Source organism: Micromys minutus (genome assembly GCF_963924665.1).
Source record: "Micromys minutus genome assembly, chromosome: 7".
In the NCBI taxonomy this organism is placed as follows: Eukaryota; Metazoa; Chordata; class Mammalia; order Rodentia; family Muridae; genus Micromys; species Micromys minutus.
In genome coordinates this window covers 51418036-51562214 of record NC_137976.1, presented here as the reverse complement: position 1 = coordinate 51562214, position 144179 = coordinate 51418036, and the positions used below count along the sequence as shown (strand labels likewise).

The window sequence follows — 144179 nt, the reverse complement described above, 5'->3', positions numbered from 1 at the left end:
ACATCCAGGCACCCTGCTACTTGGGCCAGCAGATAACCTGGGGCACAGGCCTGAGGAAGCTGCAACTTGAGCACCCAGAACACAGACCGTGCTTGGAGGCTGTGCTTGTGGCAAAAGTTCCTTTCTGGTCCACAGTAAGAGAGTATCCGGATCCTCCCTCCCAGAAAGGCTGTGCTGGCAGACCAGACACCCAGAAGCTCTTACAACTAGACTAGCAGGTAACCTGGGGCACAGACCTAGAGATTGTGCAGTGAGTACCCACAGAACAGAGAGTGCTTGGAGGCAGGGTCCTGGACTATGTCAGAGAGAATCGTGATCTACCTGGGGAAGGCAGTTCTGTAATATCAGCTCCACAGGCACTTTTACACCTGGACCAGAGGTGAACCTGACACAAAGGCCCATGGAGGGCACACTGTGAGTTCTCAGTGAGCAGAGAGTGTTGTACTCATTGGAAAACAGTCCAGTTTGGCCCGGAGATAGAGCCAGATCCCCACCAGTGGTAATCAGGGCCAGTAGGCAAAAGGCCAAGCTCCCAGAGCAGCCTCACAAGAGCTCCCCGAACCGAGCCCACAAAGACAACTGAGTACCTGCCACCAGAACTCACTGCTCACCCACAAAAAACCGAACACCCAGAAGCAATTTTTTTCCTGAGCCCACGGATCTCAGATCCACAGGAGAGACAGGTGCCAGTCACTGACAAGGAGACCATATATAACCACAGATAACAAGATGGTAAGAGGAAAGAAAAAGAACTTAAGCAATGGAAACCATGATAACCCGGGAACATCAGAGCCCAGCACTCCTGCAACAGCAAGTAGTGGATTGCCAAACACTCCAGAAAAACAAGACTCAGACTTGAAATCATACTTCACAATGATGGAAATCTTGGAGAAGAGCATGAATAACTCCCTAAAACAATTACAGGAGAACACACAAAAACAAATAGAAACTTTTAAAGAGAAAACACAAAATACACTCAAAGAACTGCAGGAAAAATAAATCAAAGAGATGAAGGAATTGAAATGGAAATAGAAACAATAAAGAAAACACAAAAAGAGACAATCTTGGAGATGGAAAACCTAAAAAAAAAAAAAAAAAAATCAGGAGTCACAGATGCAAGCATCTCAAACAGACTACAAGAGATGGAAGAGAGAATCTCAGGGGCTGAAGACAACATTGAAAACATAGACAAAACATTCAGAGAAGATGCAGAAACCAAAAAGCTCCTAACGCAAAATGTCCAGGAGATTCACGACAAAATGAGAAGACCAAACCTAAGTATAATAGGAATAGAAGAGGGTGAAGAATATCAACTAAGAGGCACAGTAAATATCTTCAACAAAATTGTACGAGATAACTCCCCTACCCTTAAGAATGAGATGACCATGAACATAAAAGAAGACTAAGAACTCCAAATAGATTGGACCAGAAAAAAATTCTTCCTGACACATATCTTCTGTGGGACTCACCATGCCTGACCCCAAGCTATATTACAAAGCAATTGTGTTAAAAACCGCATGGTACTGGTACAGAGATAGGCAGGTAGATCAATGGAACAGAATAGAAGTTCTAGAAATGAACACAGTGAGGACACATGCACAACAATGTTCATAGCAGCCCTATTTATAATAGCCAGAAGCTGGAAAGAACTCAGATGTCCTTCAGTAGATGAATGGATACAAAAATTGTGGTATATTTACATAATGGAGTACTACTTAGTTATTAGAAACAATGACTTTATGAAATTGCTAGGAAAATGGATTCATCTAGAGAATATCATCCTGAGTGAGGTAACCCAGTCACAAATGAGCAGACATAATATGCAGTTACTAATAATTGGCTACTAGCCCCAGAAAGCTCTGAACACCCCAGAAATAACTCACAGGCCATATAAAGCTCAAGAAAAACAAAGGCCAAATAGTGAAAGCCTCAGTCCTTCTTAGGAAAAAAAATAAGTGTATAGCATCTTCTCAGAGTATGGCACACCTAGACCTTAAATTGTTAATAAATCAAGAGCTAGGAATACAGCCTTGTGAAAATTTTTGGTATTCAAAGATCATTATGTTTAATCTATACACACCAAGAAAACTCTGTATCCATGTTACATTCTGTTCTTCATATACTTTATGCTTATGGGAACTAGTAGGATTTCAGTGCATGCTATCAAACCTCTAAAAGAATTACCAAAATGCTTTTAAAAATCTGCACATGTATCTCTCTTCTTTAAATGAAGTTGCAAAAACAACAAAAAAGAAGAAATATTCTAACAATACTCAAACAACGATAAAGGGAAAAACACACTGAGCCAAGAAGAGCTGAAGCAACTGTTGAAAGTAGGCATACAGGTTTAGTCACATATAACTAAGAAGACAGGCGTTTCTGTGCTTTACTAATAATCTAAGATTGTATATAAACATTTTTAGTACTTCATTTGTAAAAGCAATAACCATAATTAAGATGAGCTAAAGTTTATTTAGCTTTCTTTAAAAAGAAAAGAAAAGAAAAGAAACAAGCTAGAGTAGCCATTCTAATAACGAACAAAATAGACTTAAACTCGAAAGTTATCAAAATATAAGGAAGGACACATTTTACACATTACAGGAAAAATCTATCAGGATAAATTCTCAATCCTAAATATATATGCTCCAATTTCAAGAGCACCCATATTCAAAAAAGAAACCCTACTGAAGCTCAAAACATACATTGCACCAGACACAATAATAGTGGGAGATTTCCACACGCCACTCTCATCAATGGACAGATCATGGAAGCAGAAACTGAGCAGAGACACAGTGAAACTAGCAGAGGGTATGAACAAACTGGAATTAACAGACATCCAAAGAACATTTCACCCTAAGAGAAAAGAATACACCTTCTTCTCAGCACCTGATGGCAACTTTTTCAAAACTGACCATATAGTGGGTCACAAAACAAGCCTCAATAGATATAAGAAGATTGAAATACTCCCATGCATCCTCTCAGATCACCATAGACTAAGACTAGTCTTTAATTACAAAAAAAGACAACGAAAAGGCCACATACACATGCAAACTGAACAATGCTATACTCAATGATAGCATGGTCAAAGAAGAAATAAAGAAAGAAATTAAGGATTTTCTAGAATTTAATGAAAAAGAAAACACACCATACCCAAACCTATGGGATGCAATAAAAGCAGTACTGAGAGGAAAACTCATAGCCCTTTACCACCACCACATCTGACAGAGGCCTAATATCCAATATATACAAAGAACTCAAGAAGTTAGACTCCAGAGAATCAAACAATCCTATTAAAAATGGTGTACAGAGCTGAACAAAGTATTCTCAATTGAGGAATATTGAATGGCTGACAAGCACCTAAGGAAATGCTTGACATCCCTAGTCATCAGGGAAATACAAATCAAAACCTCACACCAGTCAAATGGCTAAGATAAAAAACTCAGTTGACAGTGCATGCTGGTGAGGATGTGAAGAAAGAGGAACACTACTCCACTGCTGATGGCCTTGTAAGTTGTTACAAAAACTCTGGAAATCAGTCTGGCAGATCCTCAGAAAATTGGACATAATCCTACCTGAAGACCCAGTTATTCCATTTCTGGGCATATACCCCAAAAATGCTCTAACATACCATAAGGACACATGCTCCACCATGTTCATAACAGCCTTATTTATAATAGCCAGAAGCTGCAAAGAACCCAGATTCCTTCAGTAGATGAATGGATCAAAAATTGTATATTTACACAATGGAGTACTACTCAGCTATTAGAAACAATGACTTTATGAAATTCTTAAGAAAATTGATGCATCTAGAGACTATCATCTTAAGTGAAGTAACCCAGTCACACACACAAAAAAAAGACATAATATTCAGTCACTGATAATTGGATACTAGCCTCAAAAAGCTCTGAATAGCCAAGAAAACAACTCACAGACTACATGAAACTCAAAAAAAAAAAAAAAAAAAAAAAAAAAAAAAAAAAAAAACCCTTAGGCCAAGAAGTGGAAGCCTCAGTCTTTCTTAGAAAAAAAAATAACTGTACAGCACCCACTTAGAGTGGGGTACACCTAGACCTTAAACCATTAATAATTCGAGAACTAAGAAGTTAGCCTTGTGGCAATTTTTTGGTAGTTAAAAATCATTATGTTTAATCTTTACATACCAAAAACTTTGACTATTTCCATGTTACATTTGTTTTACATGTACTTTATGATCTTTGTAAATAGTAAGGTTTCAATGCATATTATTCATATATATTTATGCTAAAATGCTTTTAATAATCTGTATATGTATCTCTGTTTTTTAAATATAAAATTGTAAAAAAAAAAAAAGAAAAAAAAAAAAACAGGGAACATTGTATCCCCCCTTTGCCTAGGGATATTAGCTCTAGAAAAGTTGCCCCATTCCAGACAGTAGTTGCAGTGGGGGCTTGAAACTGCATTATTAAAATAATTTGAGAGTGAGGTTTAGGTAGAAAGAAGATCCTACTACCAAGCAGGGAGTGGAGGCTGAAGACTTGGTTCCATGCCCCCCCCCCCGACTCCCAGCACCTCTTCCTTTAGTGAACTGGCTTGTCCAAGAGAACAGATGATAGAGGGATGATTTCCCGTTTGTTTTGTTAAATAAAGGTGAAGATTATTTAGCCCTTCCCTTCTGAGCAACTTACACAGAGACACAGTAGAGCAGAGGTTAATTTCTGACGACTCCCTGGCCCGTGCAATGTGCGGAAGACCTGGCAGCTGTTTTTCCCTTGAGAAGAGGGTAAGTGTAGATAAGAAAATGGTAACAGAGCACGTGTTCACTGAAGTGACAAGACAGGAGTTTAAGAACCTTTGACAGATGGTGCGACAAGCAGGAAGATGGCTTTCAGGTCTTGAGAGTGGGCTGCCCTAGCTGTCCCTAGGGGGCAGAGGAGAGGGAGCTGATGACAGGGTTTGGCTGCAAGAGTATCTTAGGAATCAGGACTAAAGAATGGCACAGAAATCTCACTATGTAACAGACCTCAAGGAGGAAGTTTACTGAAGGCGGCGGAAAGGGAGGAAGGACACCAAAGGCTGCCTCTGAGTGGGAATGGAGAATAGAGAGACCATGTCGTGATAGAGGCCTTTATAGGAGGTTCGGAGCGTGTACCCAAGGAACTGAGTCATTGAAGATGATTCTCGGATGTGGGTGGTTCTTAGTTGATTGACAGTTGCCCTGCTAGTCCCTATGGGGCAGAGGAGAGAAGGATGTCATAGCCATCCCCAGGGAGCATGCGTTATCTAGAAACCATGCTGGAGACAAGAAGCGGAAATCCATTCACACCAGCATCTTTTAAGGTGCTAGGGACTAACTGCCTGCACTTCTGCATCACAGAGAGATTTAGGACATAAGGTCCAGCTGGCCTTTTGGCTATGCAGAACTGAAAGCAGGCTACCTTTAGAACCACAACATCCAAACACCTTCTCCCTCTTCCTCTCCCTCTCCCTCTCCCTCTCCCTCTCCCTCTTTTTCTCCCTCTCCCTCTTCCTCTCCCTCTCTTTCTTTCTTTCTCTTGATAACTGACACTCACCTTCACTCACTACCACATGCTGTCTCTGCATATATTTGGGGCTTACACATCAGATTGAAGGGCTTTCGATTGCATCAGGTAAACAATTCCATTCAAAACCAATACTAGAAGCCGCTTAATTGAAGGACAGTTAAGCAAAAGTTAAAAAACAAAAGTACTGTTGTCCTAAGAACACCATAACAACAGGAAGAACTGAAGGAGTGAGCGAGGAAGACACTGAGACCAGCATGGACATTCACAGTAACCTTAGTAACTAGTTCAGAGTGACATGAGGTTTGAAGCTGGGTGTTGGCAGCGAGAAGAGAAACTGAAGGGCTTAAGGGTCATTCCAGCTGTAGAAGCGATTTCATCCTGCTGGTGAGACCCATATGGTATACAAAGGGAGTTAGCCAGAGTGCTAGCTGGCTCAGTAGTTAGAAGCCCTTGTTGCTCTTGAAGAGGACTAGAGTTTGGTTCCTAGAACCCAATTTAATTCATTCACACCACCTGGAATTCCAGCTCCCAGGGTCTGAGGTTCTCCTCTGACCTTTTCTTTGTTGGTACCCACATTCAAGGGGAAAATACATAGATACATATAGATAAGTAAAAAAAAAATGAAGTTCTTTTTAAGTTACACATGTTAACCTTGTTTAAAACCAGAAAGGAGGCACATAGATCCATCCATAGCTGTGGCTGAGAGGGAAAGATTATAATTATAATATTTTGAAACTAGACACAGGCTTGCAGGGAACCTATATGATAAGGTCAGACAAAAATATTGATACAAAAGATTCAGAGCTGAGGACACTGCCAGGCTCCGGTCAAAGCAGGCCTGACTTCCAGGTCCCCCTGGTATCCCCCAGTCTCTAATTGCCTCCAACTCTGAACTTTTTAGCCCTAACTCTTTCCTATTGTAATACAAATCATTCAACCCCCCCCCCTCTCTCTCTTCCCTTATCACCTCATGATGACTCCCCTGGCCTCAATTCTTGGAGCCTAGGAACTCACCCAAGAGCAAGCAGATTCCAATAAACCTGCCTTTAATATAACCTGATCTGGCTTCAACTGGCTCATTTCACTGCCAGAGAAATAACCCACCAGAGACAACATAGGCTGAAAAGTGAGGATTTGGTGCATTCTTCCTGGGCTTGAATCTCCTCCTCAATGATAATAGAAATTGAGGAGTTTCCTTTCGAAAGTCTACTGCAAAGTATGACCGTCTAAAGTGGTTAAGGTTTTCACCAATTCATAAGATACTTTTTTTAACTCAGACTAGTACATATCCTTCCAAAAGAATGCATTAGCATTTCCCTTCCCACCATTGCAAGATTTTTATCTATACGTAAGAAGTAAACCTTGCTGGACTTCCGTGGTCTCCTGCTAGCAAGGGGAGGACAGGGCATGACCACACAGTTGTCTTTCATGCTCCTTTGCTGAAATTCTGATTGTGTGATTTCCTTACTTCGAGATGATAGTGCATGGCAGGCGGTTCAGAAGCCATTGTTTGATTTGTCACGAACCCCCAGAGTGCACTAATGGGATGGATTTCATGGCACTAATGCTGAAGAGAGCAGGGTGAGAAATTGGATTTCTCCTCCATTGGCCTGTTTTAGAGATCAATGAGACTTCCGTGGCTACAAGGAGAGAAAATGGATGACCAGAGGTCTAGGACCCCTCCATCTACCACTGTGTCTTCTCAGGGAGCCAAGAGGATCTTAGTATCTTTTCTGTTTAACTTGAAGCTATTGAACCCTGAGCTTGGACGGAGTGGGTGAGTCGTCCCTCACATTATAACCCACTTCATATGGAATGGCATATGGAATGACAGTCTCTTACACCATGGCTCACCCCCCACTGAGCCAAGATCCTTCAGGAAGACCATTTCTTTATGCATTTCTCTTCTTGGGAGCTTCTAATTAAGAATCTGCCATTGCCTGGGCTGAGCTGTTTAGACTTGCCTTGTTCTGTTCCCATGTAAGCAGCTCTCCAACTCCAATCTCTAAGAACACAGGCTGAGGAAGCTTCAAGTCTGGATACCTCTTTCCAAGCAGGACAGCATCTTAGTCGGCCCTGCACAGGCTGGAGCTGCCTCCGTTGCTCCTCTCTCTACAGGCTGACAGCCAGCTTCTTCTCACTCTGTTCTTTACCTCTCTTGTTACCATCACACAGCCCTGGAAAGTCTCTTACATATTGGTGTTGTCTTTCGTGTCTTTCTTGCTTAGACTGTGGGACAAGGAGGAAGTTCATGTATGTGCACACAGGCATGCACATATAGGTGTGTGCAAGTTTGTGCACTCTCATTTGTGTGAATGTGCATTGATACATATATGTCTTGTGTGTGCATACATAGATGTGTATGTATTGCATGTATGTGTATATTGTGGATATGTGCATATGCATGCATGTATGTGCATGCATGTTTACATGCATGTGTGCATGTATATACGTATATATGTGCATGTGCATTTGTGTGTATGTGAATGTGTGTATGTGTGTATATGTTTGCATGCGTGTGGTCATGTATATGTGTGTACATGTGTATGCATGTATGTATGCATGTACTTGTGTGTCATGTGTATATGTATGTGTATATGTATATGTATATGTGTGTGCATGCATATGTGTATACATGAACACATGCCGAGTTATATACAATCATCCAAAACCATTTGTGAAAATTTCTGTCCCTTTGGGGTCAGAAGAGATGAAGGGCAGTAACAGGAGTTAGCATTCTGAATTCAAGACTCACCTGACTGTATCAGGAGACATTGAAACAAAGTTAGAAGACACTCAGATTTGAGGAGTGGAGGAAGCTACTACCTCAGCTTCAAGAAAACCTTAGCAGACACCCATAGCAGACACCCATAGCATTGACAGGAAAGCCATCTGTTCCTGACCCTAGGTTTTAGTCTTTGCCTTCATACCCTTTTAGCCCTCCTCTGCAGATCTAGTCCCCCCACTCTCGGGTTTCCTGTGCACTGAAGTGGGGCAAGCTCGAAACAAACATTAGGAAGTATTAAAGCTTAATTCTAGAACTAATTCCAAGCAAGGATAGCTGCTACTTACTTAGAGACAAGCCACTATAGCTGAAAGAAAAATAGGAACTTGTCCAAGGCTATTAACTGAGCAAGATTAGAACAAAAGACTGCCTGACTGGAACTCTAATGTCAAGCTTTGAAAATTAATACAAAGTTTAGACACATAATAAATGCTGATTCAGGAAGATATTCAATTATAGAATTACTAATACATTTTTAAGTTTCATAAAAGAATAGTAATAATTAAGCCCTTGGTTGTATAAGGACATAAATGCTAAGGAGGAATTTGAAATAATACAAAGATTGACACTGAATTTTAAGGAAGGAAGTGTTGATCTAAAACACGCTTTTATCTCAAAGAGAGTAAAGGGTACTTATTTCTTAGTCAGTTGTAAGTAAGCACAGGACTAGAGACAGCCCAGTGATTAAGAGCACTGGCTGCTCTTCCAAAAGTCCCAGGTTCAATCCCCAGAACCTACATAGGTGATGTGCTCTTCTGATCTCTGTAATCACCACACACACATGTCATATGCACACATAAGAGCCCAGAGATATGGAATCACATATCCTCAAATACTATGTACCAGTGTGGAAACAGTTTTATGATATTTCTATAGTTGCAGAAAAATAAAAAATTCATAAATCAAGCTGTTTTATAAACTGTGTTGGTAGAACTGCAAAAATGGCTCAATGGTTAAGAGCACTTGCTGACCTGGCAGAAGCCTGATTTAGGTTCCCTCATCCAATCAATATCATCTCATTCCAGGGGACTCAGAACACTTTTCTGACCTCCAATGACACTAGTCATGTGCCTGGTTTACATGCATATATGTGGGCAAATATTCCGACACACAAAAATAAAGAAAATCTTTCTTTAAAAGATGCATCGGTAGAAAAATAAGGTCTGAAGATTATGGTAAAAGAAGAACATATCTGCTGTAGGTTTTATATACATATCTGCTGCAGGTTTTATATACATATCTGCTGCAGGTTTTATATACATATCTGCTGTAGGTTTTATATACATATCTGCTGCAGGTTTTATATACATATCTGCTGCAGGTTTTATATACATATCTGCTGCAGGTTTTATATACATATCTGCTGTAGGTTTTATATACTACCCAATGCCATTCTTAGCTTTTTGTTTGGTGGAGGCTAGAAGTCTGTTAAGTTAATGCACACCAAAAGATTTTAATGTGATATTCACAGGGAGTTCAGCCCAATACAAAAGTGGGCTATTACAAGAACTGAAGGGAGTTGAAGATAATTTATCTCTGGAGCTTCAAAAATTTCAACTTTCCAAAAATCACAAAGCTTGCATCAGGTAAGCAGCTTGGTGGATTCATTAACGGGTATGGGTTCTAAGAACTTCAGTACCTTGAAAGTGATTGATAAATTGAGGTGCCCATTAGAATAAATGGTGTTTCCCTCTTTATAGGTTTTTGTTCATTGTTTGTTTTGATTTGAGAGAGAGAAACACACACACACATACACATGGGGGGGGGGGACAGTTGTAAAAAACAATGGCTTACCACTTGGTGCCTCTCAGAGATTTGGGGAATATGTTCTTCTATATAACAAAAGTGAGTATGTGACTTAGAAAGTATGCTCACCTGATATAAACAGAGAATGTATTTGCCACTCAGGGACATACCCATCCCTGGGTGGTGGCCCTCGGCAGGTCAGGCCACAGAGGTAGCATACCCCACTTGCTATGCACATGCTGTCTGGTGAAACAGTTTAATCATTCACCCTTAGCAATATCAATATCAATATCTGTGGACGGCTGAGAGAAAGAACAATAATCCTCCTGCTTTCGGAGCTCTCCCTCTGTAGAAAGTCTGTGGGAGGCAAATGAGCTCCTAGTGCTGGAGGATATAGGTACATTCTGATGACATGACATTGAGCACAGTTTGGGAAGTCACTGACACATGGCTGATTTTTGCTATGCAAGTGTGTTTATGTAATGAATAAATCTGTGACTGTCTAATGCCTGTCCCACTTCTCTTCACTGCCTCCAAGCCATGCCTCAGAAGACGGTTTATGTGACTAGGGATAAGTGGGTGTAAACAAACACACAGCGTTCAACACAAATGGAACTGCGGAATTGTCCGTAGGACCAAATGAAATAAATAATGTCCTAGAGCACGGGTGTCAAACTTTGAGAGGAGCTCTGGACTCCACCAGCAGACCTCACAGTCTAAGCCACCTACACATCACCCAGACTGAGGTCTTCCATTCTGATATAGATACTGGAAGAGCAAGGGGCTCCCTTCACAACCACACAGAAGATTTCAGTGCGCAAACTGAGTCACCTGACACCTGTACTCCTTCAGTGTCCTGCTTGGAGTCCTGATGTACCCAAACCATAAAAATCACTACCCAAAATCCATCCTCAACAAGAAAACATCTGTGGGAATCACTATCCCTGACCTCAAGCTACATTACAAGGCAATTGTGCTAAAAACTGCATGGTACTGCTACAGAAATAGGCACATGGATCAATGGAATAGAATAGAAGATCCAGAAATGAGCCCTCACATATATGGTCACCAGATTTTTGACAAAGGAGCTGTAAACATTCAATGGAAAAAGGACAGCCTATTCAACAAATGGTGTTGGTCCAACTGGCACTCAGCATGCAGAAGAATGAAAATAGACCCTTTCTTATCTCCTTATACAAAGCTCAAGGGTAAGTGGATCAGAGATGTCCACATTAAACCAGGTACACTGAAACTATTAGATGAGAAAGTAGGAACAACCTTAAAACATATAGGCACAGGAGAAAATTTCCTGAACAGAACACCAATGGCTCGTACTCTAAGATCAAAGATTGACAAATGGGACTTAATGAAATTGCAAAGTTTCTGTAAGGCTAAGGACACTGTCACGAAAACAAAATGGCAGCCAACAGAGTGGGAGAAGATATTTACCAACTCCACATCAGATAGAGGCCTAATATCCAAGGTATACAAAGAACTCAAAAAGCTAGACACACAGAATCAAACAACCCTATTAAAAAATGGGGTACAGAACTAAACAAAACGTTCTCAATTTAGGAATATCGAATGGCTGAGAAACATCTAAGGAAGTGCTCAACATCCTTAGCCATCATGGAAATGCAAATCAAAACAACCCTGAGATTTCACCTCACACCAGTCAGATTGGCCAAGATCCAAAACTCAGATGACAGCAGATGCTGGTGAGGTTGTGGAGAAAGAGGAACGCTTCTCCACTGTTGGTGGGGTTGTAAACTGATACAACCACTCTGGAAATCAGTCTGGCGATTCCTCAGAAAATTGGACATAGTACTACCTGAAGAACCAGCTATTTCACTTCTGGGCATATACCCCAGAGACACTCCAATATACAACAAAGATACATGCACCACAATGTTCATAGCAGCTCTATTCATAATAGCCAGAAGCTGAACGCAGATGTCCTTCAGTAGATGAATGGATATAAAAATTGTGGTACATTTACACAATGGAGTACTACTCAGCTATCAGAAACAATGACTTAATGAAATTCTTAAGAAAAATGGTTGCATCTAGAGAATATCATCCTGAGTGAGATAACCCGGTCACAAAAGAACAGACATAGTATGCAGTCACTGATAATGGGATACTAACCCCAGAAAGCTCTGAACACCCCAGAAACAACTCACAGACTGCGTAAAGTTCAATTAAAAACAAAAACAAAAACAAAAACAAAACAAAAAAACCATTATGCTCAATCCTTACACACCAAGAAAACTTCGTCTAATTCCAGGTTACATCCTGTTTTACATTTATTTTTTGCTCATTGTAACTAGTAAGTCCTTAATGCACACTATCAAACCTTTGAAAAAAAAAAAAGCCAAGCACTGACAAAATATATTCATATACTTTTATGCAAAAATGCTTAAAATTTGTTCATTTATCTTTCTTTTTTAAAATAAAGTTGTTAAAAAAAATGATGCTAAAAAAAAAAAATCACTACCTGGAAACTTGACGGGTAGGTTACATCAGATTCTAACTCAGAGGACACTAACCTCATTTTGAACTCCTTGATCCTGCAGAGGTAGATAAACCATCAAGTGGGAGCACGAGAAAGGCCCAAGATCCAGAAATATTAGCCATAAGGAGCAAGCAAAAGAAAGGTCTAGGGAAAGATTGAAAATGGTCTTGTTAAGGGTGGAAATGAGAGAGGGCGGGGGGGGGGGTTCAAAGGGTTTGGACTGAACAGTCAAGTGTATATTCATTCTTCTGGAAAACTAGGAAAGAAGGTTACTTGCAGACATCAAGGGAGGGAACAGTGCTATGTCAGGAACCACTGGGCACAGAGGAAAGCCTCTCATGTGTGTGCTGAAACATAAGAACATTAACCCCGACCTTGAATTTTTAAAATATGTTTTTACTTTTAAAATGCTTATTGTTCAATTGGGAAAAAAGTTATTCTCACTGCGTGTTACTTAACCTTTCAAGACAAAGCTAAATTGACTTTATTAGCATGCACATTACCTCATATCCTTACTGCTTCTTGCAGTGACCTCAACATCACCCTAATCCACTGTCACGTTTACTGCACAAAATTAACGTAGCCACCCTGCTATATAGGTGATCTCTTGAACTTTTTCACACGTAATTTAATTAGAATGAAGGCCTCATGGGACTGGGGAGATGGCTCAGTGGTTAGAAGCACTGACTGCTCTTCTAGAGATCCTGAGTTCAAATCCCAGCACCCACATAGTGGCTCACAGTCATTTGCAAAAGGATCTGATGCCCTCTTCTGGTGTGAATGAAGACAATGTACTCACATATTCTTTATATATACTCACATACATAAAACAGATAAATAACTGGTTTTTAAGAACTAAGGCATTATACTGAAGTTCTGTACTTGTTAACCAACATTTCCTCAGTCCTTGTTTCTATGAGATTGACTTTTGAAGATGTGACATATTAATGAGATCACACAGTGTTCGAGCTTCTTTGTCTCCAGTTTCCCTCAGAATAAAGTCAGCCACAGCCACATACATCTTCCCAAACAGTGGTTTTCCTTTTGAAGTATGTCACTGTACTATAACCCCTCTTAATGTCAATAACATTTAAACTTGTTGATTATTGTGATTAAGCTAGAGAAACTTGAGAGTGTGTGCCTTCTAGAAGACTCTGAACTGCATTTGTTTTAGACCAGGAAGTTATGAAGTAATATTCTCTCACTGGTTTTGTCCCTTACTGTGTGAAAATCCAAAGCTGAGGTTGAGGCTCAGAACATGAGAAAGCAGTGTAGGGATGTTTTCTGAAGCCTGTTGTCCCACTGATTGCCAGGGGCTCGCTCTTGCATTCTGCACTGAGGAACATGCTTTGTCCAACCTGGCAATTTTAATGCAGCATTACATCATCTTTCAATCCCAATACTTGAGGGATCTCATTAGTTATCGCAAAATGGGGAATGACTCACAGAAGGTTTGGAGAGGAGAAGTCAAAGTAATCCAGTGGGTGGAATCAAAATGCCGTGTGTTTACATTACAGTACATTAGCACACTGTATTGTTTTTTGTATTGGCCTAGTAATGCCACCTCTGTCAAACTGTAGCTAGACATGACACTAAATCTGGGACATCTGAAGGGGATGTTTCCATGGAGAACGGTCAAGGGTGACTATATTCTATGCAGTATGATACAGTCTTTTGATGGATGGGGTCTGCCATGAGAGTATGCTCTAAGGTGGTTGAAGAACCAGAAAATATGTGGCAGTCCATAAGAGTATCAAGTAAGAGATGAAATTGCTGTGTCCCCATCCCTGCAGTCACGGGACTGGTGCTGAGGTAGGAGCATGTTCGCATATGGAAGGTAGTGTCACTGAAGATCAGTGTTCACTTCTGAAAGGGAATAAGTTAGAGCATATTCTGAGCCAAATGTGAGAGAACTTTCCCAAGCAACATGGACTTAGGTTTCTCTAAATAACATGTTCTGACATAGAAGTGGTTACATGAACTTGATGTTAACTCAACACATTTTCTGAATAAATTGATGGGAACTTGAGGTAGATAGGGGAAGCTCCAGCATAGATTTATCTGCTGTCGTAATTAGCTTTGGAATTAGTGAAAACTTGTGGACTGCTAAAACTGAACAAAGACTCTACAGAATGTTAAACCAGGCACAGAGGCAGACAGTGAAATGTTATTAAAGGGACTAAAGATAGATAGCCCAGGGGAATTTTGGCTCTGGGCTTGCAGCAGTGAAAGTCCACAGTCACAGAGTTTGTGTCAGTTAATCACATTGTAGTCTTTAAAGAAGCATCTTGTTATGTTCTGTTTGTTTTCTGGAAATGTCAGTTTACAGTGACCTATCGGGGTGAATACATGGTGTTGGTATTCAGAAAGCTAAGGTGCATAATTAACATACCACAGTGGATGTGGCCTCCAGGTTCTCCCAGAATCCCTCAGTCCCTACCTGGCACACCCTGCCCTCTACCCTGAACTATCCGGCCTAGGGGCTGGGCTTCACCTCCCTCCAGAGGCTCTTCCCTTTAAAATTAAGACATTTTGGTCTCTTTCTTTTTCTTTTCTTTTCTTTTTTTTTTTTTCTATCCACATCTCTTATTCTTTCACTGTGAGCTTACAGCTTGTGGGTTTTTTTTTTTTTTTTCTCTCTTCTCTCTCCCTTCTGTCTCCCTCCCCACATCAACTTTACTGGCCTGTTCTTTGGGGCCAGTGAACCCACATGAGAGCAGCTTCCAAATAAACTAACCTTTATATATTTTAATCTGGCTTGAATTGCTCATTTCAATGGCAATGAAACAACTTAACCACATGTTTGTTCAAGATTACCCAGGTAATGTAACAACCAGATTCCATGGTCCCAACTAGACAGAGTTGAATTCACCCACTGCGGTATGCGTTTTAAATTTTAAGGTAGGCTACCTCAGAGCATTGGTTTTCATTCGTAGTTAAGATTTCCTTGAGACAATCATTAACCATGCAAATTCTAAATACAGATTAAGCATTTATGTCTGAGACAGATTCAAGAAGCAGGCATTTGTAAAGAATCCGAATTGATAATATGATTCTAATCCTGCAATTCATGTAAGAAAAACAAATTCTATAGTTTTGAGCCAGATTTGAGGCAAACTTTAGTTAAATTCTGGCCAGAAGGATGGACTCTTCCCAGACCTATTTTAGGGGTCACAGGACGTGGATATGAGCCACATTTTTCAAGGTTTTAAAAAACCAAAACTACAAGGCCACCATATTTCCACTTAGTCCCAATCAGGGGCAAGCATACATTCTGATGTATCTCCTGCTCTTGTACCTCCAGCCCACATCTGATCCAGCACATCTGGTGCAGATGTGTGAAACAGATATAAAACAGAAAGGAGTGTATGCTTAACTATCTTAACTGCAAACCGAGCCCTTAGCCTGCAAGGTATATTTTTCCTATTCAAGGCATATTGTTTTTGGGCCTGTTGGTCTCACAATGGCTCAACAGGTAACAGCCCTTGCCTCCAAACCTGACCATCTGAGTTTGGTCCCTAGAACCTCCATGGTGGAAGGAGAAAGTTATCTCCCAGAAATGTTCATTTCTCTGGCCTCTACATATTCATCACAGTAACTTACCCTCAAACATGAATGCATATGTGCATATACAGAGCAAATAAATAAGGGTAATAGTTTAAAAGAAACTCAGGTTACAGGCTGGGGTATTTTGGCATGGCAGAACTTGCAGCTCCACCCATAAGATCCTCTGTTCACAATGAACCACCCATCTTTAATACTTTCAAACAAAGGCCATTTGTCATTGCTCAGGATTGTGTGCAAAGTCCTTCTGCTCTCGGTGGGTTTTACTCATGCGGGTGTAACCACACAGGTGCTGTCTGTGTGCAAGCTTGTGCTATCCTCTCACAAACCAAAGGTTGACAGGCAGTTGACAAACAAGTCTGTGGTTTCTTTCAACCTTGATTTTTATTTTATTTATTTTTTTTTTTGCCATGTTTCTCCTGCATCCCTTTAACCAACAGGTGCAGAAGACTCATGGGGGAAGGCAAACAAACACTAGAGAAAGCAAATCCCTGTACGATATGCCATCTCTCCTGCCACATCTGGTTGGACAAAGAAAACACGAAGCCAGTCCAGATTCTCAGATTGAGAAAGAGACTGAATCTGTTAATGGGGGCTTGGGTGGTGTGAGGAGCAGTCACAAACTATAGCCATTTATTTTTATTTATTTATTTATTTATTTATTTATTTATTTATTTATTTATTTATTTGCAATAAGCTCGCTGCCACATTGAGACACACATTAAAGAAGAAGAAACATTTGAACGTGAATTACCTCATGTCATCTTCACAATAGTGTAATGTAGCATTATCTACATATTCCTGGAAGCAAAAGGCTGGAGGGGGCCTAGAGGATGACAAAGCAGTCGCTAAGGGTGTACACAGACAGGACTCAGGTACTCTTTGCTGACAAACGCTTTCACCTAAATGAGCAGCAGACAGTGAGGCCATTACAGTTTGGCAGTGAGCATATATTAGCAGTGCAAATGTGCTGATGATGTGAGATGAAACTGCTTTATGAAAGAGGATAGCATTCAAGAAATTGTTTCATTTAGATCTCACAGCTGTCTTTAGACGCTAATCCTGATTTATTTTATCAGATTCTAACACAGCAGGGTATATACACAGTTGATGCTCCAGGCTTCCTGTCAGCCCCATCCAGGCTTCACACAGAAAACTGGAGATTATTTCCGTCTAACCTTTGGGAAGAAATTGCCTGGTGGTCTAGTTAATTGTAGTTGAAAGGTAGATTACCAAACCTTTACTCGAGGGAAAGATAATTTTGTGAAGCTGTGTTTTGTTAAAAAAAAAAAAAAGTCTTTGCAAGAAAAGTTAACTTAAATGAAATGGGCAAAGGGGTGGAAGTTATGATTTTGATCCTGCCCCAACTTATTTAATTTGGTGAGCCATTTCTCAACTTGCTCCGAAGGTCTCAGCAGTTGAAACAGGAGCCTGGCACATGAGAGAGAAAAGGTCTGTTTTCACTTGGCCAGACAGAACTGTCCCTTCAGTATAGCAGGGCAACTGAACCAAATGGTTTTTCAGGTCAAACCAGCACTCGTTTTGAAGCATAATGTCAATTTTCATTTCTCTATCTTAGAAGCTGTGCTGCAGAAAATGGTGAAAAACACTTTAATTACCTTTTGTGTTGATCTGGCGTCTTTCTGTCCAGTAATTTGATAGTAATTTGACGTCAGTCCCTTACAGGGAGTGAGTTTCTTTTTCTGGGTTCCTACTTGTCTTCAGTGAGTTGCTGACATATTCCTGGGTGTTTGGGGGCTTGAATCATAGATAAGAGGTCCAGCATGAGGCTTTATTTTCTCCAGAGACTAGATGATCATTAGGAGAATGTGCCATGATTAACGGCCAAATATGTCTAAAAACATAGTGTGAGGAGCTACACGCGGTGATAAAGGAAAGGCAGCTTTGCTGAGTCTGATTTCTGCTTCTGCCATTAGCTAAGTAACCTTGGACATGGGATAATCTCCCCCATGCCTCTGTGTGCTGCTGAACTTCATATTGCTCAGGATTAAATGAATAAATGAGGTAAGGGCCCAGATGCATGGGTCTCACACTGGTGAGTTCAAATGACCTCAGAGTAAAATATTTAGAAAAGAAAACTATGGGGCTCAGTGGGTAAGAGCACTGGCAGTTCTTTCAGAGCTCCTGAGTTCAAGTCCCAGCACACACATGGCAGCTCACTACTTAACTGTCTGTAACTCCAGCTCCAGGGGATCTGACACCTTCAAATAAACATACATGAAGGTAAAACACCAATGCAAAAAGTGAAAATAAATCATAAATAAAAAAGAAATTCTGGTCTTTATGTATGTTCATTTAATTCTTGTAATTATTTCCTAAGCTGCAAGGTATATAATAAATATTTGCATAGAATTACCATTGTATCTAACTTTGTAAGTAACAGATGTATGCATAGGTAATATGCAGATACTATACCATTTATGTGAGGTTTCTTACTGTGCATTTATATATGCATACACACAGTTTTCATTTTAGTGAGCCAGAACCCAAATTACCCACAAGCTTATTTTTAGATGTGTTCAGGATCTGGTATGTTACTATGAGATTGTTGCTACTACATGGTTGAGAAGAGACAGCTGGTCACACAGAGCTCGGAGCTATGGGAGCACGGAGCTATGAGAGCATGGAGCTATGGGAGCTATAGGTGCACGGAGCTATGAGAGCACAGAGCTATGGGAGCACGGAGCTATGAGAGCACGGAGCTATGAGAGCACAGAGCTATGAGAGCACGGAGCTATGGGAGCACGGAGCTATGGGAGCACGGAGCTATGAGACCACAGAGCTCTGAGAGCATGGAGCTATGAGAGCACAGAGCTCTGAGAGCACGGAGCAATGGGAGCTATGGGAGCACGGAGCTATGGGAGCACGGAGCTATGAGAGCACAGAGCTATAGAAGCACGGAGCTACAGAGCACAGAGCTCTGAGAGCACGGAGCTATGGGAGCACAGAGCTATGAGAGCACGGAGCTCTGAGAGCACGGAGCTATGGGAGCACGGAGCTATGAGAGCACGGAGCTATGGGAGCACGGAGCTATGGGAGCACGAAGCTATGGGAGCACGGAGCTATGGGAGCACAAAGCTATGGGAGCACGGAGCTATGAGAGCACGGAGCTATGGGAGCACGGAGTTATGGGAGAACGGAGCTATGGGAGCACAGAGCTATGAGAGCTATGGGAGCACGGAGCTATGAGAGCACAGAGCTATGGGAGCACGGAGCTATGGGAGCCGGGGCTATGGGAGCACGGAGCTATGAGAGCTCGGAGCTATGAGAGCACAGAGCTATGGAAGCACGGAGCTACAGAGCACAGAGCTTTGAGAGCACGGAGCTATGGGAGCACGGAGCTATGAGAGCACGGAGCTCTGAAAGCACGGAGCTATGGGAGCAGGTGGAATTGGGCCTCAAAGGCAACAATAAGAAGGTGCTGTTTTGAAAAATGTGAAGATAGTTACCACTACAAACTCGTTAACTGCCCATCCCCAAGTCCTTCCATTGGGGCAATTTCTTATTGTCCTTTTGATCTCTTATCGAAGGGGGCAGGAAAATAGAAACTGAGGGGGAAAAATGGTGAGTTCCCTTTTCTCCAGACCTCTCTCTTTGTACATTTCCTTTGTTCAGGTCAAGAGAAAGTAGACATGCTCCAAGGGAGACAAGCATGCCGCCAGCTATGTATAAACACCCTGCAGGACGGCTCCATTGGCTTCTCCATTCCCTTTCCTCCTCGGTTTCCTCCCTAATGGGAGAGAGGGAGAGCATGAAAGAAACAGCTAAAGGCCCATGAATATTTCAAAGCCAAAAGCCAAGGGACTGCATTAGACCTCAAAAACGCTTCAGTACGTGGAGAGAGAGGCTGAATAATGAAATGCTCAGAGGTACTGGGGTGATTTCAGCACAAAGCACACACACACACAAAATAAAATGCTCTTCACGAGAAGAAATCTCAAACTTCTTCCGCAGCCATCTCTGTTAGCCAGTTCTTTACGGGCCCCCAACCTCCTAGCACCATGGAAGGAGAAGGTGCCTGTCTGTACAGTGGTTAATCTGTCTAGACAAGCATCCTGGGCGGAGTCTACTTCTGTGGGCTGTCGGAATCTGAAGCTCTCAGAGCACAAATCAGTCACTCATTAAATACGTTGTAGTATCAGCTCATCTTTCCCATGTTGAAACCCTCTTCTCATATTTTTTTCCCCAAACTACAGCTATGGGAAGTTCCTGTCCATCAGTGAGGTCAGCGACCAGTCTTGTCATGGTCAGCACTAGACAGCCAATAGATCTACCTAACAAATAGATCCACAGATCATGCAGTGGATCGAAATTTTCTCCTAATGGCCCTTGGGGGCATGGGGCTTTTAAAACCGCACATGCATCAGGCAGAGGAGAAACCTTTATAGAGGTCTTGTGCACTGTCAGGCCCGGTTAAGACGGTTACTGGGTAACAACGGTGCCTTCTCTTCTCTAGCCACAAATGAACCTCTGTGCTCTATCTTTGTTAATACATCTTCAGAGAATATTTTCAAAAGGCACTTTTAAGTTCCAGATCTTCTAATTTTTTTTTTCCAATTCAGTTGGGTATCTCTTTGTGATTGTGCTTGTGGCGGAGTAGATAATTTGAGAACTTTCTTGTATAGTCTCTCTGAGGGCAGAGACAGCACTTAGAGTAACCAGTGTGTTTTCGAATCAGTTACTCTGCATTCTCTGGTATTCCCAGTAGAGTTTTAAGTTGCAGAAATATTCCATTTTGCATGCCTACGTAATTCTCAGCCATTGTCCTGGATGCTGCTTGTATAAAAACAGATTCTTTATGGTCTTGATGTTTTGGGTCATAGTTGGAGAGGCAGAAAATAAAGTAAGTGATTATTATACCCTGGTGTGCTAATTCAAAAGTGAGATGCCAGGGTGATGCACATATAGGAGCAGTGAGCAAAGAGATGGAGGAGCAGCGAGATTTCCCTCAGAAACTGAGCTCTTAGGACTGAGGCCTAGGTAAGCATTGGGGGACTGGCATGCATAACCCACCATTTCTAGTTCAGTGGAAAAAAATTCAAATGTGAGGTTCAATGCTTTGGGCCTCATATGCTAAGAGAGCTTTTTACCAGTTAGTCTACTAGAGTTAGCTCTATCCATACATGATCCCCTACAGTTCCTTAACTTATTATGTCTATAAATTATAACCTGAACAACCCTCTCATACTTCTCCTTTATTACCATATCAATTTTACCTTCAAATAATTCATAACCTTCCTAAGAGTTAAGGTCATATTAGTATGCTCTTAATAGTTTAGTGTCCTGAGGCTTTGTGGACTCCCTTAAGCAAACCCTGCCCTCTGCCTCCCTGCTTCCTTCCTTCCTTCTTTCCTTTCTTCCTTCCTTTCTCCCTCCCTTCCTTCCTTCCTCCCTCCTAACCTCCCTCCCTCCTTTCCTTCCTTTCATTTTTGAATATGGTCACATGGTAGACCCCCAATAAAGAACACAGAAGAGTTCATCAGAATTTGGTGATAGACTGGCAGGGGTGTGGTGAGAGAGAAAGGAATAGCTGCCGAGTTAAGTCTGAGACATCCAGGATGCCAGCTGCAAGGAAGATGGATGGGGCATGTGATTTCAGGGATACATGACATAGATAAACAGCTTGCCTGTTTGCCTCTTTAAGCTCCATTTATTACTACTTAGACTGAATTGATTTCTGCATGGCAAATATTGGCTCATCTTTCAAAGGCTCCCACTGAAATGTCACCTCCATGGAGAAGCCTCTCTCTCTCTCTCTCTCTCTCTCTCTCTCCTCTCTCTCTCTCTCTCTCTCTCTCTCTCTCTCTCTCTCTCTCTCTCTCTCTCTCTCTCTTGCTCCCTCCCTTCCTTTTTCCCTCTCCCCACCACACACACTGACATTAACTTGCCTTTCCTGGACCTGACGCTTCCGTGGTGTATGCTCTCTTCCTGTTACTAGGATATCTTCATGCTACAACTTTCCTCTGACCGGTGCATCAGGCAGTAGCCTGACCTAGCCTGAAGTAGCCGGATTTCTTCCACCTGGTACCCTGCCTCTGATATTTCTTCTGGGGCCTCAGAGCTGATGTCAGTCTGGAGAAATGAGGCAATGCATTTTCTCAATCCACATTCACAACTAGAAGCTTTCTACTTTGCATGGTGCTGGCAAGCAAGAAATAAGGGACAGCATGCTTATTTCTGAAGCTAAGGCTAAACATGGAAAACCAGGAGAAGGAATTCAACTTCTGACCATGATACCTGGGATGTTCCCCTCTTTCTGCTCCTTACAGAAATGCAAGAAGAGATTGGGTGGGTTTGTTTTGTTTTTCCAGTTGATTTTCATTTTCTTTTTTTTAAGCTTTATTTTAAAAAACAAAGATAAAAGAAAAAATTTTTAAACATTTTTGCATAAATGTATACAAATACATTTTTGTCAGTGCTTGGCTTTTTTTTTTTTTCTTTTTTTTTTTTTTTAAGGTTTGATACTCTGCATTAAGGTCTTACTAGTTAACAATGAGCAAAAAGTACATGTAAAACAGAATGTAACCCGGAATTAGTCAACATTTTCTTGGTGTGTAAGGATTGAGCATAATGGGTTTTTTTTTTTTTTTTGTTTCTTTTCTTTTCTTTTCTTTTTTTCTTGAGCTTCACACAGTCTGTGAGTTGTTCCTGGAAGAGTCCGAGCCTCTGGGGTTAGCATCCCACTATCAGTGACTACATATTATGTCTGTTCCTTTGTGACTGGGTTATCTCACTCAGGATGATATTCCCTAGATGCAACCATTTTCTTAAGAATTGGTTAAGTCATTGTTTCTGATAGCTGAGTAGTACTCCATTGTGTAAATGTACCACAATTTTTGTATCCATTAATCTACTGAAGGACATCTGGGTTCTTTCCAGCTTCTGGCTATTATAAATAGAGCTGCTATGAACATTGTGGTGCATGTATCTTTGTTGTATATTGGAGTGTCTCTGGGGTATATGCCCAGAAGTGGAATAGCTGGATCTTCAGGTAGTACTATGTCCAATTTTCTGAGGAATCGCCAGACTGATTTCCAGAGTGGTTGTATCAGTTTACAACCCCACCAACAGTGGAGAAGTGTTCCTCTTTCTCAATAACCTAGCCAGCATCTGCTGTCATCTGAGTTTTGGATCTTGGCCAATCTGACTGGTGTGAGGTGGAATCTCAGGGTTTTTTTGATTTCCATTTCCCTGATGGCTAAAAATGTCGAGCACTTCCTTAGATATTTCTCAGCCATTCGATATTCCTCAATTGAGAACGTTTTGTTTAGTTCTGTACCCCATTTTTTAATAGGGTTGTTTGATTCTCTAGTGTCTAGCTTTTTGAGTTCTTTGTATACCTTGGATATTAGGCCTCTATCTGATGTGGAGTTGGTAAACATCTTCTCCCACTCTGTTGGCTGCCATTTTGTTTTCGTGACAGTGTCCTTAGCCTTACAGAAACTTTGCAATCTCATTAAGTCTTATTTGTTAATCTTTGACCTTAGAGCTTGAGCCATTGGTGTTTTGTTCAGAAAATTTTGTCCTGTGCCTATGTGTTCTAAGGTTTTCCCTACTTTCTCTTCTAATAGTTTCAGAGTATCTGGTTTAATGTGGAGATCTTTGAACCACTGACACTTGAGCTTTGTACAAGGAGATAAGAAAGGGTCTATTTTCATTCTTCTGCATGCTGAGTACCAGTTGGACCAACACCATTTGTTGAATAGGCTGTCCTTTTTCCATTGAATGTTTACAGCTCCTTTGTCAAAAATCAGAAGACCATATATGTGAGGGCTCATTTCTGAATCTTCTATTCTATTCCATTGATCCACGTGCCTATTTCTGTACCAGTAACCATGCAGTTTTCAGCACAATTGCCTTGTAATATAGCTTGAGGTCAGGGATAGTGATTCCCACAGATGTTATCTTGTTGTTGAGAATGGATTTCAATATTCTAGGTCTTTTGTTATTCCAGATTAAATTGCACATTGATCTTTCCAACTCAATGAATAACTGGGTTGGAATTTTGGTGGGGATTGCATTGAATATGTAGATTGCTTTTGGTAGGATGGCCATTTTTAAAATGTTGATCCTTCCAATCCATGAGCATGGGAGATCTTTCCATTTTCTCAGATCTTCCTGGATTTCCTTCTTTAGAGGTTTGAAGTTCTTGTAATACAGGTACTTCACTTGCTTAATTAGAGTCACACCAAAGTATTACATAGTTTTTGTGACTATTGTGATGGGTATCTTTTCCCTAATTTCTTTCCCAGGGATGAAGCCTACTTGGTCATGGTGAATGATCCTTTTGATGTGTTCTTGGATTCGGTTTGCAAGGATTTTGTTGAGTATTTTTACATCAATGTTCATAAGTAAGATTTGTCTGAAGTTCTCTTTCCTTGTAGGGTCTTTGTGTGGTTTAGGAACAAGGGTTATTATAGCCTCAAAAAATGAGTTAGGTAGTATTCCATGTGATTCTATCTTGTGGAATAGTTTGGAGAGTATTGGTGTTATGTCCGCAATATATGTCTGATAAAATTCTGCACTGAACCCATCTGGACTTTGGCTTTTTTTGGTTGGGTGGCTTTTGATGACTTCTTCTATTTCTTTAAGTGTTATGGGATTATTTAGATGGTTTGCCTGGTCCCGGTTTAACTTTAGAATCTTGTATCTGTCTAGGAATTCATCCATTTCCTCCAGATTTTCCAACTTTGGGAAGTATAAACATTTGTATTAGGATCTGATGATTTCTTGAACTTCCTCAGTTTCAGTTGTTATGTGTCCACTTTCCTTTCTGATTTTGTTAATTTGTATACTCTTTCTTTGCCTTCTAGTTAGTCTGGCTAAGGGTTCATAAATCTTATCGATTTTCTCAAAGAACCAGCTCTTGGTTTTGTTGATTCTTTCGATGTTTCTTTTTGTTTCTATTTGGTCTATTTCTGCCCCAAGTTTGATTATTTTTTGCTGTCTACTCCTCTTGGGTGTATCTGCTTCCTTTTGTTCTAGAGCTTTTAGCTGTGCTGTCAAGTTGCTGATGTGTGCTCTCTCCAGTTTCTTTTTGGAAGTGCTTAGGGCTATGATTTTTCCTCTCAGTACTGCTTTCATTGCATCTCATAGGTTTGGGTATGTTGTGTTTTCGTTTTCATTGAATTCTAGAAAATCCTTAATTTCTTTCTTTATTTCTTCTTTGACCCTGCTATCGTTTAACAGAGCGTTGTTTAGTTTCCATGTGTATGTGGGCTTTTTGTTGTCTTTGTTGTTGTTAAAGACCAGCCTTAGACCATGGTGATCTGAGAGGATGCATGGGAGTATTTCAATCTTCTTATATCGATGGAGGCTCGTTCTGTGTCCAATTATGTGGTCAATTTTCGAGAAGGTACCATGAGGTGCTGAGAAGAAAGTGTATTCTTTTACTTTAGAATGATATGTTCTGTAGATATCTATTAATTCCAGTTGGTTCATATTCTCTGCTAGTTTTACAGTGTCCTTGTTCAGTTTCTGTTTCCGTGATATGTCCATTGGTGAGAGTCGGGTATTAAAGTCTCCCACTATTATTGTGTGTGGTGAAATGTATTTTTGTGAGCTTTAGTAGGGATTCTTTTATGAATGTGGGTGCTTTTTTATTTGGAGCATATATGTTAAGGATTGAGAGTTCCTCCTGACAGATTTCCCCTGTAATGAGTAAAAAGTGTCCTTCCTTATCTTTTTGATAACTTTTGGTTGGAAATTTACTTTATTTGATATTAGAATAGCCGCTCCAGCTTGCTTCTTGGAGGCTGTTTGCTTGGAAGTTTTTTCCCCAACCTTTTACTCTGAGATAGTGTCTGTCTTTGTCTCTGAGATGAGTTTCCTGTATGCAGCAAATTTCTGGATTTTGTTTATGTATCCAGTCTGATAGCCTATGTCTCTTTATTGGGGAGTTGAGTCCATTTATGTTAATAGATATCAAGGAATAGTGGTTGCTGTTTCCTGCTATTATTGCTTTTGTAGGTTGAGTTGTGGCTGTGTCTCTTTCTTCTTTTGGCTTTCTTGCTTAGGAGTTTTCTCGTTTTTACTAGGATGTAGTTCCCCTCATTGTATTTGGTTTTCCACCTATAATTTGTTGTAGTGCATGGTTTGTGGTCAGATATTGTGTAAATTTAGATATGTCTTGAAATATATTTATCTCTCCATCTATGGTGATTGATAGTTTTGCTGGGTATAGCAGCTTGTGCTCTCTTAGGGTGTGCATGATGTCTGTCCAGGCTCTTCTAGCTTTCATAGTCTCTGTTGAGAAATCAGGTCTGATTTTGATTGATCTGCCTTTATATGGTGCATGACCTTTTTCCCTTACTGCTTTTAGTATTCATTCTTTGCTTTGGGCACTTGGTGTTTTGTCTATTATGTGTCGGGAGAAATTTCTTTTCTGGTCCAACCTATTTGGAGTTCTGAAGGCTTCTTTTATGCTCGTGGTCATCTCATTCTTAAGGGTTTACTGTGCCTCTTAGTTGATATTCTTCTCCCTCTTCTATTCCTATTATCTTTAGGTTTGGTCTTCTCATTGTGTCCTGGATCTTATGGACATTTTGGGTTATGAGCTTTTTGGTTTTTGCATCTTCTTTGACTGTTTTTCTATGTTTTTAATGTTGTATTCGGCCCCCGAGATTCTCTCTTCCTTCTCTTGTAATCTATTGGAAATGCTTGCTTCTGTGACTCCTGATTTCTTTTTTAGGTGTTCTATCTCTAGGTTATCTCTTTTAGTGTTTTCTTTATTGTGTCAATTTCCATTTTAAATTCCTTCTTCCATTTCTTCATCTCTTTGGTTCTGTTTTCCTCTAGTTCTTTGAGTTTTTTGAGTGTTTTTCTTGTTTCTTCTTTAAAAGCTTCTAATTCTTTTTGCTTTTCCTCCTGTTCTTGTTTTAGGATCTTTATCACCGTCTTGAGGTATGATTTTAGGTGTGTGTCTTCTTTCTGTAGTGTTTGGCATTCCGATGTTTGCTGTTATGGGAGAGCTGGGTACTGGTGTTGCCAGGTTGTCTTGGTTTCCTTGGGATATGCTCTTTTGCTTTCCTCTTGCCATCTTGTTGTCAGTGATATGTTCTTGCCTTTCCCTTGTACCTGCTCTGTGTCCCTGGATCTCCACTGGTTCAGGTGGCAGATGGTCCGAGCCCTGTTCTGTACCCCATAGCCACCAGTTGGGAGCAGAGGTCCCAATGTTGGGTTCCTGGTCCCTGGATCAGGCAGGGCAGGGGCACGTTTTCCATCTGCACTCAGCAGAGATCTCTCTGCCCCCTGGCTACTCCAATCAACTTCTTACCAGGCCTGTACCTTTGGGAACTGCTGGTCCAGGTGGCAGATGGGCCAACAATTTTCATTTTCTAAATAAACAAATTAGATTTCTAAAAATAGCTTTCTACAAAAGAGGCAAAACTGAAAACCTAATCTGTCTATGGGAAACCAATCAATTTTTAAAATTATGATAGTGTGAACTAATGATACAACTAGAAATTATCTGGAGCTATTAGTTTTTTTACAACTTGAGAGTGTTCTGAGTTCAGGTTTAAGGTGATATTAAGGAAAACTTATCAAGAGATCAAAGACATGGTGGCCAACAATATAATTTGACAAGTGGGTTTGTATTTATTTTGATTTCTACCAATTGCATTTATACCATTGAGTGGTTACAATAAACTGCACACTAGACTGAGGTTATTTGAAACTTTGTTCATCAGAAGATGGCCTTGAGCTCAGATCTGCCATATTCCCCCCAAGGGTTGATATGTTAAAGGCTTGATTTCCAGCTTGGGATGCTTTTGGGATAACTTGGACCCATTAAGAAGTGGGATAGATATAAAAAATGTGGTACATTTACACAATGGAGTACTGTTCAGCTATTACAAACAATGACTTCATGAAATTCTTAGGCAAAGTTCTATCTATAAAATATCCTGAGTGAGGCAACCCAATCACAAAGGAACACACATGGTATGCACTCATGGATGAGTGGATATTAACCCCAAAGCTCAGAATACCCAAGATACAATAAACAGACCACATGAAGATCAAGAAGAAGGAAAACTAAAGTGCAGATGCTTCAGTCCTTCTTAAAAGGTGGAACAAAATATTCACAGAAAGAAATAGGGAGCCAAAGTGTAGAGTGGAGACTGAAGGACAAGCTATCCAGAGACTGCTCCACCCAGGGATCAATTCCACATAGAGTCCGAAAATTCAGACAATATTGTGGATGCCAAAAAGTGCATGCTGATAGGTGTTTAATATAGCTGTCCCCTGAGAGGCTCTGCATGATCCTGAGAAATACAGAGTCAGATGCTCTCAACCAACCATTGAATTGAGAACAGGGTCCCTAATGGAGGAGTTAGAAAAAGGACTGTTCTGTGTAAGAAACCTTTATATCTTCCAAGTGTTCAAAAGTTTTCCCCTAATGTTTAGAGGTATTATAGTTTTGTTGTTTACATTTAGTGCACCATGATTCAATTGGAATTACATTTTGTATATAGTGTGATGCAAGTGTTAAAGTTTTTCCCTATGGACATCCAATTACTTTAGCAACATTTATTGAAACAATTATGCTTTTCCCATTGTCTTAACTTAGCCCTTTAGCAAAAATCAATTGAGCATATAACTAGGAGGCTGCTTCTAAATACACTGTTTCGGCTCATTGATAGACCACAATATCACTCCATCTAAATTACTCTAGTCTTGGAATAAATTCTAAAATGAGATAGCAAAACTCAACATTTCCCTAAAACATTCTGCATGTTTTAGGTCCCTTGTATTCCCATAGCTTTAAAATTAGCTGGTCTATTTTTCTGAAGATATATTCCTGGAATTTTTGTAATTAATCACTAATGACAAGAAATTTAGAATAAAATAAACAACTGCCTTGCATCTAAAATATCTAAAGTTATTAAGATATAATTAGGGGCTAATAAGGAAAGTCTGGGTCAAGTAAAATTCTCTTCTATTGTTGACATGAAAGCAAAAGAATATATTCTCTTTAGAAAGTATACTATACTATACTATACTATATTATATATATATACATATATATATACAGTTTGACACTACTTTTAATATTAAACATCTACTCAATTCTATAATAAAGGAACTTCATATTTACTCACAGGAAACACAAACACAACCACAGGCCAACATGAAGATTTGTACATAAGCACTGGTAGGAATCTAATTCAGAATTATCTCAACCTGGAAGTAGCCCCCAATGCAATGCCAGAGAAGTAGATAAACAAATATTGTTAAATCCCCATATGATAAAATACTAGAATGCCATCACTAACAGAAAAAAAATTAGAATAGCTAGCATATTAAACAACATGAATCACAAAAAGTGTTTTAAAAAAGCCAAATGCAAAACAAAACATATTATACTTTTCCATTCATGAAAAGTAAAATCTAAAAAAGACTATTCAAATTTAGAGATAGAAAAAGTCTTCCTAGCCGCCTGGGAATAGTATAGGAATAGGTTGGGTAGGAACCAAAACCTAAATGAACCTGTTGAGGGTAAAAGAAATGCCCTATCAGAATCATCATAATGGCTGAGCAGGTATATCTATTTGGCAGAGTTTATTGAACCGTTCAGTCTGTTAATTTTATGTAGATTATATCCCAAGAAAGTAGATTATAGCTCTTGTGAAATGATCATTATTTCCCCATTGAATATTCTTCTTTCAAAATAAAAAATAAAAACACATTTTCTTTTCTTCTAACTAGTACTTCCGAATTTTCCTGCTCTCTGAACTATAACAATTTTATGCTGATTACAAATTATCCAGTCTAAAGTATTTTGCTACAGTGATCCAAATGAACAAAACAGAAGTTGGCACCAGAAATCGGGTGTTCTTATAAAAGAACACCTGAAGTAGATATGGGGTTCCAGAGTGGATCAACTCAGGAAGAACTTCAAGTTACATGAAAATAAATGCATGGGTGGCAGGTGGCAGCTCTGGTAAGAAAGAAAGGAAAAGCTGGAAAAGCCCCGGTCTTCTTAGCTGTTACCTCAGTAGTCAGAATCAGAATATTGGTAGAAGTGTGAGCACTATATGGCTGAGCAGTTCAGAGCACGCATTGCTCTTACAGACATCCCAAGGTTGATTCGCAGCACTCAGGAGTCTCACAGTCACCTCTTAAGTCCAGCTCTGTAGGTCCACTTGTGCACACATCCCAAACACAGATGCATAGGCATACGCATAGATAAAAATAAATTTTTAAAATCCAGTCTGATGAACTCTCAGGTAGAAATAGAAATGCTTTGAGTCTAGCTTGATGTCTATCTGTCTGTTCCTATGGCAACAGGCTGCTGCCTCGTGTTTCCATCACCAGAACCATCATGGAATTCTATGCCTTCTTCACTGCTGTGGATAGAGTCCTCAGAAATCCTGAGCCTAAGTTTCTATAGGCTGGTTCCTCCAAGTCATTTAAAAAGGAGCAAAGAGTCAGAGCAATTCCAAAGGAGTAAATGATGCCCTTGGTGTCTATTACCTGCTTAGAAAATGCAAGAAGACAGAGAGTTTAAACACAGCATTAATAATTAAAAGAGAAACACTGCCTAAAGAATAATACTTAGTCTCTCTAACTCTCTGTGTGTGTGTGTGTGTACTTGCATGTGTGTAAGTCAGAAGTACATATTGAGTGTTTCCTTCAATTGCTTTCCCTCTTAGTATTTTGAGAATAACCTGAGTATCAGTTTGCACTGAATGTCACTGAATATTATATCTAAACCTAGATTAATTCAACGAGACTGGCTATCTAAGAAGCCTTAGGCAGCTGTTTTTTCCATTTTCCACAGTTCTAGGTTATAGGTTTACACTGAAGGACTTGGCCTTTTTCTGAACTTATGTCCTCACGATCCTATGGTGAGCACTTAACCTATGAAGCGACCTCCCCACACCTGGACCCATTTCTAAAGGCCTCAGCAATCTGAATTTGCTACACTGAAGACTAACCTCTCAACACACTGAGCGACAAAACCCACCCAAAGGTCACATCAGAGAGCACTCTGCTTCACTAAAGGTCTGCTGATTTCAATGCTAATCTCATCTAAAGCACTCTCACAGAAACACCCACAAAAATAATGAGCAATTACTATGTGCTGCATCTGAGCCAGACTGATACGGAATGCCAGCCATTACATCATATCTCAGTCCTTCTTTCCCTCTCCACCACCATCTCCTCTGAGAGCCTCCAGTACCTTCACATAGATGGCTTCAGACTTCTGTTCTATTTCTTCTTCAGTTGTCTCTTTATGCAATGAGCTCCTTTATACAAGATGCATAAAGCCACGCTACCTCCCTTCACAGAGTTCTGAAATTGATTCCTCTTTGACCAGGGGACTTGGTCCTTTCTTTGCTTTAATTGCACACTGCCCCACTCCACCCCATACTCAACTAGATCCCAGTTCCAGTACCATTGCCCAGGGTGTTATTGTGTGGTTGGTTCGTTGGTTGGTTGGTTTTTTTGAATCACATCTATCCCCTTTAAGACTTGGAGGCTCCTGGTTCCACACTCTTTCCCCTTCTACCCGACTCTTCTGCACAGCTTTTAGCTCAGTGCATCTGTTATTCCACAATACCTCTCTTAAATGCACCTCCCAATGCAAGTGTCCATCCTCAGATTCTTTTTACTCACTAAGCCAGTGTTCTTCAAAATCCACAAACACAGCCTCTGAGCTATTTCTAACACCAGTCCCTCAAGCTTTTAAGGTATAGATTCTTTTATAGTTAAGAGAGCATCTGCACCATTCTCAGAACATTTTTTAAAAATAGATATTCACATGGATACAACACAAAAACATTTCGTGTGTGTGTGAGCGCATGTGTGTGCATGTATGCATGTGTGTGTGTGTGTGTGAAATAGTTACCAAGATATAATACTTACAATGTACTTCTATGTTAACCCATAAAAAGACGAGATATGACAGTAGATCTTGTAACTATTGTAATTTTAAACAGCATACATATCATGTTGTTCTATCTGCAACTGTAATATAAAATGACAATGCATGATTACTTTTGAGGACAGTCACCAAGATTGCTAGCAGTACCAATTTCTTAGTTATACCTGGAAAGGAAATGACAAATTTCACATAAAAGTCCAAGTTTATGAGACCTTTGAAATATTTTCTAGATAAATCTTTGTAATATAGTATTTTATTAATTCACTGAGAATTTCATACAGTGTATTTTGGTCATATTCTTCCCCTATCTTTCCTCTAACTCCTCCTAAATTCCTCCCCCTCCCAGTTCCCCATGTGCCCCCAACTCCTTGTCTTTTTATAACATTTTAAATTAAATTAAAATATGATTACATCATTTCCCTCCTCCCTTACCTCTCTCCTACCCTTGACATGAGCACCCCATTAGCACTTCTTTCTCAATTCATGACCTCCTTTTCTTTACCATGGTTGATCATTTATATTTATGTACACATACAAATAATATAATATGTATACAATATTATGTATTTCTGTATATAGCTATACAATATATGTAATTATTTATGTTTATATGTAATTATATATTGAAGTATACACACATGCACACAAATAAACATATAAACACAATCTCTTGAAGTCTTTCAGTGGCATATATAATATATACATACACACACACACACACACACACACAAATATATATATATATATATTTCTATGTCTTACCACCAGTATAGAGTAACCAACTAGAGTCTCATTCTTGGGAAGTTTGTCCTCTTTCAGTAGTTGTTCATTGCTTATTGATCTTCATCTAGGAGTAGGGCTCCCTGATATTTCACCCATCTATGTTGGGATGTCAACTTGGCTTGAAATTATTCAGGAGGTCCTTCCTTTTTATTCAGCATGATTTTGAGGTTTCATGTATGTTACTTCTCTATCATAACTAGAAGGCACAACCCCTCAGCAGACTTCCTGATCTTCTGGCTCTTACCATCTTTCTAATTCTCTCTTCTACGAGTTTTGTGGCAGATGTACCACTTGAGGTGGGCAGCCTATGGTTAAAATGGTTAACTGAATTTTAACAAGTTGTGGTTTTCTGCAATGGTCTCCTGCTGGGGAAAAAAAAAAAGCTTCTTTGGTAAGATGTGAGAGCTACACTTATCTGTAGGTGGAAGTACTTGCAAGTAGCTAGAAATGATGTTGACCTAGAAAAGGCATGGTAATTGGTTCTCTGCTAAGTTCTCTCTAGCCCAGTGTGGTTGGCTACATGTATAGTACCAAACATTATTTTCTCTTGTTAAACCAACTGTGGGTCCAATTAGTTAGCTGCAGGTTACTGCCAAGACACAAGTAACACTATTGCACTTTTAGTGATATCTTGTCATATTGAGCATTATTGTGGTTGATAGGTATCTGTGGTGGTTTGAATAAGAATGACCCCCATAGGCACACACATTTTAATTCTTAGTAACCAGGAAATAGAAATTTTTGAAAAAATTAAAAGGATCAGGAGGTGTGCCCTTGTTGGAGGAGGTGTGGCCAAGGACGAAGTGTTCACATAAAGTTTGAAAAACTCTTGTCAGGTCTCCTCCTCCACTCTGCCTACGATCAGGATCAGGATATCAAACTTTCAGCTACTTCTCCAGCTACCATGCTTCTTGCCTTGATAATGGACTAAGCTTCTGGAACTATAAGTCAGCCCTCAAATAAATGTTTTCTACTGCAAGAGTTGCTTTAGTCATGATGTCTCTTAACAGTAAAAGACGAGTGACCAAGTCAGCATCACAAATAGGTAGGACTGTTGATTGCTTTCCACCTTAGAAGCTTGCATCTCACCTATGGTACTGTGAAAAGCTACTTCTCAGTGAGGATGCTACCAAGTCAGTGCTAGCTCAAACTCTTCACATTTTATTTCTAGGTATGTGATGTCTTCAGCAGTAAGGACTTGACTTCTGTCCCTGGAAGTCAACCAAAGGGCAACAGTAATAACCTATATTACTTCAGAAGTCTCTTTACTTGCTACATTATCAACTTGAAAGGCAGTTTCTCATGCATGATACAGGATTTTCGTCCCAACACAGCAATAATTGAGTCCCTCATACCAACATCTGTCTTACTTAGGGTTTTATTGCTGTGATGTAACACCATGACCACAGCAACTCTTTTAAAAGAAAGCATTTAATTGGGGCTGGAACACAGTTCAGAGGTTCAGTTTTCGGGCACACAGCATGACATTCCAACCGAGAGCTTCCTAAGACTACTGGGTAAAATGCAAGTAAAGCAGAGAAACAGCAATGTGCCTTTTTCCTATTTAGGAATCTGATGAAGAAATTGACCCCCATTTTAAGAGTATCCTGGTATAATTAAGGATTTTGGCTCCCTTTGATCCAAGGGGGGTATGAGTGACTATTGACTCTGTGTTACAGATATTAGTGTAAAACACCAATTTTATCTTTTAATTTTATTTGGCTTATTTTTATTTTGTATTTTTCATCATATGAAATTCCTACATACATATATAAACATGCATTTATGCAAATCTATACATGTGCTGCTATGTATATGAGCAACATATTATGTGTATGTATGTAGTGTAAGTCTTTTGTAGGCAATACAACTATCCTAATTTTAATTTGCTAAACACCCACTCTGTTGTATCACAACAGTGCATAGCCACAGCAAATATTTAAAAATATTTGCTCAACATAAGTTTGCTAATAGGGATGGATTCGTGTTCGTTACGATGTATAATTACTTTCAAACCATATGCTCTTCTGATGAAAATTTATGTTGGGCTTTTGAGGAGACACCTATGATTTCGAAAATAGATTGCATTCAATATCCTATTTATCAAAGCATAATATGTATGCTGTGATTTGCACTGTAAGTCTGAGGATAGAAAACAGGTTACTGGTAATTATTCACTTACAACCTTAGCTGTTATTCAAGGATTCCTTCCTGGTCAATCTGATATCAGTCAGCATACTAAATCTTTAAAATAATATTGACCTGTATGGGGTAGGTGAGGACATGTTATAGATACTGGGGTTGGGAGCAAGCAAGAATAGGCTTATGTGGAATCAAGGATATTTTAAGTAGTGTGTGACAGACATACAGTCCAAGCTTATGGACAGAGAGGAGAGAGAAAAAGAGGAAGGGAGGGAGGGAGTGAGGGAGGGAGGGAGGGAGTGAGGGAGGGAGGGAGGGAGGGAGGGAGAGAGAGAAGGAAGAAGAGAAAGAAAAAACCTTTTTAACACTTTTCTTTTTTCATAATGTATTTATTGATTATTTGAGTTTTTCACATCATGAACCCTGAGCAGTCTCTTCCGAGTCTTCTCAGGTATGCCCACCTCATTTTTGTGAGTCTCCCCCCAAATTAAAAAAAAAAAGAAAACTAAACAACAATGAAAGAAAACCAAGTTCAATTTGAGATCATACTTATTGGAGCATGGTTTTACTCTCAGTGGCCAGTTCCTTAAAGAAAACTAAATCACTGGCCCCACCCCCTTCTCCCATCAACCCTGTATACTCCCTTCCTACCAGAAGCCACCAATTGTGGAGAGCTCCTTAACAACAGTTTAACAATGCTATTGATCCTACCAGAAAGTCTCCACCCCCATGACCTAATTACTTTCCCAAAGCCCCTCCTCCAATCAATATTCTATCTGATGTTAGATTTCAACGTATGAATTATAAGGACACTCAAGACTCCATTTCATAGTAATATCTTCCTTGGAAAGCAGGGAAACTTCTTAAAGTTGTCCTATTAAATCTTTAGAAAAATTAGGCATTTAATTCCCATGTCCAGATAGCCTCACCCACTCTCAAGTTTTTCAAGTCTTGGGTATCACTAGGACTTCAAATAACTACAGCTATAAGCAAGTAGCTGTCTCTTCTATTAGTCACCTTTTCATCCCTACCACAACACAGAAACAAGTTATTAGATGAGAGATTTATTTCTTCACGGTTTTCAAGTGACATAATCAGACTTTACAGTGAGGGCCCCTTGACTATATTTCCTCCTGATCCAGACAGGTAGGAGCCTGTGTCATCGCAAATAGGATTACACTTGAAATCAAGAGTTGGGGTAGCTGGGTTGGACAAGCTTGTTCTTTGCATAATAACACAATGGCTAGAACTCAAAGAATAAAATGAGAAATATCAAGGGTGTTTCCAAAGGAACTAACTCATTCCAAGAAAAACCTGTGGATATTGACTAGGCTCCAACTTATGGAGGAACCATTGGCTCCCAGCAGTACCAAATATGGAAGTTATCTTATTTTATATAAAATAGACCATAGACCCTTGGGGAAAATCCAAACCATATGGAAGCCATATTATAAGGAAACACTAATTTTGTCATTTTGTGGGGGAGGGGGAGGATTGAAATTAACAAGAAACAAGGTGGAAGGTAGAGGGCTGGAAAGATGACTCAGTGGTTAACAACACACGTTGCTCTTGTAGAGTACCTGAGGTCAGTTCCCAGCACCCATGCCAGGTAGCTCACCTATAAAACTTTAAGGGTATCTCATACCTCTGGTCTCCATAAGCACCAGTACACACCTTCATGTTCCCTCTACACCTCTGCCACATAAACACTCACATAATTAAAAATAAGTCTAAAAATAATGAAATAAGTCTAAAATTTATAGCTTGTCATCAAAATTATTGGACATACATTATTTGTCATGTTCTCATGAAGATAACACAAAACTATTTATAAAACTTTAAAAACAAAGATAGTTCATTGATGGTTGTAACAGTGAATTAGTTAATCGCTTAGGCTCCCAGTGGATTGTGGGAGCACACCTACCCAAGAGCTCTCTGAATTAGCAAATGAAAGACACACACATGCCAGATAATTTTGATATGCCTTGACTAGTTCAATGGTTGGTCACTTCTAAATTTCCTCTAGGGCCACTTTCCTGGATTCTTATATGTGGGTGGGCCTTTACGTGTCATCTTTTTCCTTCCTTGTTATGATGTAGATTGTTCATCACTCCTCTCTCTCCCCAGCTACTCACCAGAGCAATCTAAAAGTCCTGCTTCTATCTTTCTGTCGATCCATTGGCTATATGGCAATTCTTTATTATCAATCAAAGCCAGCTGGCAACAAGGATCCTCGGGTCTGGAAGTATGGCTTTTTGGGAGCCAAAATAAGACAAAACATTAGAACCAATCTCCAGAAGTGAGTTGTTGTTTATGACGGCATTATTATAGAGTGCAGTCAGCTCTCCACCTCCACAACCTAATTCTGTTTCTCAGCCTAGCAAAGTAAGCCATTTACACGTGCACAAGCAGGCAGACTTGTGGGGCCGACAAAGGTGAGACGGTTGGCTGAATAACATAAAGTGTTACCGCGTTCAGGTTCTGAAAGTAAAGCCTTTATAACTCCTTCATTGATTCCAAATTAAGGAACACTTCTCTGATAATTGTGTTCTAGGTTGGACAATTGTTGTTTTGGTGTAGCTTTCAATAAGCCCCACAGGCATTAAGAAACCATAACAGCCATGCTAGACTCCCTCCTGTCTGCAGGCATAACTGAGTATCATCACCAGTGTCAGGGACTGATGCTTGCCCATGGAATGGGTCTCATGTTGGGCCGGTTTTTTGGTCGGCTATTCCCTCAGTGTCTGCTCTATTCTTCGGTGTCTGCTCCATCCCCACTCCCTGCATTTTTTTGTAGACAGGATATGTTTTGGGTTGAAAGTTTTGTGTGTGTGGGGGGATTGGTGTTCTTATAGCTCCACTGGAGTTCTCTTCTGGCCACAGGAGGCAGCCTCCCTATGTTCCATATCCCCAAATACTGAGAGTCTAGCATGGCTGTTTTCTGAGAGGCTCCACCCAGTAGCAGATTCAAACAGATGTAACCAGCCACAGCCAGTGGATGTTGCTAGCAGACTCTTATGGAAGAGTTGAGGGGAAGACTGCAGCCCCTAAGAGGATAGGAACTCTAAAGAAAACATCAGAATAAATTAACCTGGATCCTGAGGGTTATCAGAGACTGAACCACCAACCAAAGAACATACATGGGCTGGACCAAGGCCTCCCCACACATATGGAGAAGGTGTGCAACTTGGTCTTCATTGGGCCTTGAACAATTGGAGCAGGGGCTGTCCCAAAAGCTATTTTCTGTAATGGGATATGTTCTTCTAGCTGGACTGCCTTGTCTGGCTTCAGTGAGAGAAAGCCACTCAGAGGAGAAGAAAAGGGGATGGGGGGAGTACTATGGGAGGGGCTGACATGGACAGGAAGCACTGAGTGAGATGTTACATGAATAAGTAAAAAATAGAAAATAAATAAAAAAAGAATAATAGCTGAATTTTAAAAAGAAAAGAAACCACAACACTGCTCACCAATTTAAAGTGTCCATCTTTAATACGAAAAGCTATATAAAAAACATAAGAATCATGTCCTTTGTCCCAATTTTTTAAGCATTTTTATGCATTCAATCAAACAAATCCTCCTATTAAATATCAAAAATATAGTGTAATAACTAAAATTATTGTTGTAAATGTAAACTTGCATACATGGAAGGAGTCCTGTGATTTTCCATAGAATACCTAAATCAGCTTACAAAATAAATGTAAAGTATAAGCTCTTGATACAGGTGTATAAGCAGATGTCACCATATACAAAGGAATAAATAGACATATAAGTGAATGTTGTGTGCATTATGGCTTAAATCTGAAATGTCTCCATAGGGTCATACTTCCCAGCTGGTGGTACTTTTTGGGTAGAGTCTGGAGCATTTGGTGGTACCGAGTTGGTTGATGTAGGTCACTAGGGGTCAGTATTGAGCATTAGAGGTTAGATGAGTTTCTGAACCAAGGTCTCTCTGGTTTCTCATCTGCTAGGTTGTGATAAGATAGGTTGAATTGCAAACTAAATCTCCAGGAAGCATTCCAGCCTGGCTTCCATGCCTTCCCAGTCATGATGCACTGCACCCTTTAAACTGTGAGCAAAGCAATAACAAAAGACAAAACAAAATAAAAATATCCAGCCAACAAAAACTTCCCCTGCCAACTATTTTGTCATAGCAAAAAGAAAAGTAGCATAAATGTGTACACACTCACACACAAGGCGCCGTCCATGTATACATACACACACACACACACACATACACACACACACACACACACACACACACAGAGAGAGAGAGAGAGAGAGAGAGAGAGAGAGAGAGAGAGAGAGAGAGAGAGAGGCACAGAGGCACAAATGCACTTGCATCCACACTGAAAAAGGCAAATAAATAGACCCACAATATTAAGGCTAGATGTCAACATCACTTAATATGGGTATAGTAAATTGTGGGATACATGTATATGTGTATGTGTATTATAAACACATGGGGGAGGGGAGCAAGTAGCAAGTGGACCATGCCACCAGACAGAAGAACTGGAAAGGTTGTGCTGGCCAAAATCCCGGGAATTTCAGAACTGAGATAGCAGGCATGGTTCCAGCTCCCCACCAAGCTCTACTTGTTCTGGAACATGTAACCCCAACACTCTACTGAGAGGTCCATGGAAATCAGTCACACAGGGCTGAAGTCCTTCCCCATGCACAGAGAGTATCCCTAAACTTCCCAGACTAAGCCAATGGGAAGCATTTCCCCCTGCATCCCTGTACTCCTCAATGTTCAAAAGGGCCCAATCCACATTACCAGTGCTTCCCTAGGATACACAAAGCGCCAGCATGTGTGTAGTAGTGTTTGGGAAGTGGAAGCTGGAGGATCATAAATTTAAGGTCATCTATGATGCATAGCAAGTTCAAGGCCAGCCTAGTATACAAGAGACTATCTCAAAAACTATCTTAGAAGAATACTATGTGGTTCTACTCTTGTCTTCTGTGTTGTGCAATATTTCTTTCTATATAGAGATATTATAATTCCCTAAAATATATATAGGATGGTACCATCTGGGATATAATACTTTCTGTGATTGCCATCCATTACACATATCTGCAAGAAAACAAACCAGGCAGCTAACCTGCTGAAAAACATACATTGAAAATGCCCTAGTAGCCTTAATACTTACTATTCCTGGTGACTGTGACTTTTTTCAGATAGATAAGATAAAGTTGCAGTCCTATGGGGATAAATATATGGATGTCATGGGCTTTGTAGAAAGCTTTAACCATGTAGGGAATAGAGTTAAGCATGAGTTCCATTTTAAATTAAAGAAGCCCACATTTATAATACTATCCTCATTAACTGACATTTCACTAGAAAGGTCACCAATTAAGTTATTTTTATAGCCAGGTGAATAGAATCTATGTTTCCATGACAACAGATGGTACATAACAAGGTTTAAAAGAAGGTTAATGGAACTTGTGGTGAGCATAATAATGATGTGTGGAAATCATTCATGCACTTGGTTTTCCTATTGTTCATCATCATCCACAGTGTTGGCCATTGTTGAGAACAATGTTTTTTTCTTTTCTTTTCTTTTCTTTTCTTTCTTTCTTTCTTTCTTTCTTCCTTCCTTCCTTCCTTTCTTTCTTTTTTTTTTTTTTTTTTTTTTTTTTGAGATTTCCAAGTGCCTATAAAATGGGATATTTAAAGAGGGGTTTAGTTAACCTGGCTTAATTGGCTCTAAGTTTATTGTGTGGACGTCTTGTGGGGTGAAAATTTACTAATATAAATCTCACCGATCAATAAAACACCTCTAGAGTTTTAATTTTACCGGGTTACTGGGAATTGTGACTATAACCACAAGGGCAGATGCTGATTATATGAACAGAGTCTGCAGCAAGAGAACTGCAAGATAGACAGCCAGTGCACGGGGCTAGCCATGGAAGATAGACGCCAGTGCACAGGGTTAACCATGGAAGTGGAGAGACCACTGGGGACGACGAGTAGCTGACATGGCTACTCAGCATGTATCTTGGTGCATTTTACATTTTATTTATATTTACCGCTACATCACCATAGGAATTAAATGACTTAAACAACAGGTAAAGAGACGAAGGGTCTAGACTTCTGATCTAAGCCACTGGGTAAAGAATGTTGAACTTGTTTGAGAGGCAGCAAAGTAGGAATATGGCCATGGAGCTGAAGAGCTCTGTTTCAGAAAGACTTTTGCCCTCAGAGAAGCTCAGCTACTGGTACATCAGTGCTGGAGTATCCACATTACATTGTAGAGCCAAGTAACACAGCTTGATCAAAAGATTTATTTCCCAAAGAGAAAACCATGTTTGTACTATGCATGAGACATTGGGTCTGCTGCCCTGTGAACGCCTTACTCCTCCAAAGGATCACCTGTCTTTGCTGAGGACTTTTTTTTTTTTTTGACTCTTTCTCAATCCAGTTTTTATTTTTCCAAAGTAATGTAAAAATATATTGTAGTGTAAACAACTTATGTTGCTTTAGATTGAATCCTCAATGCTCCATGACTTTATCACCCTGACCTCGAGTGTGATGTGTATAAATTCCAGTCAATATTTTTGTATCAAAGTGCAGGCTACGTCTTTAAGACATATGTCATAAGTCATAAGACATAAGTCGGACTCTCTAATGTGTTTTCCTCACTTTTAAAATTCTGTTAAGGAACCAATATTTTATGAGCGTAATATAAATAAATAACCATAAGAAAGGTAAAAATTCCAATTCTATCAGAAAGATGAAAACCACTAAACAGTGTATATTAATATGGGTTTTCAAAAACCCCTATGATTGCAGTGGATTTGATGGCACCTATTTGGAATACATAAACAGGTTATATGGCCAAAGCCATAGCAATGTTGATCTGAAGTACAAACTGGGGGTCGGAGGGAGCTTAAAGCACTGATCTTACTGGGAAATCAAACGAGGTAGTAGGAACTTTCTAAAGCACTAAACATCCTCCTGGTCACTCCATGAGAGATGGATCCAATCTAAGAATAGCCTTTCCTCATATTTTACGTCCTATTTGATAATTGATGCTTTGGTGAGATAATGCTTGCTCTCTAAGCTCTTGCTTCACTGTCATTCACATGAAGAATTTCAACTCCAGAGTGAAGTCAAAATGCAACTCATTTTAATACATGGCGAAATGGTTAAGGTGTTTCCTTCCTAAAACTTTCACCCAATTGAAATTACATTTAGTCTCAGTAGTCAAGTAAAGATCTTTGTGTTTGACTTAGTTTTCTCCTCCTAGCCTGCCTGCCTGCTGCTCTCACTCTGACCATCTAGTGAGCCCCAGAGATGCACTTATGTGAATTAAAATCACAAACAAGTCTCACCTTGCTTGGGTTTTTAAAATGGGATTAAAGTCTGGTCCTCATGCCTAGTAAGCAAGTACTTTAACAACTGAACTGCCCTAAGGCATACCTTTCATTACACATCAGTATCAGCTGGTGCAATGTTTATAACTATTAATGAGGGGTAGACAGTCATCATCTAGGGGGGAGGTAGAATTGACTCTCTCAATTCAGGTTAAAATAAATCATCTAAACAAATGCCTAGGAGTTTCTAAGAGATATTTAACCCAGTGAAACCTAAAGTACTGTCAATCCAATAAACCAAATTTCTTCTGAATCATGAAAACCCATGTTTTGGTAAGAGCAAACCTTAGACTTGAAATTTGTGTGCCTCTCCCATAGATTTCTATGTTAAAGCTCTAACCTCTACGACCTCAGAAAAGGATATGATTTGACAATAGAATCTTTACAGTCAAGTCAGAATGAGAAGATTAGGGTAGACTTAATCCAACATGACCAGCATCCTAAAAAGAGAAAAACTTGGACACAAAGAAGTGTGTAGAAGGAAGATATGAAGAGGTGTAGGAGAAAGGTAGCCATCTAGAACCAGCCATTGTAAGAACCCTGCTGCACACCATATTTTTATCGGCCTCAGAAAGAATCAGCAAGGCCGATATCCTGATTTCAGACCCCCCCGTTTTTATAACTGTGAGATGATGAATGTCTGTTGTTTAAGTCACACTGACTGTGGTTCTTTGTCACAGCATCCCCAGCAGGCTATTGTGATACCGCAACTATCCCATCGGGACTGCAGCCAGGGCCTGTGCTTGCCTCCCCCAGAGTTATTGGTAGCAGCGGAAAAGTTCAAGGAAAGTAAGAGCACAAAGGGATATAGGAAGGAAACACAGAGACACCAAACTTGATTTCTGGCATGATTTATTAATATTCAGATTGAAAAAGGAGCCTCACAGCCTTAAGTTACACTAATTGGCACATTTGCTTTATTTATTTATTTTTAAAACAAACCGGGTTTTTGTGATTTTTTTTTAACCTTTTTGTTCATTCCATCACATTGAAAATGAGGAAACAGAAATGTTTTTTTTTTTAATTCACTTAATATTTTGGACTCCTCAGAACGGAACATTGCACACACACACACTTGGAACAGAGAGAAATAGAGAGGAAAGTGGACTCCCACAGGGCCACACGCACCAGATCAAAAAACCGGGGTACAGTGCAAGAATTTCCCAAGATGACTGCATCATCATTACCAAAAACTCGCCATAACAACACCAAGAAACAAATGTTTAAGCCACACTGTTGGACTTGGGATCTTTCCTGCTTTTTTTTTTTTTTAATGTTTGCCACACAGAGGGGGGGGGGCTCTTAGGTAGGAGAGGACAGGCTCACACACGTGAGCAGGACAGGAGAGGAAACTTCAGAGTGGAGCGGAGAAAGGGCAGGAGAGACAGGGTTCAGGTGGGGGCAACGTGGAAAGCCATTTCTTAAAGTTCAGGCATGTTCTTGGTCAGCCTCAGGGTCTTCTTTACCCTCATCCTGTCGGGCACTTTCCTTAGGTTTGGCTTCATCTACAGCTTCTGGGGAAGAAAACAAGATGGGGGAAGAAGAAGAAGGTTAGTATTTTGTCTCTGGAATCTGTTCAATGGCACAAGGCATTACCTCTTTCCAAAGCGTTGCATAAGGATGCATACAATGATGGGACGATCCATATCCGGTAACACAATTTCCTAGACCAAATGCTGCTCAGCAACACACAAGGAAGTAAAGAACAAATCGTCACTCGGTAGATACTACATTCTTTAGTGTGTGCGTGCGTGTGCACGCGTGTGTGTGCGTGTGCATGTGTGTGCGTGTGCACGAGTGCGTCCATGCACCCCTCCTGTTTGCTTGCAGCGAGGAGTGAGTTTTCTATTTCCACCGCGTGGGTACCTGGGACTGAACACTTGTTGACCGTACCTCCAGCCTATCACTCTGGTTATCAACCTTTCGGCCTCACAATTGAGGCTCTGCAATAACCTTGTTTTCCTGTTGCCTCGCGTCAAAATAGTTGAAGCAAATAATTCATACGGCCCATTGAGCATCTGTTCCAATTTATCTTACCTTTGAGTTTTAGTAATGTGAAATTTGGAAAGGTAAATACGTGAATTTTGACCCCCTGTTGGAGCTAGGCCACTAGTAAATGCAGTTTAATTAGGAGGAAGGCGATCTCCCTGGGGAGGGTAGAGTTGGGTCTTGTCCTTGGTGCTCTCCTTTCCCCAATATAGCGAGCACCAAATAACATCTGGAAACGTGGCACCTATCTTATGGCCGCGAAGACACTAAATATGGTGGAACAGAAAGAAAAGTCACCACGGCATAGGGTGTACCACACTTGAACACCTTTCTATCATCCTTTTCATTGAGGAGATAAATAACCAACTGCTTTAAAGCACCGAGGTGGTTTACAGTCTCTGGCAGCTGAGTACGCTCCAAGGGAATCCACACACCAGTGACAATAGCATTGCTTTGCTTCACAGGTAGATTTGTATCTCTGTGAAGGTTGATTCCCCTAACTCCAAGACTTTTCCTAGAGACTTCAGCCAACAGATTATATGCCACGAGACATTTTACTAATATACCAACCTGTCTAAACAAAATCCATTTTCCCTAAAGTAACTTGGTGTCAACTTATCAGACATCTTATCCCCCAAACCAACACCACCCCTAAGTTCACTGATTTTTCAGATAGAACGTGTAGCCTCAGTTTTAGTTTATGACAGGGAATCATGCAAAGCAGAAAAAGCAGGGTGTTTGGGAACTGCTTGGGGTAATGTCATGAATGTTTGTGGTATGGCCAAACTCATCTTCTATGTGTTGAGGAGATGGTGAAAACAGTACTAAAAATCCCATCGTAACTGAAATCTTTCATTACACTTATTGAACAGAAAGAAATATTTACAGCTGCAGAATGTGATCGGTGATGGGACCTTTAACATAACAACTTTGATATAAACTCCTTGTCTAAATAAAAAATGCCCAATTTTGTCCCTACATTTGCTCCCTTTTTATCCCTGGGGCAGCACAGACATAATACGGGGAAGCTCTCGATAAGTGTTGGGTGAAACGAGTAAGTGTCTTCATTCCGTACATGAGGAAATGTAAGTGCCGAAAGCATTGCTCCATAACCCATAGGCGTTGCTGGGATCCAAGCCAGGACTGAAGCCTGGGTCTTCTCGTCTTATCAGTGGAACCAACTTGAGCAGCAGAAGCCAGGAAAATGCCTAATTTACCACCTGAGCGCTCGAAAACCAGTGGCTAGAGTCTAGAAGCTTTTGGCTCCCTAAAACACTAAGATTTCTGTTGATTAAGACTCCAGAATTGAAACATCAGAAAGTGAGAATTGATGTGAATCTTATTTAGCTGAAACTTAACTCAGAGGAACACATAAAGTGAATTCTTTGTGTCTCATTTTGCTTGAAGTCTGAATGATTTTCCTACCTGAATATTGAGCAGAATGGTTAGGTTTGTATTGTTTTGTTTGCTTTGTTCTGTTTTTTTAGTTTGAGGTTTACCTATACACCCATAGGAAATTATGCAAAGAAAAATAATGATCAGAAAGAAGAAACACTGGAAAGTTCCAGTCCCTCATCTTACCCACATCAGGATCAATGGACTCCATGTGAGGTCAACTAAGAAGAAGCCATAATATTGCTAAAGAAAGCCCTACATACCAATGAAAGAAGCCGTAGTCAGACATGAGTGTCACCTACTCCAATAGGATCCACTTTTACAAACATTAGATGTGGCCTGTGAAAGACTTTAACACCAGGCAGAAAAGAACTTGTTAGAATCTCTGTCATTTGGAGTAGATCCATTTGATCATACATGCAGGAAAGAAGTTTTCTGTGTTATTAACATGTTCGTCCTCACGAATGCTAACCACAAACAAGTCTTACAGATAACAAATCACATTGGCCATTCAGTTGTGGATCTACAATTTTGTGTTTCCTTCTGGAAGCAACTGTAAATCATGGCAGTCCTGGGCCTTGGTTAAGGTATGTTGCTCAGTACCTTCTTAGCTGCTGTTGATACTTTTAAGTAAACTTACATTGTGTCATGTCTATCCTTTTGATTTCTTTAACCACCTTATGTTACATATGGGAAATCTAAGGCAAAAGATAAATAATTTATACAAGTTTATACATGGTAAGTGGCACCATGTCAGAGAGCCCATTCAAACCTCCTTTCTGATATCACATTCTCTGTTCTCAACCTACCCAGATCAGGATGGATGGACTCAGTGGGAACTGTGACATAAGTTTGTAGATATTCAGTGTCAATAAAAGTCTAGATGTTGGATTTGCAAAAATTGGCTCAGAATGGCAGGGAGAACCCTGATTAGCGTTTGGAAATATGAAAGCTGACCTTGGCACATTCTGGTGCTAATTATTCAATTTGAAAATGTTAGAGATGAGTTAATGTGTAATCTTTGGTATTTTGAGAAAAAAAAAACAAACTTTGATTATGTTGGTAAATGTGAAAGACATGAATGGCTGAGGCCAGCTGGTCACTCCAATTACCACAGTTCAATTAGCATAAATAACTACATTCCTCATGTAGAGCATCACCCTCCCTCTGTGACATTTGTTACTTAAGAGCCTGAAGAAGTTAAAGGACTGAGGTCACAAAATGCCAAGAGACATCTAACAAGGGAACAGAGGTAACAGGGCTCAGACCTGACAAATGAGTCTGATGTGGGATTCTGAATAAAGCAGAAGACACGTAAGTTAAAGGAGTAGAGCACCATGTTCCTCAGCTATTTGTCTCTGGATGCCACTTTTAATCATATAAGCACAAAATATTAATATTGATATTTTGGTTAAGATATTATAGGGGAAAATTACAGCACCTGTGGTATAAATGTTTGAGTTGCCCCAAATTTGTATCTAGAAATCTTGATCCTGGGTGTTACTTTTAATAGGATTAAGAGGTAGAGTCTTTATGGTATAGCATGATTATAACATGAAGATGGAACATTCGTGATTTGGCAAAGGGTCCTTTAAAAATGGATCACTGAGCACTCATAGTGAGAAGTAAATCTGTTTCCTAAAAGACACCCAATTTGCAATATATTTTTTATATCAGCCAAGCTGAAATACTTTGACAATATATACATGTATTTGTGTGTGGCGTGGGTAGGTAGATGGGTGTATCATGTGACTGGATGCTGTGTCTCCAAGTTGATTGTGACCATATCAAAATTAGCTCCCCAATTCTGGTCCTCTCATGAAGACTGCTGATGTGTTTTAGTGGCTTGCATTAAGAAGAAAAGCATATTCATGTTTTCTTAAAGATGAGATTGATAGAACTTTCAAATAAGACATGGTCATCTTTTCAAGAGCAAACAATTATATCCACAGGTAAAGCTTAAGCCGGGAAGTTAAATAACATTTAATTCTACTTTCTTCTTATGCCATATCTAAGTAATTCGAGGGCTACCTAGTTATAATAGGAATGTTGAGATAAGATAGATAGATGGTTTTAGGATATAACAAATATCTGTAACTTGCCTCTCCAGCATTTTAGCATTTGCAAAACCTTGTTCTTTTATACCCTAAGACCTCTTAGAAAGCATCATGCTTGCAGGAAGCCTCTTAATTTTATCATTTATTTATGTGTTAACTTAAAAGAGAAAGTCAATATCTTAGACAATAAAGTCATATATTATTCATGCTTCAAAGCTAAAAGACACTTCAAAATGAAGGAAAATGTGGTCATCCATTCATTAATCACTAATGAAAGGGACTGGACTGTGTTCTGGTCTATGAATTAGGAGTAGATTAGCAGTGATTACAATGAAACTCAAGTTGAGAATGTCTATCTTCTGGGACTATATGATGTGTTGTTCATTGCGCATTGTGGGGGTGGATAGAGGGGGGATAACTGTAAGATTTTAGCATCATTTCTCTTGAGTCAATTTTTCTTAAATTTGCCAAGTTGGATGTTATCAAAGAATCTCATATATTAAAAGAAGACCTTCCTAGTTTCCGACACTTGTAACCATGACTACCATGCCCTCCCCACACAACTCTTTTCCCAATGTTCATTCATTATTGACCAGAGCTTGGTACATGCTAGGCCTGCTAGACAAGTGATCTGCCACTTAGCGACACCCCTAACTCTATGACTACCATTCTTTAAAGTGCTTAAAGTCACAATAAATGCACGAACAATAAAATAAATTAATTAATTAACAATAAAGGGGTAAAATATCCCTGTATCCACTTGTACGGTATAATGGAAGTCATAAATGAGAGACAAAACTACAAAAGAGATTGGAGTGAACAATTTGACCATGGTCATTCGAGGTGTGTGCTAACCTGACTCCCCTATACTTGCTGCAGAAGATTCTGGAAGCAGTTCCCGCTTTTGAGGGGTTTCATTCATTTCCTCGAAAGGGTGAGTGAGACTAGTATGTCTGCCCCTTCCTTCTGTTGACGAGCAAACACCGGGAGCATATGCGGCAGCGGCTGCTTGCGTGCCCAGTCAGGCAGCCGGGTTGCAATGCTGTTAGAGGGATGGCGGTGTTCCCAGCTGCCGTCGCCCACATGGAGCTCTAATGGCCCCGATTCTTGGCTCTTCTCCAGGTCCCTCCACAGCCCTACATTACTGAAATTAGGTTGAGTGGATTTCTGAGTAAAACATTACCTCTTGGGACCTGCCCAGCTCTCCCCAGCCTTGTCAACATTGATTAAATAGAAGCTGCTATCATCCTGGGGCCATGCCCACAATTACTCTACCAATCACCACTGGGCTGGGTGCACTTCCCTTTTTCTTTTTAGTTTCATCTTTCTTGAATATTGAGCATCGTTACCGAAAAAGCTCAAGGCGAAACAGTGAGGAGTGCTTAGCATCGTACTCGAGTATGGCCCTTTTGTGCCTCAGACCATCTTTTCCTTGAGCTGTACACCAGATGTCAAATTGGAGCTTGGGCTGGCTTTTGGCTATCCCCGGGATCCATATTTTCCTTTGTCATTCACATTGTTTCATATTTTAAATTATATTAAAATGCCAAACACGTGCACATCATTTTTGATGTCAGGATAATGAACCAAATTATCCCTCTACCCTTGTCCCTTGTTTTCCGAGCCTTTGAAAGAGAAAAGAATCTGTTATGCACTTACATTTTTCAAAGAGTAACAAATCTTATTTAATTAAGAAGAGATGTCAAAGGCAGCTGCCACAGGGTCTTAGTGATGCCCAAAACATGCCGTTACTGTGCTCTTGCCTGCCCTGGGAGGCTTAGGACTAAGCAACTCTACCATTTACCCTGACTCTGACTTTTCCACCAACTAGGCATTCAAGCTCAGACAAATTAGATTTCCCTCCTCTGCTTCAGTTTTCTAATCTAGAGATAATAGCAGGGGCAACTGTGCTTGCCCCTTCTCATTGCAGGCTGTGTGGAAGATCTGATATGTATTGTAACATACTTCACACACTATCAAAAGAACCACATGTAGTCTTCTGAGTACTTAACCAAGTGGAGTTTAATGTCCTTGGCTTTACTCTAACTTGCAGATTTTGTGAATTAACATTCTCTTTCTAAGACAAAAAAATATGCCCAAAGAAAGAAAAGTATCTACTTTTTTCCTCATTACTTTTCTAGATAAAACGAGACCCTCCACAATACTTCTATACCTCTGGCCAAAAGGATATGTGTATTGTAAACAGCATTATACAGAAAAAGCAGACACCCAGAAAAGGAGGATTATTAGCCAAGGGAATCCACTGCTTTAGACGCTAAAAGGGAATGCAGGCTTTCAACCAGTAACAGGAAAGCTGGTATTTTTATTTGAAAGGAAAGATGATCCAAAGATAAAAGACAAAAGTCAAAGTGGGTCAACTGCTCCAGAAACCTTTTATTAAAAACCTATTTATTTAATTTATGTAGATGAGTGCTCTATCTGCATGTACATCTGCATGCCAAAAAAGGGCATCAGATCACATAGATGGTTGTGAGTCATCATGTGTTTACTGGGGATTGAACTCAGTATCTTTGGAAGAACCCCCAGTGCAATTAACCACCTTGCCACTTCACCAACACTCTGGAAACCTCTTAAACTTTATATATACATTTAGTCTACACAATCATCAAAAGCTAATGTCCCACCTCCTCCTATACTGAAAACAGAAAGAAAACAATTACAACCTATATAGCTTGTCTAAGATATCAGTCATTTCTGGCATGGGAGACAATAAATACATAAAATTAGATTATTAAATTGGATTTATTTTTGTGCATGTATTTCTCTATGTGTATGCATGTGTGTCTGTATGGATATATGTATGTGTGTATTATATATGTGTGTATTTGTGTGTGTTTATGTGTGTATTTATGCATGTATGTATGTGTGTATACATGTGTATATGTGTGTATGTATATATGTGTGTATATGTGTATATGTATGTTTGTGTGTATTATGTATGTATGTGTGTATATGTGTGTATTATGTATTTGTGATTATGTGTATATGTATGTATGTATGTATGTATGTATGCGTATCTATATATGTATGTGTGTATATGTGTGTGTGTATATGTGTATGTATGTATGGTGCTGGGAACTCAAATCCAGGGCCTGGCAAACTCTCTACCTGACATATTCCTAATCAGTCTACTTCATTTCTTACTATGATTAAAAGAAAGTCAACTCCTAAGAGTAGAAATTCAAACCCCAAACAAAATAGTATTTTCACAGTAGCATCCAAAAGGTAGGCTTGTTTCTGTACCCATCCTTCCAGAGAAGCTACTCCTGAGTGTCCAGTCATACATGATTCTATAGAGGGTTAGTAGTTCTCTGTAGTTAGTAATACACCAGAGTGGTTGGATCTAGTTCTAAGGCATCAGTTATGTGAGATATGAGAGGAGAGGAAGAATGTAGAGTCAGCACACAGATAAGCTTTTATGACGCCAAGAACACAAAAAATTTGGGAATTGTGGTATCGGGACAGAAAGGTAACTATGGTACTGTGTGTCATTCAATGGTAATCAGGTAAAGTTCTGGCTCTGGGCTTTTGTTTACTTTCTTTGTTCCCCTAAGGCTTATCTATAGTTCTAAAAGTTAAAACTCCCACCTGACAAGGTAGATGAAAACATCTAGGCTTCATCAGAGACTCTTAAAAAACCCAAGCAAGTTTTCTCTCCCTTCTCTCAGGATTGTAGAATCTATTCAATAAGTAGACTGCAAGCAATCACTTTAATCTTGGCCCAGTTTGCCTTATGACTTTAAAAATTCTTTTTTAAAATAAGAGGAGAATAACAACAGACATGCATGGGTGCATATGCACACACACACACACACACACACACACACACACACACGCACACACACTTCAATATTCTTTTCAGAATGAGTAAAACATATACCAGTGTTACCTTTTTCCTTATTTGGCATTCAGATATACTTTACATCTGTGCATACTTACCTGTGCCTATCAGAAGTCTTTTGTGCATTGTAACTCATGCTACTTGTGACTTCTAAATTTTTCAATGTAAACAGAAGACACTCAAAGTTAAGTCATTTGAATGTATGCTCATCAATTCTCAAGACCAAGTGCAACTGATACGTCCCACTTCTAAACTACTCTAGGGAGAACTAATCAGTCTTTCCATACGGAGACTGTAGTCCTTGTATTATTTTCTGATATGTGGAGTCTTTTCTAGTCTTCAGTTCATCATAAACTAATGTAATTTCCCCCCATGGATATGTTTACATGAATTTATACTTCACAAAAGTTAGGCATTTTTAAATTTGATAAGCTGATGAATCTCAATGTTTAAAACATGCTTGAACAAAATAGCATGAGCCTGTATTGTCTTCAAGTAGTAGAATTGTGCATAATATCTGTGCTCACACAATAATAAAATTAATTTTTAAATAGAGTAAAATTTATGTATCTTTTAAAATATAAATAAAACTTTAATAATCTTAGGCAGGAAAAATTTGTACCAATAGTGAAATTCCAACTTTTAAATTGGGGTTACAAAATGAATCCCAATAAGCCAAAGTTCATAGCCATGGTAATTTTAAATGTATTAATTTATTAAATTTCTTGGTAATTTTAAAGTTATTAATTTCATTAATAATTATCAAGATACACAAAAGAGTTTTAAAAAGAAAGATATTTTAAGCAAAAGTAAGCTTAATTGGCTTAGAGTAGTGGGTATGGGCTTGTCCTAGAACTAGACAGCATTAAATTCCTCCTGTGACATTTTACTATGGCATTGGGTAACTTACTTAACCTCTTGTAGCTTCCTTTTACTTTTCTATAATTAACTGTAATGTTGGCACCTCTCTCGTGATGTTGTTATAAGAACTAATTGTGTTGATTTAAAGTCTATCACAACATACATACTTAATGTTTAAATCATCTGCTGGTTTGGGAAGAGAACAATATTCAGTGTTTGCTATATGAAACGTATTGTATTTAGGAGCTTGACATGAACAAAAGTCTATGCCCTCCAAGACTCTTGCTTAGTGAATGACTATCTACCCGTCTGTCTGTCTGTCTGTCTGTCTGTCTGTCTATCATCATTATATAAAATATATTATATATGTATCATATATATATATATATATATCTTATGTGTAAAACCATATACATAATATATATAGAGAGATATCATATATATTATATGAAATATTATACAGCATATATATCAGATCTTATATATAATATATATCTTAAATCATTACATCTTATATAATATATATTTTATCCATAATATGTGTGATATAGAAAATATATATGGAGACATGTCATATTATATATAATAAATCATATATCTTATATATAATATATATCATATATATATCTTATATCATATCTTACATCTTATTAGATATAATGAAGAGAGAAAAAGATAAAGAGTTCTTTGAAAAACAAGAAAAAGCTTTGAAGTTGGGGCTTAAGTCCAGCAATAATTTCAAAGACAAAGACAAAGTCCTGGTCAAAATGGCCAGGCAGAAAAGCAGGAAGTCAGAGGTTGGCAGGGTAAGAGTGAAGTGTTGTGAGAGGGGCTGAATTCTCAGCTTACATACAAAGGAAACAGACTTCCTACCAAAACTTCATACTGTTGATTTCATTTGCAATGCCAATCTGGGCTAAGTTAGTGCTGTGTCTAGGAAACACGCACGCATATGGAGTAAGCAGGATATAAACTGTCACTTACCTGAGCTGCGTAGTCAGTCTTGCACTCAGTGGACAGATTGCATGGGGAAATAGTGATTTTCTGGATTTTTCTCTAGATTTGTTTTTTAGAATTTTAAAGTTATTGTAGACAATTAAAAATAACTTTCATTCGGTCATGTTTATAGAATTCTATACTTCAATAATTCATTGTTTAAGTTTTAAAAAGAATCATACAAAGTGAGATTTTGCAGCTCTGTTATGAAAAATATTTTTGATTTCCAGGAAGTCTTCTGGTTTTGTGGGGAGCAGCCTGAGCTGAGCGCAGGATCCCAGACAGGACTCCAATGTGGCCATACTTTTCAGTCATGCGCAACACCCAGTCATCTCTTTACCTTCCCACACAGGCTAAGAAGTAACTGTCTTCTCAAATGATGTTCCAGGCCAAAAAACAGGCATACTTCTAAAAACTTTTGTCAAACATGGCAGAAATTGGCACTTCACTTTCTCCTCCTCAACCTGGAGAAGGTTTTCTACAATTCTTCTTGACACGTTTTGGAGGAAGTTACAATTAAAACACACACACACACACATACACACAGAGAGAGATATGCGCTGCCCATCACAACAGATTGTATCCTCAATCTGGGAAGCACAGTAAAGCCTACCTTTTTCCAATAGCAACCAGAAAAGGAAAACTCAAAAGGAAGCCAGCCAGACATACTGTATTTGATACAATCTACTAGATTTAATACTTAGAAGAAACTTAATAGGAGAAGCAAGCTTATTGGCCATTTTTATTCATATACTCTTAGTTTCCTTCTACCAGAATATTTCACTTACTGAACTAGGTATAAGTGAGTCATCCCAGACCCTATATAGCGATTTGTGCTGTTTTTGACAGTTTTCTTTATTTTTTGAGGTAATAAAAGTAAGGATGCCCTTAAAAGTCCTAAGAAATCACACTATTAACTATCTCCCTTTAAAAACCTGTAGGTCTACATATAAATCCATATGAAGAGTTCAATGAAAGTTTCCCATCTGAGCTGACAATGTTCCCTCTAAGAGCCAACAACAAAAGCCCCAACAACAGGCATAAAACCCCTTTCTACTTTATTTAGTATTTGTTTGCTTGTTTGTTCATATTCATTCATTCATTCATTCATTCTCTTTTACATCCCAATCTCAGTTTCCCTTCCCTCCTTTCTGCCTGGTCTCTCCCCTCCCTGCATCCACTCCTCTTCCAGAGAAACCCCTTTTTGAATAGTTAACACTCAGGGGACTCTGGAAACACCACAGGCTATTGGCCCAGCTTGACTCCCAGAGGGAGATTAGTCCCTATTCCTGAAGATACTGTGCATTTCAAAGGTAGGGCCCAGAAGCCCTGGAGCTGAAACTGACCTCTAAGCCTCCTCCTGTGACTTCTGTCAAGTCAGATCTTGAGAAAATGAATGATGTATCTTTTAGGTGATATTGATTATTATTAAAGAGAGTCTGCATTAATCCTCAACAATATTTTGAAATACATTGAGAGTCAACATCACCTACTACAAAGTTGACGGTTTCAACATTTATTTCTAAAGGGAAAGAAAACAAAGGTTTTGCTAGATCCTACAATCTGATATCAGATAATATGATTTGGTTATCTGATTCCAGGGCTGACATTCAGAAACTAAAACTGGGCATGTCTCTAGTTTTAGGAGTATGACACCAATCATGATACAGATTCCTGAAATTCTGTCCTGCTCTAAGCACCCATTGTGTAGGTGAGATGTAAACCACTGGGAGCTGCACCCAGGGGGCTCACTCAGCTAGGTTCTTGCCATGACTTGCCGTGATGTGTTTGAGTAGAACTTGAGCTTAGGCAGACAATTAATTATCCTTGGTGTGTAATTTTCCCTCATGGCTGTGCCTACCCGGCACCCAACAAGCTAGCAAGTTGGCAGTTATCTTGCTGGTTTTATCAATGCAAATGGCTGAACTACATAATTCAGAATAAAAAAATCCTAAGCCTGTATATATTATCACAGACTTGCCTTGTGATGAGTCATAAAATTACAGTAAATTGTTTGTGTAATTAGTGAAAGCTGGGGGAACCTTTTGCATGATGTAATCTCAACTTCTTCTTCCCTGAGAGAACAGTGGAAGGTAGAGGGTCTGTGCTTTGCCTAAAGAGCAGAATGCACGGATCCTTCCAGTAGACCACAGCCTCTCCATCCCGGGGATGTGTGGACTCTAATGCTGATTACATTTTCTACCTCTTCCCTTGGTCCTAAATGTACTGTGTCTCTATTGCTTCCATCTTCTCTACCTTCGTTCCTATTTTCCTTTGTGACCTACAAGACAATTCAATGTAATCTTGCTTTAATATCTATCAGAAGCCTTCTTCTGCTCTCGGGAGGGTCACAGAGCCAGTACTGAGAATTACGACTTTATACAATTTCAGTGTTGTGCTCAGTTTGTGGGAGGCAAAGTGGAAATTGCACAGAGAAGGGGAAAAAAATAGGGTCCTCTAAATAAGTTCATTAGGCTAAGTAGTAACTATGGATTATGACACATTTTACAAATTAAAATAATGAGTTACTGAATGGTCAAAGTCCAGAAGTGATTAAGATTATTACAAACCCTGTCTTAGCTACAGTCTATGAGATCATTTTTATGCCCTGCAAAGGAGGAAATAAAAATGACTACCATTCCTTTATCAACCACCCCCTCCAGATTCCAGTGGTAACAGAACATTACAAAACCAACTGTGAAGGTTTAACCCAATTTTGAAGTTAATTTAAAAAACATTATTGTAACAAGCAAAACCCATAAAAGGCATTTTGTATTATAAGCTTGCACGTGTATAAATAGATGTAATCCCCACCTCTTACTGGGACAATTCATTCTGTACTCATTGTGTGGTTTGGTTTCCTGGGGCTTGTTAAATTATGGCGCTGCCTTTGAGTAAAAGAATTGCTTTCAGAATCAATGGCATTCACTGAAACACAATCAGAACTGTATTGGGAAAGTAATATTAGTATTTGTAGCGATTTTTTTTCTTTTTTAGACACAATCTCTAATCTCTTATATGTGGTGACTGAATATTACAGCATTGGCTATTTGGGGACATTAGGAAGATAATCAGCAAAAGAATAAAGATTCCTGGAGTCTGAATGTTATCTAGGGCAGAATCACGTAGGTTCATTATTTAAAGTGCAATCTGAAAATTTATCCCTTAAGCTGAGCACAGTGGCTCACACCTGTAATTCCAGAACTAGGGAGGATAATGAGAAGGTCTTCCAGGAGTTGGTGGCCAGTTTATGTTACAGAGTGAAACCCAGCCAAAACAAGAAAAAAAAAAGAAAAGAAAAAACAAATCAAACCAAAGCAACCATATCAAATCAAACCAAACAAACAAATTAACAAATATAGAAGAAAGTCACCCCTTTCTGTTTCCCTATCCGATATTTATTCTCCAATAAAGCCATTCTCTCGGACATATTGTGTATAGAGACAATCTTTAATTATTCTTTTTTAAATACAACTTTTAAGATAATTTGAAATTGGTCAGGATATGTAGCAATAACACTTCAGTGTTAAACGGGGTCTTGGAGACCCTGGCACACCCCCAGTCTTGTGTAACTATCTACAGTGACACCTCCAGAGACAGACAATCTCCAGTTCTACAACCCTGAGTATCCGTGGAATTCCACAGAAATCTACCAACATATGTTTTATGTAGCCTGTCTGCCGGAGGACCATAAAACAAATAACTTAGTAAAATAACTTAGTAATTTCTCTTCTATCCAATGCCTTTTGTGAAACTCCAGGGTAAACTCTTTTCTGGTGATTTGTACTAACCTACTTACTCCTTTCATTTCCAAGGTGAGGAAACAGCATTAGTTATACATTTTTTTTCCTTTACCACTCCTTCCTTGTTTTTCTACCCATGTCCCCCTTGAGTTCACCAAAAACAAAAGAGAACAATTGTGTTCTAAAGCATAAATCTTGGTTACCCTCACTGCCATGCCTCCATTGTTCTGTACCTTTGACTGTTTTGTTTTTCTTTTAAATATTGACTTTATCTAAGATCTGTGATGGAGAATCCAGCAATAGCTAAGAAACTTGGCCATCATTTGGCTTCCTGAACACCCCCTTATCCTTTTGTACTCCAGGAAGAGGCTTAGCACGAAGATTATCTTCATATAATTTGCAGCTCTCACAATCAGGACTACTGTACGGCTCCAGGATGCCACCCTTACATCCCTGTAACAATGCCAAACATTGACCTCTTCTGTTGCCTAAACTACTGGCAAACCTGAACAGGACACGTGGAACCTCTACATCAGCATCCCTTGCCTAGAACTGTTTGCCCCTCTGACATGAGCTGGACACCTGAAAAACAAATCCTTCTCCACTGAATGAAGCTCCTCTTTCTTCAACGCAATGCCAACTGTAAATCACTTCAACAATAACCAGTCTGTTCCTGCCTGCAACACATTTAAAACCAAGATCCTATGATCCTGGTGGTGGGATTCCTATTGCTATAACCCAGTAAAAACCATCTAGTAGGCTACTGGCACGTTTTAGTTTTGACATCTTCTTACACTACTTTTTTGTATCTTTAATTATAAATTCATTCATTATGGTTTATTTCTGTCCCTGTTGAGGCAGACTTCCTTTCTTTTACCCCTAACATGACTGTCACCCAAGATTCAACTCTGCAAATCGTCTTTGCTGATTGTTCCAAATACTCAACTTTTCTAATGACATTAAAGTGATCTGTTAAAAAGTATCCTATCACATCTATTTTAATGACATTTATTTTATTATTATGGATGTGTACATACATGCCAAGGTATGTAGGGGGAGATTGGAAAAGTAAGTGAAGCAATCAGTTCTCTTCTTTCCCCATGTGAGTTCTGGGAGTCTAATCCAGGTCACTAGGTTTGGTGGCCAGTGCCTTTCCTAGATGTGCCATCTCATTGGTTCTATTCCCATAATCTAATCTGTAAAGAATCTTGTAAGCATATTGATTTCTTTTATTACAAAAGTTTGTCTTTGTGTCATAGTCACCAAATTCAAGATTCTTTGGCCAAATATGTTTCTATCTCCTTAACTCCCATGCTTCTTTCTGTACCACATTTTAAGGTGCACTGAATACTTTAAGGTGCCATTTCTTTTATAAATACAATCAAACTCAAACGGCACTTATCATATCTCGGTGACCTATGTAAATTCTCTTTCGCTATGTGTGCCCATATCTCTTTATTCTTCTTTCCTTGACACAGCTCCCCAACTGAGTCCATAAACATGAGGTTAAAAACTACAACTATACTGATAAAGTTGACGCAAAAACAATATCAGATCTGAAAGAAATAGGGATCAGCCATGCAAACACTGTTTGGGTATGAAGTGTAATGGGCAGAAGATTAAGCAAATATCTGAAGTATGTGGCTATGGGAAATCTGACCTCAGATCTTCAGTTTCTCTTTAGCCACAGAGCCATTTCTCCAGCCCGAATTTGAAGGCAATTCAAAATTATGTATAACTGTAGAATAAAAAAAATGTATGTATGAGAAAAAATACATTTTATTTAAGGGAACAAAGAAACTTGATGGAGTATCAACATTTCCTATCCAAAGACTGCCAAGAGCTTCAGGGTTTACTGACAGGCTGCCGCCATGAAAACATGCGGAGACACGAGACATCTCAGAAGAGTCCGACATGATTTATTTGAGTTTGCGTTTGGCGAACTGTAGATGAACACAAGGAAACAGAACATTCTTCCACACAGGAATCATGTCAAGGATGGGTAGTTTTATGACGGAACACTTCAATGAATATCATGTATAAAAACCTAATTTATTTATATAGCCAGGCTAAGGACATAGTTGTCCTTTTTGTAATTTGGACATTGTTTATATTTAGATCATGCTCAGGTTTGATCATAGTTGTCTTATATAAAGTGCCTTTGCCTAATTTTTGTGCTCTATAAAATGTTTATATACACAGGAGAATTCTACAAAAAGACAAAAAACCAGACTAGCCCCTGGTTGTTAAGGAGCGCCTTTTCTCTTCCTCAAGAGAAATAAAGATTTCAACTTGACTTTTATAGATATGAGGTGTCACTTAAAGCCCTTTCTTGAATTTTCCTATAATGCCAAAGACATGTAATTCCCCCGAGCCACATAGAAAGAGAAATTATATTGATTGCCTGGTGCCGGTGAAAAATTCCACCTCACCCCTGTGTATCGGCTGTAGCCTTACCCTGAAAACGCTTTTATTGGCTTTTAAAGATGCTTATGACTCCCAGTGGACTAGTGGCACTGTTTTCTAATTTAAAATATTTTAATTAAATAAAGTCCTTCGTGAGAAAAAAAATAAAGAGCAAGCACCATCAGAGTGTGTCAGCTCCGTTGCCTTCTTACTGACATGACAAGACAGACAGTACGGTTGGGCTTCTCTCCTGCTCTCTCCTCCCCTCTTCCTTTAATGGTCTGCCAAAAGGAAACCTCATCCAGTGCTGGCACTAATGCCTGTTGTAAATAAAGGGAAATGGGAGGAACTTGGAGTGGGGGGAGAGAAAGGGGTGTGTTAGAATCTAGATTTGCAGTTCAATTGCAAAGCTTCTCTCTCAGTGTCTAGACACCAGCTGCCTGGTTGCCATGGGAACCCACTAACTTTGGCTGATGGATCTGGTAGCAGTGATTCTCTGGAGATCTGGGTGGGAGCTTGGTGGTAGGGGGAGGCAGAGAAAGGTTGGAATAGATGGAACAGATTCAGGGTGTTACGATAACATGGGAGCCAGTAAGAGAAAACAAAAGCATTCTGTAGAAGGGTAGAATTAAGCTTGTTACAGTGTCCCTCAAACACCTTACTCACGGTGACAAGCTATAAATCTGCAGTACCAGCAGGTGTCAGGACACGGGTTGCTAAAGACAAATAGTTGAGCTGGAATGATTATATTCCCATCAATCTCCTGCCAATGCTTAACACAGTCAGCCGACTCATCGGAGAATCTTCAACCCGAGTCTTGGAAGTAGGAAATCCCCAAGAATGGCTGCCACATTTCCAAGTACTCGGCAGTGACAGTTAATTACAGCTCCTTCCCTCCCACGTACACACAGAAACACACACTTGTATTCTTTTCACTTACCCGAGTTATATGTAAGGGCTGGGCAGCAGTTTGAGTAAGAGAGGGTGGTGGCTGTGCTGAGAATTGACTAAAGAATGACAGGAAATCAATTTAGGACAAAATTGTTAAGCCATGCAACTGCATTTTGTTCTCTGATTCACAGGCAGTCTCCCATCATGGGAAATCTTCAGTCTTGACTCTTGGGAGCTTTATGATCCCTTGCTGGCCCCCTGGTCCTTTCTGACATAGCTTCCTGTTGGGCTGGAATTTTTAGGTTGCACTGAAGCTCTTGTTCCTTGCCTCTGTGTGTTCTCAGTTCACACCCTGGTTACATTCCTCCACTTCACTCTCTAAACACAGCCAAGCGTAAGTGTGCCCCACAGCCCTGTCTCATCAAAGTTCACCCCAACCCATACAGCCCAGGCTTACTGTTGGTCTCAGTGCTCCATCTTTTTACAGGTGCCTTTCCTAACCACAGTCCGCACCTAAAGGAAGTCCCACTGAGTTTACTGGAGTTTTCTAAGTCGAAGGTTTTTTTTTTTTTTTTTTTTTTTTTTTTTTTTTTTTTAATCAGGCAGGGCTCATAGATGATATGAAACTTAATCTTTAGATTATGACCAACACTTCTGTTTGAGTCTGAAAGAACCCTCAGAGGAGTACATCTTGGATATTTGCTTTTCGGATGGTAATAGTATCTTAGGAAACTGCAGAATCTTCAGGAGGCAGGCCCTTGTTGGAAAAAGTAGGTCAATGGGGACAGGATTTTGACAGTTATAGGAGGAGGGCTGGCCTGTAGTACCTGCTCTTCTCCCTCCTTTATAGGAGGAGGGCTGGCCTGTAGTACCTGCTCTTCTCCCTCTGTTATAGGAGGAGGGCTGGCCTGTAGTACCTGCTCTTCTCCCTCTGTTATAGGAGGAGGGCTGGCCTGTAGTACCTGCTCTTCTCCCTCTGTTATAGGAGGAGGGCTGGCCTGTAGTACCTGCTCTTCTCCTTCCATTTACTGGCCCACAGGAGATGTATAGTCTAGGCCATATACCCCAGTTGTCAAGAATGGACTGCCCAGCCATAACTTCTGAGCTATTATAAAATCTATCGGAACTGTGAACCCAAAACATTCCTACAGTAACTAAGACATCACTCAAAGCTAAACGCATGTCCTGAATGCATATGTGTGCATGTGTGTGCACACATGTGTGTGCCTGTTTACAAATTGCTATATGTATGGTTGTATGCTGCTTCCATTTAATCTTTATGTATGTATAAGCATCATATATATATATATATATATATGGGCTTTCATACAATGGTTGCTTCCAAGAAATGTTTAAATTAAATTGGGCTATAATCAGCATGCAAGAACATTCAACATACTAAAACGGAACCACTGTTGGGTAAATGCTGAGTTAACCATAATTTATGGCATAGAAAATTTTAATCCACAGAAGCTTTATAGACATAAAAGCTCCCATGACTTTGATTTGCTGATTCACCATGAGAGAAAAATAGCTCACTCCGATGGAGACATGAATCTTACCATCTATTTTCAGTCCGAGTAGAATCCTCAGTGGTTGCGATAAAACCATGCATTACTGACAAGAAAGAAGCAAGTTAGGGGAGAAATAATTTGTTCTGGCTTACAATTTGAAAGATAGAGTCCACTACATTAAAGAAGGCATGGGGGAAGAATTGTGAGGGGATATGGTCACCTTGTGTCCATAGTTAAGAAGCAGGGAGAGAATAGGAAATGAAGATGAGCATTAAAATCTCGTGCCCTATCTCCATGTCTCACTTCTAGAAAGACCCCATCTCCTAAACTCTCTACAACCTTCCACCAGCTTGGGACCAGCTGTTCAAACACATGTGCTGTATGGGACCTTTTACATTCAAACACAAACATTTGGATTGGTGAAAATTGTTCTCTGGACTTTATATATCCTTTGCCTTAGGAGACTGAGACAATGTACCTGACCTGTGGCTGCTCTTCCATGCAGAGGGGAGACTGAAACAAGATCAAGTGCTTTGGTGCCATTCCTGCATATGTAATGATATGAGTCATCAAAGAGTCTACAAAAGCAAAGGAAAACAGGGGAAGATCTATCCAGGAAAAGAGATGAAGTACCTTAGCAGTAAAAAGAAACTAAACCTACTAAAAAAATCAGCATGTCTTCTTTGCCACCTGTGTGCTATCTTTTAGAGTTAGTCTGCTACTTTGTTTTCCTTTAAGTGATAATAACCAAAAGAAATGCCTGTCATATTGCCATTTGGATGGCTTTTTTAGTAATGAAATGAAACAAATACCTGCTACAATGTTGCTCCATGTTCTACTTGCTAGGGATACAACAATGTACAAAACAGAGCCAAAGCAAAGAATACCTTGTCTTCAAGGACCTTATATTGCAAATAAGTCATTAAGATCTAACTGCAGTTCAGCCCTACAATGGATGTTTATACCATTCCATGAGCCCAGAAAACATTGCGGAAAAGGGGGGTAGAAAGAGTGTAAAAGCTGGAATGTAGGAGTGTCATGGAATGCTGCCTAATACACAGTCATCACAGTCGCTAACAGGTAGCAGCAATGAATGCCTGGTAAAGACTGGGTGGTTCAGCATCCACTGTGGATAGAGGAGGTACCTTTGAGTCCTGGGAAGCTACATCTTACTCCACCACATCTTCTTAGGACTCTGCTGACTGTGTACCGTGAAGAAGGTCCCCCATCACATGCCACCATTATCACAATGTTTGGCCTAAGCCCCTGGGGCCAAGGAGCTTTGGTTTGACACCCTTGTAGCCATAGTCTTTCCTCTCTGGGGATGTTTTTATTAGATGTTCTGATTTCATCCATGTAAGAGTAACTAAAACAGTTGATTATCAAAGGCATACATTGGACAGAAAGGACGAGATCAAAGAACCAAACTTTGAGGTGACACAAAAAATCAGAGGAAAGAAAATGATCGAAGCTGCCAGGGCAAAGGGATAAGATGAGGGAAAGTACTATGTGCCTGGGAATTTTCGTTAACTTTGGCACTAAGCAGAGACTTCTGGGAGGAGGGTACCTCAATCGAGGAAGTAGCTGTGTCAGACTAACCTCTAGCCAACTCTGTGCAGTATTTTCTTAAGTGTTGCTTTGATGGAGGTGTACCCAGCATGGCAACTGCCATCCCTGGGCAGATATAAGATGCCAGGAAGGTAGCCGGAAGTGAGCCTGAGAAAAGGGCATGTTTCTTTATGGTCTCTGCTTTACTTCCTGCCTCCAGGTCCTTGCTGGATTCCTGTATGGTCATCAGGAATTAAAAAAATAAAAAATAAAAAAAGACACAGACAAGGAAATTTGTGTCGGGTATAGGCACTTGTATATAGGCCTCTTGTAATAAAGAGGGCACAAGTGTAATATGGAATCTGTCACTTCCTAAATAGGGTGCCATAAGCACCTCATGTAACCTCTCTACCCTCAGCTTCCTCAGCTCCAAACCCTTCCTAGTAGGGTTGTTTGGTGTGTGAAGCACAAAGAGGGCTAAGTAGTAAACATGCCTGTCACTCTATCCTGGGAAAGATGACTCTGTTATGAAATTCTGTTCCAAGTCCCCGAGTACAAATTCACAAATATTGTTATCTGAGCAGTTTCTGTGAAAACACTGCCAAGGTTGGTCTGGTCTCACAACATGATGCAAGGCCACCATGTCCTGTTCTTCTGCTTGATGGAATGTTCAGGTGTTTCAAAGCAGCCCAGAGATTCTGAATAGTTAATGATGCCCTCAGACTTCTTTGTTTCTGAAAGACCCCAAAAGATTTCTTTTCCTGATCACGGTTTATGTAAAGGACTATTCTAAACATGAAGGCAGACATTTCTGTGCTACTGAGTCCGTTCATCTGGCATTCTGTCAAACGGAAGTTTTTATTTATCAACTAGAGCTTCCACGTTACAATAAAAATTGATATCTATCTGATGCTCCTGACATATTTTATGACTGTAATTACTCCATTTCTAATGTTTTGTGTGTTTTATTATATATAAACCTCCCCCAGTTTGAAATCCAATAAGGACACAGATAGCAATTATCAATCAAAGATTAGGATAAGCATTTCCTTGATCACATTAGATTACATAGCACGGTTGGTTCTTTTTATTCTAATCTGACTTTATTTTATAGGAAAATAAACCTAGTAGAGAGGGGAAAGCCTGAGACTCTGATCATGCATACACATGGAGTTCTGTTGCTCACTTCTGTATCTATGGAAAGGGGTAACAGCCTAAGCACAAAGTGACTGTGCTTCCAAGAAGATACTACATATACAGAATTTAGCAGTGGCTGTTGAACAGAAGCATATATAATCTATATTTTTCATCAGTGTTATACTTGCTGTTTTTAAACTGGTTTCCTGTTTTATTCTGGAACTCTCCCTGTAGACCAGGCTGGCTTTGAACTCATAGTTCAGCCCACCACCATGTCTGGCATGCTAGGATTAAAGGTATTTGTCACCAAGTTGATTGCTCTTAGAATTGACCTTATGTAAGGGCCTAATAAATGAATGTCAGACCAAAGACTGACAAACTCGAAATGATCAGATATGCATTAGTTTGGTTTCACATTTTAATTAAGACTTGGGATAGCACTGGAAACAGAGAGACACAATTGTTTTTGTGAAGAATCCTCAATAAATTACGGGAGTTCGATAGACAAATGGAGTGTATGCTATATTCATGTAGATTTACTACAGGAGGATGACGATTGGTGTGGAGCTGAAAAGGCAGATTCTACCCACCGCCCTAAGCTGTCTGCCACATCAGTACAGCCCCGGGAGACTTTAGAAGATGTGCTCATGTCTCCTGAGTGGCTGCAGCCCCCAGAAGCGACAGGCGACAAATGGCTGCTGGCTGGCTACACAGCTTCACTTCACTCTGCTCCCACCCTCTCGCCAGCCCACCAGGCAAGAGCCAACAATGAGCTGCCTGCCTCACCGGGGTCCTCAGCTCCATTAATAAGCCCTGGAAGGCTGATAATTGGAGATTTGCGGAGCCTGCTGTCTTTCAATGAGGCGGGTTGTTATGGAAACCGGAGACAGAGCATCATGTACATATTATTGATCCTTTAAAATTTAAAGAAAGAAAGGGGGAAAAAAGGAGCAATGGAGCATTAGAATGCACTGTCCCTCTTTCTTACCTCGCTCAGCTCCCATCGGTTTCTCTTAGAAGTTTGTCATCAGTTTGCCCACGTGACAATTCACAGCTCCTTTCTCTCTTTTTTTCTTAGCAACCACCCCACCCCTTTCTTAATTACAGTGAATGATTTTTCACCTCTATCAGAAAAAAAAAAAAAAAAAAAGTCAGCTGAGCAGGAAACCAAAGGAACACCGAAGAGGACACTAAATCTAATTTAACACCACGGCACTAACTCGATTATTTGAGACAAGAAAATCAGTCATGAATATCAATGCACTTTTCTCACCATTAAAAAAAAAACCTAATCGAACAGAATTGAAAAACCACTAGGGAGCCCCACCCTAGTTTACTCTGATGGCAAGATGGTCCCCACCCACGACGAAGCACACATAGAGCTCTGCGAAAGGAACACCCAGCGCTCAAGCGAATGAAAAAGCGGGACTATTTTTTCTGGACTACTTTTAAAATTAGCTTTAAATCCTTACGGGAAAAATCCAATTACTCCTTTTAGTTAATGAATACAGGAATAATGCCAAAGTGTACCTGACTGGGAGGCCTGTGAACAGCCCTAAATGAATCTGGCCTGGAGGCTGCGGTGAATTTGAGCCTCACCAACAGTGCCTGCCTTAAAAAGGCCTGGGCACCATTGTTTCTCGGTGAACTTCCCAAGATGGTCCAGCAGAGGGCAACAGAGTAATACTGTTTCCAACCGTGAGGCCTGCAGCCCAGCCAGGACTCCCGGAAATGACTCCAAGCAGAGCACACAGCCCCAGCCCCCAGATGGTGCAAGAATGATTTACTGTGACAAGAGCCTGCTTTGAAGCGTTTCTGAAGTTAATTTTATTTTTAAGGTTATCTGTGAGGCTATCAGAAACGAAGAAATGTTGTTTACCGAAGTCATGAATTGAGTGGATGAACTTAAATTAGTATTACTTTGTGAAATGAATTTTGAGAGAATGTTTCGCATTGGTCTATCTCAAGGGGATAAGGTCTTATTTTATATCTAAGACCTTTAACTCCATAAAATAGTATGGCACCAGTTGTCATACTGTTTTAATGTAGTAAAACCGTCTGCCTTTGTATAGTTCAAACTCCCAGTCACTTCAGGTCTGGACCTTTCTCCTCCCTGGTGCTACACCAGTGTTGCCTGATTACCTTTATTTTCTCCATCTGGATACCACCATCTAACCTCACTTAGACTCTGCACTTAGACTGCAGATTCCAGCCAGCCACATACTTTGGCATCGCTTTGGGGGCCTGGAGTTTTGTTTGCTTGCTCTCTCCGTTTAAACACATTACTTTGCTTCCAACCAGATAGTCCACTGAATGGCAGCATTTCTTCTTTTTACTTTTATACACCAGTATTCTTCCTAATGCTTAGAGTTCTGTATAAATCACACCCACTAACAAATGAAAGTGGTCTGTATGACGATGAAGCGTGCTCCTTGGGATACCTTGTCTCCTCTACTCTGATCCTACCTCATTATGTGACCGTTCAAGGTGATCCTACAAGACACGTCACTTTTCATTAGAATACACACATGCACAGCCTGTCCTGGGGATTGCTCAAGTACAGTGGGTTGAACAGTTTCGAGAACTGGTCCCATCTGAATATCTGATGAAAGACCAAACTATCGTCCATATGCACACACAGTAAAACATGCTACAGACCATTTCTGGAGATGAAAGGACTCTCTTGAAGCTCTCCATGCTTAGGTCAAGGTGATGTCTAACTTTCCCTCTCTGTGTAGGCCTATAAGATTAAAATCTAAGTTCAAATCATTATACTGGGACCTACCTAGAAAGAGCAAATTACCCATTTCTCTTAAGAGTTTCCAACTCTTTCTATCAAATCCCTAGATTGCAGTTTCTGAGGGACCAATTACAGGAAGCCTGAATTAATCCTACCATCCTACCTGGTGGCCTTGGCTAACTTCCAGGCTCCATCATTACTGATAATGTAAGTACTTGGTAATGTTGCCGGGCTACAAAGTAGGTCAAATAGAACAGCATCGGACTCCCAGAAGACACCTCCTATCATTATGTGTCTCTCTAGCTGACCACAATAAATTAAGTCATAATTGTACATTAATTTCCTTTATAAAGTCAGAGGGTTGGTACCAAGGCAGAAAAAAAAAAAAAAAAAAAAAAAAAAAAACTTCCAATAATTTCATATGAAAAATTAAAAACAGGACAAAAAAAAGGTCTCTATTAAACACTTGCTATATGGTCAAGAAAACACATTGTAGGCACTTTATATGCAAAACATTTAATGCCAACTAAGTTCATCCCGGAGACCATTTCACAATGACGAAACCCATACTGAGCTGATGACAGAGCTCTTTAGGGACCATGTCTGTGCTTCAAATTCAAAGCCAAGAGTTGTATGCTCCCTCCTGTGTCACAGACCGAGATGAGCTTTTCCTACACCTAGAGCTGTTGCAACGCTCTGTCTACTGATGAGAGTATTGCATAGCCTATCTTCTTCCATAGAATGGGTCCCTTACATCATTTAAAATGCGACACTTTGTAGATGCCTTATACTGGTTACAGGCTAAAATAGCATTTTCAACTTTTTAATTAAATGGTCTTTGACAATTTCATACATATATTTAATGCAATCTAGTCACAGGCATCCCCCATATAAACAGGTATTTTCTTATCTTTATATAAAAAGATGACAATGCGTTTTTTTAAACTTTCTCTAAAGATCTGTTTAGAGGACCCTCTTTATATTACAAGTGAAGAATATGATGGTGAGAAATAATTATTTCACATATCAGAAGAAAAGGGTTAATACAGGTTCACTTGACATGCAGCTCTTTAGATGTGGCTCTTTGTTAAATACAATAACCCAATGGGAATAGCATTCATATTGTCATCCTACAGATGGGCATATCATTAAAGGTACACCATGAGAAGATTTACATAGCTTAGAGCTGAATTCAACCCTGCTCAGAAAGATCAAAGGTGGGCTATTTAATGAGGGGGCCTAGGTAAATTTGTTTTTAGAACTTGATGTAGAATTGGCAATGTATTAAGTAGAGAAGTAGCTTATATTTAAATTTGGTGGATATTGAAGCTCACCTCTTTTCTCTTTCTGCCTAGAATCAAGTAGTTGGTGACTCTTGGTTAGTTAAAGTGGGGTTGGCTGAAATCTGATGTTAAAGAATTCAGACAATAGTGAATGTGTGTGTGTGTGATCAGGAAATATTTACAAATAGGTCATGGAGAGGAAATAAATGATTTCAATACTTAAAGGAATATGCTACAAGTGTTATAGATACTTCAGCTTTAAAAAATGTCTTTTTAAAAAGGTCATTGAGGCCTTCAAATTTAAAGACTGAAGGGATCCATTTTTATGCAAGCTATTTATGAAAAGAACTCTCTCCATTTAGAAAAATAATGTTATAAGTCAATCAGTAGATATCTACTGAAAACCTCCCATGTGTGGGTCAGCATTAAGATGCTAAGTATTGTGGGAAAGAATGTTGTCACTGACTAGTAATAAGAGAAAAATTAAAATATCAAAGAGAGGTAAATACACTCATATTGGGAATAGAGATGTTTTAGACTAGTCGTTCTCAACCTGTGGGTCATGACCTGTTTTGGCCTGTCTATCAGGTACATATTTTGAAATTCCTAACAAAAGATGGAGAGATGGCTCAGTGGTTAAGAGCACTTACTGCTCTTCCAGAGGTCCTGAGTTCAAATCCCAGCAACCACATGGTAGCTCATAACCATCTGGAACAGGATCCAACATACTCTTCTGGTGTGTCTGAAGACAACTGTAGTATACTCATAAATAAAAATAAATACATCTTTAAAAATAAAAATAAAGAAGGCAGAACATCTTTTAAAATTCCTAACAGTAGCAAAATTGCAGTTATGAAGTAACAAAAAAAAATAGTTTTATGTTTGGGGGTCACCACAACATGAGGAACTGTATATCAGGGTTGCAGCGTTATGAAGGTTGAGAACCATTGCTCTAGATGAACTAAACAGATTGATGTGTTAGAATGGATGAGGCTGATAGGTGTGCTGCTACTCAGATCAAAAGTCAGGGGGTCAGAGAACCCCTCTTGATGCAAGTGACATTCAAACCAAGACTTGAATGGTCACAGGCAACCCAAACCGGAGACACAAAGTGCAAAAGCCACCAAGAGACATAAACTAAACTGGTTGGAGATATGTAGAAAGTGTGTGTCTAGAGAAGAGGGAAGAAGGGTAGTGAGTATCAAATGACACAAATCAGAGAGAAAAGCAGAAGTCAGACCACAAGAGGTCAAAGGACACAGATCAGAGAGCAAGGCAGAAGTCAGACTTTGGGAGGTCATGTAGGTCAAGGGAATCCTTGCAAATTCATTCCAGCTGCCAAGATAAATGTTGGAAGAATTTCTGAAGGATACAGATTTGGACAAGTAGAAATATGGAGCTTTGGATGAGTTGTCTTCAGAACAATCTACTGGAAATCAAAAGAAGCTTAGGTCAACAAGGAGGCTCAGTAGGTTAAAGGCACTTGCTGCCAGGTCTGAGAACCTAAGTTCAATTCTCAAGACCCACATGGTACAAGAAGGTTCTTCTGTTCTCTGTGAGTGCATCCTCCCACCCACCTCCCTACCGGTACGGACACACACAGACACACACAAATAAATACACGAAAATGTGTAATAAAATCAAAAGTTAGCAAAGCAATTATGAGAAGCTAAAGCCTGTAATTACTAAAGCTAGTCCTTTACACAGCTGGGGTTGGTCATGTGATGTGACTCACTAATACGATATTCAGGATGTCAGTCCCTGGAGTTGACTAGGACTTGGCGCCATAGTTCACAAATGTTTCCCTTTGGGGCATCTTTTTAGGCACACATACAAACAGCTATCATTTGCTGGGGTTAACAGTGAAAGAAACACGGGTTATGAGTTTCCTTTTGTTCTTTCTAACGCTTAAATCTATTCACAGACTTCTGTAAGCCTAAATTTTGTGAATGTCTCAGAATTACATAAGTAACTTTCTTAAGTAGAAAAACATCTGAAAACATTTTTTGTTCCATGCTTTTGAAGTTGGAATAGAAAATTTACTCCTGCTCATCTGTTTGCTTCTCCAAAAACCTGGGCAGCCACAGATACTGTCATCTTCTAGAGCTTTGACTAGTAATGTTCAGAGAGTCACTTAAAGTCCAATGTCTTATGATGTACAGTGTAAGCAAATTCTTGGAATATAAACAATTTCTGTACTGCCTCTAGCAAGAAAATCTGTTTGGAAAACAGACATTTCAAGTCAGGTACAGAAAGGGTGTGATGGTTTTGTATATCTTTGGCCCAGAGAGTGACACTAATAGTAGGTGTGGCCTTGGTGGAATAGATGTGTCACCGTGGGAGTAGGCTTTGAGACCCTCATCCTAGGTTCTTGGAAGCTAGTATTCTGCTAGCAGTCCTCAGATGAAGATGCAGGCCTCTCAGCTCCTCCTGCACCATGCCTGCCTGGATGCTGCCATGTCACACCTTGATGATAATGTACTGAACCTCTAAACATTTAAGCCAGCCCCAGTTAAACATAAGTCTTATAAGTCCTTATAAGACTTGCCTTGGTCATGGTGTCTGCTCACAGCAGTAAAATCCTAACTAAGACAATGGGCGAGTCCATGAAGAGGTTGAGTTCTGAATTTTTGGTTGAACTTAGTCATACCAAAAACAAAGGTCTTTGGAAAATGGCCTTACATTAAGGAATTGTGAACTACTGTTGGTTAAAATTTTAATATTTTACAAATATCAAGAAATAGTTGAGGACAAGGCTGTAGCATAGGAGACTATACACTAGTGAAGTCCCTGAGCCCTGACTCTGCCAAACACCCCAGTACCCAAAACTTACCCCTCTGAAGTGCTTCTCTATAGGACTCTAGGACGCAAGCAACATAGTCATGGGCTGGTTTAGCATTTTAACATAAGGTTTTAGGGAATAGAGTATTTCTATAATATTTATTAAATATATTTTGCGTGGTCTTAATATTGGTGGAACTTTCCCTTTTCTAACCCAATACAATGTTTGGCGGTGACCCAGACCAATGAATAAAAAGTAGGGCTTTAAAATAGATGCATTTTCTGCCAACCCTGTAACTAATGTACACAATCTACAGCATCAGTGTGACTGTGGTTCTTCGTGCTCATGGTGGTTGTTGGGATTAAAGGATATGGGCAATTTTTCTGGTCCCACAGACAGACAGTAGCAAAGAATCTCCTTACATTTATGTTTTCAACATGTAGTTTAAGGCTGAAAAATGATCCTCTTAGACAAGAGGAACAGAGAGAGACTAGCAAAGAGCTTCTAACATTCTCCAAACAACTCTATTTCCCTTAAGATCTTCAACCACAGTACTGCTATTGGTGGAGGGAAAAATCTGCTCTTAAAATTATTTATTATTCTTGCCCCTCCTTCATTTATTACATTCATTACAATATTCTTTCTAGCACTGAAATTGGTGTGAGGAAAAAGGTGATTATAATTTACCCTGGACCCAGAATTTGCCTCTAAAATTAAAAGGCTTACAATTGATTCAAAAGATATAAAATCAGATTGCTCTTAAAAATGAGTACATACGTTTACCTTGGGGAAGCAGAGGACAGTATACACATGCCACCCTATGCATCTTGAGTTTCAGAGGACAACATGCAGGAGCTGGTTCTCTTCTTCCACCATGTGGGCTCTGGGACTTGAGCTCAAGCCATCAGGGTTGGACACATGCCACTACCTGCTGAGCTCTTCTGCAATGCTTGGTTCACACGTCAGAAGACAATATATCAGTCCATTTGTAAGCAATGCCTTTTCTAGTTAATGCTAGGTGCAGTTCTAAGCATTACCTTTATCCTTAACCATTTTAACAAGTGCACGGTGCTCAACAGATGCTCACAAATGTTCCAGCAGGTTCCCATGATGTCACATATACATAAGCATATGGTTTTACACATGGAACTTTATGTGCTCCAAGACTGAAGCACCGAGACTCGATAATTGCTATTGTAGTACTTTAGAGTTATCCAAAGTAAAATTAATTAACTTGTTAAAAATACACTGATACGAGCCTATGCTGGAGCTCTCTAACATCATTCCCTAGCTGCGTATGCAGTGACTACATTGGTTGCCTAAAATAGGCTACAACAGGTGTAGTCAGACAACTGAACTATGCAAATTCTAAACTGTTGAGTTTTGTGCTTTGGGAAGTTAAAGCTATGGCTAATAACATCATGAATACATTAACTTCTTGAATTCCTTTGTGCAGCACGTATGAGGAGGGTTCATGTCTGTGCACATGTGTGTGTGTGTGTGTGTGTGTGTGTGTGTGTGTGTGCACGTGCCTGTAGAGGCCAGATGTCAATGGCAGCTGACTTCCTCTGTTGCTTTCCACCTGATGTTTTGAGACAGGGTCTCATTGAACCTGGAGCTCACCATTTGGAAAGACTGACGAGGTAGTGAGCGCTAAGGATTCTCCTTTCTCCACCTTATCAGTACTAGAATTATAGTCACAAGCCACTAAGCCTGTCTTTCCGATTGGTGCTAAGGGTCTACACAAGGGTCCACATGCTTACGTAGCAAGCATTTTCCTGACTGAGCCATTTCCTCAGCTCCTTTCTGCTCATTTTTCCTTGCTTTGTTTCATTCTTCATCACCCCCCTTTTTCTTCTATATATTATATACTTACGTGTTCATAATGCACCCATGGGCAAATGACTAAACATGCCTAAAATAAATAACAGAAAAATACTGTCCCGGTGTACCTCAAAACTTCATACACATCATTCTGACTCATCCTTCAAGTGAAGTCTTTGGAAAAGACTCAGAGTGAGAGGCACATAAACCAAGTTCCAGCTTAATCTTGGCTATAAAGAAACGCTCTTCTCTCTTTATTAGATGGTATTCTGACAGAAAAATAAAACCTTCTTTAACTTGTTTTTTTTGTTTTGTTTTGTTTTGTTTTGTTTTTAAGAGTACATCTCTCCTCATCTTTTCCAAAGGGACCTGTAACTTAACAATGCACTAACCTCCTATCCAGACCACCAAGAGAGCAGTGTATCACCAAATGACTGGGGTGAAGGAGCCTGTCCCTTAGAGAGCTGTGGCTTTAAAAAAAAATCCTATGAGTATTAAAGGGTCAGGAAGGAGAGAAATAAAACACCTTTTATCACATCACTGCTTTTTCTTTACAGAAGGCTTTACTCACACCAGTAGAAGTGTGCAAACAGACTGCTGAGACCCTGGTCTGCGTTGCTCTTTAAATTAGGCTTTTACGTGGTGAGACTGTTGTTTGTTTGTTTTGCCGAGTACATCAGAGTTATAACAAGTTGCACTTTGTGTATATGGAGGAACCTATTTGATCACCCACTCTCTTATGTTTTACAGTCTGAAAGGGCTCCCAAGCTGTGCACAGATTTTGTCTGCAGGGCTGTGGGACAGGAGACTAGACTGCAGTGGAAAAGGTGTTTTCCTCACCTCGGTCACAGCAGCGCTCTGGGTTCAGGCAGGCAAAAACCATTCATCCTACCGTGGAGCAGCAGAAGGCTCAGTGGACTCTAACTCACATTGCAAAAACTACTTAGATATGTCAGAAAAGGAACCGAGCCAAGAAACCTGGCAGATTATTCCTTCTCTTGGTGTGCCTGTCACACACTGGTAAGAGTCACCCCACAGGTCACTCCTGGAGCTGAGATGAAATTAATCACCTGCTGCAGAACAGAGCAGCCCTGGTTTTCCTCCAGTTTGCAATATGTTTTTGAACATAATGTAAAATGTCCCCCATGGTCTAGGAAGCCCTCGCTGTTTTGAATTATGGCCACCACAGAGAGGACACATGACCCCAAATAAAAGCTACACTTTCTAGGGAGCTTCTTATCCCTCTTCCAAATTACCAGAGATGTCCATGACCTCATAGATGTTCTGTATAAAGGAGAAACCACATCACTTTGCTATTTAGAATGTGCATATAAATCAGGAACATGTCATAAAATGACCACCACCAAGATCTTTTACTAGTGGTTTTGTGATCCTTGGTCCAACATTTTTGCTTTATAAAAGGATAAGCACTTGCTCAAAGAACCTAAAAACAGGCCTGTGCCATGTCTGGAGATTATAAATCAGTCTCCTATATCAGCTTGGGACTTCTAACTGCATAGTACCATTCATTCATTCCTAACTGACTCACTAAATCTACATTGCCTGCCTGCTCCAGCCAATGCATCAGTATAGATGAGGTTCAACAACTGGCTTTCCTACTGTGGGTTAATTTTAATGATGACTTTAATTAAAATACTTACATTTTTATAATAATATGAATAAAAAGTGGGACCTCTCAGGTGTGATTGAAAAATATCTCTTTTTATTAGCTACCTATTGTCCTTTGAGACGAGTGAAACAACTTATAAATCAAGACAGGTTACTCTAATTAGCCTAAACAAAATTTTCCATCTTTATAATGCTTTCTGTTTTGTAAGGATGCAGAGATAACTTCGTGGTCGAAAGCACGCATTGCTTGTGCAGAGAACTGAGCTTGTCAGCTGACATCAGCCACTAACTCAAGCCCTGGGAGATCTCTGTATATCCACGGGCATTGCTCTCACATACAGACACCCACACAGAGACAAATAACAGAACAAATAGCTTTAATTTAGAAATTATATGAATAGTCTGAGTTGCTGTCATATTACAGAGTCCAGGGGAAGAAAAAAAGATAAAGATGAGGAATAGGAGGATCCAGAGCAAGAGAAGAAGAGGAGGAAGAGGAATAATAAGAGAAGGAAAAAGAAGAGGAGAGGGAAGAGAAAGAAAATGAGGAGGAAGAAGGGGAGGATGATCAGAAGGAAGACAAAAAGAGGAGGAGAAATAGAGGAGGAGGTTCAGAAGGAAGAGAAGATGAGGAGGGGGAAAAAGAAGAGGAGGAGTAAAAAGAAGGAGAAGAAAGTTGGTTGGTTCTGGACTGTTGTCACTTCTTCTGAGGTAAAGAACAAAGAAAGTGTGTGGTTTATTCATTATTTCATTGCTCTAAAGAATAATTTTTTTTCTGGAACACACAAATATTCATCAAGCATCAATATGGGGTGATTTTAGAAGAATAGCTTTTGGTTTTTATTTCTGATTTAAAAAAATGAGTCTATCAGGGCTGGAGAGATGGCTCAAAGGTTAAGAGCTTGAACTCAGGGGTTAACTGCTCTTCCAGAGGTCCTGAGCTCAATTCCCAGAAACAACATGGTGGCTCACACCATCTATAATGAGATCCAAAAACTTCTGGTGTGTGTGAAGAGAGCAACAGTATACTCATACACATAAAATAAATAATTATTTTTAAAAGACTCTATGAACTTGTATTGTGGTAGGCAAGGCTACCCTTCAGAAATGATTTCACTGCTCATGTGCCCCATCAGGAGCCCTTATCCTGAGCATAATTTATCAGAAAGGGCAAATCTTCTTCCTTGTGTTTTTCTCTCTGAATATACTGACTGTTCCTCCAAAAGGGGATGGCATAGGATGGACAAACCACAGTATGTATGGCTTGAAAATTGAAATCAGGTTTGAGAATTGTTGAGCAAACACATATAACTTATGTGTTGCCCATGCACAGATGTGTAATATGGACTAATTGCAAATTCTAAGACTGTTTGCCAGTTTCACCAATGGTTAAATGGCCTGTTACAGAGAATATCATTTTCTAAGGAATTAGAAGAAAATTATATTACATCTTTCCCTGTAATACATCTTATCTACTGGCAAAACTTTCCTAAACCCATCAGATGTCTGCTGGATGTATTGTTCATCTATTTAAGAAAGAGTCCAACTCTCTAAGCTATTGCAACTGCTTAACTTTTTACTGACTGTGTTACTACTGTCTTCACTGTGACTAAAGTGCCCAACAGAAATAACTTTGCAGTGGAAAGGAGGTACTTATGGTTTATAGTTTCTGATGGTCCATTCCACAGTCATTATGGCCCACACACTTGGTCACACTTCATGACAATTGATGTATATAGCATAGTACTTGCTTCATGATAGACAAGAAGCAGAAAGAAGGGAATGCCTGCATATTTAGATGTTTTTCCCAGTTTGTCCATTATATTTCTTTCATCAAGATGGTCTTTTCCTCCCAGTAATTGATCCTTTGGCCTCTACCACAGAGAAACACCCAAATATATAGCTCACCAATTTACTAGTGATTATAAGCCCAATCAATATGACAATAAATAATTACTTAAATACTATAATTACTTAAATAATGCCAACATAAAATTACATAAATAATAAATTATGTCTAGGAGGAGAGTGCAATATTGGCAACAAAAATATAGTTAACATAATTATAATTTTTCTATCATAGAGTCCGGGTTAGCAGGACTAAACGACACAGGTTTAACTATGTTGGGAACCACCATTTTCAAGTCCTTATTTCCAATTTCAAGTACAGTATAGAGTTAAAAGTACCTCCTGATCTTTTGTCATTTGTTGGGCCTCAGGTATGACTACAAAGTCTCTCAGAACTGGCTTCCTAGATTCATTCTCTTCTATCCGATCCTCTCTCTTCTCGACCTCATACCCCCAAATCTACTGCCCAGGAGACAAGACAAGAAAAGACAACAGGAAAGTGGCCATGCTTGGGGAAGAGACCATTTGCTAACACACCAAAATTGTCTCTCTGGTACTATTTGCCTTTTGGAGGGCAGAAAAAATCTAGTTAAATATTCTTTACAGACACCAAAAATAAGTATAAAGTTCAGAACAGCTGGCCTGAACTATCAATGAAATCTGACTAAGAACTCAAGTCTCATGATTTGAGTTGGTATGTAGTTGATTACACTAAGTGACGAGAGATTGCAATACTATATTTGATAAGATCTATCTGGGACATGACACCACTCATCACCCTTAATAAGACATCCTGTAAATCTTTTTTTAAGCAAGCACTGAAACAAACATTTGCTTAAAAACCCAAGATTTATTGCTGTGAAATCAATATCTGATATTCTGAAGAAGGCAAAAGTGCAAAGCTTTTCTGTTATGGGAATTAGAATGGGTACTTATTGCCTGAATCATTCAGTTTCTCTACCTTTGACACTTAAATTGGATTAAGAGGCATGACAAAAGCTAGACTTGCCTTCAGGTCTTTTCTATACCTTTATTTATGCTACAAGCCATCTCATCTTGAGACATCTTTTAAAGATGCAGTACTCAGAGCTTGGACCTGCTCCACTGTTTCCTTCTGTTGTTCCATTCCTGTTTGGCTCTAGGAAGGGTTCAGCATGTAATAAAGTTATGGCTGTGAGAACAGAGGGAGAAGTCCTCCATTAGACTGAGCATTTCTCTCCATGGATAGCCCAACAGGCTCCCTGTGTTATGTTCACGTTCACTATTTCATACTTCTGAGACTGAAGGCACATGTGGAGACACATGTATGCAGAATTTAAAAATTATGAATGGTCATTTATACCTGAAATTATTCTATATCTTAAGGAATATTCTATTTTCAGTACCAAATGTACTATGACAACTTTTAAATTAGGCCACTCACACGCATGCCTTTCTGCTTCCTAGTTTCTTTGATGACGTGATAGCCATACATGAAAAAAATGAAAGAATGCACAAAAGGCCTCAAAAATATATTTCTTGATTCTGAAATTTATTTCTTCATCTTTTCTTTTCTCTGCTTCCTTTGTCAACTACAGAAATAGAAATTATGCTCTAATTCATGTTTTCTAGAAAGTTCTTCAGCAATATGGCCCGAGGTAGTACAAAGGCAGTAGATTCTTTATAAACACACTTGCTGGAGAGACAGGTGCAGTCTAAACAGGTGTCCAACAAGCTCTCATTCACAAAAGCCAAATTCAGAGAGAGGCCTTCCTGATTGTGAGTCAAGTGGTCTGCAACCAACAGAGACCTACACTTTTCCATCTGTGATTCTCACGTTTTCCCCCTGACATATCTGATGATATCAGTAGTATTCATATTTTGAACAGTTTCAACTGATCTTTGTAGCTCTAAAAAAGGGGCAACTGAAACCTATTGGATAGGAACTTCAGAATCAAAACCACATTAGCATTTCTCATCATTCTGGGGAGAAAAGAACTGAGCAGGATCATGAGTATTGATGGATGCCTACCTGTAAAGGTGATCACTGATAATTCCCAACACCATGGACCACACAACTATACAAATGAGGAGATACTCTTATGTTAGCCAAGATACTTGAGTTCTTGAGCATCTTTCTTCTGTTTCCTTCAGAATAGTACCTATCTGAGCATATGTAAGGGTTCAGCATATAAGGCTTGAGCTTTCTGGTTTGATGCTTCCAAGTTATCAAAAGAACATACATATCTCACTTAATCTCTGAGTCTGAAATTTCTGTCCTATAAAGGGGAGAGGGACATGGTACTAACACATGCTATCGGGTAGTTACAATGGTTCAATGGAATACTTACCATGCAGCATTTATCATAGCGACTATGGCTCTTTATACATTGCCTATTAAATGCTGTGTTGTAAACAGACCTTCCATCTCCTCATTCAGGCATACTTCCCCCTGCCTGCCTCAAAGGTATGTAGGACAGAGCATACCCCAGAAATTTCCTGGTTGAAACTTCAAAAGAACGATAAGAGATTAGCACAACCACTGAGAAAAAGATCAAACATCTTTGCTTTAAAAACTACAAGGTTACCTAAAGATAAGGATTTAGAAATTTATCAGTTGGACACCCCCCCCCCATTTGTCAGTAACTGTGACTGTGGGTAGAATACCTTTTTACTTTGCCTTCCGACTATAAAAATAGAAAGAAAAATATTAACAAATGTGCCTGGATTGTTGTCAAGCCAAACCAATAAAAATGATTACTCTAGCTATATAAAAGTGGTCCATAAAACCTTAATAATCAACCATATTTAAGCAGTGTTCCACTGAGCAAGCTGACAGGGTATCCATGTTTTATAAACATTTATGGATCTTAACAACTCAAAATTTCAGTCTTTGTGAGGTGTATATAAATCTGGGAAGTGGTTGAAGCCACATTTCAAATCTAAACCTTTTCTGAGGCATCCTGCCAAGTAATCATGAACTCCCAGGGAAATCCCACTCTAACACATGGCTTGCTGAAACTGGTTTGTTCTTTCGAGAGCTACAAAGTTGGATGAGACATATATACATATGTATGTATATATACATACATATGTATATATATATATATATATATATATATATATATATATAAGAATTTTTCTAAATCTAAAAATCTACACTGGATTTTTCTCCTTTCTTGTACATAATTATTTTAAAAATTAACAATGTTCATCTGCTTTGTTTGCTCATAACATAGCTACCCATATATGTATGATACAAAGTTTTTTAATATCATAGGTTAGATTGCATCTGAGCCATGGAAGCACTGTTTGTTTGGTTGGCTGGTTGGCTTTGTCCCAATGTATACTGCAAATAGATGCATTCCCTACTCATTTGCATGATTCCTTTGAAATTATTAATGTGATTATTTTAAAGACTACTCTCAGGATTTCATTACACTTTTCTTAACAAATGAGATGACCCTGATATCAAAGAAACATGTCCTTTGAATCTCTGTGACACAAATTTTTACACTACCAGAAGTCATTCTAACTAGAAGGAAATAAAGGAAGTAATAATGAAATTACAAAGGGGAAAGAGAAGGAGAGTAAAAGAGGAGAAAGGTCCAAAATAATAAGTTAAATTTTTTTCTCTTCAAGCAGAGAATTGCAAAACAAATGTAAACCTCCCTGTGTCCCTGTTCCATGTTCATAATCTCAGTTTTAAAGATGTAATGAGACTATACCAATAAAATGTAGGGCTGGCAAGATGTCTCCTGTGTAAAGTCACCTGCCACCAAGCCTGATGACCTAAATTTGACCGCCAGTATTTACATGGTGGAATGAAAGAACTGGCTCTGGCAAGTTGTCTCTGGTCATCCATGTGACAACCACCCCTCCACCATTTCAAAATGTGTGAGCATAATTTTTAAAATAAAACAAATAAATGAAATTTAACCAAATCAACACCCAGAATACTTAGGTGACATTTTCCTCATCTTCGAGGAAAACCCATCAGCAGTGTGGGGGTTGAGGGGAGAAGCAGAGGGCTCCATCACTGAAGGCCAGTGCTCCTTCTGCCTGCTCAGCTTGAAGTACCAAGGACAGTATCATTAAAGGGCTCTTAAAAGTTCTCTCCTCATTGATGAAGGAGAGGATGTCCTAGTGCTTCAATAGGCTGCTTCCTATAAAAGAAGCATCTTCCTACAAAGGAGTCAGAAACTCACTGAAATCGTTTGGTCAAGGGCACACTGAGGGTTGAGTGTGTGCAAACAGAAACAGGGATACACAGTCAGGCAGCTGAGGAAAACAAGAAAAATCAGTCTCTGTGCAAGGGGAAAGCCATAGATAGCAACTGGCACAGGTAAATAATATATTCCTAGTTTATAAATAAGTTTCATATTATCAAAGCAATAGCAGAGCTGATTTGAAAATGTTTATCTTATTTTCTTAGATTAGGGTCTAGGACTTATTTGGCCCCTGCCTATAGAGTGCATTGACAGCTTAGCTCTTCATGCAACCACAGAATTTTAAAACAAGAATGGTAGCTGTCCGTTTCTAAGCTCTACTGTCCATCTGAAAATACTGTTATTTTAACCAAGGTTAGAAAGAAACTCGGTGAGGGGCAGTGGGGGTAACAGGTCGGTGGAGGTGGAAACAAACATGAGGCAGAGGCTCTGGGAGTTTGGGACGGATGGGATATGGTACATCTTCCTGTCACCTTTAGTTTCTGTGATTCTACGAGGGTCACGGTAACTGAATAATTTGTGTTTGTCACACTCAGCAAGCCAGGCAGAATTCAGTTCAGAAAAGCTACAAGCTACAAGTTCAGAATCTAATTGAGATGAAAGTATCAATCCAAAGCTAAAACAAAACAAAACAAAAAACATAAAATTATACCATGTATTTGTATCTATTCCCTACACTTCAGACAGCCCAGTTTAAAACATCTGGCCCTACCAATCAAAGTGCACCTCCTAATGCCTTCTGGACTGCCTTCACATCGAACCTCACCTGCACCCTCAATACTTTTTCAATGCACCATACAGCCTCATTACTTTGGATACTTTTCATCTAGAATTTGAAAAGACACATTTTAAACCAAATAAATGATTAGAATCTGCGAAGTTGCAAGAAGACAATATAGGCAGGTACAAAAAATATGTAAGAATTAAATCTGGTCAATTTTTATTCCTCCAACGTGTGACTTTTATTAAATACTTACCACATAAAACATTATAATCAGTCATTTAGAATGATAAAGTATAAGATTAATATAATGGAGTTCTTGGCCTATCCTTAAATATATTAATATATAATATTTTTATTATATATTGATATATAAAATAATGTATACTATTTATTAATATATAATATTATATACTAACATATAGAGATTTTTTTCCCACTGGCTCACAGAATTCTACGAACCCAAACACCTAAAAATTGCATCATGCCTTTGTGTCTATTCTCTGCACTTTAAAAATCCCAGTTTAAAAAATATGATTTAAGTAATGTCAAATGTGTCAAACACTTAAAGGCATGATTGACTTCCAAGAGTTACAGAATGACATCATAGACATCTTCAGTGTGGTTCCCAAACTTCTTATCTGAGCCATGAACTTTAAACCTAAAGAAGGAATCAAGACCATTTTGTTGAATGAACTTAAACCAATGCCCTATTCACATCCTAGCTATTACTGGGAAGATGATATCATTGTCTTGACTGTAAGTTCAGGTCTCTCGGGCAGGGATGTTCTACAATAAAGATCTAGAATAAGTCACTGGTAGGAAGAATCATGATTTGTTTGAAGCTGGATGTGAGAGTAGACGGATAACTGTGATAATTGCTATACTCTAGAGGTTTAAATGAAAAAAAATAGACTTGAAAATGTAGAATAATAATCGGTCATATTTAGTATCTAGTGAAAGATCCAATGATTGCTTTATCAACATGAAGGGCAGATACCTTAACATTTTCTGGATTAGTATTCTGGTCCTGTCTCATAAACTTAACCAAGATAGTGATCTGGCCCAAATTTAGACCTGGGATAAATCTATAAAGCTTTAAAGTGGCAAACCAACCCAGGTAAACTGGCACAGAGTTAACTTCATCTCTAAAGACCTTTGGAGCTGAAAGTTGCAATGGAGTATCTTGTCAATTGAGAGTCACCTAGATTAGTAAAACACACCTCAGAGTGTGTGTCTGTGAGTGAGATTTCAGAGGTTGTTAGAAGTCTTTGTCCTCTTAATATTTTATTCCATTGATTAACTCAGAACAGACTTTAACTGGCATTAAGGAAGATGGGTTTAGTTGTGTATGCATTTGAAGAGCGTATCTTAAAATCTCCCCCTCTTTCTCTATCCCTCTTCCCCCATCCCTTTCCTCTCTTTCCCTCTGTCCCCATCTATCCATCCATCCATCTATATCCCTCACTTTCTCTCCAACCCACTCTCTCTCTTCTCCTCCATCTCTGTCTCTCTCTTCCCTCTTTCCTTTCCACCTTCATTTATCCATCTATCCATCCATCTATCCATTCATCCATCCACCCACCTATATCCATCCCCTCCCCCAATCTCTTTCTTCCTAGAAACCATTAGGTGAAACACGTTGCTCTGCATACACCCTTGTTGCCAGGATATTCTGCATTACCAAAGGCCCATGGCAACAGAAAAAGCCCATCAAAGACTAAAACATCTGAAACTGGGGACAAGATAATTCTTTCCTCCCCTAAATTGTTTTTCTAGTGTAATTGTCACAGTGATCAAGGCAACATAAAAGGTATTCTTACACACATCAGACTAGGGAAAGGCTTTGGAGATACTGATTTTCTCCACTCTAGATATGCTGGGGTGATAGACAGAGCCAGCTTCCAAGGATGAGAGTATTAGGTTTGTACTGCTCATAGGATGTTCTTTTCTAATTCTGTGCAGGCTCTTTGGGCCATCATCACAAAAACACTCCAACTTCCAAATTATAGCTCCAAACTGAAGAGAATCCAGTACCTTCTCATATTCACAGTCAACTCTCAATACTTATGCATATGAGAGAGTGGTGTCTTTGATAACAAAATGATAATTTATGGAGTTTTTTTCTTTTGTTTTTTGTTTTGGTTTGGTTTGGTTTTGGCAACATCAACAGACTTATTTTCCTAATTGAGTCTGACCCCAATTAGTGTGACAGCTCACATTTTCCAGTTACAATCATATACAAAGGTTCTCCACATATAAGCAGAAACCACTCGCCAATTGGTGGTGGGTAGAATGCCCAGAAACACACTGTGAGATAGGGAAAGGAGAGTTGAGATTATATTTTTGTTGCTGGCAATACACACATTAGATAATCAATAAAGAGTTGGCTATATTTATAGGAGGCCCTTCCTAGAGCCAAATAATCACATTAGCTAATTCCCATCCATGAAATAAATGTAGTCTCAGTAATTACTTATTAGACTAAGTCTATCAGCATACAGCACATTTTCTTTTAACTGGGATTATCAAGCTTGACTGTTTATATCAATCCAATTAAGATAATTGTCTGATCCTCCAGTACTAGCTGCCATGTAATTCTTTCTGAGTTTTCTCTCGGGCTTGTAGATTTGGGGGGATAAAACATAACTTTTGTGATTTGTAGTCCTCGCTGTCTAGACAGTTCCCTCTGGACAGTGCAGGTGGTCTGCCTATAGGCTTAATATCCCTGGTACATCCCACCCATGACCCCACCTACGCCATGGCACTCACCTTTCTCCTCCTCAGCTTGGCTGCTTTCTGCAGTCTCCGTTGGAGTTGCCTTGGTGGCAGCATCCTCTGCAGCAGGGGTGGTGGCAGCAGCATCAGTGACAGCAGCAGGCACGTCGGCTTGTTTAGGCTCCTCCTTGGCTGGGCCATCTTCGGCCTTGGAGGACGGCGAGTTATCAGTGGTAGCTTTAGCAGCACTTTCTGTCTCAGCTGAGCCGGCCTTTTCCTCTGAGGGGGCTGCATCCCCCTCGCCCTTCTTTTCCTCGGAAGGTGCATCTCCTGCCTTGCTGGGCTCCTCAGCCTTGGGGCTGGTGGCTGGGGCTGCATCGGTAGTAGCAGGGCCATCTCCCTCCTTCTTCTCCACTCCATCAGCAACGGGAGCATCATCCTTCTCCTTGGCCTCGGCCTCAGCAGTTGGAGCATCACCCTTCTTCTCGCCTTTGAGCTTTTTCCTTGTTATGTGTCCACGGAAGCTAGCCTGAATTTTGGTCGCAGCCTTATGAGCCTTATCTTCCGGTTTGACACCATCTTGTTCAATCTTTTGGTCCTCGTCATTCTTTTCAACCTTTGAGGAGAAAAGAGGAACACAAAGGAAGGCTCAGTGGGTGGGTAACTCTTGAGTGATCCATTCATTATGTGCTAAGCCCTTTATGGGGTGGGGGAAAATCGAATCAATCTTCAGACACTTCACCAGTTTTTCCTCTTCTTGTAGACACAGTCTTGATGTGTTACCCTCCCTGTCCTGGAAGATGACTTCCTTCCTTCTCAACCTCCCTGTGCAGAGATTACAGACTTAGTTCACTACCCAAATGCTACTTTCCTTCTGACTCCCAATCCCAGGCATTCAAGGGGTAGGCTGGAGAAGCCCTGAAATTCCAAAGCTCAAGAAAGGGAAGTAAGGAGATTAGGGGCACATTCAAGGCCAGCCTGAACTACATAGTGAGTTTCAGGCTAGCCTAGGCTATAGTATAAAACACACTATCCTACTTTAAACAATACAAACTAAACAAACAAAAACCACTGAAATTAGCTTTGTATGTATTTCCTTTCTTAAGTCAATGTTATTCTACAAACCAATCAAACAGATCTTGTTTTAGACGCATCATGATGATTCAAATCACATTTGCCTTAGGTGTTTATGAAAGAGCTTTCAAGGATGCTAGGCTCTGAGGATTTCTGAGGACTCTTAAGCTCAAGGACTTAAGAAATATTATGCAACAACTATGCATCTCTCTCCCCTAAGCTTCCAAGCATGATCAGAAATTTAATACACTCAAGGGAAGCAGGATGCTAGCTATTTCAGTAGTAAATGTCATCAGGGTTTTATGCAAAACATAAATGAATTCCGGGGCTTTGAAAAAGTCAGAATATGATAACCTACTGGTGGTCAGCAACTATTTAACTATCTCAATGTGTGGTCCACCAGGTCAGTTAGAACACCAGGACTTCAGAATTGGAAGATAGAAAGTAGTCATTATCACTGAGTTTTAAAAGACGAGAAAAAAATTGCTTCGGTTGTTTTTAAAAATTGCCCATATTTACCAAGTCACAATCATAGTCCAAAAGTCATTTAAACCTAAAATTAGTTTTTATTATCAAAAATAAAGCATCCTAGTCATGCAGGCATGAAATTAGAATATAAGCTATTTTACCCCTTGACAATAACAGTTACAGTCTTTCATGTGCTACATACAACCCTTTTCTATTTAGAATTTTCAATCAAAAGGTGGGAACAAAAAGTATAGTCATGGAAAGAAAGGAATAGGCAAGTAAAAAAAACTCTGTACCATGTCTCTGATCACGATACTATCCTAACTATTAATGGTCTCTATCTCTTCCTTTCTCCTTTCCTCACATACATTTTTCTTCTTGGACAGCTTTGTTCATTCCCATATTGAATTTCACATGCTTGCACACACACACCCTCCACTGCGCTCTGTCACCTGCCCCCGGCTTCTTTTGCCTAGATGCCTTCTCCTAACAAGCCACCTCTTCCTTCAGTGTGTGTCCCACTCATTTGCATGAACATATGTGGGACATTATTTCCTAGAGCCCAGGCAGCCTAGGAGAGGCTATACCACTGAAGAAAATGACACCCTCCTCTCCCAGGGACAGCCTACAGACCCACAGGAAGGAGAGTCTCATAGACCCTCTTCATTGGAGACAAAAGTCGCAGTGAGCTCATGAGTACAATGGCTATGTACAATGACTAGGTTTTGTGCATCTAACTTCTGCTAATATTTGTGAGTCCTGTTCTACGTGCTACGGATTATAGCAGTGAGTAGCACTTGCTCTCAAAAAAATCAGTACATATTTATTGTGTATTATGTCCCATGGTTGGTCCAAATCTGACCTCGGCTTTCGCTTTGCCGTTTGCTCCAGACTAGGAAGTAAGCCACATATTTGACACACAGTATGTTTTTCCACCTGTCATACCAGCCTAGCCTACTGACCCAGATCCAGCTAATCATGATGTAGTCCTATTTGATATTCTTTGAACAGATATGCAGACCTGTCATTGCTTAGGTCTGTCAGCATTCGAGTGGATACACAAAGATATATTTTAAAAGAACATACATTCGAGGTGAAAATCAAGATTGACAGTTTTCCCCGTAAGATTCAAGGTAACGCCTTTGTCTTTTCCCTTAGCTTATCAGGCACAGGATTCTAAACAGAAGGAAAGATAAGTGATGGTGACATTGGAGGGCTCCATCCTCCTCCTTCCTGCCTCCTCCCAGGGCCACTCTATAACTGCCTCTCTATTGGAGGCATCATCTCCTTCCTGTCATCCTGCTGCTCTTGATGGCTCCTACTGGGACACACACAGCACAATCTGGGGCAGCAGCGCATCTGTCCCTGCCAGAAGCCCACTGCTCAGAGATGAAATCATAACCCTGTAAAATGAACAGTTGTGAATGGAGCACAGAGCAGAGCCGAGAGACTGTTTACTGCACTCTACTGTGGGTTTTCTGAATGAGGCACTATCTTATGTGATAGGACGTCTGCACTTGGACACCAATGCCAAATGCTTCATCAATCCAAATACTACTCCCTCCCAGAATAAACAAAGCAGTTATTTCAGATTGGGCCAACATGCACGAGAGGCGTCCAGGTGACTCAAGAAAGCAAGAGTCCCATTAAGAACACAAATATTAAAAGATAAAAAAGAGGACTACATAAGTTAATTATAATGAAGGATGTGTGCAAAACCACTATGGAAGCTCACTGCTTTGTAACCTAATCAAAAATATGACACTTTTAAAAAATGATGTTTGGACTACTATGTGGCTGGAAAATGCTTTCCCTAGAAAACACTGGGTATTAAATAAAAACCTTAGTGCCAAGCAAGAGATACCTCACTATGAGCTATTAGTCAGAGAGGTCCCAGAGAACCCACCCCACCCATACCTAACCTCCCCCACATCACTGGGCATTTCCACTGTTTTTAGTTTGCCACCAGAGTTAAGGCCTCTGAATTCCAGAGGAACAAGAGATCAGTCTGGACAAAGAACATCTAGAAAAGCTCTACTTTTCCCATCCATTGGATGATTTAGTCAGTGGCTCAGTGTATATTTGGACTCAGTTCCTCTTACCTTGTATACCCATCCCCCAAGCCCAAGTTCATTGCATTGCAAACTCAGGATGCTTTGAATGCGTCGTTTTGTGGCTAATGCTCCTTGAAAAATCATGGCAACACTATCAGTATGTATAGAGTGTCTATGCTAAACACACACACTAGTAAGGAGATGGATACAATATAGTTCATGGGTGTCTAATTCTCAGAACTAAAAATAACATTCATTTTTCTGAAATACCTTAGTGAATTTACAGTTTTTACAATTTTCATGGAAACACCTAAACCTTCAAGCAAAGTATGACTTGCTCTCTACTTCTATATACAACAAATATTTCAACTTTCCTTTTTGTCTGAGGTAGGATTGATTTTTAAATACTTTAAAAACCATTATTGTGTGCACTTCTTTTTTTGTAACTGTGATTTTTTTTCATTCTGGAACAAGTCTGTTTATGCAGCGCTATTAAACAGTATATGTTATAACTCTGGAACTATGTAATTTATACTTTTGTTTTTTAAATAGGCACTTACAGTTAAGAGACTGTGGTAGGTCTCAGATGAGACTTTGGACTTTTAAAGGGTATTGAAATTGTTAAAGATTATGGATATTTCAAAGTTCAACTGAATGTACTTTTGCGCTATAAGATGGATACTTGACTATGGGTACAAGAATGAAAGGATATGAGTTAAAGGTGGTGTGTTTGGGAATCAATTGACAAGGGGTGGAGTTGTGATGGGTGTTAGTTGTCAACTTAACAGTACCTGGAGTCTTAAGAATGCCCCTGAGTGATTATTTATGCCTTTGAGCATTTCTGTACAGGATTGTTTATGAAGCTGCCAGAGACAGAATAGCTGTCCTACAAGTAAATAGACCATTTCCTGAAGGTCCTGGTCTGACTGCATAAAAAAGATGAAATGAGCTGAAGAAACGTCTTTATATCTCTCCCTCTTATTTGTGGTGATGCTGCTGCTTCAAGCTCTCGGTGCTCAGTTTCCCTACCACAGCAGATTGGACTTGTGCACTGTGGACGGACATAAGCTCCTTTTTAGTGAAATTTTCTGCTCCTTGTGATCATAAGTGTTAGTTCGTCGATATACTTTAGAAAAACTATGCAAGTATCAAACAAGTTTACACTAGTGCCTTTTCACAAGCTTTAGATGAAGTTAAGGATCCAGAAATAGACTGAAATTCATCTAAGTGAGAAAGAGGGATGGGTGTGACTCTTTCAGTTCTTTACGTAAAAGTCTTTGCATCTTTCTGGGAAGTTGTAGAAGAGAACAGTCACAGCTGATCTCCATAGGGTTTCTTCCACACCCTACTTGCTTGGTTTGAAGGTTTTTTTCCCCCCAAGATAAAATAAATCAAACATCAGAAGAAGCAATAAAATTTTTAAGTCTTTCCCAACAACTGTTATAACCTGATTCAATTTCAACGAAAGTAAAAGTCCTTTATTAGTTATAGGGCAACTGAGACACTTTCCTGACTGAGCAATTCCCTAACAGAATGTGTGAGCAAAGAGAGATCCTGAAATTCTTGGCAGTGTGGTAGTGCGAGAAATTATGTTCTTCCTTCAAGAAGAATGCAGCATATTGCCATTTCTGTGGAATCAATACTAAGCCACGCCTCTCTAAACTGGAGCTGGATAAGACCTAGGTATAAGAAAGACAAGGCATATGTTTTTGCTAGTCATTTCCCAGGGAACACGCTACACAAAAACAAACTAAACTCTTACAGGAACCATTTGGGTGTGGCAGACATGGGGACAAGTTGCCTGATTGAATCAAGGATCAAAGTCACTGAAAGATACAGTTAGGCTCTGCTCTTTTAGAGAACACTATTCATTTGGTGATCACTGAGATGGAAGAAAGAGGAACTTCCTATCAGGCCTTCTAAAAGTCTGACATCACAGACCAACCATAGAGGGGTCATAAAATTTCTGTTGCTATGGTGGTTTGAAAGAAAATTGTCCCCATAGGCTCACACATCTGACTAGGTGTTGCCCCAGTTGTTGGCACTGTTTGGGGAAGCTTAGGTTTGGAGCCTTGGTGGAGGCAGTACTTCACTTCTAGGGTATAACTTCATCCTATTTCTAGTTCACTCTGCTGTATGCTTGCTGGGGAAGGTGTGGTCTCTCGGCTTCTGGTTCCTGCTGCCATGCTTCCCCACCATGATAGATCCCTATACTTCCAGAACCATAAATTAAAAGAAACTCTTCTGTAAGTTAACTTGGTCATGGTATTTTGTCACAGGGAAAAAAAGAGTAACTCATATAAAGTGACAACTGGGATGTAAGGGAGAAGAGTAGTCATCCAATATATGTGGAGGAAAAATGGGTAGTAGCCCAGACATGCTCAGGATGACCACCAGGGGTAAAACCTTCCCACAGGAGTTAAAATGGTATCACTATATCTTGTTCCTTGGGAAACAACCGCAGATAGTTGTTAAGCGACTCATAGCACCTTGTGTTACTGAACACAGGGTGTCGAAACTTGCAACCCTCGGGCAGCTGGATAGGTATCCTGGAGATGTTCATCCAGCCACTCTCCAGCAGACCTTTTCCTCAACTCCCCATCCTGTGTAATAAGAGGACAATTCAGTCTTCACCGTGGTCATGCAAGGAGCACATGATGTTGCCTCATTCATATTCCAAATATTTAGAAAGCCAAAGACAGCTATGTGACCCAGATTCTAAATGACATAATCCATTCTTTGTCCCACCTGGTTCAGTGATTTTTAAAATAAAATATAAAAAGTTAATATTCCCTGGTTATTTTAGAGAATGGACCATGAGTAACAACTACAAGTCTAAAATTCTGCTCTCCCATAGGCCTCCCAGCTCACTACCTTGGGCAGGTCAGTCTCAGGTGAGATGGAGGACTAATAAGAGTCCCTTTTTATGTCATGATGATTGAATGAGCTCATGTATGGAAGCCATTTAATACAGCCCCTGACATATTGTATATGCTCAACATATATATATATATATATATATATATATATATATATATATATGTGTGTGTGTGTGTGTGTGTGTGTGTGTGTGTGTGTGTGTGTGTGTATGTGTGTGTGTGTATGTATATATCTATATATATATATGTTTATGTATATGTATATGTCTGTGTGTGTATGTGTATGTATATGTTTATGTATATGTATATGTTTGTGTGTGTATGTGTATGTATATGTTTATGTATATGTATATGTCTGTGTGTGTGTGTGTGTGTGTAAAACATCCATAATTCCTTTCATTATAATCACTCTTGCATAGCAGACATGATGGTATATGCCTGTAACCTCTGCACTTCTGAGGCAAGGAAACCAGGAGTTCTAGACCAGCCTTAGCTTTATAGCGAATTGAAGGTCAGGCTAGACTACATGACACTCTGCCTCACAAAGCAAAGAAACAAATGAAAATAAATCACTGACATCTTTATTACTATTTCCCCTCAGAGCAATGTTTACCTCATCAAGAGACTAAGATACAACCTGTCAGTAAGATAAATATCAAAGATGGTTTGGCTATTAGATCTTATTTATCAGCAGGCTTGCTGGTCTTCCCATCCAGAGGTGGGGGTCAGGGGACACTCCTCAACTTCCCTATACTGCAGAGCTATGTATCTTCAAAGTATCAGCAGTAAGCTGTGTAAAAATTATGCAAGAGGCAGTTCATTTATTCTCTAACCTCAGGAAGAGAGTTGTGCTTACCCTGTCAAAGGTAAGTAATAGGTCCACTCATTTCCTACCCAACGCACACTAACTGCTTCCCTCTCCTTCCCTGCAAACTTCACTCATTCCCTCAATCTCTGTATGTCCCACGGAGATGATGAAATTTAGTCATTTTCCAAATATATGACCTTCATCTGTTACCACACAAAAATATTCCCATTTTTAAACATGGGCAACTGATCTGCTTGTAGCCCTTGTACATCTGAAGAGCTAATGGCTGAGCCGGTTCTGAGAGCTGCTCTGTGCATTTATGGGTGGTAATAACTAGAGATGATAAAGTTAGAAATGCAAATGCTACGCATGTTGTGGGGGATTAGTTTGTGAATGTTTTTCCCTGAGAGAAAGATTCATTTTAATTTCAGATTTTTTACTTCATTCGACACACCCCTGTGGGAAAATTAATAATACCTGAATGCCATGTATCTAATCTAGAAAGGGTACATGTTATCTATCACCAGAGTGCATGTTATCATAAAATCTATTTGTTGAAGGATGAAAACGAAACTGGAAATACCATTTCGAAAAGGAAAAGACGATGATTTGGAATGGTATGTGACTCATTATGGAGTGTTTTAAAGTTAATAATGTTATTTCCCAAAGAATCCCAGGGAGATAGAGTAAGTAAATGTACTGTTACCAAGAAGATCTACAGTGAGGATGGATCTTATACATACATGCAATCGCTTATATTTTATACACCTAGCAGAGTCATGTAGTTATTTAACAATAGACAGAAAGTATCATCAACTATGTAGCAATTATAATATCAGCTGCAAGTTTGGAAATGTAGAGTAGCTATAAAAGACATGGAACAGGACAATTCAAACAAAGTAAATTTGTCATTTTACAGACACCAGAAAATGGATGAACTATCTGAAAAATATTTTGTTTTTCATTCCTTCACAGTTCAGTGGATAAGAAGTCTCAAAGCTATGTGCCCTTAAAAACAGTATGTGTCCCCATCCAAAACTAGTACTGGGGGTAATAATCATATATATGTGTAATGCTAACAACAAATAAAAAATACATACTTTTATGTCTTAAATATTCTTCTAAACATTTTATTATATTTGTTATTTACTCACATATATATTCATATATATATATATATATATATATATTCCTAAATACATTTACTATATATATTTTATATAATAGCTAAGGTAACTCTAGCACCAGAGCTGTAATAAAAAATATGATTTTGTAACAGAAAATGAAGGTACTATGATATAGGGTATAAATAACATGTCACAATCACACAGCAAGCAATTAGAAGAGCTAGGATTTGAAACAAAATATTGGAGGACACCTGGGCATGGAATATCTACAGAAAGCAAAGAATTTGAGAAACCAACTTGAGAACAAGGCACCTCTCATCTCTGCAGATTTCCCCCCAATCCTCCTAGGCAGAGTCAAACACAGAGGTGTGGGGGGGGAGGGGGGGAGACAGTTCAGAATAGAGCTTTGGCATAGCTGGTGTCTGGCAATACCGGGCAGCTTCTAAAAGACTCATCAGAGCCGTCACTCCAGCTTTACATCCCTTTCAAAATTCTTGCTTTGATAGAAAGAGAATAGAAGTAGGGTCCTTCAAAACCAGGGCTGTGGCAACATGAACTCATCACCCCACTAGTGATGAGGCTCATTTTCCTCCTGCAGATTTTGATGGGGGAAGATGCTTGAGATGTAGAAAGCAGCCCTGAGACTAGGTCTTCTATCAATTTTTAAAGCAGAAAAGAACAGAGGAAGCAATTCTGAGAGAAAGAGAGATGGGGGAGGGGAGTTAAGATGAGAAATCATGGCTATTTAATTAAATGAGGAAAGTAAACAGATAGGAGAAAAAGCAGTGAAGGCTGGGTTCTGTGATTTATTCCTGAGTCTGAGGATTCAATTCCAGTCCAAGTTTCTGAATTCAATAGTGCTTTTCCCTTGCACGAACTATTCCTTTTGTCCTCACTACAGTTGTGAGGGACATACAGAACGCAGATAGGGAAACACAAATGGAACCAGCTAGGATTTCATCCCCATAGCATACTATGTCATCTAGCTTCTTGAAGGAATGCTTTACCTGTTTTAGTGGATGTTCATTGTGGTGAAAAACCATTATAGCCCAGCCCACTTTGTGGTCCTACAAGAAGAAAATATTTCATGCTTCAGAGCCACCTACGTAGAAAGAGGTGATTACCTCCCATCTGTTTTTAGAATTCTTAAGTAAAATTTACAACTTCTGAATTAATTCTTGTGGCTTTCTCAAAGATTTTGTAACTTACTCTTTAAGCAAAACAGTTAAGCTAAACCAGGGAGGTATTGTCTGGTTCTGGGATATTTATGTCAAGAAAAGTTATTTGTCAGAGCCAGACATGGTTGCCCATGCCTTTAATCCCAGCACTTGGAAAGCAAAAGCAGGCAGATTTCTGTGAGTTCAGAGCCAGCCTGGTCTATATAGATAGAGTTCCAGGGCAGCCAGGGTTACACAGGAAACCCCATCTTGAAAGAAAGGGGTTCCAGAGATGGAGCAAGTGAGCTGGTGGAAAGCCAGGATCTTTCCTAACATCTTGGTTCCATGAGATAGGATGCTACCACTCTTTCTCAAATTCTGATTTATTCATCACAAGCTAGTTTCTTCTGTTTGTGTGTCTCAGGATAAGGACAGAGAGGGGTGATTGAAGAGCCCCATGGGTCTTCTGTAACTCTGCCTGTGATTAAGTATTCACAATTTCCCCAAACCGAACACAGACAGGGCAACTAGTGAACCAAAGTTGCTCTGAACTTCTGACAGAAAGTCTCAACAGAGTGACAGTGACCTGGAGTAGAGGTAGCCCCAAAACATAGCGCACACATTTTGAATCATTGTGTGGAATCAGAAAACTAATGGGGTAGCTAGAGGTTGAAGCTCAAGGGAAATCTGGATGAGAATTCTCTGTTGTTGGTTTTCCACTGATCACATTCCTGAAGCTCTGTCTGAGCACACCGCTTCCATCTTTTAAGAGTTAAAACTACACTGGGTGTTATCACTTTAATATTCCATATAAAGTTCAACCTAAGAATCTCCCTTTCTTGGTCTGTCTTCCACTCATCATATTACATTAAACTTGAATAAAATAGAACAGTGTCTTTATCATAGTAAGCTTCTCTCCCTCCCCTCAATTTTTTTTAAAAGTATGTGCATTGCTTACCAAGCTAAGAAGATATACACTGCTCTGGAATTTAGGCTCAACCTAGTCTTCTAAGAGAGCAAAACTTCAGTCAAAGAAACCCTCACATGCTTCATAGGCCCCAGTCTAGCGAAGGTCTGTGTGCTCACTGACAATGCTTCATGGATAGAACCCTTCTTGGGATCTCTAACTTGCATGTCCACCAAAGGTCTTCACATCCCTTCTGAGCCATCCCAACCCCCAGCTCCTTGCCTAGAGAACTTTCTTGCTTTCCTACAGTTTATATGACCAGGAGTTATCATATTTATTCTGCAAAAGTTACATATTTAAAAAAAATTCTTTTAATTTTCCAAACCATATGGTCCCTACCTCAACAACTCAAGTCTATCACAATAGTATGTTATAGCCTAAAAATGGACACTGCCTAACAATGAGCATGCTTTTATTCTAGTAAAATTATTTATGAATTGGGAATAAGTACATTCTAGATAATACCAAGGAACCAAATGTATTTTGATCCATTTAGGTTTTTTTCAACCACTTAACAATGTAAAAGCTATTGTGAGGTTACACACCAGTTCGCCAACTTCCGGAATAGGCTATTAAATTTATTTTAAATTCCCATAGTCTCTCTAGCTGCATTTGTTTTGTGTTAAAGCTATTCATGTATTTTCCTCTCCAATACTCTACTATAAATTCTTGAATGGAAGAAAAACTGCCATAATAATGATGTGGACAATAAAAGTGAGTATTCATTGATCACTTTGTCAGACACTGAGCCAAGGTTTTGCATGGAAATTCTGATATGTAGGAAGTAGACATTACTATAATTATAATATATGAGTTAAGTAATGTTATTTTACAAATGAGAAAATTAATGCTTAGGGAGATTCCATATTTAATGAGAAGAAGAGCTAGAGGGGCCTTGGCTGCCTGATTCTGGGGTTCAGGCCTTCTGACTATTTACAGTCAGATGATGCTTTGAGATTTATATCCTGAGAGTACGTTATAATACGGAACAGGGCTATGGCAAAGGCCCTTTGGAGGTAAGCAAGCTTCAGAGAACTGAGAAATGGCCAACACTGAAGTCTGCCTGCCTTAGGAGAGCCTTTGCCCAGTTATTTCTTACATCATGTACAATGGCCCCTAGACACATAGTTAATGACACAATGTAAGGCGAGGAAGTACAGAGACGAGTGACTGGTGGGGAAACGCAGAAACACTGGCAGAGAGAGCCCCAGCGGAAGGGTCAGGCCTGTGGGCTAGCAGCACAGTAGGTGCCCACCCAGGAGGGAAAAACTGTGCAACAGCTGGAGGACCCGCGCGCCGTACAAAAACACTTGCCTTTCACCATCATATTTTGCTTATGTGCGAAAGGCTTGTGGAACCAAGTTAAATGGTGCTAAGTCACTAGATAAAAGATCACACCCTTTAGCTCAAGACACCTGCCTCTAGAGATGACTTCTAACAATCTCCAGCCTGGCTGAGGACAGGCAGTGAAAGGCATCCATATTAGCAAAGCGAGCTATGACCTGGTAACAGGACCGGAGAAGGTTCCTTAAATCTCCCAAGGCTGCTACATCTGTGCGAAAGAAAAGCAAAGAGGAAAGGCAGGCAGACTACAGGACCACAAAGACCAGCAGCCCCTGCACTCCTGGGAATATCTGGCACTGGCTGCTCTCAGTGCAGACTAACCTGGCCCAGGCTTACTGCATCAGGATCGACATCTTAACAAACAGGGCACATTGATGTGAACGGCACGGCCATGTCATCTACACTACCTGTTTTGAGAAATCCACAGTTCATTTAGAGTAGCACTCTACATGGGAAGATGTTTTCAAGGATTGTCTGTTTATTGGATTCAGAGAAATGAGTAATATAGGAAGGGGGGAGAGGAAGGGAAGAGGAGGAGGAGGAGGAAGAGGAGGAGGAGGAGAAGGAGGAAGAGGAGAAGGAGGTGGTAAAAGAGAGGAGAAGGAGGAGGAGGAGGAGGAGGAGGAAAAGGAGGAGGAGGAGGAAGAGGAAGAGGAGAGTTGTAAAAGACCAGGATCATAAAACAGGTATCCAAGGCTGTCTACTTGACCCTCCCAACCTGCCTGAGACCTGAGAAAGTCTTTATACTCCGATGAATTCAGTCTGCCTACCTGATGAGTCAAACATCTCAAGCATCAAAGCTCTAACAGCCAATGATTATGTACATTTTCTTTCTGATTTTCTATTTCCCTAGAAAATGAAGTATCTGAGCTTCTTGATCTAATTCTAGAATCTAGTATGGATGGGGTCTCCTCCCTGGACTTTGGCCTCTACTGTCACCGACTTTATCGCAATTGCATATACTTAGTTGTTTATATGCATTACCATAAGCAGAAAATATGCCACTTCCAGTAGATCACCAATCTGGAAGGGGAAAAACACCTCCTGGCAGCTATGGTCTGGTGCTTGGCTCCCTGCAGTGGAGGGTACCTTTACTAGAGGGCCTGTGAAGTGGCAAATGAATCATTTCATTGTCAAATAGCCACTATCATCCTGCAGATGCCAGCTGATAACTTGCTGATACCAGCTCTTCCCAAAGGCAGGCACTACACCATTCATTAGTCAGCAGATAATCAGTTTTCCCAAAGCCTCTGCCATACGGGAGGGAAGAATTCTAAAGGAATGCCCCAGTTACCACGCAAAAAGTCACACTGTGAGTATATGTGAAGTATATGATCACAAGCTAGGTGGAGGAAGAAAGTCAGATTGCTAAAAATAAAGGAGATATGCCAACATATATATAATGTTATATATAATGCTGATACCAGAGGTCAGCAAAAAGGGAAAAAATTCTAGCTCCAATCAGCATCCTGCTTGCCAATACAGTGTCGTCTTTCTGAACAGTAGTTTCTGTGGGATCCTAGTTTCTTTCACAGTTGCCACCTCCTATTCGGGGACCCATGGAAGTTGCCAGGCTTTTCACTACTTTTCTATTTCTGAGTGTGATGTTATGTACAGTCTATGACACAGCCACATCCCATTACTAGTGTCCAAAATTCATTCATGTTATTGGGTGAATGAATAATGCCGGTGTTTACAGGCTAAGAGGGAACCTCACAATACCTAAATTTCGCTATGTCTACGTTAAATTTGATTCTATTCACCTACTTCTTTTACTATTTTCCCAAATTTGGAAGAAAAAAGACTGTGTACAGTAACTCAAGAAACCTAAAAAAACTTAAAAATATACTAATAATTAGGAAGGGTCATTGTTTTCAAATGGAGTTCATGGTTTTGCCTTAGCTGGCTTTCTCTCTTGTGACATCCTCCAGGTTCTTACTTAGCTTGCAAAGGTCTGAACCTGCTGATGTAAAGAAGCCATCCAGCCCTCTGCTATAATCTCCCCTTATCCTGCAGAAGGAAAAGGTGAACATAGCCCAAGGGATGCTAATGTGCCCTTTGCAGCCTCCAAGTCAGGAAAAAAAATGGAGACAGGCTTCCAGTTGACCCAGCTAGCTTCTCCCATTCTTTCTCACCTGCTGTGTAACCTTGACACCACTTAGGTGTCTATATGCATAAGCAGGAGGAGCAAGCCGGCTGATTTAAGAAGACTAAGAAAGGAGTCCAGCTCATTGTCCCTCACTGTTCTTCTGAGAGGTCTAGGGCATAGGACCCAGCTTTTGTTCTTCAAGCCAAGTCCAAGGAAGAAACAGTTACCTCCCAAACAAGAATTTCCCGGGACTCTGAGAGAGCAATAAGCCCTGATGCTTGCGGAATTGGAGGAGGGGCTCCTCTAGTTGCAGACGTGACACTAAGGCTGTGGGGGTAGAGAAGTCTGTGCCTCGCCCTGCATCCGTAGGCTCTGTGGAGACCCAAGCCACGCCCCGCAAGCTGAGAGGTGGGGGCTCTTAAAGCCACTGAGAGAGGAGTACGGAGAAACAAAGCAATGAGATCACCCGGAAGGAGCCTGATCCATTGTGGGCGACAGAAAATGAAGTGCAAAGTAGGGATGACCAAAGGAAACAGATGTCAAAATGTAGGGAGCAGGACAGAGAAACCAGAGCACGGAGAGGAAGCCAAAAATCAGCGTGTCCAAGAGAGAGCGGAAACTGCAGAGAGACCAGTCAAAACCAGCTTGCTTGCTTGCTTAAGGAAAAGGCAGGCTAATTTCAGCCCCTCCCTCAGCTCCCCAAAGCCTACTGTCATGTGAGTTCCTTACTTTATACATATTTTGAATGCCAGGAGTAAAAGGATGAGCGTCAGGGTGTCCCTGAAACCAAACCATCAGACAGAGTGTTTAGTTGATTACTCGTCTGAGTGTCCAGAGCTTTTCTCTACCTCCAGAGAAAGGTTCATTGTTAGGAGAATGAATTACAGAATAGAAAAAAGATCAAAACATAAGAAACACTTAAACTGTGCCAGGAGAGAGGAATTTGGTGACAACTGACTGGGAGCAGTCACCTAACCCAGATAACACTCTAAGGCACGACGTTTAAGGCAAGTTCAGGAAGAAAAGCCTGAAGGCTGATGTATGGTGGGAGAGAAAGAGAAAGGTTCGATGACAGGATATCCAAGCATGCTCTTGTGGTATACTACCCAGAGTGCTGGAGAAAGGCAAGAGAAGGGACTTTCAGTTCGCCCTGGGGTTGACTCTTAGGCAGGCAAAAATGACCTAAGCTGGAACTTCACCACACAGGAAGGCCACTAATTCAAACAGATGACTAGCATTTTGGATCATCCTCGTATCCATCAGCAGCCCCATGTTTTTCATATTTTAGTATCAGTTCCTTGTATGGTCTGTGGGCCTTAGGAAGTACTCTATAAAGACTTATGGAAGCAAAGAATGAACCCGCTAAATGATTTGGGTTCTTCTCTCTTCCAGGGAACTCCCAGAAGACCCTGGCTGTTCTGGATCAGATTAGTCACTCAGTAGTAGTGCGGGTAGCTGAAAAATCCTTTACCCAATGTTCCTTTCTTCTGCCTGAATCAACCATATGACAACTGTATCTTTAGGCCTCTGCAACTCTCCTCTGTGCGCTTACATTTCAATATGTCGCCTTCTCATGTGCCTACTCACTTCATTCTTCACTTTATCCATTCTCCTCACCCAACAGTTCCTTCTACCATTTAACTGGGCAGCAAGAAGCTTTCTTTGAAACTCAGTGTAGCTGCCCTCTCCCAAGGTATTGCTCTTGAGAATCTCATTCTGACTCCAAGGTCAAGTAAACAATTGTTTTGTAATTTTTCTTCTCACTGCTGTTGAACTGGCTGGCATAGCACAGCTCAGAGAGGAGAGACGTGTATATGTGGTTTTATGCACACATCCCTCCTCCAGTGAAGTCAGGTATGAATGAAGAATTCTGTCTTCCAACAGGACATGGCTTTTGTACTCTTGGATTCTCTGTAGTTGTGGTCCCCTGTACAAACACATGAAGACCCTGTCATGATTAGGGGAAGTGCTTACATGGGGCACAGGGGGCACACCTCTAACTGATGGTTTATATGAAATCAATGGTTGATGAGAGAGAGGGAGATAGGGGGGAGGAAGGAGGGAGGGAGAGATTTTCTTTGGTGATATAATTTTTGGTATGGTACCCATAATCCTGTAAACAACTAATGAAACTAATTGGTATACTTGGTGCACACATGCAGGCACACACACACACACACACACACACACACACACACACACACACGGACAAAGGAAGGGACACAGGAAAGGAGAAAGAGGTAGGTGAGGATGAGCAAAATACATTATGTACATGTATGAAAATGTCATAATAATGGAAACCATTATTGTGTACAATTCATCTATGCTAATACCAACTCAGTAAGAATAATTTTAAAATGACCTCATCTCCGTAAGCCAGCAATGTTATTTTCATGTTTTTCCATAAGTGATACACAGCTTTCCAGCTCCCTTTTGGATCAGCTTGAAGTTTTTACAAATAGATGAAGAAATTCCCACACAGTCTTGTGTTACTACAGTGTGTAAGGTGTTTCAGTTTCAAGAGTAACAGTTGTCTTTCCTATCAAGCTTTTCACCAAAGAGGCTGTTCCACTAAGATACCATTGCTTCCTGGAAAATGGAAGTTTACATTGTCACAAAGTGTAAGCTTAAATAAACTAAATGCTTTCCTCCACCACCAGATTCCAGATTAACAAAAATGTTCCTCCATTTATATCACGGGTTTGTAACTTTCAGTGTCAACTAATATAGTTATAAAAAAGACTCATTCATTCTGCCCCTAAGGCTGCCGAGGAGAGGACTCTGCTCAGAAGTACCCAGATGCATTTTTTTTTTGATTGACTGAAGTCAGTGACCCATAGATTACACTGAGGGCTGGCTGCAGCCTAAACCACACTGAGTTTGAAAACAGTTCCCTTGAATACATAGAAAATGGCTGTATTGACCAAGTAAGAATATTCTACTTCACTCCAATGTTTCCAATGAAAACCAGAAACAATTGTTTCCTTACTTTAAATTCCAATTACAAAAAAAAGCACAAGGCCATGTTATCTCATAGCTAGGGAAACAAGCTTGAAGAGTTAGTCAGTGATAGAGCTGAAGCTAGTTAGCCCTCTTTACCACGCATGCTCTCTCAGACCCTCTGAGTTCCCTTGGTCACACTGAATGAGAAAAGGTAAATTTGGGACCAACTAGATAACTGAATTAGATCATTAGTGTCAAAGGCATGCTTTCGCCTAAGGCATTAGGCAAGTCTCAATTTATTGTCCTTCCATTCTGGGCCTGAAAGATACCGATTAGCAGACAAGCTGGTTTCTCTGCTACATTTTAATCACAGAGACTTGGTTTGGTGCTTCTGTGTAGTGACTATGGGCTCATAATAGCTGAGGAATATGGCCTGAAAAGGGAAGATTATGCTTTCCTGCCCCAGGAGAAAAGCTCCTGTTGCATAATTTCTTTGAATATAATATCCAATATAAATGCAAATTGACTTTCACTGTTTTATCAAATCTACTAAGTTATAGGCTACCTATTAGTCTTCTACAAAGTTTCAGTAAGTAGAGAGGGCAGATAACCCTCATTCAGGGTGCGTTTCACCCTGGGGGCAAGAGCTAGATCCTAGTGCAGCATACCAGACACACTGACTGGCATCGTTTAAGAGCAAAATGGAATTTATGCAGAGTGAAGGAGGTGAGGATGATGGTGACGTAATCTATGGTAACAGACATTTTTTACTAAATTGTTTTGTTACAATGAGCTGAATGACGTTCTTTAAGCATTCAGGATAATCTTGATTACTTCATACTCATTGTCAACATGCATCTTGGGGGAAAGCAAATTGCTACAAAGACAATAAATTCAATAGCAGGAAAACTGTCATCTGACTTATTACCTCCAAGGTGTTAGAGGTATATGAAACCAGCTATCAGACTCCGGTTTTCAGGATTCCTGCCAGACCTTTTAGTGGTATATTAAAAACATAATCTTGCATTCACAGGCCAAAAGCTTCATTATTCTGATACAATCAGACCTCATAGAAACCTTGCTTACATCTAAAGTGAACTTGCTCAAAGGTCCACGGGGCTTGAGAGGCTCCTCATCTTGCTCTCTACCCAGTGTACAGTGTCCTTGTCTGAAAAAACTCTAGAAACAAAGATGATTGCCATCTCTTTTAAATTTTAAGGTTTGTCCACCATTGCCAGAGAAATTTTAAATCTAATGAATAAAACAATGTATCAAATCAGTAGAATGGTTTTCTAGGTCTCCCCAGAGAAGTTGCTTCAGACGTTGCTGCTGAACATCTCACTGAATTCTCATATTTTCCAACTGTAGGCACATCCCAGCACCGAGAACTCCAAGCAGTGTGTCGCAGCTGTGCTGTGCTGTGTCCATTTCTGGAAAGTGGACTTGGCATTATTTTCCCCCAAGAAACTACCAATTTACACATCTGCTTTTTTGCAGCAGCAGATATAATTACCGAGATGCTGTTTGTAGTCACATGACCTTGCGAAGGGGGCACTGCTTAAACATCTGTAAACACAGATAAACATCATATTGTGCTTCTTTCTCAAGCCATTTGAACAATTTCTGCTGGAGGGAAAAAATATCTTTGTCAGTGTTCAGTTTCTGAAACCCTTCCTGGGTAAGATTGGTTTTGCCCCCAGGAAAGCAGATTTTGTTGAAGCACTCTTTTGACTCAGAAACATAGTGTTCAAGTAAAATAGAGTTTTTAAAAGCCAAACTGTAAGAGAAGAATGCCACAGTAGTGTTAGGCTTGCTCATCATTTCCTGGGATCTTCCAGGAAAAAGGCAGGCTCTTTACTAAAGATAGTTTATATTGCTTAAGTGTCTTTCTCCAAAGAAGAACTTTTCAGTTAAACTCACATTTGCTGGTCCATTTCCTGCAGCTGATTATATGGACTTTTTGTTGTTCTTGCTTGTTTTTTCTGTGTTTTGTGTGTGTGTGTGTGTGTGTGTGTGAGAGAGAGAGAGAGAGAGAGAGAGAGAGAGAGAGAGAGAGAGAGAAAGAGAGAGAGAGAGAGAGAGAGAGAGAGAGAGAGAGAGAGAGAGAGTTAAGACCATATTGAAAATGAACACACTAGTCAATACTTGAATTATTCAGTACTTTACTGTAAGTACCAATGAGTTCTGCTTTATACACATAGGGGCCAGTTGATACGTTAGAATGAATACAATGAATGAGAGGAATGTGTAAGATTATATACCATGACAAACACCTGCAACCCATGAGAATCCATTAGTCTGCGTTTTCCAGCCTTACATGAAAAAGGACATACCAGTTCAACCCTGCCTAAGGGCCTATAGTGGATTTGGTATAAGGGCAATAAACATGGAGAGAAAATAGCCACTATTTCTTCTCTAATGGTGCTTCCCATATTTTAGAAAAAAATTGTCACTCATTTTTAAAAGTTCAAAGACCATTTAAAAGTCAGTAGTGGGTCTGCTTTTCTGGGAAAAGGCATTAAACACGAATGAGACCAAAATGTTAATTTTGCCCAGGTAGCAATATTTACATTTGGATGAAATTACCCAGACCCTAGGGTCAATACAGAGCAGGAACTTCAAAGATATGGCCCAGAGGCCAGAGGCAAGATTGGAAAACCCAACTTACAACCAAGAGTAGGAAGAAGGCCAGGGATCTCTGAGTAGGAGGTTTGAGTTAGTCAGTCTAGTCCTCCCCAACCCTTTAGTGCTGAGAACCTGAAAACACAGGTCAGGTAAAGACAAGCATTGGAGTGCCAGAGGTTACATTTAATGAACCACTGATATAAAATACAACATGAAAATGGAAACCAGTCCTCAATTTTTCTAGCCTTCTTTGAGGCCGAAAAGCTGTGCCGCGTTTTGTTTAAAAAGCTGAATGTAAGGAAAGTGGGTGCTCCTTGGTGTTCAGTGTTCCTCTAGATGAGGTATAAAAATCTAGTGACAGACTGAAAATATGGCTCATCTGTCAAGACCCTTCAGTTTACCTCATGACTTGTTTGGCTGGGGACTATCTCCTTGAGAGATGTTGAAGAGCCAAACGTGAGATAAAACTATATAAAGTTACACAGGGACTTCTATCACCAGAAAGTTAGGAAATTGCCCCTATCAACTTAGTAGTATTTGATCTCAAGATGGTGGTCCACACCAATATTCAATCTACCAATTTATCATGGCAGGTCAATGTTATCAAAACTTACCAAAGGGCGAGAGATAATTGCAAACTATTAGTAACTTAGTTAAAATATCTTATTTTTAAAGAATCATTTCTTGAATAGTAGATAGGAGTTGGGAAGAGAAATATACAGAGATGGATAAAAATAGACATGGTTTAGGTGTGGTGCAAATAAATTGGAAGCGACTGACACAAAGCAGCAGCCCTCAGAATGAAGCACCAGGGACAGTTGCTGTAAATGTGTGATTAAGAGCTTTCATAGAAATATCACTGAAGCTGAAAGAAATGAACGAAGGCGATTCAAAGGAAAAGATGAGCTTTGGGAAAAGATGATGGACTCCAGGAGGCTACAGAAAGAATGGGACTTCAGATGTTTACCTGATGTAAGTTCTAAATAGGCAGAGAGGCAACTCAATAGAATAACACTGCATCATGGACTTGATGTGTATGCTTGATCAGTATTGAGGTTCTTGTTTTGGTTAAGGATGAACATTAATGCTCTCTCAGATGTGATGGACCTAACTTAGAGCACATCCCAGTGCATCCTCGGAGGAGTTCTGGTCTTTTCCTTGACCATATACCCAGTGACGAAACCATTGTGAGGGATGTGAAGACAAAAGTAACGCCAGGCTGAGGGCCACGTATCCTCCTGTTATGTTCCCAGATGGGTTAAAGCTTTCAAATGGCTCCACCTCCCACCAAAATCTAATTCTGGATTTTTGCTTCATAAGTCTTGTGAAAAACATATGAAAGAAGTTTGTCCTACAAAGGTCACATCAAAGGGCTTTTCCAGAGGATGTTACCTCAAGTCACAAATGAAATACACGGGGATGTGTTGCTTCACTCACTCATACTCAGTAAGTTCTGAAGGTTTTGTCTTTCCATCTGACTGTGAACACACATGTAAGACTTCATCACTGCAAAACTAGTGAGGCTCAGAACTGTGATGGGATCTCAGAACACACACCAAGTCAGAACTTTCCTCGGTCCTCTCTGTATCTTTTTCTGTTTCAAGTTTATTTCTTCACAAGGAACTCACTAGAAATCTAAATCATTTAAACTATCCCTTTCATGCTACACTGACTTACTTCCTCAGTCTTTTAGGGTTCCCTCTCCTCTCCCCTCTTCTCTAATGTACATCAGTTCCCAGCTTGAAAAATAGAATGGATTTCTTGTATGGACTCTGTATGACATACCTTATCATCTAAACCGTGATTATGCATGACACACACACACACACACACACACACACACACACACACACACTCACGCACGCACGCACACACACACACACACACACACACACACACACAAAGAGGCAGAGAGTCAGAAAGACAGAGACAAACAGCCAGAGGCAGACAGGCAAAGAAATAGAAAAAAAGAGACAAAGAAAGAGAATTTCCAAGAATACTATAAACAAAACATTTGGAGTGCTTTATGCAATATTAAGGTCAACTTGGACCTGTCAGTGACAAGGATATGTAGTCTCCTGGATGTTAGCCTAAGATAACTCAGATACATTTCAGCTTGGATGAAGTCACTGTTGTCCCAACTATATAAGTCTCCTATTTCCAACACAAGTCATGAGCATCTACTTCTTCTTGCTGTCTCCCAAGGCCATCTTTCTATTACTAAGTCTCCAGTAAATTATACTCTGCACAATTCTGGATCCATTTGGCTCTTTCTGAAGTCTGTTGGCAAAGGGAACTGGTTTTTATGCACTCACAGTGAGTTTGGAGCAAAATTCTTGCTATAGTCTTATTCATCTGCATCCATCCATCTGTGCTTGGAATGTGTCTCCTCCAGATTCATGTTGAAATTGAACCCTTTATAGAGTATTAATGGATGGAAGCCATTAGAAGATAATCAAGTCTTGAGGCTCCAGCCTTCCCGAATGGAATTAGTATCCTTGTATAAAAAAATGAATGAATTTATTTCTCTTTGTCCTTTGCCATGTGAGAACACAACAGCCAGCATGCTAACAGAAAAGCATAAGTCCCTCACTAGACTCATGATTCACCAGTGTCTTGATTTTAAAATTCCCAGATGCCCAAACAGTGAGAAATAAATATCTACTGTACATCAGTCACTCAGTTTGTGATATGCTGAAAGGATTGCAGCCGGCGAGTGTCCAGTTTCCCAACATGGGTCGCATTTCTCCTGCACGTGTCCTTCCCCTCACCACTTACTGCACTGATCACTCAGGGGCTATCACTGTCCCCTTCCTCTAGAGCCAGCAGCCCATTCTCCACCCTCAGCCTCCTTGATCACCTTGGTTCAAGGTTCAAGTGCTGATCCTTATCCTGTGAAGCTTTCTCCTCAGTGACAGCTCTGATTCCACATGTTTGTTCAATTGACACCTCTTTTTGTTTATTTCAATAAATATTTCTTCCATTGATTGGGGCAGTAAATATGTCTTTCTCACAGACTGTTGGTAGGTCTCTGTCAACTGGAGTTATGACATCTCTCAGTGACCCTTGGAGTTATTTGCATCATGGAACCCTGCCTCTAGATCATATCCTCCAAGTAAATACTTCTTTTGGAGCTTTCATTTATTCTTAGCATTCTGGAAAAGTTAGGCTTGCTTTTTGTTGTCCTTGTTGTTTGTTTTAAATATTCTTTATCAAATCAGCTTTTGTTTCAAGTTTATTGCTTTTACCAAAAAATATTTTCATTCTATAAATCTAAAGTAGAAATTATGGTAATTTCCTATCTCCCACAGAGAAAATTAGGAGAATTGTCTTGATTTAAATGTTCAATGTTAAAGAGGTACTCTCACATGCTTCTCTGCTTCCTGAGCATCTTTCTGGTCTTCTTCTCTTTAGAGCTTCTGGGATCCCTTGCTAAGGGCTGAGTTCTCACTGGGTTCTCACAACGTTGCTTTTCTTAAAATGTAAACTTGTGGAGTTTTGGGTTAGACCCTACCATTGTAAAGTGGGAATGAAAAACTGAGTGATAATGAGGGGTCTTCCAACATTTGCCAGCTCCAGGTTAGTCATTCAAAATCAAACCTGTAGTGAGTTCCAGTTGTCTAGTGGTCTCTTACCAGTGCTACATCCTCTGACGTCATGGGAGCCATGCTTAAAACACACTTCACGGTACTTTGTATCACACTACACTTTGACTAAAGCACCTCATCTAAAATTACTAGAGTTGGTTGTATATTATGAATTTCAAGGTTTTTAATATATATTTCTCCAATTTGCTTAACATATATAATGTAAATATTGTATTTAAATAAATACATAATATAGATATATAATATATAATATAAATATGTTATATATGTTTCATATATAACATACGCACGCATATACACACACACGCACACAGTTCTCTGCTCTTACAGAATACATAGATTTAATTACAGAAAACCAAGTTATAGAAGTTTACTACTTTCCTATACTCCTTATCATAAAAGTATTGAATTTGTGTATTTGGGGGTTATATTATTTTAGAATACTTGATTTCAGGCACTCCTGTTTGATTTGCTGACCTGAGTGAGTCAGTGAGTTTGGGCTTGGGACTGAGACAGAATTTCAAAGATTCCTGAAATGAGCTGTACCAACCTTCTACCATGTTGTATGGCTGTGAACTGGCATTTCAAGCACTGGGAATTCGGAAATTGATCATCACCGAAAATCATCAAAATATTGATCGTCATTGAAAAGCATTGAGCACTCTTTGTATTCTACTGTATTGAATAATCAGCCAAGATGCAACTATTCATATAAAAGTAAATGAGCATAAATCGTTATCTTACTAATAGAAAAAATGCTTTTGTTTTTAATAAGTGATTAGTAATATGCATAAGAATTGTCTTAAATATATTTACAGTTCATTTTCACTAAATGCTTTATTTGTATATTCATTTTACAAACCTATGTACTGGGTCATATACAGATTTCCTAGAGGAAAAGGATCATGAATGGAAAATAATGTCAAGAAGTCCTGCTTTAATCAACAACCTTGTTTTGCTATTTTCTCGATTGTTTGTACACATGTACTAAATATCAGCCCTCCTCCTCTCTGAGTCTATGTTGCCATAACAAAAACAACGGAAACCAGATTCCTTATAAACAACAGAATTTGTTTCTGAGTTCTGGACTCCGGGGTGTCCAGGGTCACAAAGCTGGCAGATGTAGTTGGAGATTTGCTTTCTGGCTCATAAGCAGTACTTGATCATCACACTGGGAATTAGAATTTCAACAGGTGAGGCTTCAGGTGCGGCATGATCATTCATTGGACAGCATCCTCCACCCATGCACAGTAATGAAGAGTTTAACCTACTGCCCCATCAAAATGCACTTCAAGGCATCTAATAGACTCGGATCCATAGCAGTGGTCTAGACAACACAAGTTGGTTGTTAATGTGTAAAACAGGGTAAGAACGCTTAAATTGTATCACCATATGGTGCCAACCTGCAAATGAGTCTCAACTGAGAAGCCTTTCATATTAAAGATTAATCCTAGCTCTGTTTTGTCTATAAGAGATGGCTGCCTGCTAACTTGAATCCTGCAAATATTTCTGAAGGTTATGTTTAATATAAAATGCTAGACGGTTTCCTTTTCCTTTGGCTACTTGCAATGACTACCCCACTCCTCCCTACACAACAGACACATTTTGAAGCTAAAGTGGTATAATCTTGAGGACCTTAGATTCCAACCTCTGAGCAAATGGTGCACCTTATTCACACAAAGAAGAACATGGAGGACGAGGAGAAGGAAGGAGGAGGGAGGAGGAGGGATGGAGAGCAATACTAAGTAGTTGTATAAGTACAACAAACCTGGAAGTGACAGCTTGGGAAGTTTCCACTGTGCACACACAATTGACACAAACAGAGCTGCCTTCAGGAAAAATCTTTATAGGTCACCAACAGTGGACAGATTGGTGACCGAGGCCAGACAATCTGTTTATCCAAGGCTGACTTAGCCTTGGCACCAAGTCTCTGCTTCCTGGCAATGATGGAGAAACAGGAGACTCTTAGGTCATGATTTAAGAATAATCCTATAAGAGGGCACAGTCCAATGAGCGTGTGTGGTGGTGGATTTAAAAGTCTGAAAATTAGTCTATCATTTTTTAATCAATCCTTACTAAATCAAACTTCTGATTAATGAAAATTAACCATATTGTACACCTAAGATATGAATTTCTCAAGTCTCTAAATTCCAGAATTTTCAATTTTGCATGCATTACAGTTTCTATTTTGTGAGACTTTGTAATGCCTCTAGTCTTTCTAAGGTCATTGCTGAGAAGCTTTAAGAAATATCTTACTTGAGATATTTATAAGCATTGTCCACATTAAAATTTTATTTTAATACTCCAGCTTTACTTTAAAGATAGGATATTTCTATACAAATAAAACTAAGGAAAGGCTTAATTTCTGTTGAGGCTTCTTTTAATACCCAGCAGAGGCAAGTGTTCTGAGATACATGTAGAGGCGTTGGGATGTTATTTGTGGAATATATACCACATATATATTAATTATTGATATATTAATATGTTAATTAGATCAATATGTTATAAACATATGATTTTTTTAGTGCCATTTCTACAATAGCTCAGAGAATGTCCAGGGAGAGTGAAATTTGGGAAATAAACACAAGAGTTTGTAATCCCAGCATTGGAGAGGTAGAGGCAGGAGAATTTGTGTGTTTAATGTTTACCTGGGTTACACAGGTAGCCTGCCCTGCAGAGCAAACCCTGTCTCAAAAAGCAAAACCACAGCCACTACTTTTACAACAACGGCAGCAGCAACAACAACAGTTAACTGTTTAATTGTACTGTAGGACACTGTTATGATCTCTTTTTCTAACTGAATAGAATGGCTTCAGTCAAGAACCTTTATACTAGGTACTTAATAAATGTTTCCTAATGAATAAATAAATGATTCACATATAACATAGCTTTTAAATTCTTTTCAAACTTAGAGATCGATGGAACTATTAATGCATTGAGATATATGGGGGTTAATTATACACATACTTTAAAGGTATTTCTCTCTCTGGGGAAAGATAAAGGATTAAATGGCTTCTGTATCTTCCTGCCACATCAAAACTGTAAACTGGACTAAGGCTTGCTGAATGCACCCCACATTAGCAGAGCCACCATGTAACTTCCATGTCAAATGAAAAGCTTGGTAGAGGTAGGGCTTTGAGCAGGTCTGGGAAGTGAGTGAAGTGAGGTCATTAGTGAGGTCATCGTTAGAGCAGCCACAGGAACCGTACCTGCCATTGCTCCATCCCTACATTTCATCCTTCAGGTCTTCTACATTACTCCATGTGCTTCCAAATGTCCTGCATGGGTTACTTTAAAAAATTATACACATTTATAATGCACAGGTGTGAAGTTTATAAAATTCTAGCCACAACCCTGAGGACTAGCTAGAGTCATAATACAGCCAGGAACCACAAGGATTGTTCTGTTCACTTGGAAACATAAATCCTTTCTAGAAGATCTTGCTTGTTTTATCGTGAGTGTGTGTTGTAAATGTTAACCCTTTGAATATTATGCCAGAATGCAAACGAGACATAGGCAGATGCTTTATCATAGTGCTAAGGATGTCTCATGGTGCCAGACTTACTGCTTCCGGTTTGTTAACTTTCCTCATCCAGAGTCTGACCTCCTCCTACCTCTACCATTCATCACCCTGATAGTTCTGCCCAGAGACTATCGGGGGAAATGCAATAATCAGTCAAAGCCATATGATGCCAGTGGCAAAAGCAAGCAGCTCCCCAGCAGTGCCTGCAATAAATAAATAAATAAATAATACAGTCACGTTTGACAATTTAATGAGTATAAATTTATCACAGCAGGAAAATCCTCCCCAAATATTGAAACAATTAGGATGTAAAAGAAAAAGTAAATAAGCATTTTATAGTGGTAGGCAGAACCAATTGTTTTTTTTTTTTTTTTCCAATCCTCTTTGGCAATTCAGTCTATCACACATCTTACATTGACAGATAGACTAAAAGAAACATCTGAGACACTGTTAGTCATCCCGAAGGGACAGAAATCAGGAATGGCATGGGGAGAGGTGGAATAGATTCTCTAGTAGTTGCATGTCTTAGCTTTTTCTTATGTTTCAGCAGGCTCTAAACACGTGCATTTCAGCATTAGATGTGTATTTATTAAATCTCTCATATATGTCAGGCATTGCAGTTGGTTCCAGCAAACATACGTCACTCCCGGAGTCATGGAACCCAGCTCTCACGTGAGTGAGGAGAATATAATAGATCACTACCGAGAGTAGAAGCCATGGCTGGAGTTAAAGATGGAAGTGCATGAAAGGGGACAGGTGAGGATTGCGTGGTGTGTGCTATTTTGTATAAGGCAATGAGGAGTTTCTTTGAAGAGATTGAATAGCTGAGATGTTCGAGGACTTAAGGGAAACTGGTCATGAGTTTTTCTTGTGAACAAGCCTTTCTAATAAGGGGAGCACTCAGAACCAAAGCCCCAACATTATCAAAATTAACCAGATAAAAATTACTATTGTTTCAGGCCTGATTTCTGGACAGCGTTGAATCCAAGAGTCAATAGAACCTGGCTTGAGTTAGGATAATACTTGAGTACATGCCATCGATGGGAAGGCCATAGGAATGAATTCAAAACAAGCAGAAACCAAGAAAAAGTGGTCTGGGGAAACAAAATCAAGAGACCAGTTGGATAGAAGGTGGGTCCATCAGGAGCACAGCCACAGGACACATGACACAAATACTGAGAATAACTCTAAGTAGAGGTATTGCCTCTCTGCATAACGGACTGAAGGCTCTAGTGCTGCCTATGCCCAGCTCCCTCCGAGTGGACATCCTCCCCAGCCTAAGCAAGGCAGCCTCCCTCTTCTTTTTTGTTGCCCACAAATGTACAATATGTTAATTATGCCTGATTTCCAGACTTTGACAACCAATACATTTAGTCCTAAGGAGTGTTGAGGGCCAAGAATGTACAGAATTTAACCAGCAGCATTGATAACTCTTTCTTTTGGAACCAATTATGTGTCCAATGAACTCCATGCAACACACACACACACACACACACACACACACGCACGCACACACACAAGCACAGTACTCAATACAGAAACTAGTCTTCTGAGAAACTACAAAAAGATACCTAGATATATGATTCTTATTAACATGGATCAGTAGTAACACCAAAAAGAATAAGCTATAGCTAAAATTAAATGTGTATTACATGCCAGTCAGGCTTTAAGGTGTGTGTGTGTGTGTGTGTGTGTGTGTGTGTGTGTGTATACTCATTTAATCATTAAAATCTTTGGGGATTGTACTATTTTAAATTTTTAAACCTATAAATGTCATTTTGTTTACAAACATCACTTTCCAAACTTTTAAAACTGGCTAGACAGATTAATAAAATCATGTCAAAATATATTTTACGATATTTGAGAATAATATTGACTTCAGAAAATAGAGTCTTATTTTAAAAAGACTAATATAGAAATAATAGCCAAAAGGCAAAAAACAACAGAATAGTTTGTGGTCACCATTTGTAAAAGAACCATGTTCATTAATGGGCCACTTAAAGTCTGACATACGTTTTTAAAGTGCAAAGATATGAAGCTTCCAAAGATCTGTTGCATAATCTTATTATATCTCCTTCAAAGGATTAAGACTGATACAGGAAACAATTCTAGTTTGGCCCAAGATTAAGGTCCTTGAGCACTGACCATCTCAATATGGATGCTCTCTGGAAGATTGCTCATACATTAATGTTCCAAAACCTCCACTCTCTAGGATCATCAGCGGGCTTCAGGATCAGGTTGCTGAAACAGATTCCTGGACCACCAAACTTTGCCTTATCCAAAGCATCATATTTAAACCATATAATATTTGGGGGAGGGGTTGAGCAATACTTTTTTGTAAGCCAAGAGTATACTTGACTAAACAGCAATTTTGAATAGCTACTAATCCATAAGCACTTTTGTGTTCTATTATTCAATGGGAGCAATTAGCATTAGCTATACATTAGCTAGTGAAGATGTCAGTGTATCCTTAAAAGATTTAGTAAGATATTAGTAACTGGCTTTTAGGAATAGACCTAGTATGTGCATACATTATTCAGTGCCCTGTATAGTCTAAAGGATGAAAACTTAGGGATAGGACTTGAGATATTTCTAAAGAAACAATAATTATGTTACATATAAACTTATAAATGATAAAAACTGGAAAAGTGGCTCAGCAAGTAAGGTGCTGTCTATACATGCATGAGAGCTGAGTTCAAATCCCAGTCACCCATGTAAGATCTGGGCATGGTAGTGTAGATGTGTGAAGAAGGACAAGAAAATTCACAGGGATTGCTGGTCAACCTCTAACTCATTGGTGGGTCCTAAATTTAGTGAGAAACCCTATGAGTCTTGTAGAAAAGAAGGGCTTCAATGGGAGAGATAGAGGAAGAAAGAGAGTAATAGGCTTGAAAATGACCAAAATTCATTTTTATGCATACAGGAATTTGTCAAAGAACACAAAAACCACTGATGACCTAAACAATGGGGCGGAATGCAATTTTTAAAGCCATCAGACATTGACTGCTATCCTCCATATGCATGTGCACACACATGAACAAAAGCATAAGTGTATACAAATTTGTACACATACATAAATTATAGTAGTTTATATAGGCATATATATATACATACACACATGTGTGATCTATATATCTTTTATAATGTATGTTTTGTGTAGAAAAAGGCAAAAGAACTAAGAAGTTGCTATGGAAGTCACTATAGAGAATATACGTGAAGAAACACACTGGGAGGTTGGAACAATTGGAAGTGATTTTGTAAAATGCGTGATATTTCAGTAGACTATTTGGAAGTAGAATCTTGTTACAAGGAGTGGTGGAAAAACTATTTCAGGTCAGGAAGCTGTATCAGTTTTAACATTAGGAGGATTTTTATCAGCTTCTTTGAAGAAAGGTTAGAAATAATTGTCATCTTACTAGTCTGATTTCCTTAGACGCTGACCTGCAGAAATGTCACTAGAGTCTTGGGAAACCCCCACCCACCCCAAGTTCCACAGAATGCAGCCTAAGTGTGCTTTAATTGAAATAAATAATTTGTTGGTCAATCCTTGGACATCACATGACCATTGGTACCTTACTGTGCATTTATTGTGGCCTGAACCTGTGGTATGTTAATCAATGTAAGCATCGACTATGGAATTAAGAGCCTGGATTTGGAAGTAGTTTTATATTTCATCCCAGGGTTCTGTTCTGACAATTACCTAAAGGCATAATCTGTGAAGACTGGAGGCAGAGGAATGTGGGGTCAATAAAGCAGATGGAAAAACAAACAAAGAAACAACAAAACTTTTTTCTTCTGTAAATGGCTCTTTGTGGTTTTATCTCTCACTGGCTTGTCTCAGTTTTACCAGATCTCACCAAATAAATTTCAACAACATTGAATGCCTCTCTAATCTACTTTCTCAGCATCCCAAACTACTCATACATCTTCTCCACCTCCCACACAATTACCAAAATAAAAAGTGCACAACCGAGAAAGGTGACTCACAGCTTTTTCATCTTAAATCAGCTTCATCTTGCTTTTCTTGTAATCATTTGCTCTCTGAACAGGAAAATGATATTTTTTTGGTTCTTTCCAAATTTGACTTCCATATGCAATATATTCCAAAAGCAGTTAGTTTGGAGATTCTTTATTCTTATAGTTATTGCTTTAAAATTTACACTATCACTTCCTGAGGGGGTGATTCTTAAGAAGTACTAGTTTCCCTTGCAGATCGACAAAAAACAAAAAGAATATTTGTTTTCTATGTCAGAGAGCTGTTTAGTTTTTAAATGTCCTAATATTCGTCTTCCTTTGTGAGTCTCAGAACTGTGTTTACAAAAGAAAAGAGAATATTCCCCCTCACCAGAGTCCCATGAAACTCAATACCACTTCCCAGAGATCTTTTCTCTATGTGAAAGAGGTATTGTATATTGGAAAACCATCAACTTCCTGAACATTGGCGTGTCTACCCCTACACATTCATTCCTGGTAAAATCTACTAGTAGTTTCAGTTTGTTTTACTGGGTTTGAGAATGAGTACCAGAGACATGCCTATAAACAGATTATTTACATATTTATTTTATATAATACTATATATTTATTATGTGACCCGTGGTTGTGCATATAACCATAGGTCATATAATAAACAGCAAATTGAACAGGGTACCTGCATAAACAGTATAAAACCTAACAGTTTCAGATGCTATGAATGTGTAGAATGTTCAGGACTTGGTTTAAGATACAGAATTATTGACTGAGAAAACAATGCTGTGCATTTCAAGGTGACTATGCATCTGTAGTAAGATAGTAGTTGGTAGTGTCAGTAATGCTGTATTTCTGATCACAAAAAAACCCTTCTACAAAATGGTGACTGTTATTTGTTGAGGCAGCTAGCTGTCCCTACTTGGGTGAAATCTAGGTCTGTGTAGTGTTAGCTGTGTATGAGATATCTATTAGGCAACCTATTACGGACTGTCAGAATTGGGCAGTTTCTATGACTGATCAGTGGGTGTTTGGCAACCTTCATCTTAGTACTCACCAAATTTTGCCATGCTACAGTCTTCATTAAACACTAATATTTGTTCAGTTTTATGGGCTGTTTACTTATCTCCTATTTAATGGCACCCAACCAGTCACAGTCTATGCATGGTCAGTAAATGAAGCAAGACTCCTGCTCTAACAGAATTTCTATTTCAGAAAGAGATAGTGGCAGGTGTGCATATAGTGCCATGGGGTATGGTAGAGTAGTATGCAGGAAACTGAGAGAGGATTACCGCACTTGAGTAACAATCCTGTCATGTAGATAAGGAGTCGAAGGGGGGCTCTAATAAAAAAAAAGAGCATTGAGGAAGAAAAAGGGGTTAATGAATTAATGTACACCATTCATTGACACCACAGACTGCAATAAATCTAATATAAATTAGATAGCCTGGAAGTTTGAAAGGTAGTTAGGGTCAAGAAGGTCAACAAAATATTTCTTCTGATTCAGACTTTGAGCAACCTTAAAAACAGAAGAAATGTGGTGTTTCCAAAGTAACTCATACACTGCTCAGATGAGAAAAACCCTTTCAGTGAAGAGTTGAAAAAAATTCTCGGCTTGGGGAGCCACATATGCAAACAGCTTGGAGAGAAGTCGCTCTTGATGTGTCTTATAAATTAAAGTAAGAAGATTCGATGGCCAGAAAAGACTGAATCTAAGAAATGAGAGAACTAAAGGCCTATAGGTAGCAGTTTAAAGGGCCTCGGTAATTATGCGTTTGGTTTGGATTGTAGGGTCAGAGGAAACATGTCAGAGACACACATTTTGAAAGACACTTTTAAGATATGATTCTGGCTTCTGAAAAAAGAATGAAAATTCTATTGAGAATATAAGGCAAACTAAAAGGCAGACTATATTTTTTGGATTCTACCATCAATGACTGCAGTAGAGATGACTGGGGAAGAAGGAGAGGCTGAATGAGAACAGCTTGGGGGTAGAAAATGGAGGAAAGGGGGGGTAAATATATACTTAATATATTTATTTATTTATTCATTAATTCATCTGTTCATTAATTTATTTATTTCTGTTTTCATAAAAACTAGGAGTGCCCATAAGAATCTGATAATGGAAAAGACTGGAGTGTCTGGTTTATGAATTACCTGACTAGATGAGAAAATAGTTTAATTAAGAGATCAGGGCTTATTTCCAAGGGACAGTTAATAAGAAAGCCTCTAGAAAGTAACCTCTGGAGAGACTGGGAATTCTCCAGGTTAAGGCTCACAGATCCACATGAGAGGTGTGGCCATGGGTGAGACCTCTCATGTGCCCTGCCCTGCATTATGTCATAACAATGACAAAAAAAAAAAAAAACTTAGTAACAACGTTTGTGCAGATTGATAGAAAAAAAGTAAGAAGCTACAGTGAAGTTGAACAAGGATATGCTAACAAAACAGAGGAAAATTCTGGCAGAAATGTACATGATGGGGGTCAAGAAAATAGACTCGAGAGAGGCATTGTTCATAATTTTGAACATTCTAAAGAGGTCAGATAATATAGTTCCATATGTCTTCCTGAGGCTCTACTGTGCAACATCTTCGAGTCTAATAGAGAGTTCACCACAGAGTATATATTAATCAATATTTTAATCAATGCGTTTTGAGCCAGATGATATACTAGGTATACATAATCTTCAATGTTTGTAAGCTAATTATGGGATCGGGTACAAATAAATACACATGATAATCATGTAAATTTCTGCCCAATGAGGGTCAAGGATGAGTTCACACACACTACAGGAAATCTAGGGATGGTGGTGGTGTGGGACAGCCTTGGAGAACCAAAACAGTAGGTGAAATCATTGTAAGTGGAGAGAAACTCTCCATTCCAGTAGGAGGGTTGGAAGAGATTTAACCATGAAAAGAGGCTTTGTAAAGCAGTGATAATGAGAATGAGAAGAAGTGGAGGACAGCTAGTACTTCAGTTCATACCAAGGGTGGTGAGACAGAGTCCAAGGGAAAGTTAAGTTTTTCTATAGAATATGCAGTGCATTTTCTAAAATAAAGACAAAAAAAACATTTCGAATATCTGAAAATCTCATATGAAAAAAAGTTGATCTTTTTTGCTAGTTCACCTTTTATTACTTTAGATGAAATTATATATATATATATATAACTCTATCTCTATGTCTCTGTCTCTGTCTGTCTGTCTGTCTGTCTCTCTCTCTCTCTCTCTCCCCCCCCTCTCTCACACACACACACACACACAAACATTCATCCCTTATTATTCACACAGTCAATTTTCAGTGTTATTAGATTACTGATTCAGGAAAAACTCTAAGTTTCATGGCAGAAAACTCTAAGTTGCTAAAGGTTCTTATGATAACAACGTAATCATTTATATTACTATTCAAAGATCAATATTTTTTTCTTTTAAATATGAATTTAGACTCAAAATAAAGAAGTATATTTGAACACATTTATAATACATATCCTTGGTTTGCTTTCTGAATATTATTTCTCTTGGGTGTTTTGTTTCTAAGATGAGGTTCTGGAGTAGAATCTGGATTATTTGTGATCATCACTGTTCTTATGGAATATTTTATTAGAAAACCATTTGATTCTGTTTTATAATTGCAACCTTTTTAATTGTACAAACTCTCCATTTCACCTCTTTCAGGTTAAGGAATTAAGGTCAAATCTAGTATGGAATGTGTAAGATATTAAGTCTTGTCCTCTAAGGTAAAAGATAGTCGATCACTTTATGCCTCTGAATTCAAAGCAATTGAAGCCCTCAAGAAACTTCAATAGACAACTTATTTGAACAAATGTACAATCCCAGCACAGATGTCCAAGAGTTGACTTTCCAGATCACAGCAAAAATAAGCCCAGCCTTCCAATTGTTTTTTCACAAATTCTTGAGTACTGAAGAAATCCTACAGAAGAGACTCACAAAAATGTTTAAACCAGTTTGCTACTCAATAAAAAGTTGGTTATTTTTTAGTGAAACAATATTGTTCTCTCCTTCATGCATACTTTTTAAAACTTGAAATTAAAAATAAATATCCCAGAAAACTGTGATTATGAAGAAAAGTTCTCCACATTTCTATATAAAGATAAAATGAAAGCATTTATAATAAATTTCCATTTATTTCTTCTTCCCATTCACATAAAATGTTACTTTTCTCTGTTTAAAGTGGAGGGACTTTGAAATGTAACATCCATCCCCAACATCTTCAACCTACTCAACACCAACTCCTTTTCTTCTGTTATAACCAACAAACACACTAAAAGTCGGGATAACCTAAGGGAACTACCCTGAAGAATAAAGAATATACAACAACTAGACACAATTATCTGAGAAATGAACCTCAAATTTAGTAAATAAAAAACTGAAAATATGTTAAATTCCCATTCTTCAGATAGTAGAGGGATTAGAATAGAATTATATTCTTCATTTTCAGGGATTAGCTATTCTGAGGTCTTGCATCCTCAAATTTGCATATCTCTTTAGGTGAATTGGGTTGTAAGCCACAGGGAGGTAAGAATGGGCTGAGGATATACACTCTGACAACTGATAGTCAAGCTAAGTTTCTAGGCTCCTTATGCTAAGATGCTCTAGTGCTGATTCCTGGGTTTGCATAAGCTCTGAAGTTCATTTTATTTATTCTTGTCTTTGTCTCATGAGCTCTTTTAAGCAACCATTAATGGGAAGATATTGGGTTTCTTTTTCCCAATTTCCATTTAAAAACAACATTTTAAATAGCTATTGGAACAGGGATTACAAATAATAGATGTGAGGCTAATTACCAACATTCTACATTTAGAGCAAACTAGTGCATATGGAGACAATGGTTCAATATTTCAGAAAGTGCCAATCCGCTAAAAATAGATAAATATGGTGATGATTGCTGGAATTAATTCAAGAACATTCAAAATGAGATGACTAATATCAAGGAGTAGTGCTTTTCTGGTATAAATTGAGTAAATCTGTTTTACATCCAATATTGCCCAATTCTTAGGTAGGAACTGATTTCATAGAGTGATTCTGGAAACTAAAGAGTTAGAACAAAGCTATGTCATCAAGAACATATGACAGTTTGGATTCCTCTTTGAACCCTGGTACCTGGTGCCTCTAGGCTCCTAAAAGACAGTAGAAATCTAGTGTTTGTCATCTCCAGGCATAGAAATTAGTTCCAACCTTTTTATCAGGTGTAAAAAATCAACTATCTGTGAGATAACCATTTCCTTTTAGAAACCTACCAATAAGGGTATTGTAGTGGTATGATTGAGAAATGTCCCCTGTAAACTTGTGTATAGAAGCTTGGTCCCTAGTTGGTACTATCATTGGAGGGAGTTGTAGAATTATTAAGAAGAGAGGCATTGCTGGAGGAAGTGCATCACAGGGTATCTCAGGGTTTATAGTGGTCCCTGCTTCTCTTTCTTTGCTTCTTGTGCATGGATGAGAGATTGATCTGCCAGCCTCCTGCTCATCCTGCTGTCATGGTTTCCTGACATCATCGTGCCTTACTATCATTATGTCTATGCCTCTGGACCCAGAAGCCAAAGGGAATCCTATTCTCCCTAAGCTGCTTTGGGCCAGGTACTGAATCACAGCAACAGAAGGGATAAAGGATTAGTAAAAGAGGCAGCAAAACTAACAGCATCCCAAAGGGAAAATCAGTGATGGACCACAGTTGAGGCAGAGCCTTCCTGACCAAGGTAGCTGCTCTGTGGTAGGTATGTGGAAATACAGGCAGACTCTTTCTAAGCTTTGCCTCTCTCCCACAGGTGTGGGCTTCCAGAAACAACTATGTACCTTAGGCTTTCATACAGTAAGAGAGAACTGTCTGAATGGTAGTAGCTGATCCAAGCAACAAGACCAACAAATTGTTCCCTCTCTCTCATTCCTTTTCTCTCCATATCATTATAATCAAAGGAGAGAAACTGGGTCCTGGGAACTGACTGTTTTAAATGAGAAGACTAGGGGGGAGGGGCCTTGCTTTTCTTCTGTTAGGATTTACACATCTGCACTAATTGCTTTTATAGTCTTGGATTTAATTTTATTTTAAATTCATAGGATCTTTAGTTTCCTTCAAACAGATTATTTTCATGGATACTTAAAGTCAGATTCTTGTAGTTATACCTAATCAAAAGGTTCATAAATATCAGAAGAGATGAGACACACACAGAGAAAGATTAAAGGTGATGTTAACCATTAATAAACTATATGAACAACTGAATAAATTATTTTCTTCTGAACAGCAGTTTATTCCTGGGTACCACTAGCATACTTTCTATTATAAGCCATTATGGGATCATTTATGTAAAATGTGTGATACTGATTTTCTTATGTTAAATGTTTGGCTTCTAGGAGAGTCAGAATCTTTGTATTAACATGTTCTAATTATTGTATTTTAAAATAATTCCCAATATTTTCTACAAATATAAAAGTCAGTTTCTGGGGTGGGAGTAGGGTTGCAGAATTCATTTGCTTTGTGTGAAATTTGACAAATTTTGTTATGTTAAACAGGTAACTTTTCCCAGTCCTAACCATGGACACAAGAGAACTGAACTGTTTTTTATAGAGATCCTGGGGATGGAGAAGATTACTAATAGCATTTAGAGTTGAGTTTTAAAAGATTCAGGATTCCATGCATTGGTGATCAAGGATTATTAGTGGCACACCAAAAAGATCTGAAACCATTATAAAAATGGTACCAAGTGAGAATCTGCTGAGCTGCCAACCAGGCTGCATCTCCATCTTTCAGGCTCCAGAGAAGCCCTACCTTCCCCCACCCTCTTCTGCCTGGCTGGGCCCTCATGTGATGGATGTGAGCACAGCATGTGTGCTAACACTCAGAAGCCAGTTTGGAGGTGAAGTGTGGGGTGAGGGTGTCAGGGCAAGCAGCAGACAGCAAATGGAGATGAGATTGGCATATGAAATGGGGGGGGGGAAACAGTGGATATTTCTCATGTTCCTGATAATTATCTGAATTTTGTCAGTCAGGTTTTCAAAATAAATGATAAATGATAAAGATCCTCTATGCACTCATCCATTCATGTGGTTAATATTTCATAGAGAATACAAGTGGTATATTGTAGGTATATATATATACATATACATACACACACACACACACACACACACACACACACACACACACACACACACATTATACAGATAGCAATGGTACTTCTTGTTTATGTAGCACCATGAAGACTTTAAGGAGAATAAAAAAGGCATTGTTTACAAGATATTTTTATTTTTATCACTTTATTTGAGCCTCATACCAACCTAGTCAGGAAAGTGAGTCAGGATTTGGAGGCTTTTATTATGCCCATTAATTCAGATGAACAAACTGAGGCTCAAAGAGATTAAGTTACTTACCTAAGATCACAGGACAAGCAATTGTCAGAGCCAGGTCTAGAACCCAGGGGAGGGATTTATTCCACTACAAAGACATGGAACAGGACATTAAACAAAGAACATCTAAGAAATCAAGATCTGTAACTAATTGAGGGTTGGAAATGTGAAATTACACAGTCTCACACTAAATCCAAAATGACTTTAAGTATGCCACTCTAACCAAATAGGACAGAGAACTGTAACTTCAACCATAGCCACTCTGCTAGAAATACCAATAGCATTGAGCAGGATACCCAGTCTGCTCTGAATGGGTACTCAGGAATGCCCTTGGTGTTAAACCATCTCTCCCCAGATCTCATCATGTTGAGCCCTCCATCCCTGCATGCATCCCATCAAGTATATGCCAAGTGAGAGTCCACTTTGTACTAGGCATTTATTATATTAAATGCCAAATCAGCCCCAGGTTAACCTAAAACATGCATTGGAAAGTTGGAAAGGTGGGCAAGACACACTTTTTCTTAATGTTCTTCTCTCATAGCTTCATACACCAAGCTCTAGCAGAAACTGGTACACTAATCTGAAAATCTTTTGCATTGCAGGGAAGGAGAAAGGAACAAGAAACCTCTAAGCCAAAGAGGGTGGAGCACCAATTGGAGACAAGACAAGGCATCATGGCTGAGAAACATTATACAACTTTGGATGAACTATGGAACATGAACTTCACCTACAATTTTTTTAAATCTTGATTCTTCTCTCAAAGATATCTCAACTAGGCTACTAGAACAGACCACTTGAAGTCATGGAAATATGTGGGTGCAATCTTCCGCATCCTGGATGCCATAGGCTTGCACCAGGATCCAAATCCTTTGAAATCTCCAAGACTAAAATAGATTCAAATGGCCAATTGCTGTATATTTAACACAGGTTTAAGAGACTGCTTACTGTTCAGCCTCCCTTCAGCTCCACATGTGATGTGAGTGGGTAGATATTATTATTCAGGTAGTTCAGTGGGAAAGGAAAGACTTTCAAATGTAGGTAAAATTTCTTCTTCATTTCTTCATCACATGCTAAAGGTACATACTGCATAAATAGATCACCTACAAGCAGAAGAAGATGAACACAGGGTCTTTTGTAATAGGTGTAAGACAAAGTAAGGATCATGGATACAAAAAAAGGTCACATGGAGATGCAAGAATTTAGTAGCCATAGCTAGACTGAGATTCTTCACCTCTGAGGATGGAGCTGGCATATTGGTCATTAGGAGTGGTCAGTGTGGTAAGGACATCTCCAGATAGATCCAGCTAAGGCAGTTTAGAGAAATGCAGACTACAAATTGATTAATTTGGTGCTTGCTTACATTAAAAAGGAAGTCTGCCATGTCTGTATGTTTGTAGCCACAGTAAAGATAATGGATGGAAAGAGGATAAAATTTTGTTGTATTTTTTTCACAAGAAGCTTACAAGTTGGACACAGGTACATATTTTTTTAAAAACGAACACTATGTTGTACAGCAAGTAGAGTTAGTTCACAATGCAGTACGCTCATAAAAAATAGCCAAAGAGGTTCACTTATGGAAGCGTGGATTTAAAGAGCTAACTCTTGTTAGAGAAATAAACTGTCCCAGGCAGTGGAAGAAGTATAAAGTGACAGAAGACTGGAGGCGAGAAGGAGGAAGTATCTAACGGTGACCCTGTGAAGAGGGGCGGGGCTTGGTCATGCTGGGCATGCTGAAGGCTTACTTGGTAGTTTGCTGCCAACAGGGAGACATTATGGAACTTTAATGAGGAAATTAGCATGAGCAGATTTACATGAGGTAAAGTCAGGTTGTCTGTTGTTTGCATGGAGACTGAAGAGAGAAAATGTGTGGAACTGGGGTCCATACAGGCAGCTGTTGGCCAAATGAAAGCTAATGAAAAGACTGAGCAAGGTTACTACTGCTACAAACAGGTAAGTGTGGAAAAGCAGAGAATAGATTCAACATCTTTTTAACTAGAGTCAAAAGATTCTGTACCTGAATGTGGGGATTGGAAGGAAGGACCACATTCGGAACATATCCTAGGTTTCTAGAGCTCTGAGGATGGGTGGACATTGCTAAAGCAACGGAGCAGGGAGTCCAAGAGTGGTCCAAACCAGAGGACACCTGATCCAGCACACAGGAGAAAGTGGGGTTTTCTGAAAAGCTTCTATAGGTCAGAGGTCAAGATAGACCTCTGGAAACTGTAGGACAAGGCTGAAGCTCTGAATGTGAATGTGTGGAACTGGCATTAATGGGTGGAATGACAGAAAAACCAAGAGGACAGATGGAAAGCCATTGTCCTCAGAAAAGGGTGTGAAAAGAGGCATTACATGAGTTTTTAAAGGTCCTGTTTGAGGACAGGAGGTGTTGGAAGAATTATCCAGGAAAGACAGACGGCAGAGTAACAGAAGGCATGCCACAGCATCCAAGTAAGATGTAAGCTAACTGCTGACCTGAAATGCTACTTTGTGACTGTGGAGTCGTGCGAACTGAGGCCTCTTTACGGTAGGTACAATAGTGAATGGTGGGCGAGACACGAGCATGGGATGCTTTTAGAAACCTTGTTCCATCTCATCTGGAAGTAAGATGGAACCTGTAGAGATGGGCATGCAGTCAGAAGAGTCTAGAACAGAGGAGATGAGGCACATTCGTGGGCCACGGGGAAACCAGCTAAAAACTTCACACATTTGAGGGATCTCGAGGGGAGGGACAGGAGTCGGTGAGAAAACTCAGAAAAGAGCAAGACCTCAGTGTGAACAGGAGTAACATCTCTAGTAGAAAAAAGAGCAAGTCTTCCTTGGCAGTTGTGGGGGGAAAAGTCCTGTCCGGATTGGAGAAAATTCTTATAACACCCTTTAAGGGAAGTGGGTGGGGCAGTATATGGGACAACTTGTCTACACTTCATAATCCAAGAGGCAGGATGCTGACCAAATTTACCCTCTTTGGTTTACAAGTGACAGTTTCTCTCTTAGAATTAACCGAGAAGTGAAAGGGTTAAAAGCCATACCTGCTTTCTATAAAATTTGAGAGAGGTTTCTCTTGAAATTCATTTCGCAGAGAAAAATTTTAGATGTCTCTTAAAGTCAATAAGACCAGTGCTGAGGAGGGAGGTGGGGCTGTGAGTACAATGAGTTAATTCGGAGCTCCATGATTGGCTGAAAGCCCTCCGCCCCGCCCCTTCCCTATGGGACCAAGTAAAACTGTGAAGTCTGTGGAATGATCCTGCCCCAGGCATGTCACTAGTAATTTCAGGATGACAGAAGAAGACCCTGGGCCATCCTCCCTCTTGGTGAGCAGGAACTTTGCCCTTAACTTGCCACATCAAAGGAGGTTTCTGCAGTTTTCTCCAGCTCAGCAAGAAGGAAAATTAACCCTGTGTTTTCTTCTTCCAGTTGCCTCAGCATAGCTAGCAAGCATAGCATAGGCAGGGAGCATGGTGACATTCAGAGCACTTCATTAGCATGAAGGATCAGGGGTCACTGTGCACATGGCACGGTATAACTTTAATAATGAGAAATCCACATCGCTAAGTTCACCACAAACTGGGAAAGGCTCTCTAAAGTCCCAATGATTTGGGAAGGGGAGAAAAAAAAAAAAAAAACCCTTTTAAATAATTTTTTCTGTTCAATGTTGGAAACATATGGAGACACCATGATTGTTAAAGATGGACAGTTTCAATTATATTAAGTAGAAGACCTCCACTGAATCAATTCTCTACGTCCCTGGATGACACTGGGTGTGGCTCAGAGAGACTGATCAGGAATCCAGTTTCTTACTAGAAAGAATGGTCCCCACCCAGCAGCAGGGCTGGGCTCCTCCACACCTCCCGATGCTGTCAGGGAGTGGGGGCAGATGCCAGCAGAGTGAGAGGTGGGGACAGGTCTGCTTGCTGGCTTGCAGGGTAATTTTTTAACACTTAAGCTACAAATTAAAGCCATTATTTTTAAACAAAGGAAACATCTCACTTTTTCCCCCTCTGTAGACTATCACACCTTGCAAGTTTTTAATCCTCTGCAATATGCATGGTAATTGAGCTATTTAAAGTCAGCCTCAAGATATTTGAAAATCATGAGCCAATAAAATCTCCAGAATTCTTTTATTTTAACCCCCCTTCACCGACTCCCTTCTAGACTCCCTCCCCATCCTTCTTTTGGCTTAAATAATGCACAGTGGTAAGTAATGGCTACTAGAAATCACTTAAGTATTCCTCACACCCACTGACAATGTATTACAACTTAGAAATGTCTGAGACTGCTTGTGTTTGCTGCTCAAGTGGAAGGGGAAGGAAGTGCAGGCCCTCAGTCCCCCTCCCACACTGCTGCTGGATTTCATGGGTGTGGCAGAGTTAGACCTTTGCAGGTCTGTGCCTTGGTTTTCTTTTTTCTTTTTTTTTTAAATCCCTGTTAAGAGCTGGAATGATGAACACCTTTCAGAAGAAGGGGTGAAACGCTTAGATTCTGACTGGAAATGATAGAGGGTGATTTCACCAGAAGGAAACCTGCACGAGACTCAAGTATCCATACTATATGAACACCAGTCAATGCAATAGGAGCCCACGCCCTGAAGACACCATTTCCTTCTGTCTGGTTTAATGATACCTTCAATACTGACATATGCAAATGACACATAATGTTGCTACACGGGAGCACATAACCATTTCATACCTAAGAACCTATTCATAAAATATGTGGATAGAGAGGACCATTTCTATACATTCCATTTCCTCCTTTGCATCAGTGATGCGAAAGCCCAGGGAGGCATGTGAAATCCATACAGAGTACATGCGTAATGGTTGCACGGGAAGTATGTGCTTGCTATACACATTTACATGCAAATTCCTACAAGTCCCTAAACACGTAATTTCATCCTCATCACTTCCCACATCAGAGTGAGTGCTCCGGGCTGTCAGTGAGAGGAAGCCAGTGGAAGCAGCTGTCCTCCTCCTTTTGGGAGGGAATTCCTTTAGCCCCAATTCCCTGTGTAAGAAGCTTGCTTGGTTCCTTTTACTGAAGGGGATGTGTGGATACTCCCATGCATAAAAATAGGGTGGGAACAAGCTGTCAGCCAGCACACTTTTCTTTCCAAAACCCAAGCCTTTCAACTGAATAGCACTGGTCTCCTCCAGGCTCCACCTTCGAAAATTGTATTTTACCAGCTGGCCAGTGCAGTCATCTCCAACCTTTTGCTGAGGGTGTGCTTAACCCCTGGCTCCTGTATCTGCTGCCTTCATATATTTAAATGAAAGAAGACATGGGAATAAATGTTTTACAAATGTTCCAATGGAAGTATCAGTTTCTGGAACCAAGAACAGATAGAGAAATACAGCCAGCAACAACCCCCCCCCCCCAACCCCGCCTTGACAGACTTTTCTCTGTTCACCCTTTCCTAACCAAGGATCTGCATGTATTCATCTGTGTGTCTGTTTATTGTGGGCTTGCTTCTTCTCTAGCTTTTACCTCTTTTTTCCCTCATCCTTCCTCCTCCCCACTCCCCAACCCTCCTTCCAGGGCGCTGGCTACATGTGGCCAGGCTGAAGGGCTGTTTCCTCTGCACCCACCTCCATCCACTTTGGACTCGGAAAGTGTAGAACAAATTGTCTAATTTCCAATACCTGCACAAGAATCATGCCAAATGCCCCTCTCTTGCACCCTGTCCTTAAGGTAATCCGTTTGCAGGGGGTTCTACAACCAAGACTGCCATCCCACCCCACCCTGAAATGAGCACACTCGCACACAGGCACACACACACACTCACTCACTCACTCACTTACTCACTCACTCAAACCCCACACCCATTTTTTTTTTCTTAACCTTGTCTAAAAATCACTCAAACGTGCTCCTAGAAGTGTTTGAAGGCTGCGTTTAGAGAGCATTACTTCACTGTGGATGCCTGCAGGATCCGCTTCTCACATCTCTCCACCCTCACCTCAATTAAGTTTCTAAAACGTCTTTCAAGAAATAAGTGAGCAATTTTGAAATAAACGGGGGGGGGGAAATATCTAGGCGGTGGGGGAGGGGAGGGGAGGCTTGGGATTCTAGCTCATCTTGGAGGCGTCCCTCCTCCTGATGAACCCGAGTCACCCTCCTCCAGGATACTAACACACCTCTGGTCACTGCTAATGCCAGGAAAGACTCACAGGAAGGGGGTGGAGGGGGGAGAAAAAAGCCCGGTTTCCAACAGGTAATACTGGCTCGGCTCCCCTTTCCCATCCCATCTAAGCTCAAAGCTCCTAGGGGCGTGGTCCACCCTCTTCCCGGACCAGCTGGCGCACAATCTCAGGAAGGGGATTTTCCCCCTCCGCGTAGCCAGTTCTCCCCCAACCCTTGTTGCCTTTAGGCTCTCTTTAAAAATAAAATTAAATTTAAAAATCTCCTAAATCAGTTTCATTCATTCATTAAATAAATAACTAAAACGTTCACAGTTTCCCCACATACACCTGCGCCCTTTGAAGCTCATGCAAGCACGAAATCAGGTATCTTCCGCAGCACGTGTGAGAAAATTTGAATCACGGAACAGGCAATGCTGAAATGTGAATATAATTCCCCCCAAACCACGTTTTTCACAAATAATCTAAAGAATAGCGTTCTGATCTCGTAGATGTAGCCCGCATCGTCCCCACACCCCTTTCTGCATCCACACCCTCAGGACCAAAGACCTAGCCGCTGAGCACTTTCTAATAGGCGAGGGGAATCATATTTCCAGCCAAGCCGGCATATTTCTCTACCCTCACCCTAATTAGTAGCAGCATCCCAAAAACCAGAACATGAAAGGCAGAAAAGAATAAAGCTGAGATGCAACCATCAGTTACCATATGCTAAGGAAACCAGAGCACCATGCCAGGGCAGAAGCAGTTTTTTTTTTAAAAAATTTTTTTTCTGCCTTTCACGGGAAAATATTGTACTCCGGTAATTTCACAACAGCAAAGAAGTGAAAAAATCTTTAGCTCTACCTGTTTGGTTCTTCTCATACAGCACAGCATGGTGGTATCTTCCCCTGCCTTCTTCCTGCCTTCTCTCCTTTCCTCCTCTCTTCCTTATTCCCCCCCTCTCCACCTCTTTTCAGCTCGCTTGCTCACTCGCTCTCTCGCGCTAGCGCGCTCTCCCTCCCTCCCTCCCTCCCTCTCCCTCTCTCTTCCTCTCTCTCCCTCACACACACCAGGGCAGTTAGCAGCAACTGTAAGGTCCACAGCTATTGCTCACCGCACATGCACATCTCTCTCTCTCTCTCTCTCTCTCTTTCTCTCTCTCTCTCTCTCTCTCTCTCTCTCTCTCTCTCTCTCTCTCTCTCTCTCTCTCTCTCTCTCTCTCTCTCTTTCTCTCTCTCTCTCCTCCCTCCTTCTCTTTCCTCTCTCCTTTTTCTTCTTCTCTCTTCTCTCCACTCCCCACCCAATTTTTTTCTTCTTTCTCCCTGGGTCCCTTTCTCAGAATTGTTCACTAGATTCCAGTGACTAATCACTTCCCGTAGCCCCTACCCCCATTTCTAGACAGTCGCCCCCTCCCAGTCCCCTGCCAGCCTCATGAATATTTAAACACCTCCAATCTGGACCCAATTACCCACCGACTTTTCGCACTGCATCTGAGGGCTATGGGGTGGGGGTAGAGAAGGATATTCCAGACAGTTGGAAAGATTGGATGGAACATGTTTTAGGGAAGTGGGGCCTGAGGAATGCCTGCATTTCTTTCCTAACTCTCCTCTTTCCCAGTACCACAAGAAGGGAAATGCAAAGAGGAACTAGAGGTGCACATAAGTTACAGCTGCCATTAGATTTTATGTGCAGTTGATAATCATGGAGGTTCAGATTCCTCCAAACTAACTGAATTTATTTATATAACCTAAATGCACATATATGATATGCTTAGATATGCACACACATGCCATCTATGCTCCCCTACACTACACACACACATACACACACATACATATACATATATATACACACAGAGAGAGAAAACTTAAGAATTGCAAGTATTTGAATGTGGAAAAAACTATTGTCTAGGAATTAGCATCCATATCTAAACCTCATAGTGGGTTTTTTGCTTATGCTCACAGCTTATTTGACAATTGTGGCTCCTTCTAATTTTACTGAAAAAACAAAAAACAAAAAAGCTTAGTATCTGAATGATAGGTTTCTGTAACACTGACAGTGATGTCTTACAATTTGAACAGAGTGGATACTAGTAAACTCTTGAGGAAAAGATGCATACTGTGAAGTCTACCTCAGTTTGTACTCATGCCTTCCCTAATTTTGGGGGACATGTGTGACTTGTAAATTTGTATTGTGCCAGGTTTAGACATTTGGTATTGTGTGGACTTGGAGAGCCCTTTACATATCTCTGTAAAGTGGATATAACAATGTCAGTCTTGCCAACATGTTTTAGGATGGAATACAATGAGGCTCAAGACACACTGGAGTCACCCATGGCATAGTAGTTTTACAGGTGACAACTTTTCTGAAATGTTGATAACATTTCTGAGAGACTTCAAAGAACTTTCCAGATGATTCCTCATCATTCATTAGTGATGACAAGTATCTCTAATTAGACTGCTCATGTTGTTCTTTACCCCTCCTAGACATACACTTGTTTAAGAGACAGCTTGTTATCATGGTTGTTTCAGGACGGCTGAGAACCACGGGTACTTCACAGATCAAGGTGCACACTCCTTAGAATGGACCATCTTAGAAAGATGACCAGAGTCAGTGATGGAGATACCAGGGATGATGCCTAGAAATTACCCCTAGGGGTTCTCCCTGAGAATGACCCAATTTACAACCAATTGTTTGTCCCAAATCCCTGTGTGTTCATCGATTTTCATATTTCATGATTTTTTTTAAATCATTCTAGGTTTAATATTCTTTTAACTCGGTCAGAGCCGAGTCTTCAAAAGCAGTTTTCATGGACATAAGCGATAGAAGAGGGCAAACAATGGCTGAGAAGTGAATCCTAATGGAGACACTGAAGTTAGGGATTAGGATCAGCCTTCTAGTGCTGGAAAGACAAAGGGAGGAAGCTTGGCCAGCAGGGCTGGGAGCATAGCAGAAGAAATAACTTTTTTTTTTTTTTTTTTTACCACCAAAATGGGTCTATTGCTCAAGCATAAGACCATTGTCTTTCCCTTCTTGAGTATTCCATGTCTCAGCTATCCTGTTTATGCTTTCCTTCCGGCTTTGTTGATGGGAAGGAACTTGAAAAAAGAATGTGGCAGACAACAGTCACAGAAGGAGGAACTGAAGTCAGACATGGGTATGGATAAAGTGCATTATTGAGTGTCACCTCACAATCATAACACTGGATTCCTCCTCAGCTTCTGTGAGTTCTTTGTCTTGTGTTCATTGGCATGCGTATGGCCCAGACCTCATTTTGATGGGATTCAAAGACTGAGAAATTGAGGTATTTTGACTAGCTCATCCAGCTAATGGGAGATAAACCTAAGACTTCAAAGCCTTTCCAAGAATCAAGCTACATTACCACTGCTCAGTAGGCATATTATCTTACTGCTCCTGATTCTTAGTGAATAACCTAGGGAGATTTAGTGTCAAAATGAGCATTCATCAAGCTATACCTGGTAAGTCCAACCATGAAGAACTATGTCCTTCAAAGGCTGTGCAGAGTGACATATTCACCCCAGATTATCAAGGAGCCTCTAAAAGAAACTCATGATTGGAAGATGAGTTTGGAAACTATGGAACCAAATACAAGACATTTCCCCCTAAACTACACAATGGAACACACACACACACACACACACACACACACACACACACACACACACACACCTTGATTTGATTTTAAACAAATCAAAATAGTAACAACAAAACCAAAATCAAAAGAAAACTTATATGTGAGCACACAGATTAAGAAATAACATAGTAAGGGTTACTTTCATTCCTTTCTAGGTAACTACTCTGGTTTTTATTACCATATCACCAGTCTAAGCCTTTGTAGGGCTTTGAACTTCATGGCTAAAATTGATAATGATTAGACTAGGAAGTTAATTAATAAAATTATCAGTTGATTTCCTGAGTCTGGAAGACAAGGGGGTTTGGGAAAGTAGATTCCAGTTCCACACTCAGATTTCTTTGATCTTTGACTTAAAACTATTCTCTATTCATAATAAACCAAGTAGTTCTTTGGCATTGGTGTAAACAGAGAGAGAGGCAGACAGAGATACTATTAAATAAGCGATTCTTTAAAGATTTGACTAAAGAAAAAAGAAAAAAAGAAATGAAAGACCGCCATCTACAACAATCTATATAAAACTAGAGGTCATTAAAATAAGCCAGACACAGAAAGCCAACTGTACATATGCCAGTTCATATGTGGGATCTGATAGATATTGGTCTCATAGAAACTGATGGGACATTAGGGAAAAGCAGAGACTGAGTGTTTGGGTGGGGGTGGGTGGAAGCATCCTGCCAAACAGTTTAGAAGTAAGGCTAGTAGTTAAGAGTTTCATCATGAAAAGAGGTCTTGTTCGTCCCCCATTTCTAAACTGTTTGTCTTACAGTCCTTCACCCGCCGTATTAGCTTGACAGGACTTCCATAACAAACTACTGAGATAGGTGACTAAAAAATCAGAGTTTCATACAGTGTTGGAGGTTGGAAATCTAAGGTCAAAGTGGTCACACACTTGTCCTTTGAGAACATTGGGTGACCTGTTTGTTTCAAGTGCTTTCATGAATTTGCCCATAGCCACCATTTTGTTTGCTGCTTAATTCTGAGGGAAGTCTTCTCCCTTATAAGGATGCTCATCAGATTGGATTAGGGATTCCTAAACCTCTGTTTAGATTCCGTATCTTTTTAAAGGTCCCACACCAGCACACAGTCATTCTGAAGCTCTGTGGATTAAAATTTAACATATAAATGCTGAGGTGCACAACACAATTTAGCCACAACACCTGCATGTGGTCAGGGGCTAGCTGGCTTCATTTATGTCATTCACAGTTAGAAGTTGGAAAAAGTACCCTGCCCTCAGGGAGAGTCATACATGTGTTGTATGAGACAGCAAGACAAATGCTATCCAAACAAGACCTGTGTACTCATCAAATTTGCTCTATAAACAACCAGAATTTAAAATAATATCATGTGGATTAGGATTGGCTTTCTAATCACGTTTTGTGATTAGAATTTAAAGGAATGAAGACACAATGAGTTTCAGAGAGATTGTCCTGGCTAATTTTAAGCCAACCTGATACCAGCTATAATCATTTGAAAGAAGGAAACCTCAATTGAAAGGAAAATACTCCATGAAGTTCAACTGTAAGGCTTTTTCTTAATTAGATTGATGGAGGAGGGCCCAGCCCATTGTGGCTGGTGCCATCCCTGGGCTGGTAGTTCTGGGATCTATATGAAAGCAGACTGAGCAAGCCATGAGGAGCAAGCCAGTCAGCATCACTCCTCCATGACCTCTACACCAGCTCCTGTGCTCAATGTTCCTGCCCTATTTGAGTTTCTATCCTGACTTTTTTCAATGATGAACTACAATGTGAACACATAAACTAAATAAACCCTTTCCTTTCCTACTTTCTTTTGAGCATGGTGTTTCACTGCAGCAAAAGAAATACTAAGGCAGAGGGGAAGGATGCTACTAGAAAAACAAATGCAGACAAGGTCTGTTTGATGGAGGGGCTGTTAATCTACGGAAGTATGGAAGTAATAGTAGGAAGAGACAAGAATGGAAGGGTAGGCTGAATCCCAGCATCTTATAGATTCAAGTAACTAGGCCCATCAGATAGCTCAGCAGGTAAAATACCTTATTGTACCACCCTGTCAACTTTAGTTTGATCCCCAGAAACTAGATTTTAAAATCCAGATATGGTGTCAATGGTACTTATAATCCCAGCACTCCTATAGACAGGCAGGAAGTGGAGATAGAAAAATAATCTGGAATCTCTCAGGCTTTCCAGAGTATGCCACATAGCAGAGGGGAAAATATAGTGGAAGGGAAGAACTGATTCTTCAAAGTTGCCCTCTGACTTCCACAAGACCTCCATAGACACATGGGTATAGACAGACAAAAACAGACAGACAGAGAGGAGACAGAGACAGAGAAACAAAGACATAGAGAGAGACAGAGGTACAGAGAGAGACAGAGAGACAGAGAAAGATGCTATTAAATAAGCAATGTTTTAAAAACTTGACTAAAACAAAAGAATGAAAGACAAGATTTACAACAACCTATATGAAACTAGAGATCATTAAAATAAGTCAGACACAGAAAAAAAAACTAAAACATATGGTTCCTATGTGAGATCTGAAAGTTACTGAAGTTACTGATCTCATAGAAACTGAGAGAACAGTAGAAATTACCAGAGGGAGTGTGTGTGTGTGTGTGTGTGTGTGTGTGTGCGTGTGTGTGATGCTGGAGCAATATACTTTTACTGTACATTTCAGAGAGCCAGAGGAAATAATTATAAGCATTTTCATAATGAAGGAATGAAAAAGTCTTCAAAGGGAAGAACTTAATATTACACATGTATGCATCTATTAAAATATCCCATGGTTCCCCATACATTTTTAATATATCAATTAAGAGATAGATTTTATTTTTAAAATACCAAAGAGGGTTACACTAGCTTCTTGAGCCTACCAGAGCAAAATTTCACAAATTTATTCTCTTACATTCCTGTAGCCAAGAAAAACTAAGTCAAAGTACCAGAGGGCATGATCTTTTTGGAGCCATTGAAGAATGCTTCATTCTAGGCCCTCTTTCAAGCTTCTAGTAGCTGGGGTCAAACTTTGCCATTATTGGTCTGAAGCTGCATCCATCTTTACTTGCCTCCATCCTCATATGGTCTTCCTTTCTGCATGAAAGGAAGTTTTTCTTACATTATGCCTAGTTCTGAATTTAGGGTCCATCTTAAATCTACAACGATCTTTCCTCGAGATCTTCAAATTATATCGACCAAAGTATCCTTCCAAAAAATAAGGCCACAATCACTGGTCATAGAAACTAGAAGTTGGGCATAGGTTTATGAGAGACAATAAATTCTTATTGCAAAGAAGTAGAGCTAAGTTAATGGTAGGAATTTGGGGAATGCCTGTGGTGATGTGGTGTAATTTGGAGTAGAGAGAAAGACGCAGAATGAGAAGAATTCCAAGCTGTTCCTTTGGATGGATCTGGGAGGAATGATGGCAGAAAAACAAACAAACAAACAACAACAAAAACCTCCCTCTTGTGCACACTAAATGCCTAGTGTGTTCCAGCTATTACACACTTTGTACTGTATATACACTGCCATGTCAATCTCATGGGGGAATATCTAAAGGGAGGAAGAAAGTAAAAGAAACAAAAATTGTCTGGAGAGGGAGCCTCGGGAGTCTAGAGAATAAGAGTCAAATGATCAACTATGAGCAGGCACAGGGAGGGGACTTGGTAAACAGGATGCTGGGAGGATTTGGGCAGGTCTTTCGGTGGCATTGAAATGGTCACATGCCACATGGAATCAGAGTGTAACACACCCGACTCAGAATTGTCTTCTATGAATGACAATTGGATTAAATTCTGAATTACAATGTGCTGTAGAAACTAGGGGGTCAAAGAATAAACAGTTCAGAGTTCAAGAACCTAAAGACAGACTCAAGAAATGAGCTGACGGCATGGAGAGGAGGGTGGCAAACTAGAGGCTAAGGATATCCTGGAAAACGGTTGAGAAAGTTTTCTTTGAGTTCATTTTCTTAAAATTTTATTAAGAAGTCCAATGGCCTTATCATTGTTTAAATACTTGGCTAGCTAAATATTTTTCAATGAGATTTTCTAAGGGAATATCTCTACCTAAACTAGGGAATTGTATAGCCTCTTTTTTTAAACAGGGATTTTTATCTAATATTAAAAACCCACACAATCAAAAAAGGATCTATCAACATACATTATAGGAATCCATCCAAGAATCTTCATGTCTAAGAGCTGTTGAGGCTGGTGTATTTAGTTGTTTGTCTGCTTCTCATGTAAGAATCATGGAGATGACTCTAGCTCCTAAAATTGACTTGTTCTGCCTGATTCAAGACCCCAGAATTATGCAAATTGTAGAAATAAGTTTTTACTACTCAGTCACCAAAATATCTTCCACTTAGGTCAACAATAGCTTTACTTAATTTTTTAAAAATAAAAAGTGCTTCTAAGTTTTTCAAGTATATACACCATTTCATCATCCAGACCCCCAGAAATCTGAAATACCACATTTTTCCGCAACTTACCACAGCTTTCATATTCTCCTTGGCTTAATCTTTCAAGTCTTTATCATCTTTACTGCACCTGCTATTACTTGGCAGGGCCACACTAGTAGGCCACTACCTACCTACATATTTCAGTTAATGATTTGAATATTGTTTAAGTTAGGGTTTTATTGCTGTCAAGAAACACCATGGCCAGGGCAACTCTTATAAGAGGACAACATTTAACTGGGGCTGGCTTACAGGTTCAGAGGTTCAGTCCATTATTATCAAGGTGGGAGCATGGCAGCATCTAGGCCTGCAAAGTGTTAGACATGCTGAGAGTTCTTTACCTTGTTCGGAAGGCAAACAGGAGAAGATCGACTCCTCACACAGCTAGGAGAAGGGTCTCAAAGCCCACTCCCACAGTGTCTCACTTCCTCCAACAGGCCCACACCTATTCTAACAAGGCCATGCCTCCTAATAGTGAAACTCCCTAGGCCAAGCCTATTCAAATCACCACAAGTGTGATTTCTCCATTGCATCCTGAGACTCCTCTCTACCATCTCCCACAAAAATCTTGCTGATCTTCTTCACTCTCAGCACAGGGTCTAGTGACTGCTGGTACTTTCTCCACTCCGCCCTTCCTCACAGCTCTACGTTTGCACATTCTTACACACTGCACTGCTGTGCCACAGAGACACTGCTGCCACTTGTTCTGTCCAGCTCCTTATATACCCTGGAGGAATAACGACTTTGAAAGAATGCTGTCAATGTCGTGAGTCCTCTTCCTAAGGAAAGCCTTGAGGTAACTCTGTACTTCTCTGTAAGGGAAGGTGGGACAACGGCAGCTCCTCCCAAACTTCATTTCCTAGTTTCTCAACTTCAGTCTTCAACAAAATCTGGATCTGGTTGCTTTGATCATCTTCTGGCTTCAAGCCTCTTTCCCCTTTATCCTATATTCTTGTCCTTAAAGGTCCCACGGCATCTGTTGTTCTGCTCTTTGGGCCTTCATTACTTTTTCATAATCATTAGAAACGGGATCATATTCATCAGCTGCAAGAATTAGAACCCCTACCTTCATCCCTGCAGGAAACCTACTGGGAACAAGATTCTTCATTCTGGTTGCTATGAGAGATGGTTCACAAGCTGCTGGTCTTCTTCCTTATCTCTGAAACTTCTTCCCAAGTACCTCTTTTTTCCCTTAGCCAATTCCTCTGGCCTAGTCAACCATCATTTCTTAGAAAGGTGGTTACAGTAACATTCTCAGTAGCTTTGCTACTTTGATATTTACCCACCACATCTCCACCTTTTATATTGTGCATCCATGTTTCTGTCTAAAATGAGACTCATGGGGGCTAGAGACATGGAACAGCTGTTAAAAGCGCTTCATGATCTTCCAGAGGACCCAAAATTTGTTTCCAGAATCCATTTCCTGGGTCTAACTCAGGCTCCTGGGGTCTAACATTTTCTTCTAGATGCACATATGTGACATACATCCAAACTCATTCAAAATAATAATAATTCTTATTATTGATATAATCGATAACCAATAAATAATTATATTTATTATCAATAAGTGATAGATATTATTAATTATTTTAAAAATAAATATTGCAAAAAGTAAATTAACAGTCATGTGATATTCTCCTCAAAATCCCTTTGGGGCTGTCATATCAGTTACTGTCAATACTTCAGTGCACATAAGATTCTCCTGAGGAATTTTCAAGAATATGAATTATTTGGATGTCTTTAACAAATAGTTGACCTTCATGCACATATGCAATGTTTCAGATCTACAGTGTGTCAGTACACTGAGAGACTCTCGACACAGTCATCTTCGGGTCACTCTTGAAGAATTCCCAAGCTCCTTTTCCTGTTCCAGCCACGCCCTTTATTTCATTCACTCTATACCTTAAAATACAAAGAAAATATCCATTTATTGCACACGTGATATTGTTTAAATTTCTTAAGCTATTCTAAAAAAAAAAAAAACACCTTGTATGAGCCTTAAAAATGGAATGATTAGTAATCAGATATGTAGTATATCTCTCCAATCAACACCCATTGAACTCTCTGCAGATGCTTTTTCTGCCTGCTCCAAGTCTCATGGCACCCAAGCAAAACAGAGCATTTTATTTTTTTTAGCATTTCAAGAATTACTTTTTGCTCCCCACATTCAAATATAAATCTTTTTTGTTTTCGAAGACTGTCCCTTACTCATCTATATATTTCTAGGATCTGACCCAGGGGCTGGCACATAACAGCTAGACCTGCATGACTGTCCCAGGGTACTACTGCCAGACGTAACCTGCCAAAGGCTTCCAGGAAGACATGGCTGCATCTGTTCCAGGGTGAGGCTTGCCTCTGTGATATGATGTCACCGTATTAATTAGGCTGATAGAATCACAGTATGGCCTCACTGCCAGGATTCATTGTGCTTCTTGTAGTCAGACACGATTTCTGAAGCCAGAAATCGTATGAATTTTAAGACCTTTGAATGCTTGTCTGCCTTTCCAGATGTGCCTGTATAATCTACCAGAACACACCCTCTACTCCCTGTCCTGTTTCAATGCACTCTGGAGGCCATCTTAATTAATGAGCAGCCAATATCCCACAAAAATACATCTCAGACAGGCAGCCTTGTAGCAGGGGAAGGAAAGAGAAAAGGAACATTAACCATAGCTAGGGTTGGACTTGCCACGCCGGTGATTGCCTGGGTGAATAGATGGAACTCAGTGGCCTATGAGTGCATGAAGCAGCCCAAGTGAAAGGGTTCCTGGAGATGACCTCAGTCTGCATCCTCAGCGCTGCCTTAGAGGCTGAAATCAGCTTCCCTTTGTCTCATCACTGAGCTACCACTGAACTTAGCCCTGGACTCGTTTCCGTTATATATTCGGTGATGTAAGGGCCTGCTTACCTATTTTGCCTTGCCTAGAATACACATTACCAAATAACAAACACAATGTCTTAGCCTCCAGATTTGTTCTCGGTACTTCCAGTGGGATTCATAGGACCTCAAGCTTTTATATTGTATCCAGACATTTTAAAAGATAACAATAAAAATACAGGGGGCTAGATAGATAGGTCAGTTAGGAAGTAATGTGCTTGACATACAAGCAGGAAGATTTGTGTTTGATCTCCAGAACACACATAAAAAGCTTGCTGTTGACTTGCATAGGTATAATCCCATTTCAGGGAGGTGGAAACAGGAGAATTTTGGGGGTTTAAAACCACTTTAGCTGAATTTCTGTGAGCTCTAGGAAGACGAGAGACCCTATCTCAAGGTGAATGGCTCCTGAGGACTGGCATTGAACACTGTCCTCTGGCTAGCTTGGATGTTCATGCGTACATGCACATGCACAAATTAAGTAGAGGACTAGGAATATAACTCAGTTCATTACTTAGCATACATGGAAACCTGGTTTTATCCCCTCCAAAATGTAAACTGGACATAGTGGCACAGACCTGCAATCTATTGTGAAGGTAGAGGTGGGACAATCTAAAGGTCAAAGTTATCCTCACCCACACTGCAAGTTAAAGGCCAGCCTGGGACACATGGGCCTCTATGTCAAAAATAAAAGAGAGCAAAACCAAATCTACAATAACAAAAGCTAAGTATGAAATAGTATTTAGAACAAGGAAAACAACGTCAGTTTTGTGTCTTGGGGAGGGCTAATCATTAGTACTGACAACCCTGAAAATGTAGTTGTTTATTACTCTCTGATACATGTCTGTAGCAGAATTTTGTATCCTCATTTCTTAAGAATCATAATCTGATGGTTTTTGTTTTTTTTGGTATCACATTCACTGTGCAAAAGAAAAATAATGTTTTTAAGACAGGGTCTTACTATGTAGCCCTGGCTGTGCCGAAACACCCTATGCAGACCAGGTTGGCCTCCAACCCACAGAGATCCATTTGCCTCTACTCTCAAATTCTGGGATTAACACTGTATGCCATTGTGCCCAACGCAAAAAAAAAATTAAGAGAATTGAAAGCTAATATTTAATTTCCTCTATAGAGTTTATTTTGTTTCATTGTTGTGATCAGAAAGAGTTAATACATAAGACTCCATGTAGAGACTTTTTATCATATTTGATCACATTTATTAATTGACTTGTGCATGTGTGTTTATGCTACTGGGCTCATGGTTAGAGGATAACTTTTGGAGTCTGGTTCTTTTTTTCCACCATGTCAATCCAGGGAATCAAATCCAGGCTGTTAGGCTTAGCAGCAAGTGCCTTTATCCACTGAGCCATCTCACTGGTCCATACAGATCGATTTTGTATAGGGTGCTAGCAGTTATACAGAAGCACATGGATCTTGAGAAATACTATTTTAAATGATTGCTATTAGATGAGAAAAATATGCATGACAGATTGTGTTTGTATGTAAGACATTATCTGAGTAATTCTTGACAGAAGGAACTTTCATTTTGATCTATCTTAGTGAGAATGGACTCTTCATTTAACATTTTACATAGCCAGCGTAGGATTTATTCCCAAAAGAACAGCCTCGGGAGTCAGGCATCCTAAGCTTTGCTTATCATCTCAACCAAGATATATATGCCAGGTGATATAAAACATATGTATAGTGGCACTCAGCATTTGGTCCTCTGCTTCTGGCTAGAATGTCTAGTGAGTTGTCATACTGTGTTCCTTCAAGATACTTTTACTCCAGTAACACTGGTAATAACCTAAAGGTACATAGGAGTCCCCCAAAGCCACATTAGTCAATCCCACTAAACCTGCTTGCAACACTGTGACAATGCCTTATTTATCTGGTTCCCGAAATTGTCTGCAGTCATTCAGTGCAAAACTGGCATAAACACATAAAAGATTGCAGAGGGTAAAATTGAGTGGAAACAGAGACAAAATCAGGTGACTTGCTATTAAAACATTTCACTATGGTAAGTTCTATACAAACTCAGAGCAATGTGAATCTTGTCCCATGCAAATGAGGAGCCCTAAAGCCCAGACTGTGTGAGTTTACCGGCTGATTTGTTTTTGTCTTCTGGGTCAAGGGTAAAGGCATTAAATCAATAATAAAGCTCGTGTGTTATTCATGCAAGTATCTCTAGGTCAGCACCTGTATACGTACACATGTGTGGACATGTGTGTGGAGGCCCAGCACTGACCTCAAGAGTGTCTTCATCTCTCACTATACATCAATGTAGGGTTTCTTGCTGAACCTTGAGCTAGCCAGTTTGCCTGAAGTGCATGTATCTGGGATTGCTGAGGCTACCTGCTCTATATCTGGCGTACCTGCTAATCCCTCTGGATTTATGAATGGGTTCTGAGGATCCAAAATTCAGACCTCAGGTTTGCACAGCAAAGTTTACATTGCATGAGTCCTCTCTCCTGAGGCAGGGGCTGGAGAGGAGTGGGGGGGATGGAGAGAAGAAATAAAACAAAAAGTAAGTGTGGTTGTGGTTGGTCTAAATATCAAATGCTGATTTTTCAAGAAACCCAAATGTTTTAATAGTGATTTTTTTTTTCTACAGAATCATGGTCAACTCTCACCATTCTCCATCTTGTCCCATTCTATACTTCTTTCTCTAATGTACATGTGTTGGAGAAATAATCACTAGGAGTCTCCTTAACTGAAAATACAACTCTTCATTTGGGTTCCATTAAATGTCAGCTGCCATTTCAATGGGAAGAGGCATCTTTGCTTAGAGATCACATTCCTAAATCTATCAACTTTATTTGCTTTCTAGACCCATGATACCAAGCCCAATGACACCTCATTTATTTTGACACCTCCTTGTAAAATATTCTATTATTAGGGTGGTTTGGGGGATAGTACATATAGATTACAATTTGTAGTTGTATGATGCAAGAACTTTCACTTATATAATTTTGCAATGTTTGCCTCTCTTGTCTTCAAGCATCTGGATGAGACTTCAACCCCATCCAGAATTAACTGTGTTCTGTAATCTAGTCTTTTTTGATTATTTTTCTACTTCTACATTCACCCCAACTTAACATTGCCTTATCCAGTCTTAGCAGCCTCTGCCCTTGCATGCTTGGAAGCTAAGCTTCCCCTTCTCTCTTACAATAAAATCCTTTCCCTAGAAAGAATATGAGGCACACCCAAAGTAGCCAATGGGCTCTGATTCCAGGATTTCCTAAACAAACAAACAAAATAACAAAAAGCTCCCAAATCTTCTTCATCCCTTTATCTTAAGGCACTGGGATAAATGTTCCTATTACCGCTCACTTGACTTTCCTTTACACTGAGTCTAGTACATAGACTTACTGTGTACAGTTCTACTGCTGGTTTTTAATTCTGGGCATTCAAGGTCTTTAGAGACAAGTCTTAACTCTTCCCTTCATTTCATAATCCCTTAAAGTTCCACCAAAGTATGTCAACCATTCAGGTATCATAAAGTTATTTGTTGACAAAGATACTCCTCTGTATTTCCAAGACGAAATTACCAAGTATTAATTCTTGAAAACTGCCTGCAGCTACTCTACATATCCATCCACCACATCGTCATTCAAAAGCACATTAAATGATGAGATACAGAAAGTGGTGTATTGGCTTTAGCTTACACTTATTAATCCAAATACAATTTCTACAGCTTACTCAAAGCATTAGGAGACCAGAATCTTCTAACTAGAGTTCACAAATGTCACCTTGTTTATCTCTCTATGGCCAGCTAATCTCTCTGATGTTTTGCTGTCCTTTTTTTTTTTTAATTTAGGAAGCTTTCATTAATTTTATCTATCTCATTAACATTGGTCATATGAGAAATCTGCCTAATGTTAGTAAATTGTCATCATCTAGGCTTCCATCAAAGTGGATGTGTTTAACGGTCTGAATGACAGTAAGGACGTGGGCTCCCTCTTAATCAGCCATGAAATAATTAGCTTCATGGAAATTGGTCCCTGCTGCATGCCTTTAGGTTTAACTTGCATGTTGCTGAGCTTCAAAGATTTCAGGTTAGACAGTACCTATAAGATCTGGGCCCATCTTCCTACTTGATGCTATTTAAGGTTAAAAGTAACTAAAGAAAACATGTACTTCCAGACTCTTTCATCTTTAACCTTGAGTTATTATTGGGATATTTTTCTGTCCATGGGATTATCCTGTGATTCTTGTTTGCACGACCTGTGACCAAGAATAAATCTATTCCATCTATGGTTTGAGCAAGTGTTTTGATACAGCTCAGGTATCAAACTTTTTGAGTCTTTATTTTTATGTGCATCGTTTTGCCTCTGGAGCTAGAGTCATCAGACAGCTGTCAGCTGCCTTGTGGGTGTTGGGGATTGAACCCAGATCCTTTGGAAGAGCAGCCAATGCTCTTAACCTCTGAGCTATCTCCCCAGGCCCCTTCTTGAGTCTTCTTTACGCCAGCTCACTGGATGTGACTCTTAGTTCCTTTCCTATTGCTTTCCAATATACTATTCAACTTATTGACTACTCATCTTTATTGTTAATTGTGCATATATGTGTTACTGAATATGGGATGTGCACCTGAGTGCAGGTTCCCTCAGAAGATAGAGGCCAATGGCATGA

The 144179-nt window shown here is 39.7% G+C and overlaps 1 protein-coding gene across 1 annotated transcript; it reads right to left on the bottom strand.

Annotated features, from left to right (window-relative positions):
* Nucleotides 1–43772: 43772 nt before the first annotated feature.
* GAP43 (growth associated protein 43) lies at nucleotides 43773–129528 on the bottom strand (the record flags this gene model as incomplete). The annotated part of the gene is made up of 3 exons (XM_080919342.1): nucleotides 129454–129528; nucleotides 84551–85112; nucleotides 43773–43858 (listed from the first exon to the last, which is right to left on the bottom strand). The coding sequence occupies exons 1-3, from the start codon at nucleotides 129481–129483 to the stop codon at nucleotides 43773–43775; spliced, it is 678 nt and encodes a 225-aa protein (XP_080775468.1). The 5' UTR covers nucleotides 129484–129528.
* Between the last annotated feature and the right edge of the window lie 14651 nt (nucleotides 129529–144179).